At 31.0% G+C, this 111,253-nt stretch overlaps 19 protein-coding genes, 1 long non-coding RNA gene and 2 other non-coding genes across 28 annotated transcripts; 8 read left to right on the forward strand and 14 right to left on the reverse strand.

The window, feature by feature from the left end:
* Positions 1-4,592: 4,592 nt before the first annotated feature.
* Positions 4,593-6,872, reverse strand: BBR/BPC5 (GAGA-binding transcriptional activator). 4 transcript variants are annotated; one of them, XM_010324009.4, is made up of 3 exons: positions 6,526-6,634; positions 6,076-6,120; positions 4,593-5,990 (listed from the first exon to the last, which is right to left on the reverse strand). In XM_010324009.4, exon 3 carries the CDS (start codon positions 5,982-5,984, stop codon positions 5,049-5,051), a length of 936 nt encoding a protein of 311 aa, XP_010322311.1. In that variant the 5' UTR covers positions 5,985-5,990; positions 6,076-6,120; positions 6,526-6,634; the 3' UTR covers positions 4,593-5,048. The 4 variants fall into 4 exon arrangements, with proteins under 4 accessions (XP_010322311.1, XP_010322309.1, NP_001294856.1 ...); NM_001307927.2 differs by lacking the exon at positions 6,076-6,120 and having other exon boundaries at positions 4,659-5,603; positions 5,680-5,990; positions 6,526-6,593; XM_010324007.4 differs by lacking the exon at positions 6,076-6,120 and having other exon boundaries at positions 6,526-6,872.
* Positions 6,873-7,847: 975 nt separating this feature from the next.
* On the reverse strand, positions 7,848-18,313 carry dhbK (putative 3,4-dihydroxy-2-butanone kinase). The gene is made up of 21 exons (NM_001247397.2): positions 18,204-18,313; positions 18,063-18,114; positions 16,457-16,530; positions 16,283-16,346; positions 15,414-15,526; positions 15,269-15,316; positions 14,946-15,017; positions 14,713-14,802; positions 13,493-13,666; positions 13,057-13,140; positions 12,211-12,266; positions 11,742-11,872; positions 11,581-11,673; positions 11,224-11,288; positions 10,849-10,992; positions 10,721-10,764; positions 9,780-9,863; positions 9,606-9,679; positions 9,404-9,516; positions 9,219-9,314; positions 7,848-8,260 (listed from the first exon to the last, which is right to left on the reverse strand). The coding sequence occupies exons 2-21, from the start codon at positions 18,100-18,102 to the stop codon at positions 8,135-8,137; spliced, it is 1,785 nt and encodes a 594-aa protein (NP_001234326.2). The 5' UTR covers positions 18,103-18,114; positions 18,204-18,313; the 3' UTR covers positions 7,848-8,134.
* A 5,833-nt stretch (positions 18,314-24,146) lies between these two features.
* LOC101244493 (type IV inositol polyphosphate 5-phosphatase 9-like) lies at positions 24,147-27,850 on the reverse strand. 3 transcript variants are annotated; one of them, XM_069299426.1, is made up of 8 exons: positions 27,531-27,767; positions 27,288-27,395; positions 27,086-27,205; positions 26,359-26,707; positions 25,920-26,104; positions 25,365-25,473; positions 25,093-25,244; positions 24,147-25,011 (listed from the first exon to the last, which is right to left on the reverse strand). In XM_069299426.1, the coding sequence occupies exons 3-8, from the start codon at positions 27,181-27,183 to the stop codon at positions 24,876-24,878; spliced, it is 1,029 nt and encodes a 342-aa protein (XP_069155527.1). In that variant the 5' UTR covers positions 27,184-27,205; positions 27,288-27,395; positions 27,531-27,767; the 3' UTR covers positions 24,147-24,875. The 3 variants fall into 3 exon arrangements, with proteins under 3 accessions (XP_069155527.1, XP_004241466.1, XP_019069743.1); XM_004241418.5 differs by lacking the exon at positions 27,086-27,205 and having other exon boundaries at positions 27,531-27,850; XM_019214198.3 differs by lacking the exon at positions 27,086-27,205 and having other exon boundaries at positions 25,365-25,470.
* Positions 27,851-36,588: 8,738 nt separating this feature from the next.
* LOC104648031 (uncharacterized) lies at positions 36,589-38,909 on the reverse strand. The gene is made up of 2 exons (XR_742040.4): positions 37,042-38,909; positions 36,589-36,949 (listed from the first exon to the last, which is right to left on the reverse strand). It is a non-coding gene; the product is annotated as an uncharacterized lncRNA (long non-coding RNA).
* Positions 38,910-39,667: 758 nt separating this feature from the next.
* Positions 39,668-40,222, reverse strand: LOC138349412 (uncharacterized). The gene has a single exon (XM_069299752.1). The coding sequence runs from the start codon at positions 40,220-40,222 to the stop codon at positions 39,668-39,670; it is 555 nt and encodes a 184-aa protein (XP_069155853.1).
* A 530-nt stretch (positions 40,223-40,752) lies between these two features.
* On the reverse strand, positions 40,753-42,567 carry LOC101244004 (purple acid phosphatase 17-like). The gene is made up of 7 exons (XM_004241417.5): positions 42,249-42,567; positions 42,008-42,164; positions 41,794-41,901; positions 41,593-41,720; positions 41,375-41,503; positions 41,230-41,297; positions 40,753-41,148 (listed from the first exon to the last, which is right to left on the reverse strand). The coding sequence occupies exons 1-7, from the start codon at positions 42,441-42,443 to the stop codon at positions 40,932-40,934; spliced, it is 1,002 nt and encodes a 333-aa protein (XP_004241465.1). The 5' UTR covers positions 42,444-42,567; the 3' UTR covers positions 40,753-40,931.
* Positions 42,568-44,229: 1,662 nt separating this feature from the next.
* LOC104648101 (uncharacterized) lies at positions 44,230-45,351 on the forward strand. Its single transcript, XM_010324666.1, has one exon. The coding sequence runs from the start codon at positions 44,230-44,232 to the stop codon at positions 45,349-45,351; it is 1,122 nt and encodes a 373-aa protein (XP_010322968.1).
* Positions 45,352-45,474: 123 nt separating this feature from the next.
* On the reverse strand, positions 45,475-47,910 carry LOC101243717 (uncharacterized). The gene is made up of 4 exons (NM_001310475.1): positions 47,698-47,910; positions 47,528-47,610; positions 45,864-45,919; positions 45,475-45,758 (listed from the first exon to the last, which is right to left on the reverse strand). The coding sequence occupies exons 1-4, from the start codon at positions 47,867-47,869 to the stop codon at positions 45,680-45,682; spliced, it is 390 nt and encodes a 129-aa protein (NP_001297404.1). The 5' UTR covers positions 47,870-47,910; the 3' UTR covers positions 45,475-45,679.
* A 1,156-nt stretch (positions 47,911-49,066) lies between these two features.
* LOC138349413 (protein AGENET DOMAIN (AGD)-CONTAINING P1-like) lies at positions 49,067-49,595 on the reverse strand. The gene is made up of 2 exons (XM_069299753.1): positions 49,464-49,595; positions 49,067-49,357 (listed from the first exon to the last, which is right to left on the reverse strand). Exons 1-2 carry the CDS (start codon positions 49,593-49,595, stop codon positions 49,067-49,069), a joined length of 423 nt encoding a protein of 140 aa, XP_069155854.1.
* A 417-nt stretch (positions 49,596-50,012) lies between these two features.
* On the forward strand, positions 50,013-50,228 carry LOC112941740 (small nucleolar RNA U3). The gene has a single exon (XR_003247313.1). It is a non-coding gene; the product is annotated as a small nucleolar RNA U3 (small nucleolar RNA).
* Positions 50,229-51,109: 881 nt separating this feature from the next.
* LOC101249095 (protein AGENET DOMAIN (AGD)-CONTAINING P1-like) lies at positions 51,110-51,634 on the reverse strand. The gene has a single exon (XM_004242096.5). The coding sequence runs from the start codon at positions 51,632-51,634 to the stop codon at positions 51,110-51,112; it is 525 nt and encodes a 174-aa protein (XP_004242144.1).
* Positions 51,635-53,655: 2,021 nt separating this feature from the next.
* LOC101248787 (protein AGENET DOMAIN (AGD)-CONTAINING P1-like) lies at positions 53,656-54,174 on the reverse strand. The gene has a single exon (XM_004242095.1). It carries the CDS (start codon positions 54,172-54,174, stop codon positions 53,656-53,658), a length of 519 nt encoding a protein of 172 aa, XP_004242143.1.
* Positions 54,175-54,763: 589 nt separating this feature from the next.
* On the forward strand, positions 54,764-54,983 carry LOC112941743 (small nucleolar RNA U3). The gene has a single exon (XR_003247316.1). It is a non-coding gene; the product is annotated as a small nucleolar RNA U3 (small nucleolar RNA).
* Positions 54,984-55,841: 858 nt separating this feature from the next.
* Positions 55,842-57,781, forward strand: LOC101268692 (uncharacterized). Its single transcript, XM_004241415.5, has one exon. The coding sequence runs from the start codon at positions 56,366-56,368 to the stop codon at positions 57,530-57,532; it is 1,167 nt and encodes a 388-aa protein (XP_004241463.2). The 5' UTR covers positions 55,842-56,365; the 3' UTR covers positions 57,533-57,781.
* A 170-nt stretch (positions 57,782-57,951) lies between these two features.
* LOC101268403 (large ribosomal subunit protein uL29c) lies at positions 57,952-59,585 on the reverse strand. Its single transcript, XM_004241414.5, has 2 exons — positions 59,130-59,585; positions 57,952-58,286 (listed from the first exon to the last, which is right to left on the reverse strand). Exons 1-2 carry the CDS (start codon positions 59,445-59,447, stop codon positions 58,110-58,112), a joined length of 495 nt encoding a protein of 164 aa, XP_004241462.1. The 5' UTR covers positions 59,448-59,585; the 3' UTR covers positions 57,952-58,109.
* Positions 59,586-63,199: 3,614 nt separating this feature from the next.
* Positions 63,200-65,107, reverse strand: PTS (PETROSELINUM). The gene is made up of 4 exons (NM_001247449.3): positions 64,919-65,107; positions 64,604-64,768; positions 64,139-64,283; positions 63,200-63,515 (listed from the first exon to the last, which is right to left on the reverse strand). The coding sequence occupies exons 1-4, from the start codon at positions 65,093-65,095 to the stop codon at positions 63,487-63,489; spliced, it is 516 nt and encodes a 171-aa protein (NP_001234378.1). The 5' UTR covers positions 65,096-65,107; the 3' UTR covers positions 63,200-63,486.
* A 5,563-nt stretch (positions 65,108-70,670) lies between these two features.
* LOC101268112 (small ribosomal subunit protein eS1) lies at positions 70,671-73,579 on the forward strand. The gene is made up of 6 exons (XM_004241413.4): positions 70,671-70,821; positions 70,904-71,057; positions 72,445-72,582; positions 72,701-72,886; positions 72,994-73,194; positions 73,310-73,579. The coding sequence occupies exons 1-6, from the start codon at positions 70,811-70,813 to the stop codon at positions 73,403-73,405; spliced, it is 786 nt and encodes a 261-aa protein (XP_004241461.2). The 5' UTR covers positions 70,671-70,810; the 3' UTR covers positions 73,406-73,579.
* Positions 73,580-74,216: 637 nt separating this feature from the next.
* Positions 74,217-77,743, forward strand: LOC101267815 (uncharacterized). Of its 2 annotated transcripts, none has more exons than XM_019214602.3 (8): positions 74,217-74,359; positions 74,471-74,573; positions 75,060-75,139; positions 75,243-75,566; positions 75,800-75,876; positions 76,642-76,672; positions 76,752-76,820; positions 77,476-77,743. In XM_019214602.3, exons 1-8 carry the CDS (start codon positions 74,285-74,287, stop codon positions 77,551-77,553), a joined length of 837 nt encoding a protein of 278 aa, XP_019070147.1. In that variant the 5' UTR covers positions 74,217-74,284; the 3' UTR covers positions 77,554-77,743. The 2 variants fall into 2 exon arrangements, with proteins under 2 accessions (XP_019070147.1, XP_010322509.1); XM_010324207.4 differs by having other exon boundaries at positions 74,226-74,359; positions 77,472-77,743.
* A 673-nt stretch (positions 77,744-78,416) lies between these two features.
* On the forward strand, positions 78,417-80,689 carry LOC101248493 (mitochondrial phosphate carrier protein 3, mitochondrial-like). Its single transcript, XM_004242094.5, has 6 exons — positions 78,417-78,834; positions 79,341-79,702; positions 79,803-79,846; positions 79,936-80,150; positions 80,236-80,360; positions 80,476-80,689. Exons 1-6 carry the CDS (start codon positions 78,535-78,537, stop codon positions 80,516-80,518), a joined length of 1,089 nt encoding a protein of 362 aa, XP_004242142.1. The 5' UTR covers positions 78,417-78,534; the 3' UTR covers positions 80,519-80,689.
* A 9,558-nt stretch (positions 80,690-90,247) lies between these two features.
* LOC101248211 (basic helix-loop-helix protein 80-like) lies at positions 90,248-93,467 on the forward strand. The gene is made up of 8 exons (XM_010324206.4): positions 90,248-90,625; positions 90,916-91,089; positions 91,724-91,789; positions 92,037-92,105; positions 92,241-92,327; positions 92,500-92,616; positions 92,986-93,120; positions 93,213-93,467. Exons 1-7 carry the CDS (start codon positions 90,377-90,379, stop codon positions 93,091-93,093), a joined length of 870 nt encoding a protein of 289 aa, XP_010322508.1. The 5' UTR covers positions 90,248-90,376; the 3' UTR covers positions 93,094-93,120; positions 93,213-93,467.
* Positions 93,468-103,123: 9,656 nt separating this feature from the next.
* On the reverse strand, positions 103,124-104,312 carry LOC101267532 (CASP-like protein 1F1). The gene is made up of 3 exons (XM_004241411.5): positions 103,941-104,312; positions 103,734-103,857; positions 103,124-103,457 (listed from the first exon to the last, which is right to left on the reverse strand). Exons 1-3 carry the CDS (start codon positions 104,153-104,155, stop codon positions 103,236-103,238), a joined length of 561 nt encoding a protein of 186 aa, XP_004241459.1. The 5' UTR covers positions 104,156-104,312; the 3' UTR covers positions 103,124-103,235.
* A 2,863-nt stretch (positions 104,313-107,175) lies between these two features.
* LOC101267030 (CASP-like protein 1F1) lies at positions 107,176-109,689 on the reverse strand. Its single transcript, XM_004241410.5, has 3 exons — positions 109,374-109,689; positions 109,164-109,287; positions 107,176-107,666 (listed from the first exon to the last, which is right to left on the reverse strand). The coding sequence occupies exons 1-3, from the start codon at positions 109,562-109,564 to the stop codon at positions 107,445-107,447; spliced, it is 537 nt and encodes a 178-aa protein (XP_004241458.1). The 5' UTR covers positions 109,565-109,689; the 3' UTR covers positions 107,176-107,444.
* Positions 109,690-111,253: the final 1,564 nt, after the last annotated feature.

Here is a 111,253-nt window from a genome sequence, read left to right on the forward strand (position 1 = left end):
ATAATAATAATAATAATAATAATAATAATAATAATAATAATAATAATTAAATCTTTTTATTTTTGTCAGTCATCTTTTTTATACCCTACAGTATATAAATTGGAACTACTCCCTTCTGAAATTACAAATCAACCCTTCTTATTCATGTCTGCTATTGATGGAGTACCTGCCCATTGTACAATCATTTGAGTTTGAAACTTTGAATAAATAATTTCAATTTAGTGATATAATTTAATTGAATATTAAAATTAATAAATATAAAAAGACTTTCAAACTGACCTTCATTGGGATTTCGATACGTATAAAATGCTGATAATATTAGTAAAATAAAAAAACGTATCATATAAATGAAGTCTCCGTAAATTGGAAGTTTAGTTTTTTTTTAAAAATAAATTATGGAAAGACTCTTTTTGGTCAAAACTGAGTTGAGGGGATGGTTACTTTTAGATGATGAAAATAAAAATAAAAATAAAAATAAAATGATGAGCATCAATAGAACAGTAGAATTGTCTTTTGCACATAACTTTTGGCTATGCAACTGTTTGGTTTGGTCCACCACACTCTGCAAATATCATATCATGTTTTGAGTTTAACTCACCTAATTATATTTTGTGTCATCATAAATTATAGTATATATACTCCATTAAAATTAATTGTGAAATTTATATTAAAATTATTTCTATATTAAAAAGTATAATATGTTTTTGGAATAGACCAAAAGAAAAAAATATATCACATAAATAGAAACGAATTCGATCTCCTCTCGTTTTCCTTTTTTCAATTCTTTTACACATAAAATGTCAATTCTTGGAACCAAATTGAGATCTAAATAGCTTGGCTTCTTCTTGCCTTTTTTACTCTTTTTTTTTTTTGCAAAGAATGGAATTATTTTTCTTTTATAATGAAAAAAAAAGCAATTATATAAGATTCATTCCATCTTTATTTTAATTAAATTAAATAAATGTAGTTGGATTTTAGCCATTGAAGTATAAAAATCTTTAGAGGTGTGGGGTTTTGTTGATGCTGAAAGGTAAGACATATGTGGTGATTGCCAACACCATTCTATCTTCATATAGGAATATTACAGCTACTTACTTATATATATATATGATATATCACACTTCACCCTACCCCCCCCCCCAACCCAACCCAAATCTTATCTAATAATGAATTTTATATAGGGTTTTTTTTCCCATTTGATCTTCCAATTATTTCTTTTTTCCTTTTTCCCATACCCTTTTAACTAGAGATTTTTTATTCGAACCCGAAAAAAGAATTTTTTTTGAAAAGTGTTAAAAGGATTTTATAACAAACAGATCAATAGACTTTAAATATCTACATTCATCGTTGGTCAATATAGTTTGATGATTGAGATTTCTATACTCTAATTTAATCAGAATTTTTTATTTTAACGCTTTTAGGAATAATTCGAAATTAAAATTCAGATTAACCGAAATTCGAAAAGTTCAAAAAGGGAATAGTATTGCATAGATTAATACTAGGTCCTAGCAGCGTGCACCAATATGGTTACCATCATTATGTGCAATAAAAATAGAAGTGTTAAAAAGTAGACAACTCCTTTTTAATTACATTCTACGTATTTTAATATGTTTAATTAAAATTGTACCTTAACTTTGTTACTAGATATAGTATTTGAAGAGTAAATACTAGTTTATAAGATTTACAAATTTCTTTTTCTTTTTTTTGGTGGAAATGAATCTGCATTATGGATCTTTTTCTCCTTCCTATGTGGAAAAATAAAAGTCCAATTTGGACCAATCCATTTTTGCCCATAGGCCTATTCTTATTAGGCAAATATAAGAATATTTAGGTCTTATTTTCAAATACACAGAGAGTTTTTTCAGCAGCCAAAAAGAGAGAAAAAGAGCAGTTTTTCGCAGTCAAAAATTCAGCCCTAACAGCCAACTTCAAATTGCGATTCTCGCTTCGTTTCTTGTCCGATTGAGCTGATTTTTGGACAGCATATTATCTTCATCTCAATCTTTGATTAGGAACTGACAGAGTTGGTATTTGGTGGCCTGCAGCTTCAGTTTTGCTGTCGTGAATAGTAGCTGCGAAATTAGTGATTTTGCTCCTTTAATCCTCTAGATTTGGTGCAATCTTATTTTGTTGTTGCTCGTTGTTTGGCACTTGTTTTGTGGCCAATTTTGGAGAACAATATTGTAACTCTTGGTGATTATAGTGGAGCTTTTGGTCCCGTGGTTTTTTACTCTTCACATCGAAGGGTTTTCCACGTAAATCTTGGTGTCTTGTGTGATTGGTTTATTATTGTCTTGTTATATTTGTTTGGTTGAATTACTTGTTGCCTTACTATCATATTGCTTGTGGTTGTTTGTCTTCTCTTGGTTTAAATCGAGAAGGGAAAGTATAGATTTGGGTATTCTTCCACTGTTATCCATCTTGTTAGGACCGGAAATAAGTAGGTGTAAACGCGGAAGGTAGCAAAGCAAACCTCGAAAGACCACGAGTAAGAAGACAATGAGAAATATACCAAAAGACACAGAGATTTAACGTGGTTCGGTCAATCGACCTACGTCCACAAAGGAGATGAGCAATCCACTATAAATATGAGAGTACAAAATACAGAGAGAAACAACCTCAACCAATTCACTCGGAATACATGAGAGGTTCACACAAGTGATAACGTATCAAGCTTGTGATCCACAAATTCTCCCTCTAACCAAAACTCTCAAAGCCCTTAAGACTACATTGTGAATGCTGATTAAGTTAGAAGGAACAACATGCCTCTATTTATAGAGTCCTAAACCTTTTTCTACAAGAAAAGGATTAGTCAATCCAAAACCTTTTCCTACAAGGAAAACCTATTTATGGTAAGAAATTTAGGGCAAATAAAACCCAACAATCACAACTCATGAATTCCCATTATCTATATCCTCTAGGAGATGCAAAGTATATTTTATGTAAACTCTAACCATCATACTAATTTGGAAAAATTCTTGCTCTAATTATTTTTAAGTAAAGAAAATTCGACTAATTAAAAGACTTAAAAGAACACGAGCTTAAAGGTATTTGATGTTTCAACATATATATACATCTAAGGGACATTGAGTAAGATATTCATTATTAATTTGATGATTAACTTAAAAAAAGGTGATTAGTTTAATAAAAAATAATTATAGAGGAAGGATGATTAGCAAAGAAATTCTATATTAAGATGTTGCATGTGTGGGAGAATGCAAATTCATATCATTGTCTCTATTCTTTCAACACACAATAAAATACATTTCTTTGTTTATTCAATAACTTAAAAGACTTTTTTTTTTTTAATCTTCCTTTGTATTGTCATTATCCATCAAACACCGAACAAAAAAGAAAGATGGAGATTTAGGTGGATTCAGAATTTAAATTCGATAGAGTACTCCTTAAATCCATTATACTTAAGAAATTAGAGTATTCAAAATTAACAACTTTCTTTTTGCGATTTTTGATTGTTTAAATATACTCTATGTTAGAAAATATTGAGGTCATTTGGAAGTATTAACTATATATGCTACAACCTCTATTTGGTTTAATTATGATATGACAATTGGATTAGTTTGAAAAGACATATCGAACCAAAATAAAACAATACGTTGCATTTGAACAGTCTCTAATTTGTGGAGGTGCACCCAATAATCATTACAGGGTTTACTGGACTATTTTAAGCTTGTGTTTCACTTCTCACCACATATCTTATTGATTGATTAGATTTCTTATGGCGATGTTTTATGACAAATTATCATTTCAGCTTCTTATCCAGAATTCCAAGTATAGGCCCATTGAAATAGAGGATTCATTAAAAAATAATGGCATTTACCAATTATAGACCTATAGGCTCTCGAGAGAATATTTTCTCCTCACTAACCAAACACCAGAAAAACACGACAACAGACTGTAAATTCCATCTCTTGACATGCCCTTATGGTCGATTCTAAGCTACAAGTCTTACGAGATATATGAGGAATTCTCTAAAATGCCAAGGTTGAATGGATTATTCAGTAACAACTCAAACTGAATATCTCTATTGTTCAAGGAACGAAAGAACGAGTCAATTTCTGGGAAGAAACGTTTACTTAGATGTGACTAGAACTACACCTCCACCCCGCGCAAGTTGGAGGAATCTCTAAATAGATCCTAAATGTCCATGATGCTGCCATTGAACCTGTCTTACTCCAATATTATAAGAACTCACTAGAAGTCCTCTACATTTCTGAGTGCTCACAAATCTCTAATAAGACAAAAGGACTCCTAATGAACATTTGGCATAAAATAACACACTAACATAACATGACTAGAACTTAATCCCCCAACTAGTTATTGGTATAAACTTAAAAGCTAATAACTTGGGCCATTTCTGAGACTGTGAAATCCTTACACAAGGTATTACGGCTTATGCTAATCTTCATTCCATCGCTCAAGAGAAACCAAGTAATACCAAAATCTCAAAACAAGAACAGGAATTAGCACATCACAATCTACACCTCAGTCAGTGGATTGACAATACAAGTCAATCTACTTGATGAATTTGCCACATGCATTTGAAGATACATCATATTGAATGGAATTTCAAATTTGAAAAGAACATCAACCAATTAAGATAACAATCCTTAAAATGACAGGTCAGAGCCCAGGTTTGATACATTCAACCAGAGTAGTGCAGGACTTAGCCATTTGGTTGATCAAATATAAGGTATTCCCTCATAGGAAGACAGAATCTGGATAATAACAAATAAAAGAATGCAAAATTTTCCATTCATAGATCATCAATACTAATTGCATAACAAATGTACCTCCTCTGCAACTTTCATAATCTGCCACTACCGTAAGTTTACGTGCTATCTGCGAGAACTACAAAGGTAAACTGAAAGAAAATCCCACAGGACAAAATCTGAAGGAGTGCTGCAATGCTTGAATTTCACTGGTTAGAAACTAACTGACAAGCCTCAGTCCAAGCAATAGTCAACTATGTACACCAGAAATGCATCATACCTATTTTAAGGACAACTGCTAGCATATCCACCATACATCTATCTGATAATGACAAACTTGTTTGTACCATGCCTTGCCCAATGTGGCTTCAGATCAATTGGATTAGAAAAGTTATATCCTTCTGAAGCCAGTTTCTCTAGTACCTTCTTAAACGCTCCCAGGCTCATCTTCCGACCTGCTATCCTTGAACCACGCCGTTTTACATTCATAGGCAAGGGATAGGAAGACAAGTTAGTGGTACAGCAAGCTGACTGCCACCCACCACAGCCCCACCTATAACACTGCTGAGCAGCCCCAGTGCATGAGCAGATTGGTATTGGAATTACTGAAATATCCATATTAATACCATTAATGACGACTTCTGCACTTTTCCTGGGAGCTCTTGCCCGTGGAGGAGATGAGGTAGACTCGTCTTTAGGAGCCCTAGTAGCTTTCTTTGCCTTCTTAGGTTTAGGGGACTTCAGCTCTTGCGATTGACCAGCTCCCCTCTTCTTAGCAAGCCCACCTATATTATCCCCTTCTTGGCAAACCTCTTCCACCAGAGGAGCAGTTTCAACTTTCACCAAGTTTGGCTGCTGGTGCATCTGCATAGACTGAGCAGAAGATGTCTCAGGCAAAAACCCAAAACCTGGAAGATAAGGGTGGTTTGCAGATAGCACATTGAGATACTTCTCTCTATAGTCTTTTTGATTAACCCATGAATCCCTCATGTACTCCATGGGCATGGGAGACTCCGAGAGCCCACAAACCCGATGATGATGAAATGCACCACCATTAGTCGACGCCATAACTGAAGGATGGTCAGGTTGGTGGGATTGTTGTTGTTGTTGGTGATTATCATGAATGTTGCGAAAATGAGGGGGCTTTTCATTCATCGAGGACACGAATTGCAGGCCCAAATGGCCCTTCGGAACCGTTGGTGTTGGCTCAAAATAACTCCAATTTCGTATATGCATTCCGCCATTTCCATCCATGGCTGCCTGAAATCAATAGCGAAAGGCTTTAAATTAAAGACCGTATTTTGCAACCCTGGGATGTTAAATTTTGCTTAAAACAGTAGAACACCAATGCCACAGCATGCAAGCATCATTGTTTTCAACCCTGCAAAAACTACAATGGATAATGTTGACCAAATCAAACCGTAGAAAAACCACAAGTAACAACATTACAAAACATCTAATCCATTGCCACAAAACACATAAACGCTCATAATGTCAACACCAAATTAAGCAATGAAAAAGATAACAACACTCACCAAATCAAAAATGCCAGGGTAGAGAAAGAAACACAAGCAATAATACACTAAAAGAAAAACAGTACCATCAGAAAATGAGCGAAAAAATTCAATCGATCGCCAATGAAATGCAAAGAAGTTGATAAAAATTTGAACTTTCATATAAAATCAGCAATGACTAAGTTTTCTAATATAGATCTTAACAAAAATTGAGAATATAATAGTTCAAAACGGAAACTGCGAGAATTTATAAATGTCACTAGAAAAACAAAAGTACTCACCGGAGGTAAAAGTCGGCTGATTAGGGTTTGGGACTGTAATCCCCTCTATGGGAATTTGGAAGGGACGCCATTATTTACCTACTAGAATTTTGTTTTTCTATAAATTATAAATTGCAAAAAAATAAAAATAAAAAGGTTAAAAAAAATAAAATACCATGAGTAAAAAAAGTAATTATAAAGAGAAAATATATACGAATTAAAGTTGCCCACTTCTAACTTTGCGAGATGTTATACCACATGGTGTAATAACAATAATATAATAAAACATTCGCATAATTTTATATAAGCAGAGTCTAGATTATATGATATGTATACAAAGGCATATCAAAATCAAGTGTCAAACTATAGTAGAAGAGTAAATAATATCAACATGAATAAGATACTAGACTACTTACTAACCTTTTCTATCATAATTTTCGAGTTTCATATCTTCCTTCCAGGATCGTGTGATCCTCTTCTAAAATTGCATGTGAATCACGTCATGTCTAATCACATTTCTACAATACTTCTTTAGTCTCTCTTGTTTTGTCCATATGGAGTTTACTCCCACCTTATCCCTATATTATTCTTAAACATATTTCTCCTAGTATTTCCATACGTCCATTTGAATATCTTCATGTCCACTACTTTTAGCTTCTAAACATGCGAATTCTTGATCAGCTAATACCGTTTTTGTTTTTTTTTTGTCAATCAAATCTATATTTGGTGGTATTAGAAGGGTTGTTTGATTTTTTGGTGGAAACTATTTTAATACATCTCCCATTTTATGGATACTTATTTTTTAGTGATCGTGCGTTTGTGGTGTCAGTTAAAGCTCGACATTTAATTTAGACCTTATAGCAGACAAAAGTTAACTTGTGTCTTTTAATTTTTGACATAGAACTAAAGTAAAATCATAGAGTATCTATGTATAGTATCCTGTCTATTTCAAAAAATTAATTGGTCTATTTTAATAGTAAAGTTGACCATCTTTAGTAGTACCAAACTACTACTTATAATGAACACACAAGCACTACCAATACTAATAATTTTTCAGATCCGTATTTACTAGTACAATATAATAACATCAAATTGATAGCCAAACATTATACTTTAACCTCCGTCCTCCACATTGAACTTAGCACAACTAATGAATTTTTAAGTTATAGGAGCACCACCCCCGAATGGACCTGAAGTACAAATTTAGACTAGAACTTTTGAGTTTTGATTCCACCAGATTATAGAGCTGCACGAAGAAGAGATTTGACAAAAGCAAGGGAAAAGGGGCAGGATAGCAAATAAACAAAGAGAATCAGAACGCGTTGTAAAGGTGCGCGAAGAGATGCTAAAAGTAGCAGAATAAGAAAATCCATTGTTACAATAAAGTTTACAACCACCTTCACAGATTACCATTCTACATGGCAGTGTTTGTTTTTTCCCTCACTTAGAACACTGTATAAAAGGACTGTAACATACATTTTCTACACTCTCTCGGCTTTATGCAGGACTGCATAAGCGGAAAGCTAACTCCTCATAAGGTTTACGAGCAAAAAATTGTTGGGTTAATTTCTTCCTCGAGAAAGAGAAAACATTCCTGCAGGAAGTAATAGGAATGGCCGATTAAATATGCTTATGCTGTATTATACTTCTCCTTCACAGCTAACGCAGCTGCTCTGTACCACGCAGCTGCAGCCATGGCACCTGGGTCAGGAACTGATGCAAGAATATCTCCGGGTACATAGGTTGAACGGCCAGCCTAGAAAACAGACTGATTATAACTCTTACTGAAATAAGAAACTGGCAGCCAGATAACACTGATTTAAAGATGGATCAAGACAGATCTACAATTTTTCTGTTATAAGCTTCGCAATTGCACTCAAAATAAAATGAGCATCGCCTCCATTCAAAGGAAGACATGTACAGAAAATTGCTTATCAAAATTCTTGGCAAAAGCTTCCAATAAAAACATCAATAGAGAATTCCTGAAGCAGCCTAGTCCAAATCTCCATGAAAAATTGAAATCTATTATTTATGTCAGAAGACCGGTAATTACCAAGCTATCTTTCAAGAAAGCGCAGATTCATATGAATTTTTACCCATTAGAACAAAGACTTCAATCATAAGTTTTAAATATCAATCACATCTTGAACTTACTTTAAACCTTCTAGAGGTGTCATTTAACAACCCTTCCGTCAAGACATATTCTAAGAGTTCAGACTTGTCATTTCATTTGAAGTAAAACCAGGTACTGATCTAAATCTGGAAAAATGGGTGTGACCAAAATTTTCTATTGATTTGGTAATAAATCCTAATAAACTACAGATATCTTCCCTTATGTGAGACCTATAAAGCCAGATAAATTTGTTGAATCACTACGTTAATCATATCTCAACTTTGATTCCTTGTTGATTTGAGCCAAAGAGGAAAAGGATACAAACACATTTTCATCCTGGATTATCACTTCAGTCTAATAGGGTGAAGATGCTTAAAGGTGTAACAGTCCCTGAAGAAGAAAGACAAGCATAAGGGTACTTTACAGTTGCTCCATATTTTAAAGATGCTTAAGCTACAATATTTTTCTGGTGTTGTCAAATATTTATGAACCTTTTAAGAGCTAACCACATAACTATGTAACATTTGTGGAAATAAACCATTGCAACACCGTGTGCGCTATTTTCCTTTCAACGCATTAGAAGTAAATATAGCGACAATACCTGCGCCTGCATGTGCTTGGTTGACTCGGCTCCAGCAGATGCTGCCTCAGCAGAAATAATGAAAGCATCCGCAGGGTCGTCCCCAGCATTCAACCTCTGATCCCAATGCGTAAAATTTCTTGATGAATAAGGTATATGTAGGAAAAAATTGCAAATGATGTATCATGAAAAAGCATTATATTGACCTCTTTAAGAGCTGACAATGCTGGTATAAGAGCATCTAAAAGGGTACGATAACCAGCACTAGCTCCTCCATATTTACTAACAGCAGCGATAGCAGCTTCAAGTGCATCAGCCCCTGAATCAAAAGAGTAGATTGGTACACAAAGAAATAGTTGGAAGCAACAAACATCAAGTCTAAACTTTACTGCCAAGGAGTTAACTTACAGTGAATAGCTGTGACAACCGACTCAGCATTTTCTTTCAACTTCGCATATGCTGCCTTACAGAATATACTGTATCTGTTATAAAGATAGATGTTTAGTGGCATTGATAATTTAAGGAAAATCCTGGTTGAAAGAAAGAACTGGTAAAGTTAATGAGACATGGAAAGTGCATTACAAGATACCGCTAGTTCCCCCCATTACTCTTCCAATGGAGGCTCCAATTTCATTGACTGTTTCTGCAGGGTCATTCAACGGATAGCTGCAAGAAAGAAGAATCAGAAAGCAGGAGTAAATTTTCTCGAAGATGGAAATATATAATCTCAATTCACGCAGTTGTTACGCAACTATCTAAAATTCATACAGCAAACTCGCAAAAAACCTATAGGTTGGTTTACATAACCTTGAAAAGTGAAGAAAGAGGGGAAATGAACAAAAAATGACACAGATGATAAAAGGAAATAAATAAAGAAACATAAAAATAACTAAATGAAAACATGCAATAGCAGCTGATTTTTCATATCATATCATTAAGTTGACTACAAAGGAGATTAAACACAACTTCTGCCGTCTCAAGCTGTCTTTCACAAAACCTCGTGTTTTAACTCATGAAGAGACTTCTACCTCCCCTGTTTAAAAAATGAAACCTATCTATACCCAACAATTAATTACAGGGATTTCCCAAGAGCAAACAATGCTGCAAGCAGATGTGTACAAGCAGAACACTCTGAAATAACCACACCACAGACGGTGCAAGCAGGAAAGAGGGAAAACAAACAAAGACACATATTGTCTGTTAGTGAATAATTATTTTTTTTGACAACTGAGAAATCCGTCTGTGACCCGCTCTTTGGACCAATCACAGCCTTCTAAACTCGGTGGATAATGGGCCCTCTCTACCCTTCTCCACTTAAATACTGGGCTTCGCTTTGCATGGTGTGGGGCTTGAACCTGCGACGTAAGCCATAAGTCCTCCACCCTTTGCCACTCGAGCTAGGCCTTGGGGGCGCTCTTACCAGAGATAAAAAGGAGAGGCAGAATCTTGGGAAGACTAATCAGCCTCCCTTTAACTTTCTTGGAGACATTATATGAGGAAAGAATCTAGGAAAGAAGACTCACTACTTCTTCATGTCTTCAAGTATAGCCACAGCACCTCTGAACATCTGCAGTTTCACAAAGGAGCTTATTAAATGCAGATAACATGGGGAACAAATGAAGGGAAACAAATGGGCTATCCAAAGACCTACAGTTGAACCACAATCGCCATCACCAACTTTATTGTCCCACTCATTCAAATTATCCCTGAGATTTACAACTTCAGTAGCTGCTGCTTCAATAGCTGTCTCAAGGATATGACCCTGAGGGCTCAGTTTTTCAGGCCGACTCAATGTCTAATAAAAGAAGAAATACAGTAAAATAGTAAATATTATTGATCTGCAACAGAATTATAATATGATATGCTGTCTCTCTCAACCTAAAAAATCAAAAAAAGAAAATTGAAAGCAGTAGCTACAATTGATGTCTGGGACAGCGACTGTTCAATCGAATATTTATCAAGTATCAGCGACATCACCCTTATTTGCAATGTGTTTATCAGTGCTTTCAAATTAAATTTGGCATACCTTTTCAATCTTGATAGAATGTGATGGCGGAAGTGGAACAGGAATCTTTGCAGGAGGCCGGTTGCCTGAAATTTTTAATTTCCAGTAAGCAAAGTAGATCTATTATCTAATACAGGGTTAATTGCTACAAAATCACACAGATTATGCGCTAGTTATATGACCCACAGATAAGAGAATACTACTGAATTACCTAATATGAACTTTTCTTTCTGCTCTAGTTCTTTTACTAAGGGAAATATAAATGAGGGGGAGCTTTTCCTAATAAAAATAGTAAAAGGAACCAGAAGTCAAAACTAGCATGAGCCACCAATATGGCCATACATAGTCCAACGTAATAATAGACAAATAGAAACTGACCTTCAGCACCAACAGGCCAATTTGGAGCTTTAGTTGGAGCATCTAAACGATCTAAAATTGCTTGATCAGCCTTCATTACCGAAATTGAAAAGCCTGCATATAACTATAGTAAGAAAATGACTGTTGTTGGGCGAAGAAAAAGGACTTATAACCTGATATACCTGCCATATCAAGTGACGTCATAAATGACCCTGTATAGACTCTATCAACAGCTAGACCATGTTCAAGCTGCAATTCTGGGACAGCCTTGCCAGCTATAATCATCAATTCCATCAATGGTGTTGCTCCTAATCTGCAGTAGGGGAGTAAAAAGAAAAAGTACACAGAAAAATGTGAAAAATGATTTCATTTGAAATTTGAGGAGTCTAATTGAAGTATTCCACAAAAACCAAATGGAACATTCAAGGAAAACTATATAGGGGCCAAGGTCAGATACGGGGTAAGCATGCTACCAGGAGATCTTTCTATATACTATAAAACCGAATCTGCTCCGTCAACCAAAAATGCGAGAAATGGAAAGGATCAGAAAGGCAAAAGAGAATGAGAACAGAACGGGATAACTAAACCGCCACAATACTTGGAGGGATGTGATGACAGAGGCATATATAGACGAGTAGAGCTGAAACTTACCCATTAATCAGGAGCACGACTCTACTCCCACGCGTGATTGGAACGTAGTTGGTCTCCTACAAAGACATTCAGTGACAGTGAAATTTCCTTCTGCAGAATAAGTGTTCTTAACTAAGATGAATGAGACCAAGGTTGTTGTTGTGCATTCGTAGTCCCTCTTCCTGAAAGACTTCCTCTTTTAAAACTAGACCCCTCTGGCCCATGAAAATTCGATGGAGTAAGCTAGGAGGAATTCCAACTTCTCTTTTTTCTTTTCTTTTTTTTTGAGGGGGGGGTTAATGCACAAGAAAAATTGTCATGTGAATATCCTCCACAACCTCACTGAAAGAAGGTGAGAAGAATAGACTGATTGCATAAAAACTCCCAAACTAAAGCTAGTGCCTTTTTTCTTTATTTCTTTTTTTTCCCTCTACTAAATTAACATAACTAATGAATGACTATTTTTTATGTGTTTCAGTTAATAGTTCAACTCCAAAAATTGTTTCTACTTTGCTCTTCATTCTTACAAGATGTTGGGACCCCAAACAGAATATTTTGCCCAGCCTATCTTCTTTCACAAAAATGTAATAAAAACATATTAAAATCCTCATCATTAGTCCTTGTAGCTTTATAGTGTACACGAATGGCAAAGATTAAATCCTTAGATCTACATGGTTATAGTTTTTTGGAGTCACTTTCCTCATTTGTTTTAGTACCAAAAGAAAGATCAAAAGTTTATCTCATCAAAAAGTAAATTCCACTTCATCCAATTCATAGTGATCATTCAAACAATTATCAGAAAACTTTTAGTGCATCAAGTACTAGTTCATATCAAGTCAAACTTTCAGACTCCAAGTATTCACATACCGGTGACAAAATCTCCTTCAGAACATGAGAAACCACCACATCTACTGGTTGAAGGTCAGCTACAGCAGCTCCTGGTTCCCCATGCTGAAAAAAAGGAGAAACCAGTGCAAACAATTTGATAATACATAACTGAAGATTACAGAATTCTAAGAAGTCTGCCAGCACTTAGACCTTGGAAGTTCCAACTGTAGCACAGACACATTTGAAGAGACCCAACCAATTCTACTATTGAAAAGCAACATCGAGTGTAGAAATGCTATAACCAGAAATGATATGAACGGCATTCACAGCACCCCCAAGGTAAATTACAGGATTATCATGTCTCCAAAACATGAATGTAATATGACATGTTTCATCTAGTAAAGCTTGACTTATCAACTTCTTCCCCATTGCTAATATCAATCATTAGTACCCTTGTGCCTAAGAAGGAACTTACTATTCCAAGACCAAGCTCCATCTTCCCTGGGCCTAAACGGTCTGAAGTCACCTGTCCTGGCAACGTGCAAACAGATAACGCAACGCCCATTGTCCCAACCATTTCTGATGCACGTTTGGCTTCAGCTGCAACGTCAGCAAGGGGAAGACCACAAGCTGCTGCAGCTCCGGCAACCTGAAGTAAGTGAAATTCAGAAAAGACACATTGGAAAGCAACTGAAACCAATAATATCTGTGAACTTCAACCAAACATGCAGCGAGACAAATAGGTAAAGTGATTGCTACACAGACTAGCCAGTGTCTCATAAATTTGAATTCAACAATGAAGCAGAAAAGATTTTGTAAATATGGATAGTTCTGCATAAGAAGCAAAACAATATTCCAGGTACCCTCTATAACAGAGCATTGAAAAAACAACTTGTCAAAAGACCATGAAAATTTGGTGCCCTTCAGATAATTGGGGTATTTGACCCCAACCACCCACCATCCCGAAAAAACAAACAGACACAGATACACCATAAGTAGAAATAAAGAAACATGTGAACACATAGGATGATGGACATGTAACACCTAGAATCGCCTTGATAAAAAATATATTTGTTGCTGTAGGTACAAAGTAAGAATTTCCAACAAATATCTGTATATATTAATTTACTTTAGTACGATTTGCCAGCTTTTAGGAGCTGGGTTTTTTAGTAAAGTACTATTTGTCTCAAAACGTTGAAATTACCAGCTTTCTCAGTATGCATTTTAAATAGCTGAAAATGTTGTCACTCAAATGATCAGAGATAGTTCTCTTACATTTTTTTTTTAAACTGGTAACTAATAGTTCTCTTATGTATCATTGAAAAGTAAAGAACACCAAAGAGATAATTAATATTATTGTTTCTTGTGACCTTGGAACAACATTATGTAATGTGGCACAGTAAAATGAATTATATTGTTCTATCAAACATTGTGCCACACTAATATGAAACTCAATGGATTTAATAGGAGGCCCCATAAAAATATGTGAATGCACTTTGAACTAAAGGAAAGAGAAGCAGATATATTACACAAAACACATAGAACTCCAATATATTGTGTAGGTGGTATCAAAAGGAAAAATTTTGTTTTGAATTGAGAGGAAAATTGTAAAAGCTTCAATCAGTGATGACTGAAGTCAAATATATCCATTCAAATGAAATCTAAAAGACATGCACGCAGATAGAGATTGTGAACCTTGTGAACAAGAAGCGTCCCTGCCAACCCTCTTCGGCCAGCAATGCCTCTTGGAGGTGGTAAAGCACAGTCATCACCGACGATTACCATCTGGGATAAAGAAAAATATATGCATGTATATCAGTGAGTACTTTCTGCCAGTTTTTGATGATTACTTGGCTACTGCAATCATTGTCATCATATTAAAAATAATAAATAGCAACAAATTAATTATACTGATATCACAATGATACCTCGACTTTATAACCTTCAGATTTTGCTTGTTCAGCAGCCAAACCAAAATTCAGTCGATCACCAGTATAGTTCTGTAAAGAACCAAAGCGCATTGTAATCATGAAATGTAAGCAAATCATGAAATGACTTCATTATGAGTTATAAATTATTAACCATAAATGAAGAATGTAACAGCAATCCGCCGCATCTTTCTTTCAACAGTAAATATCCAAAAGTAGGATGATAATTGGTGATCCTTTATGTGCACTGTCAACCCCATTAAACCTAACTGGTAAAACTAGACAAGGGTAGGAATAAAATTAACAGCTAGGATAAGTGGTACCTTGACAATAAGAAGGCACCCCATGGGACCTGTGACAGCTCGTATGCCCTAAATTGAATCAGGTCAGTAGACAGACATAAATAGGGAAGAATTTATATATGTCTACATGCTAACAGAGGGGGTAATACTTAATAGCATATCATACCGCAAGAATTGAATCAACATTTGGAGAGGCAAAAACGTCCCCACAGATAGCTGCAGTCAGCATCCCTTCTCCAACAAATCCAGCATGAGCAGGCTCATGGCCACTTCCACCACCTAAGTTATAGAAGTACCAAGATACCAGGTTAAACTGCACTTCACTTCACTGAAGTTCCAAAGATACATCCCAAGTTAAAGATTCTCAAGAACACTTTTAAGTCGTAAATTCGTATATAATTAGTGGTCAATGGCAGCTAGAGTTCAAGGTTGTTCTGTCCAGCTAAGGAAAAGAAGATGCAGAGGATGGGATGCCGCTCCTTTGGCTAATATGTGGGTACTTATGGGAAATATACAAGACAGCCTTGAAGGAGTGGAAAACAATTTTGTGCATTCGGAGCATGCCTTTTATTTCTAGAAAAGTTTTGGTGCACCCGTGAGGTTTATGTTAGTGTTAGATGTTTAGGAGTCATTTGTAGGGAACCAATTTCTTTTACGTTCTATACCACTTCTTTATGGGAAGATCTGAACCACATTGATAAAATTATCACCCCATGAAACAGAAAATGATTAGTCATTGCATATAAAGGAACTACTGAAAACTGTATTTAGTTTTAAACACAAAACTGCAGCAGAATCTCATACGCAACTGATATTATCTTTCAGAGGAGGTGAGCAAGGAATGCATACAAGACCTATAGTATTAACTGATTATAAGAACCAGTTTCACTATTATACAGATTGATTAGTTTGTCAAGCTTGATCTTTTTCTAACTTGTGTATGACACTCTGAATGCCAAATTATTATTGCTACCACTGAAACGCAAACTCCAGTGTTGAAATATAGACATGAAACACAGTTCAAATTGAAGAAACCTGATATGATGGCAACTTTGTCATATTTTGCACCAGAAACATCAGCACGCAAGACGACCTTAACCTGGCGTTCAGCACAGAAGATAACATGTTACAACCAACTTGCAACACATATTATCTTAGTAGAGAGACATGTAAACAAAAAAGTCAACAAAGTATTTGAAGGCAGATCACCTCTGGGAAACCATCCAGATACTGCAACCCTGGATAATTCTCAATAAGTCCCTCAATGAACTCTGTCACAACATCTGCAAATCATTGCACTTCAGTCTCTACAGCAGATAATTATTAGGATTTACATACATAACATAAGACCTACAGTACCTATTATAAGCTTCACAAAGCTCTATAACATTTAATTCTGCCACATACATATGACACACAAAAGTGTACATACATTTCTTTTATTAATTTTGATAAGGAAAATATTAATGTACATACATTTCTATTGAAACAGAATATGATGTCATTCAACTAGATCTCAATTCCAAATTAGTTCTGATCAGCTACGTGAACCTTATACATCCAGTCTTTCATATTCAGGCCCATTTCATTACCACACTAATTCATTTTTTAATGTAAATTAAGTGCCAGAACATTTGGAATTCCCAAACTTAAGAAGCTGGGGGCATCCGCCAGCCCCTGACCTGCCTCCGATCATTGTAAGTGATCGCACCCCTTGGCCTAGGGTATACATTCGGATCTGGAGGCACACCTAATTAACGATAATAGCAGAGATCTCCTCTCTCCTTCGGACCCTCTACCTCTACTTCCCTTCCGCTCATAAACAGCCTTCCAGCAAGGAGAAAGAGATAAAAGAGAAAGTTCTCAAATTCCCACAAATGGTTTGCATTTGACTCCACGTGTCCGCTGAACAGTTCTGAAGTAGCGAGACGAGTGAAGAAGGTGCTGTAAGCAGGAGTGAATACTTTTTTCCATGGCTCCGGCAGAAACATTCCCTTTGTCACTATAGACTGAACTAGTTGTGAACCTTTTCAATTATTAGAAGCGACTCGTGAAGTAGCCCTCTTTCTTTAGAAAAAAAAAAGGATACATGCCCCTTTCAACTCCTTTCCTTCTCCTCGCTACTGTCAAAATGTTGAATTTCTTTTTTTTACATTGGTCCATAAATGTTCTAGATTTCTAGAAGCGAAAAGGCGCGTCCAAAGATGTGACCTAGTGGTTGACGAAGTGAATTGAGAAGCATGAATTCTCATGTTCAAATCCCTAGGCAAAAAGCACTAGGCGATTTCTTCCCCTCTATCCATACCGCGGTGGACAGAGTTAATCGATATATGTGTTATTACGCATTAGCTAGTACCCCGTGTAATTAGTCTAACTGAGGGTAAGTTGTCCTAGACAATGGAAACCGGAAACCGGACAACACAGTTATCAAAACAAAACACTTTTCTCCTTTCTACACATATGCTCTTACTTTAGGTTTGGTATGATAAGCATAGCAAATAAGTAGTTCTACCTAATACCTAAAACTAAATCTTTTTTATTCCTATATTTGACTTCCCTTCATTTCCAACAAGACAAAACACTAATGTCAATTCTTTTTCTTTTCTACTTCCACAAAGGATCGTATATACTCAAACAACTCGATTGATTAAAAAAATCCCTTTCTCAAATTATACAAAATCTCATCTTTCAATTCAACGAACATGACAAGCAATGCACATAAACAATCTGTCACATCAACATCCAATAAACAATCCAATTGAGAAAGAAGAACAAAGTAAAAACGATAAGAGCAATTTTTAGGGGTTTCAGTTACCATTGGGGTCGTTGATGAGTTTTTTGCTCTGAAAATCCATCGGATAATTGTGCTGCATTTACAGAGGCGATACAAATTAGAAAAAATTCAAAGAGAAAGAGAAAAAAAAGTGAAGTGTCTTCTTTGAGAAGAAAGAAAAACCTGAGGGCTTTGTAGGTGTGGGGAGAGTAGACTTCAATTGTTGAATGCTTTGTCCGAAGTCTGAACAAACACAAAAAGAGAGAGAAGGGGAAAAAAAAGATTTATAGAGGAATTATGGCTGGCTTATTCTTCTTTTTATGAAATGAAAAATTTTAAGTACTATTTAATATTATCCAATCTATGAAATTTATTATATTAATTATATCCAACAAAATACTGAAAGAAAAAAGTTATTGATCATCTGTTTGACATTAAGGGTATTTATGCCTTTTTTCTAAAAGGTAATCCTATCCATTTCGGAGAGCACTTGAATGTGGATTACTTCGATTCAGAATTTTTATGTGAATTTAGAAGAAGAAAATGGTAGGTTTTAAGAACTCTTAAATTACTGAATCAATCGTGTGTTACTGGATCAACCTTTAATCGTGTGTTTAAGGAATTTAAAATCTATACATGAACATCAAAATTAAAAATTTAGCTTATATATACATTATAATTTTTTGTCAAAGGGGTCGATGAACACCCTCCCGACCCACTAGATTTACCATGTGTTTACAAGGGCGTAGCCACCTTAGGCGAAGTGTGTTTCATTGCATCCGTCAGAAAATTATATGGTATACATAGGTTAAATATTAATTAATATGGTTGTATATTTAAATTGTACACTCTTAACACAACCGAGAGGAAAATTTGCTCACACTTCGTCAAATCTCTAACTCTGTCATTGCCACTGTGTATTCATCTTTATCACAATGGAATAGAAAAAAAATATCTTATTGATTAACTATTTCATGGATAGCTAGTTTTATTTATTTTAGTATAAAATGTATTACGTTATTAATTAATTAGTAATTTTCATTTTCTCAAGATAAAAATATTTTTTGCCCAAATCTTATCTATTTACTAAAACCAAATCCCAACCCCCCCCCCCCCCCAAAAAAAAAAATGTAACTTAATTGTAGAGTAGTCAAAACGGATTTCGTCCATGGGGTCGGTTCAATCCAATTCGTTATTAGGGTAGGATTGAAATAAGGTTTTTGAAGCCTATTTAAAACTAGGGTTTATAAGCTCTGCTCATGTAAGCTCTTAGCCTATGAGACTTGATCGGGTCGGGGGTCCGCCTATGGGCCAAAATTTTTTATTTAAGGGCAACTTGCAATAATCTCATTAATATATAATCTAATTACTTAAATACATTCTATATTGTAATATTATGAATCTTATCATATTTTAGTATATATGTATCTCAAAATTAGGTTAAATTTGTTCTTTTGTCCAAACTAAGCCATTATATAAAGCACTTCACCAAAATAACACATTTTTCTAAAATTTTACAAAACTGGTATAAGTGTATTTCACAGTAATGTTTTAGGGTTTATTTTTTTAAAAAAAGCTGACGTCATTAGATCGATATACGTTACTCACAGTAACGTTTTACTCCTAAAACGTTACTTACAGTAACGTATATCAACCTAGCGATGTTAGTTTTTTTAAAAATGAAATATACCCTAAAACCTTACTATGAAATACATTTATACTAGTTTTGTAAAATTTTAGAAAAATATATTATTTGGGTAAATTGTTTTTTATAGTGATTTAGTTGGTCAAAAATACACTCTATCCTAGTAGATTCGCACGTATCTAGGATAGATAAATCTCACGCCCTCGCCTCCCTTCCTTCTTGCTTGTCACTCTTATCTCGCTCGCGTATCTGGTATGCGAGATACATGCTAATTACACTAGATTTTTTTGATAGTGTTCTTGAAACAACACCATTATTTGTCATATTTAATTCAAAAATCTTCTCTTTTTCTTGATGTTATAAAATTATAAGTTTGAAAAAAAAATAATAAAAAAGAAGAGCCCTCGGCTCTTCTAAGGTTAGGTTGAGTTGAGCATTTTCAAGCCTTCCAAATGAAAGCTCACCCTAGCCCTTCAAATTCTTTGACCTGTGAGGCTTGATAGGATGTAGCTAGGCCAACCTTTTTTTACAACTCTAGTTAATTGTATTTTGTATATATTTCATTTTTGTAATTTGATACTCAAGATATATTTTTCTTAAAAAAATCAAATATAAATAATTTTCCTAATATGACAAAAATATTTTTCAAGTGATTTGAACAAATACAATAAATCTTTCCTCTTGAAAATACATTTGAAATTTCATTTTAGGAAATATATTTTTTCTTAAACGGCAAGAAATATCACTTTTCTCGTAATTAACTATAATAAGAAAATGATAAGTATTATTTATCAGGAATTAAAAAGAAATTCGATATTGAAAGATAAAAAAAAAAAAAAACGACAAATTTGGATGTTGCAAGTGGGCCACTCGTGTTCAATTAAGTTCTCGCACGAATAGCCCTTAAAACTGTTTTGGTATTTAATTTTTGTCTCTGCAATTTGTTTAATAAAAAATTATTAACAAAATACTTCTTAATTCATCTTAGTCTAATTAACCTGACATATGCTTTTTTGTTCTTTAAAATAAGTGTGATAGAAATTAAGTTATAGTGCAATACAAGTTGTGTAGCATTTTTAAAATTTGTTTTAGTATGCAAAAATTGGAATTTGCTTTTTAGGGAAAATGTTTTTTTTTTTTTGTTTTTAGGGTGGGGGAACCTGATAGTTATTATGAATGGTAGAATATATGTGTGAATTTGTATATTTTGTTTTAATTTAGAAAATATATATACATGAAACGTTTTATGTTATAATTTAAAAAATACAATAATAATTTTCTTTTTGATGTTAAAGATACAATGAAATATTATAATTAATACAAAAATAAAACTTTATGCATCCAAAAATAATAATCGATATCAAAGTTTTTAATTAAAAGAATTATCAAATTTGAGGATAAAATTCAAATACCATTCATTTCTGCAAATGACCTTATTCAATTGTAAGTCCAAATGAAAACAGTTCGTTTTCATTTTTAGCCTATTTCTTGAGTACTTTTGCTAGAGTTTTGATGAATAATTAAGCAAATAAAGTCTTCATATAATGAGCTAAGCTGTGACATTATTTTAGATCATTAGTCAGATCTTATTGATTGATTATAATCCAATGATTGCAATCTAGTATTAAAATATGACTTAAAGATGAATATCCTTGATAGCTATGAAATCTTTTGCTAATTATAATAATGGATTACTTCTTATATATTTAGTACAAATAATATCTCTTTGTGGTTATGCTAATATAGAATTTTTTTTTTAGAAAGTAAAGAGCAAGAAATATAATTATGATTATTTATTTAAAAGCTCTGTTTGGGAATTTTGAAAGGAATCTCAATAATGATTAATAAAAAAATTATCTAAATATACAACTTGTTTTATTCATATTTTCTAAAAATTCGTACCTTCTAAAAAAATTACAAAAATCTCAATTCTCTCGTATTTTTTAATACATCACTTTACGCAATATATTGAATCTATGCGTGAATGGAGATGTTGAGTGATGTACTCAAAATGAAAACGTAATATATTGAGACATTTTGGGATGTATTCGAATTCGACCATTTTTTTTTATAATTTAAAAATGAGTAGAAATAAAATATAACCAACTTTACCAGTACGAATTTTCTGTAAACATGCATTAAATTATTCCTATAATATTATTAAGCGCTAATAATCACAATATTTTCATATTGTTTTGTTAATTCCAATACAACTTTAGATATACATGGCCTTTTTATGCTTTATTGACATTAGTACGTGTTTGGTGGTCCAAAAGAAAGTAAGTTTATTCATTCTGTCTTTCTTTATGAATTTTGAGAATCTATGGATAAAAGAGCATTTCTTTCTGTTGTTGCATAAAACGTAAAACCTATCAAGTACAATATATCTAATATAATCGTACAAAGTCAAATCTACTTAAAAATTAACATATACATATTTTATTAATAATTTTATATTAAAAATGTAGGACTTCGATCTTTAGGCTTTGCCATATAAATATATATGATGGGCTTGTACCTTTTGTTTGAATATTTTTTGTGATTCTTTTTAGAGTAATTTACAAAATTTTCACTAATTTAGTACTTATTTACCTTTCTTCCCTTCATTTTTCATTACTACGAATTAACTAAAATTTTGGACTTAAGATATATATATTTAATGTGTTTAGATACATGTATTTCGAATATATAAAGTTAAAATTAGGTGTAATTTATTCTAGATGTTATATCCAAGTTGATTCACATATATTTTACTCTCTCGCTTGCCACCCTTCTATTGCTCACTACTCTCCTCTCTCGCTCGTCTCTCTTCTATCTCATTTGCCACACTTTTTGTATCTGGTATCTCATATACATATATCTAGTGTGATTCACGTGTATTTGAGATACATAGACTATCTCACTCGCCTTTCTCCTATCTTCTCTATATTCTAGTGTATCCGATAGTAAAAATACATGTATCTAAGTTTATCTGTCTTGAAATCAACTACCAAATTATTAATTAATAAATAATATATAATTATTTCAACTACAGAAAGAATTAGTAATTATGATAAAGGAATATTTATCTAATTAAATAGTTTTTCATGAATTGACAAGACTTGCTAAAAAGCCTCATTTTAAAACATGCTCAAAAACTTGTGGCCCAAACCCCAGTCCTATCAATTCACAGGTTGGGCTCAATTGAAACAAAGAGCCTACTCTATATTCATGATTCTACTCCCTAGAAGGAAAATAAACCAAATTTTGTATTTATTTGATATATATAAATATTAAAAACTTCAGCCATATAACCAATCATATTAATTTGTAAAATAAATATCTGAAATTAAGCTTCTTAAAATTTATTTTCGCAGTACCCAACTTAAGAGACGAATGTTTTAAGTTTGTATTTGTAGTACTTTAGTTCCTCGAAATTATCTTTGGAAAACGAACGTGTAATTTTCGTTCTACAACGCATTGACAGATTAATCAGTAGAATTTGATCTTAGATTTCATAATTTACTCCCCTTGCTATTCAATTTCGTACTTTAGCTAATCGTTTTTCGTCAGTTTTTAACGAGATACTGTGACCTTCCACCATCATCAGGTATTTTTTGTTCTGCTTTAACCTGAGCTCATTTTTCACATTAACTCATTTCATTTGATCAATCTCATCAATCACATTAACTCATTTCATTTGATCAATCGGCTACACCCTTGGGTGCAAAAAATCGACAGGGGACATTATTTAAGCATATAATTAATTGTTCATGTTGTAAAATTGTGGATTGTCTTATAAAAATGCTGAATGTACTGCACGTATCATGGATCTTATCGGTCTGATTTTTATGCATGTTGTTTCTTTATGTGGAAAGAGGGATAATGATAGGAGATGTGGGATTTGAGATGACTGGATAGCCTGAGCCCTGAAGCTGGACAATGTGGGATGTATATCATTGTGGAGTTGTAGCTTTAAATTGCATTGATGATTACATTAGCTAGTTTTCGCTTTATTTTTTAAGTGTTCTATCATGCAAAGTATAAAGGAAAGATACTGTGAAGGTTATACCTCAAGCACATGATTCTGCTTGGACACACTATTAACAATGGTAATCTAAAATAAAGAGCAAATGGTGATGTGAGCATTAGAGAATTAGATGGAAGTTTAATAGAAAATTAGAGCTACCGATCTTTTCAGAAAAAAGGATGACAGTAAAGCAAGTTTGTTTAGTTGGACATATGCTACTTGGGTGTTGTTCAGTTCGCATTTGTATTCATGCTAAATATTTTGCTTATTACAATGACCTGAACTTTGAGTAATCTGAATGTTGGTTGTCTTTCTATATGAATTGCCTCTCAGCATAGTAATTGGGGTATTTGCCTTTTGCGTGCATCTTATGAACTTCTCTGTTGTTTACAACAATTGAACAACTACCAGTAGTTTGTTCTTTCCCTTTCTGCTATTGTGTAAATGGAAATGCAAATATGCAAACTCTCTGTCATGGCGAAAACATTTGTACTTTTTGTTTTCGTTAATGTACAATAATCTACATGCACTTAATCACTTCTTTTTTTTGGCTGTGCATTTTATAGTTTCTTTTGCCGCATGTATTTTGAATGTAACCTTATATTCCCTTTCTGGATCAATATGGAAATTCATGTTTCCTAAAAGGTTATTCAACAAATTATGCTTGCCTCACCTTCCCACAACCCTTCTCTCTTTTTTTTTCTTCTTATTTGCAAATAAATAAAAAGGTTGGAATGAATCAGCCAGTAATTCATCATCCCCTTGCTGCCCTTACTGTAGCGACAAAAGAGAAACCTATAACACGAAACTTTAGTAAGTATACAAGTTTTCCTCATCATTTCGGACCCAAATTCTAGGCTCTTAATTTCTTTTTTTCACTGTTCCTTTATCCAGTAAACTGCGTTCTGCTAGCTGGTGGTTTTGTTTGAATATTTCTGATGTTCTAGTGTATTTACCATACACAATAATCACTATTCCCGAACTGCTTTGATATGCTTCTTCTTGAGCCAAGGGTCTATGAGAAACAATCTCTCTATCTTCTAAGGTAGGGGTAAGGTTTGTACACGCTCTACCCTCTCCAGACCCCACTTGTAGAATTGCACTGGGTATGTTGTTATTGAACAATCACTATTGCCATTACTAGAAGTTTAGAACTGCTTCACGAATGGTAAAAACTGTTCAACAAGGCTTTCTAAGTCATCTAATGTAAAGGTGATGGAACCTTGACCTCTGCCTTGAAAATTGCCCGTACTGGTCTGTGGTCTGACAATCTAAACTCACCTCTATTATACTGGCTTTGCTTCAGTCCCTTGCCAAACCATATGATCCGATCACACCTGCATAATGTTTTTCCTTTATTAGATATGTCTGTTTCATAATTTTTAGGTAAAACGTTTGATTGTTCTTTCAGAACTTACCAAGCTGGGGCTCGACTCTTTCCTCTTTTCCCATTCTGACAGCAGCCATAATAATCATCAGAATCTGGATGATATTTATATGTTGGTGCAAACTCAATATCTTCCTCTTGCCAGCCGTTGAAAATACAACCTTCTCTTAGCTCGGCCTTCAGCTTCATTTTTCCAAGTTTTCAATGTGAACTTCAAAATAGTGGTGATACTAGGAGTACAAAACTCACTACATGTTTGGATACTTTTTGGAACTTCAAAATTATTCTTTTTGCTTTTAGTACCTGATCATTTTGTAGTAAGATGCTCCACTGCCCGTCATTGACTAATGATCTTGTTGTGGCTTCAGGTAAGTAAATCCTATAATTCAGGTCGCCTAGCCAAATCACCCTACTGTATGAGATTAATCAGCTTATGGTTGTTAGAAGATATATTAAGTTATTCACCAGTTGGAATATAATAATCAATATGTATGAAGTCAAGTCTTCTTTCTTGTGCTAAAGAAGTGCAAGTGGAAAATTATTTGGCTAAATGCTGACATGAGGCTTCATAAGCATTATTAAGCACAATCCCTCGTCCACTTATTTTTTATGCTTCTTTTTCTAGTTAATTAATCAGCTGCTATGGTCTTGGAACAGAATAATAGTGCTGGCTTCTTGACTTTAGGAAGCATAATCAAACTGTTTACTCTGTTATCATCAGACTGGCAGCTAGTTCTGTAGCAAGAGTCAACAACTGTAACTTTCACGAAATTTCTAGGATGAGGAAATTCCAACCTCTGGATATTTTTTTTTTGGTGACTGATTGTTAATAAAATTATCGTAAGAAGGTATACATACTCGTGCTGTAGAATTTTTCTTGGCAAATACTGAAATGAGTCGCAAGAAAATCTTGTGCGTGATAGTATTTGAGTGGCATCTGCATTTCTCTGTTTCTCATCTCCTTCTTTTCCTCCGGAAGCCAAATGACTACATACAAAGCAGAAGCTTGTTTCATGCAACCAAAATCTAACCGAGACTGAACCCTGTATATTAAATACTGGAAATTAGTGAACTGAACACTAGATACATATGATTGTGTCTATATCCAATTTGTGTGCCCACAAGCTCCTCTTCTTCTTGGAGTGAACGCCTTGGGGATGGGGATGGGGGTGGGTGGGGGAAGCGCAGCATGTGTAAATAACTCCTGTTGTTTGTTCCTTGAATTTGCCAGTAACTATTCTTGATTAGGGATGTGTTATTATGAACAAGAAATAGAAATTTAATATCAACTTTGTACCTTGTTTCCAAGGTAGCCAAAAATACCACAGCCTACACAGGAGACACTTGTATGACTGATATAGGGAAGGAGTGGAGACCGTGCCCATACTGTAATAAATATTCCCACCATTTGCTTGCTAATTATGCATTCAAATTGTGTTGAGTTTTCTACATTGAACTTCAAGGAACTCCCTTTCTTTAGTGGGTAAACTTTTACACTTTCTTCTTCCTCTGCCTCCTGAAGGGTTATGTTGTTGACATCTAACTTGTTAAGAGCTGTGCTAATAAGAGAATTCCATTGCATGCATATAGTTGTATTCTCTGGCACTATAACACTTCCAGCATTCAGCGGTACAATTTCTTGAAACCTGATAAAAAGTAGTTTGCTCAAGAGTTGTACATTCTCAAAGTAGAATTTAGACCATTAAATACTGCAAATATTACCATACACTCTACTTCGTTGATTAGGCCACATGATACCAGTTGCCCTGGGATTACAAAGGGGGTGGGACGGGTGAAGCCTACCCCACAAAAGCTGCAACTTGTATCAGCCTTTCCGTGCTTAGCATTTTTTCCCCTTCTATTTTAACTCACCTAGCCCTCCCTGTCCCGCGTAGAAAATGGCTTATGTCCAGCTTTTCAAGAGATAGGTTCAAAAAAAGTTGATCTAATACAGTAGAACTTATTAATTTTAACTACCCTACCCTTTCTCCGCTCACGTTTGAAGTTCAAAAAATTTGTTTTACCTGCCCTGCGTAAGAGCTTCCCGTCCCTGCCATGTTAAGTATTTGCCCCACCCCGCTCTGTCCCATTGAAATAGGCACAGATGATGATGCATTTGCATGGCACTGCTACCCTAAGGGTGGCTGCATATGCGAAATGCAGCCCATCAGGTGCTTTAGTTGACCTACCTATAGTACAACGAATTATATTGAAGTAAAAGGTTACCCGAGAACATAAATATCAGCCAAGTTGTTTCGAGTATCAAGCAATTCCTCCATGTTCAAGTCGTTTGGTGGTGCAATGCCTCCAACATTCCATGAACTAACAAATAACCTTATTGAGAAGAAAAAAAACAATAAGTATGAGATAAACAGAAGTATATAGAAGATTTGTGAATGTTACTATTGTTAAATTGGCATTGAAGTATATAGAATATTTGTAGATGTTGCTATTGTTGAATTGCCGTACGTAAAATTTTGTATCTCAGCTAAGGGTGCTGATGTTGAGTCAGAATCAGCTAACATATTCTCATCATCCAGTCTGCTCTACAGAGTGGTGTTTGCGGCTACGTTAGCTACATAGCCTTGAACTGAGGACAGAAAAGAAGACTAAAGAAAACCAGAATTTACATCATCATGTAGGCAGAGTACATGTGATTGGAGGTAGTGAGAGAGAGAGAGCAGTGGTAATGGAAGCTAATAAGTTAAAAGCAAAGTGTTGGTATACCTTTATATAAAGGGAAAGGAGGGTGAAAATTTGATGTGTAAAAAGGGAGATCTAGAGATGTTAGGTTTCCTACGGATGTTGAGAGTGTAAATGATACTATGGTGGGCTCTACAAAACACCGAATGAATTGTTTAACAAGATATTAAAATTGAAGAAGACAGTTAATGAAAAATAGTTAGTCGATAATGGGGAGGCCAAAATCACAAGGGAGGTGATGTGAGCGATGATGCAAGTTGGATTAAGATCTTCTATTTAACTTTAAACGAATACCTTCTTACTTTGGAAAACCAAAGAGATACTTTCATTCTTTTGATCACATGGTGACTTTGTAACAACACTCAAGGTTGGTTGTGAAAGGTTATAAGCACGTGCTTTTGTACCAACACTTAACATCTTGGTATACTTTGTTCTTTTGAATCTCATCCATCTCTGGATGTTGATGTGCATGACTAGGGCTGTGTATTGATTTGTTCGGTTTGGTTTTGAAGTTTATCAGGCTGGCTTATTGGTTATCGGTTTGTAGTGATGTTAAACCGTTATAGAACCATTAAGATATTGGCTTATCGGTTATCGATTTGGTTATCGGTTTAACCGTTAAAATTTGACCCAAAAGAAAAACTATTGAAAATCACTTAGAAACAAGGTGACAAACCAAATAAACCATGCACTTGAGTTCACAAGTTACATCTTGCTCAAAAGCAAACACTTTTACATCGTAGAATAATCAAGTGTTTGAGACAACAAAAAATAAAAGTAGGAAATTAAACTCTAAGTCGAGGACTTTATATACAAAATGGTATAAATATAAATATTTAATTTACTATCGGGTTATCGGTTAATCCGTTAAGAAAAAACTTTAAACCGTTAAGAACAGATAACCCGATAACTAAAAAAATCAAAACCGTTATCAAAATCACTAAATCAATAACCCAATACTATAAATTAATAATTTTTTTATTGGTTCGACTTATTGATTTTGGTTCGGTTTTGAACAGCATGACAAAAGTTATTGTAATCTAACTATTGAATTATTTCATGAAATCAGAATGACCCTAATCTAACCACAAGTTTAGGCTGTACAAACAGCCCCAGTAACTATGGCGTGAATATCCATTAATCATTTGTAATGAAGATATTTGAAACAGAAACATGACATAAACACTTAACTCTAACTAATGTGTTCCTTTTCTGTAGATACAGTAAATGGGAGAGCAAGGATGACTCATCTAGAAACCTCTTGTACTCTTCCAGGCTTCACTTGTGGGACTTGTTATTTTTTTTAGGGTCATTTAACTAATTGGTCAATGTCATTATTGTACTAAGAGAATTAACTAATGCATACTTCAGTGTATCATTTGGTATTATTATATTAACATAAATACAAATTAATCAGGTTGTTTAATCACCAATCATGGTGATTAAAAGTGTTTAAAATAATAATTTTTTTTTCTAAGCAAAGAAGGACAATGGATATTGCTTATCCTTAACCAATCACAATTAGTAACTATATTATTGGAGGATGATAATTGTAATCTTGATTCTTTTCTTATATTAAATTAAAGAAGACGAAGTCTCTGATATCTGCGACAAACATGAATAGAGGAAATAGTTTGATAATACAAATGCAGTATTAATAGGACAACATAGCTTGTTTTCTTGTTATTTGTTCTCATAAAAACAGTATTAAAAAGACAACATAGATTAATTTGTTTAATTTCATGAAAATGACAACATGTATTACTTTGAATATACATTGGGCGTACAAAATTCCAGCTGTTCAGTGACGGACCCACCCTTATAGGTGGGATCCATTAACTTTTTAAAAAGATTATGGGTATAACTATCTTGTAAAATCGGTAGAAATTAAAACATAATTAATCGTAGACGCATAACGAGCATATGGGTGCTATTTTGCTGCTGGGTCAAGCTAGAAAAATCACAACGAGACCTGAATTTGAATCTAATATAATACATACGAAGTCTTTAAATCCTGATTCACCTCTCCGATGCTACTAACGAGATACCTTTTGGATTAGTTAGCAGAAGACAATTAAGAGATTTTATTTTCTTGTTATAATTATTACTTATAATTAACTAGAGGTTGAATGCAGGCCTACATTAAGACTTGATTATGAAAGTTCTTATTTTTTATAAATACCCAGTTCCTTTCAACTTTTTTTTTTCTATTTATTTAACGATTATGGGTTTAATCGTTTCAACAAATCCACATCGTCTTGGGCTGGCATAATTTATGCTACCTCATGTCTAGTGGGTGTTTAAATAATTATTATTTGCTAGACAATAATGCTACTAATATTTTACTACTAATATTCACTAGTATATCATATCTAATCCTATTTAGTGACGATTACCTAAAGAATCAGTTAAATAATTAACGAAAATATCAACAAAGATGTTAGCAGGATGGGCGTTTGATTATAAATTTTGGCGTGTGTTGTGAACTTGTTTATATTACCTGCAAGGAACCCCATCCACTTGATTCCTGAACCATACAGTATAAAATTTAAAATTAAATTTGTTGGAAAAAAACGATTAACTAAAATCAAAATATAACAAAATCTTGAAATTATTTATTTCATAATAGAAGGTGAATTAACCCTTAGTAGTTAGTACTTCTATGTTGATAAACTATGAGAATTCCCTTCAATTAAAATGACGAAAATGATGGGATGTTAGGGGTTGAAATATGAATGGCTATGTGTTCGCGAATAAACTTTGATAACCTAATGTTGGTGTGATATTTTAATATTAATAGAAATATAATTATATGTCATATTATATATCATGTAATGTCTATTGATAGACATTACATTTGTGCCTCTTTAGTCTCATCAATTGTGGAAGAAAATGGTCATTAGTTTTTAGTAACTTATGTAACCACCAACTCTTCATTTCATCCATTATTCTATATTTACGTCTTGTAACTTATGTAACATTGAGTCATTCATTTGGCATATTTACTATCTACTATCTCGTATTTTATTGCAAGAAAGAATTCATCACCTAATAATAGGGTAGTCTTCATTTGTGTTGAGATAGGAGAAGAAACAAGAGAAGTACCAGAAAACATAGAGTGAAAAAGATAGTGATTTATATTGAGGTTAGTGTAGTGAAAGAGAGAGTTTGAGACATAGAAAATATTCTAAGTCTTCAACTATATTCACTATACAAAAGAAAGTATTATATGTTGAAGGAAGGTGTTCTTTTGTGGAGCTTTGGACTCTTCAACTAATCCGGAGTTGCTTGAGTTATACCCTGTTGTTGGGCTGTTGTATCGTGGAGGAGACAAGTCAAGAGTATTACTGCTGGGTCGGTGTAGATTATGCCGCAGTGGGCTTGAATCTCCTTTAAGAGAGCGAGATATCCGTGCCTCAGCCTAAAGATTTATTTCTTCATTTTATTTTCAATTGTAATCTTGCAATTTTTTTTCACTAACACATAATAAATGACTAATTAACGTATAATGTCATATTCTATGATAAGTTTTAACATGATTTGATGTAAATAATGGGTGCGAATATATATATATATATATATATATATATATATATATATATCAATAATGAGTACGAACACATAAGTGAGAAAAGTTGAGTCATAAAAACACTATTTATGACATAAAGCAGCATCGAACTTTTGGATATTGGAGTTAGTTTAATTGGTTGACATCCCAATTTGAGAAATGGATACACTTATCCCTAGCAGTTCAGTCATATCATCTCTCTTGTCTACTTGTTTCAAGTGTGTTGTAAAATATGAATGGTTAGTGCCATTATCACTTTAAAAAGAAGAATAAGAAATTCAATTATTGACACAACATGTAGCTGGCTGTGTTTTACTATTAGATTTGCATTGCAACTTGCATGGATACGCTTGCGTGCGTACGACTTGGAATTAATAAATACCCATTCCTAATGACTCAAGTTTTTGGTCCATTTGATTGCTAGATAGTATATATATATATATACTAGTAATACTAAACACTAAAAGTCGTTTTACAGATTGTACCCATATTAAAATAAGTATGATTTCTATAGGTTCCTAACCCTCAAGTGTGTTTGGTCTAAAGATAAGGGTCGCATTTCACATGTTGGATCTATCTGTCAACTTCGTGTCTGGTCTTTGATTTTGAAGTTTCAAATATTGAGTTTTTAAAGTTGTGATATTTGAAATTTGAAAGTTGTGTTTAGACATGCATTTTACTTGAGAAAAAATGTAATTTTTTTTTAAAATGAAAGTGAAATTTCTCTGACTACGGACTATGTACTGTATCTTATCTATTGGGTTAGGTGTGATCTAATTGTCAATGAAGTGGTTGAGAACTTTAAAGTCTTAGATTCAAAAAGAAAAAATAAGTAGGTGATTCTTTTCAATTTTAATTTGATCCAAAATCTATGACCGAACGTTAGCTAAATAAGTTAGAAATCTTTTATGGCCAAACAAATTTTTAAAAATAAAATTAATGCAAGTCCTAGCTCTTTTCTTTGATTTTTTTTTTAATTAATAAAAAACTAACCATAGACACCCCACCTAAGCGGGTTAATAAAAAAGATAGAGGTTTCTGTTTTTTTAATTAATAAAAAACTAACCTAGACACCCCCACCTAGCGGATTAAAAAAAGAGTGAAAATTTTAAATTTAATCCAATATGTATGACCAAAAATTAGCTAAATGTTCTAGAAACTTCTCCATCTCCCGAAGGGTTGCAAAATGTTGATTTTCCATTCCTATATGAGAGTTAACTTGGAGAGGGCTATCAGTGTTAGCCCAACCACTATAGCTAAACCTGTCAAGTGGGGCCTGCTACACCCAAATTCCAGCGCATTTAAACATGGACACCATTAAAGTTAAGCTCGTAAAATAAATTTATCATTTTTTGGAATGATAATAATAACTTTTAGATATACGAATTTAAAGTTTTTCAAAATTGGAGGTCGCAACTAAAAGCCTCAGACGGTATTATATTGCCTGAAATTTTGTTTGCCAAAACTTAAATTAGACAATTTGTAACAAGCAAATTTCGAATATGTTTACCTAAAGTTGAGATATTTCTGTATGAAACTCAAACATATATATAAGGGAGAGTTTCGGTATGTTTGCATAAGGGTTAGACATATATGATGTTGAATTTTAAATATTTTTATCTAAAGTTTAGGTGAATAGATTTCTATGAAAAAATACAAATTTATTCTTCAAATTTTAACGAAGAAGATCGGAATAAATTTTGTTAATAAATAAACAAGTTATTAATCCGCCAAAACATAAATAGATCGAGGGAGCATGGTTTTATAGACTGATTTTTACACCTACCTAGTAGCCAAACCATTAGACCAAATGTTTAATCAAAAAATTTAACCTAAAGTTTCTTTTGTTTTAACGTCTGCCCCACATATTCCTTTCTGATGCAATTTAGCTATAAATTTAACATATATCTTAAGTGAGAATTTGATGGGTGTCTGCCTAGTTATGACAAATTAATACGAATAACACTCGGAAAAAAAATTCATTTCAAAGTAGGTAGAAACTCAATTTTAATGCATTGCTTAACTTGTATGTCTGGTATCATTCATTGAGCGGATTTTCATCTTATATGCCTATTTTAATTGAAGGTTAATTCACGATTTTTGTGGATGCTACTTGGTCACCAAGTCCACGCTGTGCAAATGAAGATAATAATCTATCTTTTTTAGGCAATACAAACATATATATACTCCTGTTTTAGACCATTCGTGTAATGTTTTAATGGTTTTTATTTGTTAATAAGTAATATTTGACTTATGAATTATTTTTAAATTCATACATCAATACTAGCATATTAGTCAAATTATAATATTTTATATTAATAATAAATAGATTAAATAATTCATTTTTTTAGCAATAAAAAACTCTCGTCTAAATAATAAAATTTATAGCTAATATGTTTAAATAAATTTATTAGTATAAATATAAGACATTAAATCAAGAAAATAAACAAAGAGATTAAAAAGATTTGAGAGATATTTTTGTCTTTACCTTAATTTGACTTTATGGTATTAGATCTCAGGTATTACTAATACAATCAAATGGAAGGTATCAGTTATACATCCTATAATACCATGTATGGTGTATAACTAATCTATGGATTAATTATACATATACAAAATTCCAAACAAACATAAACTAAAAATACTATACATAATATTTAGATTATTTTTCGTAATACTCTCTATCAAAGGACTCCGTTATTGTTTTTCCTAAATTTCTTTTGTAATTTGACTTTCATTTTATTTATGTTAAAATGACTATAAATGTTCTTTTAATTCTCCAAATTCCTTTAGTGTAATTTAATGATTTCACTAATATTCTTTTAAGCATTCTTGTTTTCAACTTTTTTTATTCAAAGTAGTTTGTTTATTTTTTTAATCATATTCTTACTTACTTTAATATATATATATATATATATATATATATATATATTAATTATAGTAAAGTAAAGTAAGTAAGGACATAATTAAAAAAATCAAAAAGAAATATTTATATTATGAATATGGGACCATAAAAACCTTTGAAAATTATAGAACTTCGATATAATTTTCAAATGTTGTTTGCTTATTTTCAATACAGGTTCTTGGCTTTCGCTTATCATATAAGAGAGTTTACGCTCAAGCAGGTACATCTTTAGTGTGTTTTAAAAAAATTAAAGAAATTATTCTTTTAAAATTATCTAATTTGTTTTACTTATCCTCTTATTATATAAGAGAGAGTTCACGTTGTAGAAGACGTGTTTGCTTCAGCATGTTTCGAAAAATTGAATCTATTTTAGTTATGACTTTTAGTTTTAAATTTATATTCTTTAGTTATAGTTTTATTATCTTGAATGTCGATAATATTGTTTATATGTTGTAACTATCTTGAGTAAAAATCAACGATCGACAATGAAAAATAATTTAATTGTGGACATTTAAAGGACCATTTCATATTGAATTTGCGCAAATAAAAAGTAATTAGCAATTTAAAATATCTAAATATTATATTAAAATTTGTTTAAGTTTAAAATTCTATCTATATCAGATATATTAAAATTAAATAAATAGCATTGATCTACACGGACACCTGTGTCTAATTTAAGTATAAGGGAGTGTTTTAGATTGATTTTTGAAGTTATTTGTAAACGAAGACAAAAGTTGGAAACACTCGTCACTCAACTTTTGGCTTTTGATTTTTTTTATTTTTTTTTTCAATTAAGCACGTTTTGTATTCTCAAACTTGTTCAAAAACTTAATAAAAAAGGAAAAAATAAGTTAATTCAAGTACTCATTCCATAATATATATTAAATATCGTGACTTTTAAATTTTTAAATTAGTAATGATTCCTTCTCTTAATGATGCTATTATGGAGAGAATGATACGTATAAGAAAATAAACAATTATAGAATTAATGTTTGAAATTGCGTTGTAGTTATAGCCTTACTTACTGAAATGTAATGACAATTTTTTTTATATCTAGGATTCAACAATTTTTTTAATTATAATGCAAGAAAAAACTTTAAAAATTAGATAAATATCTTGCTTGATCTCTTTTTAAATTCAATAATATTAAATGTAAATAATTATTCTATTAAAGATTGATAGATTACCTTAAATTTTTTTTTTGTAAAATTAAGTTAAAGAAACTTATAGGAGAAATTACCAATAACAAAAAAAAAATATATATCAATGCTGGACTAAGAAAAGTGTCACATTATTTTTTAATTACTTAAATTATTATTATTATAGTATTATTTTTATAGTTTAATTATTATTATTTGATAATAATAACATGTAAATATCTTTCTTTTTCTTTTTTTTTTTTTAAAAAAGAAAATCTAATTATGTTAAAAAATGCATAAGTACCTTCTAAATTATGATCAAAATTTCAGAGGCACACAAAAAACTAAGTAGAATTCTATTACCCGTTAAACTAATTTAAAATGAAATAAATACACCACAAACGCTGACATGTGACACTCTTTTGAGGACAAGTGATGAGTGCACAAATTGGACACATGTCATTTTTTTATTGATAATTTTAGAAAAAAATACATAAATATCCCCTCAACCTATGCTCAAAATGCCAAAAACACACTTATACTATACTAAGGTTCTATTACCCCCGAATTTATTTTATAAGTAATTTTCTATTTTTTTCGGCTATGTGACACTAAGCTTGAAAAAAAAAGTCAATCAGCATTGGACCCACAAAATAGTATCACCTAGGCTAAAAAGAATGGAAAATTACTAATAAAATAACTTCAGGGCGTAATAAGACTTTATTATAGTATAAGTGTGTCTCTGACATTTCGAGCATAGGTTGAGGGATACTTATACATTATCCCATAACTTTATAATTGGTTAGTACAAATATTTATTGATAATAAAACTCATATATTTCATTGATTTTATATCTTTCTTTATAAAATATTTATTTTAATTTCTTTTCACTTTAATTTTTAAATTAACTTATTATCTTTTCTCTTTTAATTAAACAAATTATGTATATTTTTAAAAAAACAATTTAAAAGTATCCTTTATTTTATGTATTAATATTTTGTGTTCTATTTGATTTTCTTCACTTATTTTTATATCCTTTCAAAATTAACTTATTTTAAATACAAGACATCCGAAACAAAATTAAAACAGAAGACAAAGAAAATAAACTCAATAGAAAAATAAAGGGAAAAAGGATAAATATATTTCCTAACTGTCGTAAATCGTATGCAGATACGCTCCGTCATAATTTAGGAATATTGATGTTCCTACCGTTCCAAAACTAGAATATATATACCAAAAAATATAACAGTGATATCTATTTTAATAACAAACTAAACATACATAGCAAGAACTCTTCACTTCCATCGAAGTGGAGCTTACCTAATAAGCAAAAGCATCCAAGAAACCAAGAACTGTTCCACAAAAGACAAGATTTTGAACTTAATATAAAAGTAGATAATTCCACTTCATCATAGACAGATAAACCAAGCAAAAGACACCATCTAGAACAACATAGGAAAAGTAGAGCAAAATATTGCAGAACAAACAGGAGAATTATTCATTTATGTTGTCCATGAAAACACTGGTCAACACACTCTTGGACTGCAGAGAAGTCTTCAACAGCTTCAAAGCCTGAACAACAAGCAAATAATATAAGATGTTGTCTCTGATATTTGCAACAAAAAATGTAACAAAATAGTTGTTGGAACACAAAGTTTGTATACCTCATCCATTCCCAAAGTAACAACTTTCTCTTTAAGAACCCCAACATCCTTAATACTGAATTGGTTGAGCAAAGTAATACTTGATGTTTCACTTAAAAAAATACTACTGTTTATGTTTAATGGGAGAAATGAGAAAAAATTGACTAGGTTTCGAAAAATCAATTAATCTTATTGTTTAAGAAAAACCGACCTTCAAAATTGGAGTCGCCACTTGATTTTTGATAAAATCAAGAAAAACTTCAAAAGATTTAAAAAACAGATTAAAAATCAATTGAAAAGGGTTCGAACTTCAATGTACATCTCGAGAAGGTGTTAGGCCCTCGGGATGCCCGCTAACTTGCGGTTGACCGGCGATTTGACTAAATGACTTTTAAAATAAAAATTTTTAACTAAGTAAAAGAGAAAATTCATTTTGATATTTTGTATTTCATTCTTTTTACTTTTTTTTTTCTAAAGGGAAATGTTTAGAGGAATTAATTTAAGGAAAACTAAATGGTGATAAAAGTGAATAAAATAGTAAAATTTAAAATAATGAAAAATGGCTACTCTTTAGGAGATTATTAAAATTCTACCAAAACACTAATTAATTCAAACAAATAATAAATAAAGAGAGAAAAATATTTGAACTTGGGTTTGATTGCCCAAATCCATCCAATTGGGCTTTGGCCCACCTGTCATAATCTATTTACTTAGATTTGGGCCTTTTTTTTAAAAAAAAAACCTGTAAAAACAAATGGTTATTGGGCCTGTTGATAAAAGGGAACTGAAGGGCCTTAGCCCAATTTCCTGAAAAAGGAGATATAAAGTATACAAAAGATGTATACTGTTGTATACGGTGTATATCAGCATCCATTTTGGACCTTTTGAGCCCTGCATTTATTTATATACGCATTTTCAGCTATTTCCCCTATATTTCGCATATCGTCTCTGCATATTTGTACCTGTATCATTTTTTAAACCTGTTTAACAATTATATATCGTCGCCCGATAATGTATACTAATGTATACGGGCTGCACCCTGCGTCCGTATTAATTGCCTAATCCCGAATTTTAGTTAAAACAAGCATCCGTGTACGTTCCCCTGCCAATCATATTTTTTGAGCATATATATAGTATATCATCTCTGTATATCTGTGTATACAGGCTGTATATAAGCCTGTTTTTCAACTTTCGGAAGTTGAAAACTCCTTTCCAGAAACGCAATTTTCCTGTCATCAATTCAGATTTTGAATTTGGGCCTCCTGTGGATTTTTGACCTGTATCACAGTGTATATATTGTGTATAAACCAGATACACAACTTCAAAACAAAAATCGCAGCCAAATGCCTGCAATCCGCTACTTCCAGCAGCTCTCCAATGGTTTTGCTTTCGACCTGTACATCCTTTCAGGGGGTTGGCTGACTCGGGAAAAGTGTTTTGAGCCTTTATGGCTCAACGAGGAATGCAAGAATGGAATCCAAAATGGACTCGAATCGATGTCACACAAGAAAACAAAACAAAAAAAAAATAGTTAGCAAGGTGGAATGACAACATCTAAAAAGAAAAAAAAAAAAAGGATTTCACCTTCTTCGGGGCAGCGAGTTAGAGACGAAACGAGCAAAGGGATGACCTTCCACTACACAACTTCGAATTCAAATGATAATCAAAAACCTCACAATCCTTCTGTTTTTAATTCAACTTCAATAGATATATAGGTGTGCTTAAACTATTGTAAAATCTTCCTATGAATAAACTCTTTCAATAATTCTTTTCTTTTCTATCACAAGATGTAAAAAAAAAATTCTCTCCAAAAACCATCCCTTTCTTTTTTTTCTTCTCTTTTTCTTTCTCCCTCTTTTCTTCTTTCTCTCCACCAACCCCTAACAATAAAGAAGATGAGGATTATTTATAAGCCAAATTATGGCAAAAAGAGGGGGAAATTTGTTAGAATTTGAATTTTGAATTTTGAATTTTGAAAGGTTGGAGGGAAAGGGAAAAAGGGAATTGGGTTGGAAATTAATTAAAACGAAATGGGCCATGTAATTGGGCCCGGGTGTCTGAAAATAAAGTGGGCCTGGAAGGGAATGAGGTGGGTTGGAAATTTATTAGGCTTGGGGTTTGGGAGAAGTGTTGGGTTGCTGAAGTGGGCTGGGAGAAGAAGAAATACAAATGGGCCTGGAAATTAAAGGGAGTGTGTAAATGGCCCAAAACTAAGATCTTTTGGTGGATTTAAAGAATGGGTTAAATTTGATAAATAGCCAAATTGAGTTAAGATAATAAATTCGGCTAAACCTTAAATAAAACGAATTTGTATTAATTAATCAACGAGCTTCTTTAATTTAGTAATATAATAAATTATAAAATAGTGGTTCAAAATATAACCATAATTTAAACTATATTAGCTAAATAGAATACTTACTAAAATTAAAATATTTTTGAGATGGTTTTTTTTTTGAATAATCATAAAATATACTAATTATATACATAATTATGTAATATATATATATTATTCAAAAGTTATAAGAAATGACAAAACTATTCAAAATAACACAAACTTTATTTTTTTTCTTAAAAATTTATAAAACTAATTATTTTAAATTGCTTGGAAAATTTAAGAAGCACATGAATTAATTTCTATCGGAGATGGTCAAAATTGGGTGTCAACACTTGAAATAGTAGACATAGGCTTCACAACCAAGTCATCCAACACCATGTAAGTAACAACCCCCTTTACTAATCCCTTATCGGATGCTGCCACATTTTCTACCGGGGGCGCAACGTAGGTCATATTTGTATTCATAGTATGAGCACATACTGGAAATGGACCACTTGGACTAGGGCAATGTGATCGTGGATCATCGGTTACATGATCATAGTGGTTAGAGCACCTATTAAACTGTTTTTGAACAGGGGAGTTGTTGATCAATAACAGAGGTACTGATGCTGCTGATTTTGGTTTTAAAAGAGTGTCCTTTTTCTGATTTGGTTGAATGTATATATTGTCAAGATTCTGAAGGCTATCATACAAGTTCCCTAAGCATCCAACCATTCCTTCAGTAGTGAGAAGCCTAATGACACTGCCTATTGGCAATGCCAAAATGTGAAATAGGAAATCAATACATTCCTTCCCAGCCTCAGCAAACATTACTTTTTTGCTTTTGCTGTCTATCAATAGCTTCATTGTAACCTTAGACGCTGTCATATTTGTGAAGCAACAGCAGCAAAAAATTAATTTAGAACTGCTTGCAAGAAATAAACAAACAGATGTGAGCTATATATATATCTAGAGAGCAATAGTATCTCAAAGAACATTGGAAATTACAGAAAGCATGCAATATATATTTATTGTGGATTAATTTTCCAACAAGGGAATTGATAACGAATGATACATATTGATTGGCCAGATTAATCTCTCTTCTCGTTTTTTTATACCCTACTTACTTGTCCACTTTTAGATTAGCACACCTATTAAGAAAACAATAATTGATACAACGAGTTTACCCCTAATAATTATGAAGTAGATGAATTAAAAACTAAAGATTTTTAAAAAGTTGTTCCTTTTTCAAAGTTATTAATAGGTGTGCTAATTAGAGATGGAAAAATAGACAAGTAATTAAGGACAGAGGAGAGGTATTGTAAAAATCTTTTACACTGATAGTGTGTACTCATTTGTGTATTAGATTATACCAGATTGCAGATTTGCAATGTAGGTTTCAAAATACTAATCAAACATGAGCAAAACTGTCATATGTTATTCCATCTAAATTCTAATACATTGAACCCAAACGAACCCTAAATGTGTGAGATTTACTTCCTTTCACAATCCAATCTCAACAACAAAAAACAAAGAATCCAATTTCTTTTCTACATCTAACTTAGTATCTACAACCAAAAAAGATTCTTTTTTTTTTTTACATAGCAGAGTGAAGAAGATTCTTGGACCTACTCCACCTATGTCTAATTCTACCAAAAACATCATAATATTTGATCTCAGCCTCTGTCGGTGTCAACTCAACAGACATGAAACCTTGTCCATCATGGAAAAAATGCACATCATCTCTATTTATTCCTTTAATATCTCCTCTCCATGCCTTTGAACCTGCTCCACTTACTAAAAATTGCAACGGGCTACAAACATCAAACACAAAAATCAACATCATGTTTGCTAAAATTAAAGTCATTTTGCAACATTTTGAAGTCTAGTTTCACCTTTCAGTGTCGCTAATATGTTCAAGACAGTGGTCATGTCCGTTCATGTAAAAATCAACATCGTACTTCTGTAAGGCAAATCAATAACGTTATAAGCACATTTCAAGTCAAAAGGAATGTGAATGAAACAGAGAAAAAAGTTTACCCTAAGAATAGGAAGAAAACGATCCACAAGTATCTGAGTGTCACCGTGATGTCCTGCACTTCTAATGGCATGGTGACCTAGTACAATCTTCCATGTTGCTGTCGATTCACTCAAGGCCTTTTCGAGTTCCTATTAAAAAAAATAATAGATCATTTGAAATTAAAATGTACGATAAATGATTTTTAGACAAATATTGATGAAGTCTACATTGAACTTACTTTTACTACGCTAGCCATGTATGCATGTCTAGGGAGCACACCACGCCAATCGTAGATGTGATCCTTAGGAGTTGTGAAATATTTCTCCTCAAATGGAGTTGTATCCACCATGAATATTTCAGCAATTTCTTCAAACAATCAAAATCAGAACGACGAATATATAAAATTGATTAAATTATTTAACAAGAGATCAATTTGTACCTGCGTTAACTACAAAAGACCTTAAACAAATCCATCTGCTATCAATTTTCCTAAGGTAAGGACTGAGTTGTGCTTCTACGTTTCCTCTGTAATCGTGGTTGCCTAATACTGCGCAAAAACAAAAGTTATAATTAGAACTGTCAATATAGGCTAGACCAATCTATAATTACAGCTCTAGTAAAAAATAAAATTGTACTTATTTTGAGAAACGTACCGCTGTACCATTGTTTTTGTAAGCTCTTTGCTGTGTATATGTTAGTAAATGACTCTACGAAATTTGTATCATTTACTCCTGTTAAACCATTATCATAGAAATTGTCACCCGTTGATAATACAAAATCAATGTCTAACTTCTCTCCGACTCTTTCCATCTGTATATAAGTTTTTAAATGAGTTAATCACACGATTCATTAATAAAATTGACGAAAGACGAATAAAAGAGAAATGGTATTTACGTGGCGAGCTACGTGAGATTGATTATAAGTACCCCTTCGTCCCCAGTCACCAATAACCAAGAAATTAAGAGTACCATCACCTTTAGTAGGGTGATTAAATTTCTTAAGCCTAGTAGATGCACTTGCACTAGAGATAACAAAAACAATGGCTACCAAAAAGCACAGAACCATGGAATTTTTGGAAAATTTAGCCATGGTTCTGTATTAGGATTTGACAACAAAGGAAATTGAGAAAGAAGCACAAATTGTTATACTTCAGTCCCAACCTCCTTTTTTTTTTTTGATTTTTTTTCTCTTTTTGGTATTTGAATATACTAAGTAAATGTAATTTGACGAATATAAATTTAATGAATGAAGTATTTATAGGAAGAAAATGGGAATCGAAGTGGGAGTATGAGTGGGAAAGCTCGAGAATAGGTATAAGCAATGGAATAGAATGAAATATTCTTGAAAACCTTATGTTTTGGCCGAATTTAGAGGTACGATAAGAATAGATTGAGATAAATCGAATCAAGAAAAGATGAATATTGATATTTTTATTTGTAATAATGAAAAAACTATTTTAACTCGACTGTAAAAATTCTCTCTTTAAAAAATTGAATATAAATCCTAATAAAACGATATGGTAAGATATATGAATTTGAAGGTAATTAGATATGAATTAAATGAAAACTTTATGTTTGATCGAATTAATTAGAGGTACATTACGTTACAATTAAATTTGAAATAGTAAAATTAATAAATGCATGTTTATATTTATATATAAATTATAATTGTTTTTATTAACATGCGAAGAAGTTAATAACTTAAGAAAATTGAAGCCATAAATATAATCTGCAGTCAACTATGCCAAAAATGTGACTGGACAATAATTTCCGTAATACACATTTAATATTTAAGAAACTAAATTTATTTAATTGATTGGATTGATTGTTTTAATACATTATTTTACCTCTGAGTGATCGTCAATAATCTAAGATTTTTTTTTCGTTAGTCATATTTAAGGGTGTACATTCGATTTTTTGGTTCATTTTATATTATTCGATTTAAACTTTTGATTTTTATTTTTGAAGAAGTGTAACCCAATCCAAATCAAATAAATTCGATTTGCTTTGTTTTTTCTCTTTTTTGTTTGAGTTTTTTCGATTTGGTTAATTGGTTATGTCAATAAGAAATATAACAATTATTTACAATTTAAATTTATATATATATATATATATATATATATATAAATTGACTTTCTTAAATATACTTTTAAATATAAATCACAAGTAAAACGTAAATCACAATACTTAAAAGTATATCAATTATAGATGATCAAATATAAGAAAATAAACTAAATTATAATAAAAATAACTAAAAAGGGACAAAATTGATTAACTTCAATTTAATATGTACAGTATATATATAATTTATATAATATAATTCGATTTTTTAAATTTTTCGATTTTTATTTTTCTAAAAATCGAGACCAAATCAAAAAATCAAACAAAGTAAATTATAAATGCAAAATAAATTCAAGAATTCAAAAATTCAATCCAAATTAAAATTCAATTTAATCAAAATAATGCACACCGCTCTCGTATATAAGGATCCAATATAATATGTTTGAAAAATAGAACTCAACATAAAAAATGCAAAATAAGTGATTGAGTTTCAATATTATTATTTTTTTAATTAAGAGCGTATTTGATACGAAAGGAAAATATTTTTAAAATTTTTCTATATTTAATTAATTGGTTAAAGACATGTTTTAATTGAATTATAGAGAGATAGAACATTCTACATCACTCTAGCGAAAGCTAAGATATTTTTGTGCCCTTCCAAAAATTCCTGAACCTTCTGGAAAATTCAGTTGAGTTTCTTTCTCAACCGCATAAATACCAGAAAGCTTCACAGCTTCTCTCATTGCATATACAACAAAAACTTCAGACTTCATTAGCGATCAATATATATCTCAACAAAGCGATCAAAGTTAACAATGGAGTATCCATTATACGGAAGCTATTGGCCCCAGTCAGCTCGCCCTGGCTATTCCTCAAACATGAGAGGAATTCCAGTGCAATCGATTCACCAGAAACCTGCCGGAATCAAGCAGGCCTCCAAGGTTGTTCAGATTCCGGTCCATTTCGTTAGTTCGGATCCCGAGCGGTCCGTTTTGGCCTCGGCGACAAAGAAACCTGAGCCGGATAGGTCCGGTTCAGCGTTGAAGATCCAGAAGGTATTCAGAGGCTTTTTGGTGAGAAAAAGCGTGAAGAAAATCAAGTTGATACGAAAAGAGGTGGAAGATGTTGAGCGGAAGCTTTTGTGTAGAGAAACGGCGGAGTTGATTTGTAGAGATGAAAGGGAAAGGTTGCGGGTGAATGAGACGCTGATGTCTCTGCTTTTCAAGTTGGACTCCATTCGTGGAGTTGATTCCGGTGTTAGGGAGTGCAGAAAGGCTGTGATTAGAAAGGCCATCTATTTGCAAGAGAAAGTCGACTGCATTGTTGCTGCTGCAAATCAAATTGCAGCTGAAGAGGAGAATCAATCCGATGAACTCTCTGAACCAGTCAATCAGACCGGAGACATCCCCAATTCAACAGGAAAACAGGATGAAGATGGAAAATTGACAAATCAGAATGAACTTTGTCATCTGTCAGAGCAGAGTGTGGATGTAGAAACTCAAGCAGCATCAAATGATGAGAAAACACCCATAGAGGGTGAACACGATGTAGCACCGCTGAATGAGAAGCGTGGAGGATTGCAGGAGGTGAAGCAGGAAACGGACTGTCCAATGCTCGAATGTGTGGAGGAAAGTGTGGAGAGAGGTGAAGTTGGGGATTTGATCGAAGTAGTTGAGGATGTGAATGAGAATGAGAATGAGAATGAAACAAGGTCACACAAGTTTGAAGGGGGAGAAGAGAGTAGAAGAAACCGAGAGTTGTTGGAGAAAATGGTGGAGAAGAATGAGAATATGATGAGAATGATGACTGAACTGTGCCACAAAAATGAACTACAAACACGAATGCTGAATTCGCTGGCACAGAGAGTGGATCAATTAGAGAAAACTTTCTTATGTGATAGGTTGAAGACAAAGAAGAAGAAGAGGCACACTGCTTGATTCTTTCTGTAGCAAAAATGTCATAGTAGATTTTTTTTTTTTGGTGTTTCTGGGCCTGTTTCTTGTGGCTTTTATATTTCACCCTGTGATATTGGAATGTACTGATTGGTAAACAAAGATTTTGGAAAGTGAATTATAAAGAAATTTCCATATATTGTTAAGACTTTCTTCTCTTTCGCAAACTCTTTTCAATATGTAGTAGTAAAAGATTCATAATGATGGCTTGTAAAGCAAACACAAGACTCATAATATGTTAACATTGCATGGTGTAGATGTTACTTCAGCTACAAGTAGCCTTGAATAATATGATTGGTGCATAGATAGACAGCTACTGGTCTTTGTATCTCTTTTCTACTTCTTCAATGCTCTGTATCTCCTTGTAGTACTTGCAAACACGATAGATACACCTTTACACACATAAAAGAGCACATTGTTAATGCATTAAATTATAAAAGAGAGACATTTCGAAAGTAAAATTACATATAAGGGACACAATGATTCTGTTGATGTACCAGTAGAGAAGGCATGCCGCTAAACATAGGATCACATTTCTTTGAGCCTTGTAGATCTGCGTAACATGAGAGGAGACACAAACAGAAGCGAAAAGGAAGTCATAAGCTAGATACATAACATCAATGTGCTTCTATGTCTGTGCAAGAACAAAGGGAAAAAAAACAGAGAACAAGTGGAATCGATGCATCACACAGCACATTTCCCCAATTATCCGGAAAATGCAAGGGTATATAGCTCAGGAATTCAGTATTCAGCATTTACCAACTTTAATATTTTGTACTCTACAACTAGACTGACGTTTGCAGATCAAGGCGATTCTACATATCACAGGATATGAACTTAATCTGGGGACTGTCCCTTCAGGGACATCCGGTAAAAACTTAATATTAGGACCATTTCTTATTTACAGTACGTTTAACATATCACACAAATTTGATCCATGGACACAAAAGAAGAGGGTTGATCCACTTGTCCAATAGCAGCCATTAATTGATCTCAGTCTCACCATAATGCCACCACTGAGGTACTTGAATAAAAACAAGAGGTCCTGCAACTGAAATGCTCTATTTTCCCCACTTTAATAATGTTAAAGAAGTAAACATGTTTGTGCAGTAGTCTTCATCGAACATGCTAGATGATGCGTTAGAACAAAATACAGAAGACTTGCAAAATGGTGCAGTCGCTTTAGAACAGTAGCCAGCCACACCTTTCTGAAAACACAGAACTAGACTAGTAACAGTTGTTCCTTCAGCTGCTTCATTTCTGAAGTGGTACCGAAATTTCAACCAAACAATCAAGAAATTGAGTTGAAGGTTTCCTTCAGCTTGATGCATTGGTATTAGGCTATATAAATTGATGAAAAACTAAGCACTTCCCCTAAATGAAAATAAGTTATGATCACTACCTTCATTCCTTGATTTGTTAGGAACTTATCTTACTTTCTGTTTATTTTACCTATTTGTGGTTCCCTTAAACTACGGAAAACTTCCCTTTCCTAATAGACCTGATATCTTATATATGTCCGACTATCACCAGTTCATCACTAGATAAGTTCATGGCCAGACTACAAAAAAACACTTCTGGTTTTGCCCTTTTTCTAGCACCAGCATCGAACTTGCCTCTAAGTGAAAAATATATACAACTGCATTACCCTTAGTGCATCACCAACTAGAACACAAAAAATAAGACTTATTCTAACGAATGACTATTGCTAAACTCACACAGCCAAGAAGTAGTAATATATACTTAAAGTCGAACTTCTTAAACTGCAAATGATTTACTTGAAAATCCAAAATCTTTTCTAATTCTAACGAATGACAATCAAATATCACGCATATGCAACCTAAGTATCATGCTTTATTAGCCATTTTGCACACAGGTGTATAACAATTTAGTTATATCTCAATCCTAAACTTGCAGTCTTCAGTAAATCAAACACCTAAACAACTCAAACTGAACTCCACATCTAGGTACAAGCAACACAGGGTTATCAAGCAAATCTTGTCTCCATGAAAATTGTAGAAACTAATTGGTTATCAATCACAGAATTCAGTTGAAATGGCACTGTAGGACCAATTTTCCTTTTCAACACAATTTAAACTCACTCAGTAAAAATTACTATAAATAAAATCGTTCCCGAAAAAGGGGGAAAAGAAAAATTTACCGATTTCTCATAGCGGTCCCTCTCGGAAGCTGTGCAAATCTCACCCGTACACATCAATCGATGCTCATTTTTCCAATAAATATCTAAGAGAAGAAGAACAAAAACAAAAATTAAGTCTCAATATCACATAATTATAAGAAATAAGGAAGTAGCAAACAGAAATGAAGTACCGAGGAGCTGAAAAACAGAGAAAGGGACGACGAAAAGAGAGGGTTGAAGGGCAAGTGAAATTAGTGAAACAAAACGAGATTTGAGAGGTTTAGGAGATGGCAATGTTAGCAGAATAGCTATTGCTGCCTCTGCTGCCACCACGTACGTCAATATCATCCATTGCAACGCCATTTTTGCTCTTTTTTGGTGTAATTTTTTCTTTTCTTCTTCGTATTGACAAAGTCGAACAAGGTTCTTTTCTTCTCATCTACTCCGAAATGACCAAATTCTCCTTCTTTTCTTTTTTTCTTTTTGGTCCTTGCATTGACTGCATTTTTTTTTTTGTGTATTGTGTATACTGTATTTTATGATATAAAATTTAAGTCCTATACTGCTCCTCAAAATTTTCCGCATAATTCACTTAGACATTTTAATTGAGATTTGTATCTATTGAACACTTAAATTGTTCAAAATATATACCTATTAGACATAAAATGTCGATATGACAAAAAATGTGTATTGCACATCCATGAAGCGCGTGAAAAGACTTAAAATAGTGTCTATTTTATTTTATTTTATATTTTTTCTTCTTTTATTGACAATTGACATTATAATTAACTTAAAAAATATTTTCTTCTTTATTTACACTTTTTTCAAAAAAAAAAACACTCCAATCCCTATTTATCATCTTCTTCATAATTTAGTTACAAAACTTTCTTCATTTTAGCTCTAACAGTTTTTTGTTCTTTTTTTATATACAAAAAAATTATATCTTCCAAATATGAAGATAAATGAAAATCAACTATAAAGATTCAGATTTGAAAGAAAGTCTTCGTATGATTTATTTCAAATCTTATAAAAACAAGGATCAAGTATGAAGAAGATGAACAAAGATAAATGATTTTTACGTATAAAAATAGTTGACCGATATTTATTGATCATAATTTTCGAACAAAGATTTTTACTCAAATTCATATGTGGTCATTAAATTTATCAAAAATGATATAAAAATTTTGAAAAAAATAATTTTGGAGCTATCAATTTCATTTTGTCGTCGATGTAGAGTTGAATAACCACCAACAAACTTTTCTTTCTTCTTCACTCTTAGTATGAAAAAAAAATTAATGTTGAAGTTATTTGAAAAGAATAAGATTTTGTAAATTTGAGAAAGAATGTGTTTTGGGGAAGAAGGTGAAGATGAAAGGGGGTTAGGCTGGAGTGGGGTAAGATGGGATAGAATAGGTTGACATTTTTATTTTTTAAAAATTAGATATTAAATGTGTGTTTTTTTCATAATTTTTGAGCCCAATGCCAAATGTTATTTTTAATTATTTATTGTGTCACATCACCGCAAGTGTATCACACACTCTTCGCATTTTTTATTGATTATCAAAAAATGTATAATAAACGATTATTATATAAGTAAAAGTGTTCCATTGGAAGAAATATCCATTTGCCATTAGACCATTCTTGATGAAATCTCAGTACATCGCGAGGATATGCAATGTTATCTGCAGTTGTAGGGAAGTAGACATAGTACTCTTCTCCAATTTTCCCACTGATAAATCCAAACCACCATCCATCGTTGGCAAACACATCAACCATATCATACAGACGGAATCCGCTTTCTGATAGGGAACAGGGCGGATCAGTGCTGCACTGACCATCTCTTCCAGGGCGCTGATTCATCAACAGTCAACAGATTCTTATACTTGATTTTGTAATGGTAAGCGCCAACAGGAGAAAGAATAGCTGCATCATAGTAAGAACCTATGAAGCCATATACTTGACTTGCCACTTCAACTTCATCCCTCTTTTGGAATACTTTTGTTATCTCGAATGCTATTGATTTTATATACTCTGAGAGCATTGTGTGGCGTTCCTCTGAATTGATTTCTGTCACTTCGATTGGAGCCATTATTTTCAGACTCTACTGAAGATTGAATTGAATGAGAAACTATACAAGTGAATTTATAGGCAGAGAATTCTCGTTTCCTGGAATTGTTTTCCGATTTTTCTTTTGGTTTTCCTTTAAATAACTCGGAATAGGAAATTTCCAATTCTTTTTAATTTTTTCTTTCCTAATTATTTTGGAGTTCATGGCAACTGCTGCTATGGCGTTTTTCCTACTGGGTATTGGAACGGTTTTTACAAAATTAACTGTCCACACGTTTAAAAAAAATTAATGCATAATTATTATTTTTTCTATAACCATTCAAAAATTGAAATCTGACAAATTTTATTCAATGTGTCAGGGGCCAATAAATTGTTCCCACATCGGCAGTGCAACACATAAAATCCAGCTTTATGAGGCTTCATACAAGTAGCATATGTCACGACCTTACTTGAACAGGATCTGTTCTATAGGCTCGTACCATTGTATCCTTAAATTCTAAGGAGACAGGAATTCTAGTCTGGTTGATGAAGCATGGCCATGTGACCAGAGCGTGATTAATGCCTTCCATAGCTCCTCGAGCCGTGGATGCAGTTGATGATCGTTCTTAGACCTGATTTTCAGACCTAGGATGGTCTCGTGGCTGTCTGACAGACTCGACTTTATTTTTGCCAATGGATATCGTCAATTTGAAGCCCAACAGAGTTGGAGAAATCGTAATGATAGTATCGTGTTGGTCAAGGTCAGTATAGTCAGCAAGTATTTACTATTTAGCTGAGGTGAACCAAAAGGACATAATATGTATCTCAATAGGTCCAAGTATACAATTTTCAGCATCTACAAATGTTTAAGGGGCTAGTTATACTTTCTTATAACTAAATTCTTGAGCCATTAATCCTTTTTCCAAACTGCAGCAATTTTTTAGCTTTGTAACTCTTGTGATCATCTGAGTTCTTCAGACCTATATATACTTATATTATTTTTTCATGGGAAGATAAGAGATTTAGTTCTATATTAGAAGAATTTGTTAAATTATGACATACAGAGTTTTAAAATGGTGTCTTTGACATGTCTCAAACTTTCAAGAATTCTCTACAAGCTCTGTGATGAATAATTTTCCATTAGATTTTCAACTCAATTTCATTCTTCCCTTTTTTTGTTTCTTTTCCAGTTTCTGATTGCAGCTATATATTCAAGATTTCACATTAGACTGTATTCAAGAATATCTCAATCCTGTAGATATAAACCAGGATATGGGCATATCACCAATTTATTTATTATGACAGAAAAGTAATGCATCTTATTATACAGCACAATTCAACTAAAAAACAGAGTAACAAGTTCATATATTCTCGTTTCTCACTATACAGATTACAGCATATTGAAATCATAATCATCAATATAACAATTTGCAACTAAACTTGATGAATTGGGATAAAGAGACTGATCAATAAGCTAAGTCACATTCATATCAAATTACAGTAAATCAAGAATTTCTTGAAATCAAAAGATCAGTGCAAGTCAAAAATCCTTCACTGTCATGGAAGAAATATCCACTTGCCATTAGACCATTCTTGATGAATTCTCAACAGATGAGGAGGATATGCAATGTTATCTGCAGTTGTAGGGAAGTAGACATAGTACTCATCTCCAACTCTCGCACTGATAAATCCAAACCACCATCCATCGTTGTCAAATACATCAACCATATCGTATAGACGGAATCCGTTTTCTGGAATTTTTTCATGTTGATGAGGTGGAACAGGGCGGAGCTCGGTTGCAGAGAAAACATCCTCTAGTGGCTCAGATTCATCATCTGTCAACAGAGTCTTGTACTTGATTCTGTAGTAATCGTCGCCAGTGGAACAAATAATAGTTGCTGCGTAGTAAGAGCCTATGAAGCCCAATTCTTGACTTGCCACTTCAACTTCATCACCCTTTTCGTATTCTTTCGTTATCTGTTGTTTCTTGAATGCAATCGATTTGATTGACTCTGAGAGCATCGCCATTCTTGATTGATGGAGTTGCACTGAGTTCATTTCTGTCACATTGATTGAGGCCATTTTGCAGATTCAACTGATTGATTGTTTGATTCAATTCAATGAAAAAATTGACAAACTATGAGGATTTACTACTGAATTTAAAGGCAGAGAAAACTGTTTCCTGTTTTCTTTTGGTTTTTCCTGGAATGAGTTATTTCCTATTTTTATATTTGTTAAATTATTTTCTAACTTTCCTAATTTATTAGGTACTTGAGCTATTGCAAGGTATAAAAAATTGTGATGGAGCTATTTCATATCACTTAGCGTCGATCTACATTATCATTTTAGAGTGACTAGTAATTTTACGCTTATATTTTTAAAATATCATGAATTTGTGTCCATTTATGTTTGAATTCGAGCTACCTTAGAAAAACAAAAATGTAAAGAGTTTAATAATATAAAATACCACAATGCAAGGCTAGAAATTATATGTTTAGCATATGAAAATTCTTAATCAGCAATATAACAATATGCAACTAACTAAACATGAATTGCATTGGGTAAATTAATCAAGAATTTCATGAAATCAAGATCAGCATAAAATTGAAAATCCATCCTTGCCATTTCAGGTTTCCCAATCGTCATTAGACCATTCTTGATGAAATCGAAGGATATGCAATTTCCTGTCCAGTTGTAGGGAAATGGACATCGTAATTTTCTTCAATTATCCCACTTATAAATCCAAACCACCATCCATCATTGGAAAACACATTATTGAAAGTGAGGCTTTGCAAGTCAATTTATAGGCAGAGAATTATGTTACCTTTGGTGATTAATGGGCATTATTTTCCTATTTTCTTTTGTTTTTCATTTATGATAGTTTACACTTTTTAGTTTTATCAAACTCTCGTTCAACGAGTTTTAGCAAAAAGTCATTCAATGTAAATTAGTTTTATCAATTTAAAAAACGTCCAACTTATGAGTTTTAACAAAATATCGGTAAACTTTCTAGTTTTAAAAAAATCGTTCAACTTACTGGTTTTATATGATTATTTAAAATTTATTTATAGCAATGTCATTTTCTATGAAAAAATATTCATCCATTATAGAAAAATTACTACAATCTGAAAAACTAAAATATAAATATTTTTGCACCAATAAAAGAAAATATAACTTTAAAAAAAAAATAAGTAATGCCCGATGTGTACAACTCTAAAAATTAAAAGCCTTATAAATCTACGCCTTCAATTTGTGTCCCAAAAGCGATTTTGGTACTAGCCGTTTTTTAAAACATTGTTCACAAATATATGACTTTGCATTAATTGATTGCACTTCACTGTGGCAGCCGATTCTATGTACTAAAAGATAAGGCCTTTGTTTTAGGCCTCCAAATTTTGGGGCTTCAAATTTTTATTAAAAATAAATTATATGTTAATATTTTTATAGAAAAAATAATTATTTATGATAAAAAGTATAATTCTTTTAAAAAATAAATTATTTTAGTTACTTAACATTTTTTGTACTTTGTTAAAATGAAAATTAACAGCGAAAAGTGTTACAAAGTGAATTACAAATTTTTTTTTATTTCTTTTTAGATTTTAGTTTCAAGCATTATTTTAAGTATATTAAAATGAGGTATACCAAGTCATCAACTTTTTAAGTCAAATTCTATGGTTCTAACTCTTATCTTTATTTAATATTTATCAACTTATTACTTGTATCATTGTGTTAACAATACAAATAATAATTGTCTCACTTAAAGATGTTTTTCAATGATGAGTTTATAAAATCTTACATAAAACGAAAAAATAATATTAAGTACTAATAATTTTCATCTTAATAATGTAATTTTTTTTAATAAATACGTATATAAAGTATATTTAGGCCGTGAATTAAAATTTCGCTTTACGCCCCAATTACGTTCAACCGCCCTTGCACTGAGGTAATGTCTGAAGTGTCAATTCTGGAGAGAAGAAAAAAGAATAGGATTAGGATTGAGAGAAAAATAATTAAAAAATGTTTATGAGCATATGTAACGATTTGGTGAATCGACATAAAAGAATGATAAATTATAATTTGCTGAATTCATTGAAAATCGTATCTTATGATGACATGAGAGATATCCACCCGCATTTAGACCATTCTTGATGAAATCTCAAGACATGAGAAGGGTATGCAATGCTATCTTCAGTTGAAGGGAAATAGACATAATACTCTTCTCCAATTATGGCACTGATGCATCCAAACCACCATCCGTCATTGGCATACACATCTACAATATCATATAAACGGAATCCGTGTTCTGACATTGTTCCATCTCGATGAGGCGGAACAGGGCGGACCTCGATTGTAGGGATCACCTCCTCCAGCAGTTCAGATTCATCATCAGTTGACAGAGTTTTGTACTTGACGATGTAATGATTAGGGTCAAACATAGAAAGAATAGTTGCTCTGTAGTAAGAACCTTCGAATCCATCTTCGTGACTTCCCACTTCAACTTCATCACCCTTTTCGAATACTTTTGTTATAATTTGTTTCTTTGATTGTATTGACCTTGAGATCTCTGCCATTCTTGATTTATGGTATTGCTGTTTATTCACTTTCACTTTGGTTCGGGCCATCTCTACTGGTGTTTTGATTGATTGTCGAATGAAATACTGAGAAACTATTAGGCTTTGCTACTGAATTTATTGTAGGCAGAGAATTCTGTTTACTTCGGTTTTTATTGAGGTTTAAAAGGTGTGCAATGAAAAAATGAAAGGTTGTCATTTTTTGTGACTTTTCAGAAGGATTTCGATATTTTTGAAAAATTGTGACTTACTCGAAAGATAGTGATATTTCTGAAAGGTTGTGAATTTTCCAAAGAATTTGAGGAGTTTTCCCTTATTATATTGGAATTGAATGATTTTTTTCTTCCTCTGCATATGCATATATTTTCTTCAAAAGGATTTCTAGTTTACTACTTTGAGCACAGTTATTAACCGTTCTTCCAACTGGGAATTGGTTTACGAAATTAATGATCTTTATACCTTATTGTATAATTAGTTTTCTGTAATGAATCAAAAATCATCGAAGCTTTTGTTGCACTTGAGACTTGGAGATTGCGTAGTAGTCAGCGACGCTGCGTCAGGGGCCAACATATTGCTCCCACATCGGCAGTGCAATACATAAGCTCCAGCTTTATAATGCTTCGTACCAGTAGGATATGTCACGACCTTACTTGAACAGGATCTGTTCTATAGGCTCGTACCACCTTATCCTTATATTCTAAGGAGACAGGATTCCAAGTCTGGTTGATGAAGCATGGCCATGTGACCAGAGCGTGATTAACAGTCATCATCCATGGCTCCTAGAGTCGTGGTTGCGGTAGATGATAAATCTTAGACCTGATTTTCAGGCTTAAGATGGTCTCATGGTTGTCTGACAGACTATAATTCCTTTTTGCCCTTCTTTACTGCTTAGCGAGTATTTTTGCAGTCCCAGATTAGTATTCATTTGCAACAACTTTAATTCCTTTTTGCCCTTCTTTACTGCTTAGCGAGTATTTTTGCAGTCCCAGATTAGTATTCATTTGCAACAACTTGTGAAAAACACATTTGCTTGTATTATACAAGTATGGTATGCTTAATACAATATACAATTATACATCATAAATTGAAAATCTGCCCTTGCTCCAATATATAAACAAGGGTTCTATGTTTAATCCCATTATAATGGTGATTCGTGATTAAAGTTGATATTATAAATTAACATCATAAGAAAATATTTAATGAAACTAGTAACTCTTTTCTTCTCTTTCGCGTTTCCAGTACTTATCCCTGAATGAGCACGTATAAAAAGTCAACTCAACTACTGTGTATTGAATATTCCAGCCACTGGCGATCAAGTTGATCCTCAACTCAATCATAAATAAACTTCTCCTATAATCAATGATAATATTAATTTGGGCACACCTCAATTATTTTATCATACATCTTTTATGAAACATGTGCTATATAATCTACTACGACTTCAAAAGATGAAAAAATAACTCTACCAAACTTTTGTTGCTTCTATTGAGATTTTTATTTCTTTTACCTGCCTTTATTCGTTTGCTACACTCGAACCCACGACTATTTGACAAACCTACTACTGCATCACTTTGGTGACTTTTGGGTTCAACTCAGAATACTTTAATGTCATATGGAATTAAAATAGGTCGTCTAATTAATTTGCAGGTGAAAGAGGGAATTTCAGGTTAGGGTGTGTATTAAACATTTAAACTAGGTCTAACACTCGCTCATTTTTATATTTTATTTTTTGAGGAAGGTAACCGTAATACTTGCACCCACAATTTATTTTTATTTCCTTCTAACAACATTATATCTGAAATTGAACATGAATGAATATGCTCTTAATGTATCATATTCTTAATTTAGAAACTAGAGAGTACCGACCCGGTTGTAGTGCAGTTGTGGAACTGACCTTAATTATAGGTTTCGGGTTTGGACCCTTTGTATGGAGCATCACCTCCAAATGGGACATGCAGTGCGCAAAGTGGGTTTGGTTGCGCTCCAACATGGACTCCGGACACCGGATAGAAAAAAAAGGCTAGAGAGCAGCCACCCCACAATGAAAACTTGAAGTACACATCCTAAGAGAATTGGTCAAAGAAGAACCAATCAATGCTGTTTGCATTACTGCACACATCCCAATCAGTGAGACAAACCGTGTTGCACATAGACTTAATCCCATAAATTCCAAAAGTCAACTGGTTGCCTCTCTGTCTTAGCTACAGTTCATCCCCTAATCACCTTCTTTTTATAACAATTTATGCTCCAAATCAGAATAGTAAAGAGGGAAAAAGAAGAGAAAAGAGGCAAGAAGATGGGAAGGGTGAAATTGAACAATGATCAAACATCAAGCCTAAAGCACTTTAGTCATCCACATGAATTGGAGTTATGCACCCAACTCCAAGATCTAAGCCCTTGTTCAGGATGCAGACTTCCACCATCAGGCCAAATGTACATATGCAGGCCTTGCAACTTCACTCTTCATTTAAGCTGTGCTAAATTCCCACAGCTGATTACTCACCCCTCTCATCCGAACCACTCTCTCAACCTCCTCCCAACGTCCAAATACCCCGGTGGCCAATTCAACTGTGATGCCTGTAAACGCCATGGAACCGGCTTCAGCTACCATTGCAGTTATTGTGAGTTTGATCTCCATGTGATTTGTGCATCTAAACCCCTCAAAATCACACACGAACTGCACCAATGCTCGCTTGAACTCACCTTCAAGAATCCTTATGCTAATGCCAAAGGCTTCTCTTGTGATGTATGCCGCAAGATTGGAGTCAAGCAATGGCTTTATAGATGTCCTGCTTGTGAGTTTGATGTTCATTTAGATTGTTTAGCTTCTGCCCCTAGGCAGGAAGCTTCACAGTCAACTGCCCTCCAGCACCACCATTCATTCCCAGGGGCCACTAACCAATTCCAGCAGGCTATTATGGGCACACAAGCAAGGTCACATCATTTTATGCATGCCGCAAGCACAGGTGCAATAACTAACAACCATTCCCTACAGCCTACAGTGTTTCAAGGACAAGCGAGGCCGAACCAGCTGTTTCATAGTGCTAGTACAAGTGCAGTTCCGCAGCAACAGTTCCTGCAACCTCCTAAAATTCAAGGACAAGCGAGGCCAAACCAGTTGTTTCATAGTGCCAGTACAAGTGCAGTTCCGCAGCAACAGTTCCTGCAACCTACTATGATTCAAGGACAAGTGAGGCCAAACCAGTATATGCAGACTCCAGGGTCAAACAGTGGTTTGGGGAATAATTTGATGAATGCTGCTATACAAGGACTTGTAGAAGGTGCAGCTCAGCAGGTTGGTCAGACTTTCATGCAGGGGATCATAGGTGGTGGTGACAACAATGGTGGAAATGAAGGATCATCAATCCTGGGAGGCATTTTTGGTGACTCGTCAGACACGCAATACTAGATTAATATTTTCACTTTACTTGTCTGAGTATAACAGGTCATATTCGGGGTTAAACATAAAAGTCCGCAACGGATCACACTCTTTGATGGGGTTGTTTTGGTTGAAAAGTAGATATATGCTTTTGTGTCTTGGTGTTTGGGTTATATGCTATAATCACCTTGTCAAAACCGGAGCCTTTGGCTTAAACTATGCAATATAGCACAAGTAATAAGTCTTTTTAAGACTGGTTAAATGTTATTGATTTTAGTATATTTAAGATTTCTTATTCATTATTCAGAATGACATCTGCATTGAAGAAAACCAATAGCAGCACTAGTGTTAAGACACGAAACAGAATGAAAGAGAACTTGGCAGAAAGCGAAACAGATTTCACCATTTAGGTACAATTTTGACAAGAAGAAAATTGACACAATCCTCAATGACTGGGAACATAGTTAAGAATGGTCACTTGCAAATTAAGTTGATTCAATACAAAAATTCAGGAGCAGTTATAAACTATACGTATGAGGAAGAAACAAATGAGAGGAGAGGCCAGAAAAGAAATACAACATTTGCCTGCTAGTTTAATTGTCTGTAATCAGGAGGCAGATTCCTTAGCTTCTTCTGCTGCCTCCTCCTCTCGTAGCTTCTTCAAAGAGGGTGGTGGTCTAGGGACAATGCTTTTCTTCCATTTCCGGTCGAGCTTCCTGGATATCCTCTTGTTAATCCCTTCTTCAACCTCTCTCTCCCGTTTAACTGTAAGCATCCTTGCAATCTAGCACATTATGTAAATCACGTCAAAGTGAAGTAAAATAAATCCAAGAAGTAAATACATGAAAAAGGAACATGCAATTTCTAAAATAAGAGAAATGGGAAAATGGACATGATTATACCTCTTCAGAAGAGACTACTCCTTGGCGAGGAAAAGTATACCTTATTAGCGCACTAATGATTGCAATACACACAGACACAAGTACATACAACCATAAGAGACAAATAGTCTATCAACACAAGCACCGGATATGTGAATAATGCTAAAACAAAGAAGAGGAAAGATTCATAATACATATTGATAAAAGCATTTAAGACAAGTTTTGAGCAACATTGAAACCGCTTTAAGCTGGTTAAGCTGCTATTGTAGCTTCTGCTCATACGGAATAAATCAGTATAGTCAATTAAAGAGAATCGGTTATGGGATTGATCAGACACCTCTGGTATAGACATCCCTACCTCTTAACTATGTCCTATTTACTTTTAGGGTGCACTTACTCTTCTTCCTTAATCATACACCCCATCTATTTTCAGTACTTGCTGCGCGACACAAGGAACGCTTACCATGTTACTACTTCCTTCTAAAACGTAAGTGTCACAAATTGGATTTAATTAAGACTCAAATTCACCATTCAAATAAAACTCTTCAACAACGTGTGGTCTAACTAGCTAAGGTCTCTCTGCAGTGTTCCCATATTTAGGAACTGTTACATTCTTCGCACAGATATGCACCTAAATCTAATAATTGGAAATGAGGTGACATTAAAAACAGTACACTGTTGAAAACTTCACAATTACTATGATTTTAACAATCGAATTTGCTAATTCCAAAGGTAAGAGAGAGTACCCTTTTGCGCATTCGCAGAAACTCGCTGGACTTGAACTCATTTCGAGCTGACCTTTGAAGACGAAGCATAAATAGCTCACCTTTAAGGTCCACAATCTCTTCCTGAAGCTCTTCAGTAGTCTTAGTTCTGATTTCCTTCAATTCCTCTTCCCTCTTCGCCATTTTCACCACCAAAGACGAACAAGAGTGAGGCGGCGCGTTTACTGCACGCGCCTGCATGATTTTAGGAATCTGAATGCCATGGAAGGAGGATTTAGAGAGGTTCATCTTGGAAGTGAAGGTAACACCTGAAGGTGAGGCAATGGAGAGACTCATCATCCTTTCTCTTCTTCTGCTGCTACAGATAAGGGCTCTTTTCAGTCTTCATATTGGTAAATATAATATACAAAATGACAAAAATGATCCCTTATGTTTAAGATAGTTTCAAACTGGTATCTCAACTATATTTTTTTTAACAATTCTGTTCTTTTTATGTTTCTAGCACATTTGATTTCTATTATTACCGGGAAACTATATAGTTAATAAAAAATAATAGTTAATTAGTTATTAGAGTCATAGTATTAATTAATTATCACTCGCGATCAACAATAAATGTTATATATGTGGGATGAAGTCTCGAATTTGTATAATTTGAATGTCTGTATAATTAGGAATTGTACAACTTTTGTATAGTACAATTAGTGTAACTGTTAAATGTTCAAAATTATTTCAAGTTTATATAAAAATTGTTCAATTATACAAATGAAACAGCTTAAACTTTAACTACAACCTTTAAATATACAAACTATAGTTGTGAAGCATAATTAAATTTATTATAATATAACTATCTATTAAAAATCCTCTTTAAACGTGACTAGAAACACTAAAGGAGTCATGTTTTAATAAATCAGTATGTATCTTTCCGAAGCCTAGTTATTATTAATATGTTCAAAGAATAATATTTATACAGATCGATTGTATATGTTATGTTTAAATATGTAAATTAAAGTATATACATATTTTGGTGAAAAGAATTACATATATTTTCGATTGATCTCCCTTTCCCGGCCCATAATAAGCATAGTCCATAGATATTTGTCTCTTAGAATTTTAATTAAAAATGTATAACAGTTGCTTCTAAACTCATTTTTATATATTTTGTAAATTTTCTTTTCTCATTTCTATGTAGAAAAAATCACCTAGAATGTAGTATGCACCCCTTTTTTAAGAGGCTTACCCTCTATCAAGAACATCAAACATTGAAGGTGAGTATTTAAAAAAAAGGAGGTTGGTTGTTTAAAATAACTATTTACTGAGCTCAATTTTTTTACAGTTTCTTTTATTTTTGCACTGAAAAATAATTAACCTTTAACGATCTATTATATTAAAATATTTTTTAAAAAAAAATATTTAGGATAAAATAAATTATCAAAAATTGATTTTTATCGGTTTGGACGTTTTGTTAGTAGTGCATAATATAGAATCTAAACTAACCTATTAAGAAAATAGAATTTTGATATGATAGTAAATTATCTAGATTTCAAACTCGAATGAAATAGATAATGTTAAACTTTAAATAAAGAAAGTAAAGATCCTTTGCCATAGTGTTCTTGCACCTTTACCTAATTTTTTGTTTGTCACGTGATTTGAGTATATCAGAAGGCACAGGGATTATTAACGAGCAATTTACAAAAATAATTATATCTATAGGGTTATAGAAGTTTAATAGCTATAAATATGTTATTTACTAAAAATGACTATATTTTTATGTCAATTTCTAGCGGCATGTTTGTATTAATTTTTATTTTATTTTATTGTTATTATTGGTATTTATACAATGCACTAAATAAGGTATGATATGTTATTATAACTTTCAAGTATCAATCATTTATTATGTTCCTAAATAACTAAAATTCTTATTATTAAATTACCAAGTAATAATTACATATTATATGCAAATATGATTGATTCACATAATACAAAATGTTGTATTTATATTCCTAAATACAATGTATTCACTAAATACTAATCATAAAGATATTCATAAAATTTTGAATATAAAAGTTTATTATGTCTTTTCTCGTTGTATTTTTGCATATGTTTTTTTTATTTTTTATTATTTGTACACTAATACAGTTGTAATTACAATAACTAAATAAGAAAAATGTATTACTTGTACAATTAGCATATGAATACTTTGAATTCAAACTGATATTTTTATTAATAAAACTTAAAGTATAAATATATCAAGGATACAAGTAATTATAAAAATTTAATGTATTACTGTATGAAACAAGGTAAAGTAGTACAATTTTAGCATATGAATACAACAATTTGTAAAATGGATGCACTATTGTTTACAAAAAAAAAATTGAATATACCAATATACTATAATATGAATACACTCTTGTTAAATAAGAAAATAGAAACACAATAGAATGTGTATGTATCAAAGTGTGTAAGTATTCGACCATATAAAAAATAAAAAAAAACAACAGAACGTCAATCTAATTTTTGTGAAGTATTCTATAATACTTGAGGCTTGACGTTAACTAGGTATTCATTTATAAAATATAGTATTAATGTATCCAACTATACTTGTATTGCCTAATCAAATTGAATAAATTACTTATGTATTCAAATATATTTGTATTCACAAATCACCATTTTATTAATATTACAATACAATTATCTATGTATATAAGTATTATTAAATATAAACATTTGACATTTGATTGAACCACAAATATAAGTATAAATATAAGTATAATGAATTGAACCACAAAAATCACTCATACAATCATACAAAAGGATCTTGCATTGGAAGGAATTGGGGGGGAAATACAAAAAAAAGTCTGTAATATAAGGATATTGATGAAAGAAAAGATATGAATACATAAATAATTATGAGTTTAATAATAATTTTCCTATTTATTGTGTATTTATATTAAACATAAAAAAATTAATTATTGATATACAATTAAATTTGCTATTGATTATATAGTTATAATCATATAACATAAAAAAAGTTAAACTATAACTATATTATTTAAATATATATTGAAGTTTATCATATTACGAAGTTTTTTCATTATTTATTGGTAAGAAGGCAAAAGAGAAACAATAGATGAAAGGAAGGTCATTAAGGATAGGTGACATAATCCGACAAGACTGAAGAAAAAAAAAGGTTTTGTGCTACCTATATAGACTAACCACACCTAATCAATTATGATCACTTATCTGATTGGACTCATCATCTACATCTTATCTCATTACATGTTCCAGAATGTCAATCTCTATGAAAATAATTGAGTTCATAGTTTAATATTTCATAAATATTCGATAAATATTTTAATATTATTGAGCAAATATTGTTAAATTGTCGTGAACACACAAGCAATCAATTGTTGAATCCGTCCCGAGAAAAGTGTCCTTTCCATCTTTGAACAAAATTATGATAAAAAAAAAATCGACACTCATTTTATTGTTCAACTTATGCAAGTTGATTGTTACAAAGTGTGGATTTTGACTTGTGACCCATTCAACTGTTTAAGTTGACTTAGGTTTCTATATTAGGATATGATATGATCCAATACTCAAAACTATCCTGATCATAGCAAAAAAACAAAAGTGTCTGTGTAGCAAAACCAATGAATTATTCATCTGTTTGTATTCATTTTACTATTGCCATTAGATACTATTAAATGTCTAATATGAACTATTTATCGATCGATCGACTACTCAAGCAGTTCTGTATTCACTTGGTTGCTTTAGAATGATACATCTATAGTCAATTAACAATATCTATAGAGTAGTCTTTTATAAATTTAAGTATCTTTAGTTTTATGCCATTTCTACAATATCTCGAGTAACGAGGCATAAAATGTCAATATTCACATAATATATTAGAGCAAATGCAGCAGTGAGTGTCATGCATGAGACATGACTTAATATATTATGCAATGTAATATTAAATGTCACACTAACATCTTCAATTAATTTCATTCGTGAAATTATAGAGACTCGTTATAACGAACGTAATATATATATATATATATATATATAATTAATTAATAGGTGGAGTTGTATTCATCAACAAGCCTTTCTTTCATAATTTATCTTATAATCATATCAGAATTAACATCTCAAACCCTTAATTATGAGTTCGACCAGCTGTTGGGATTCCTCATTATTATTAACATTATTATGCTACATAGAAAGAAAAAAAAACATACGAGTTGTGGCAATCTAGCCATACATAGATCGCTAAACATATATAGATGAAGTAACTTAATTAGTAATAAATAATTAGATAAATTATATATGAGCTTATAGAATCTTGGCTCTATCAATCATCTAGCTTCCTCATGCCACCAATTCATTTGTTGCCATGGGCCTTCATCCCATCTACAAAAAAACAAAAAAAAAACAAGAACCAATTGCTAGATACTTTAGTTTCTTGTTTCTTAAAAGAACAAATATCAAGTTGTGAACTTTTATAACTATCTTATTAGCCTTCATATGGATATGATATTATTTGAATTTCGAGAGTCAGAATTTCTTATTTTGACTGAGTACTTATGGAAATAATTTTTTTTTTTTGAAAATAATTTACTTAGTTAACATGATGTAATTAAGTTACAAGAATTAACAATTTAATATTACTATTTTTTGACTGAAAAAATAACTAGAGGCTATTTTCATATGAATATTTTGTATTAAATCGGTGAGAAAACATAATAATGGTTTCATATGGAAAAAAAAAAAGGAAGTTTGACTTGTACTATTTAATTCACTGATAATTTGTTTTTTCTAGTGATTTGATTGGATGAAAAAATTATGTTCCATCGCACAAATTGAGAACCTTACCGGTTGATTTTGTCATTTATAACGCGTACATCTAGGTATGCGATTATTACATCAAAATCCGTTCCTCTTCATTTACAACAGCTAGTAATATGAATTACTATCATGAAGTGTGTGCTAAATTTGGTTTTAAAAAAAATGAAAATGGCAGTAATTAATGTTACCAAAATTAGATGGAGTGGAAGTAGAAGTAGGAAGTTCCATGAGTTCACTGAGCTGAGAATACATATGATTGATGAACTTTATGGACTCCAAATGAGGTTCCTCCATTGCCTCTTTGAGCTTGCTTAGAGCCACACAATATGCTTCCTGTCCACACCATTTGAATTAGCTTTTTACACAAAAATTAAAGCTACATATATACCTTAAACCTAGTATATATATACTAATTTTAAACACAATTAGGTCATGGGAAAAACATGTTTATACAACACAAGTTTTTCATTGATTCGTGGAAGGGAAAACAATTGTTTCTAGTTGTGTCTAGACCTCTAAAAATCACACTACGTATACAAAGTCAATTTATTTGTATGTATAGATAGTTGAACTAATGAAAATCCTGTTTCTGCTACTACTGTCCATAAAATGGAATTATAAAGCAAAAAAGAAGAGATAAAACTTATTAGTACCATGAAGTTGTCCAGTTCAGCTGGTTGATCCATTGTGAGTGAGCTGAACTTATTGTTCAATTCTGTTTGATGATCCATTGTGTGTGAGATAACTTTGTTACATTTTGCTGACTTTTCTTCGGTTTTTTGATCAATTTTGTCAATCTCAGTAATCCCCAAACAAACCTGCTAATTAAGTAATTAATCAATATCGAACTTCTTATTCAACTAACAGATATTATCTCGGAAAGACACTACACGACTTTACTTTACTAATTGAGTAACCTAAAAATTAAGGAACCCTAATTTGTTGATGAGTGTAATTGAGGAAAATACCTTCAAACAATCCAAGTGAGTTTGAACCAAAAGACCATACAAAGAGTGACAACATATTTTCCTCTTAATTTCTTCATCTTCAAGAGAGCTTAATAGTCCTGGTGATGTAGAATTAGAGTAGTAGTAGTGATTTTTTTGCTCCTCATCTTTACAATTTTCAGTACTTTTTGTCTCCATGTCTTATTATGTAGAAGAAGTAATAGCTAAATAGTTCTTTATATATAGGGAAAGTGTTAAGTAATTAGGGTTACTTGAAATGACTAGTAATAGGGAATAAGAATGGAAATCAAATGATAAATAAAGTTGGAAATATTTGGAAGGAAGTGATTGACCCATGCATGCATGACCCATTATATCAGTCAGAACCCAAATACACTACACTCATAATAGAGAGAGAGAGAATATGACTTTATTTTTACCTGCTTCATATTTTTATCTCTTTTTTGCATACTTGAAAGTAACATTACATAAGCTTCTTGGATTTTGGACACCCTCTGATAGTACCTTAGTACAAATTACTCTCTGATGAGTCACTTCTTGCTTTTGTTTTCCATTTTAACAGTACACACCAGGCCCCCTCTCTTGACTAAAATAAAATACCACTACAGAATCAACATTTAATACATCATAAAATATTACTCCTACTTACTTTTTTTTTTGGCTATACAAATATAGGTTAGCATGAGTTAAAGTTATTTATAGTTTTGCTTAGATAGTGGTGTTTGGGGGGCTAGATGGTATGAGTTCAGTCGAATTTAATATTTTCTGTTCAGATGATTATATAATTGTATTATGAAGACTTCATTAAATATATTTAAAAAAGTTTAAATTTAGAACTCATTTGTAGGATGTCGTTATATATCCTAGAATTCAGAACTCATAAAGTTTAAATTTTGACTCCTCCTCTAACGATAACAAAGGCTTTGCATTATTAGTACCATGTATAGTAGTCGTGTATGTTAATTTGTTCATTTAATTTTGATTTGACGTGAAGTTTAAAAAAGTAAAATGGACTTTAAAATTTTATGGTCTAAAACTAAAGATATGTATATAGAATATAGGAATTATCTTGTAGTCTTTATATAAACATGTAATGTGAAAAATTATGATTAAAGAGTTGTCAACCAGACTATTCTAATCATGATTTTGTGAAATGAACGCTTAAACTTTATGAAATTAAACTTTTAAACCCTTCACTCAATCTTACACCTATTATTTACCTCTCATCTCCTCGATATTACCGTACACTTTCTCAAAATTGGTTACACTATCAATATGCATACACAAATTTATCTAATTGGAATATGCTAGTACATTTTTATTTCTTGTTCTTACAAATTTCAAAAATACCTAAGTAGTAGTTGTCTTTTTGTTTAGTGAGATGATAACCTGACTAGTTTGAAGGGTATGTGTGAGAGAGATAAATCCAAATTGGTTACTGTATAAAAATGTTCTTTTCCAAAAATGTGTCTTTGTCAAAAATGTCACCATCATTATTTATTCATGGAGTATTATTACTATCATTGTTACAGATTGTGTGTTTCGAATATTGAGATTAATTATGTTGAGATAAGTTATGATGAAATTGATTATATTGAAATTATTTTTTATTTGATTATTTAGTTTGTCGATAATATAATCTCTAAAGTAGAAACTATTTGTTGTCAAAATACTCACTAATAATTATTAAGTTGTTTATTCACGAAGGTTTAAGGAGTACTTTTATTATGTTTTAAATTTTTATTCTTGGATAAATTATTACGGAATTAGTATTTCACCCACAAAAGGTGTAACTTGTCCTAATCATAATTATTAATCATCTGATATGTTATCTCACACGTTGTAACCAAATTAAACAAAGAATTGAAGGGTAGTAAAAAAAAATATCTCAAGGTTATTCAAATAATTCGTGTTTTTCGTGATTTTCCCATGTTACGATTTTCTTACCGATTCGATCGATTCGGAATGGATCGGTTAAACACACTTTATTCTAATTGGTTGTTGGAAATAAGCGAAAGCTTAGTAATTGCTTAGTCGTTCAAAAGTCAGACTGTCGTAAGCACGATCATACTAGTCACCACCAGATGACCCTTACTATTACTATTATGAAAAGAATTATGTTGCCACTGTTCATTGGTTCACGGACTCTTGCAGTCTCATTGGGCTCTCCAAATTCACTTGTGCTCTTCCATATGTGTTTTTCACCTTGCTATAGTCACTCTTTTTCCTTCCTCTTTTAAATTCGAATATTGGCGGAGTATAAATTTTATTTTTCAATATTGACAAACAAACATTAAACTTAATAAGATTTTGATTCTATCTACTTTCTCAACAATCTATATAGACAAACAGTCCTCCTATCAAGAAAACTCTTAAAATTGATACATATTATTAGTTTTTTAAACTATTGACAATCTTAAAAACATCACTTTACTTGGTTACTGAATTTAAATACACTAGCGATCTTTCAATGTAAATGAAATACACCTCTAAATTCACGCTAAATTTAGTGATGCTTTCAATCATTCTCTCTATCTTTTTTATAAGAGTCGCATGTTTTTATAAGCACATGAGTTCACTTGTTATGTCATATGACAAATTTGAGTGTATATAAATTTGCTTTTGAGAAAAAATTTAAGGCATAGTCCAGAAAAAAAAATAATTGATGATAAATTTTAAAAAAATTACTATTTTCTTTTGAAAAGAAGTGTATCAGTGATGGCAGTTCATACGTAAGATTTGTTAGATTCGAATGTCCATTAGACACATCTGATTGAAGCCTCTCGTGACGTTTGCCTCCAGGAATTTTGTCAAAAGCTTAGACAATAGTTAGAAACATTCAATATTTTTATTTTTATTTTTTATGTATTAAAAAACTTTTTCCCTTATCCCAACACTTCTAAAACAAAAAAAAAAGATAGCCTAAAATTCAAAAATCACTAAAAATAAATTACTTTTAAGCAAAATTGAATAAGTAGACGATAAAATTGTAATTTGACAAAATGGTAAGATTCCACTATTGGAGGACAAATTTAGCAGATGCCACAGGTACCTATATAACAATAGCAACTAAATATTGTTTGTTATATATCTTATCATAATTAATATATGATAAATTATGATATTAGTAGTATTTATAAGTAATATATACATAGATAACCATGACTGAGGACAAAACAATTTTGAATATACTAAATTAAAACGAAACGATGGTTTAAAAATATTTTCAGAATTATTAATACACTACACTCAGTCTTATTTTTGTGTACTCTACTAAACGTTTCATAGGATAAAGATCCGGTCAAGTATAATTAGGTCAAGTAATATTCAATAACTTTATAGATTCATGATATGTGTATTACATCATAATTTATAGTTGAGATTGATTTAAATTGTATATTCATTTACATTATATATTCACCTTAAAAATAAAAACAACAAATGCGTCATTTATTTTTATTTTTTAATACTATCAAATAAAACAAATTAAGTGTACCCTAGCTAATATTTTCAAGAAAAAAATAAGACTAACGGAAATATAGGGACATTCCGACTTTTTTATCTGTCAAACCTCGTACTTGTATTGGACTTTTCATATTATACTAATTTCAAAGAATTTAGCATTTGAAAAATTTGAATAAATATATTTTTATAATTATTATTTGAAAACCTCCAATTAAGTTTTTTTTAAAAAATGTATTATGTTCTTTAGTTGAATTATTATTTAGAACTTAATTATGTTTTTAAGTTTGATTTATTCTTGGAGATTACTTCAGAATTTGGAGAAAGCATGTGTGACATTACTCCTGAATAAGTTTGTCGGGTAATAAGTCAAAAAGTTTGAATATTTCCGTCAATCTTAAATTTTTTCCTTGAAAATATTATTTGATAGCTTTAAAAAAATTAAAAAGTTACAACTATGTTGTTTTTATTATTACAATTAATAAGTATATAATTTAAATGGATCTCAACCATAGATAAATTATATGGTACACATTGCACGAAACTCATTGAATATTACTTGACCTAATTATACTTTACCGAATCTTTATCCCGTTTCATAAAGGTAAAAAATAATATTTCCAAATTTTCATTTGTAGTCATATTTTCTTTTTAAATTTGTTTTAAAGGAGAGGTTTTTTTTTTTTTTTTTTACTTTTTTGATAACTTTCAAATTCTAACTTACTATGTAACATGTTTAAAAATTAAAAAATATTTTGGTACATTCCACATATCTTTAGTTTACAGTCACAAGATGTAAAATATTATTTATTTTTTAATTTTCGTGCCTAATATAAACTAACTAACAAATTAAAATATAGAAAGTAATAAAAAAATATTTATTGGACAATTATCATGTTTGCCTTTTATTTGTACACTCACGAATAAGTTATATTTTTCCTTTCTTATATTTCTTCAATATATTTGCTCTTTTACATTCATATGTAAAATCATATTACCCTTTAAATCGTCGTGTCTTTAGTACTTTTGATATTGTAATTCAATTTTGTTGACTCTCGTTTACTTTAAAAAGACGCACTCATTCTTAGTACGTTAAATTCCACAATCATACGTTAAGAAAACACCTATTTGTACAAATATCCTGAGCTAGTTAACCATAAAACTCAATGAACTTAATTGTAATCACCTGTTATTCTTATTTTGATGATTATTTAATAAACAATTCCTTTCTTTATTTCTCGTTAAATACTATGTATTATGTGATAACATTTAAACCATAGTAAAAACTTGTAAGTTATCGTAATCGTTAAACGATAGTCTAACATTTCAGTAATGATTAAAGACATACTCTTAAAATTAGACTAGAATCTCACGTTATCCTATAAAATGATATTCCAATGATTATTTTTTTTAAAAAAAAATGACAAAATCTAAATAATAGCAGGAATATTTTGCATAATAAAATGAAAGGCAGCTTTCACATATAGCAAATAAAAAATTCATATTAGTATGCTATAACAAAGTTTGCATAATTGCGCTCCATAGAAAACATAAAACTGTATAATTCGCTATATATATACAATTGTATAATTCGCTCGCCTAAATTGTATAATTTGCTGGCCTATTTCGCTGCAATTGTATAATTCGCTATCCTATTTCACTGCGATTGTATAATGCACAATTGTATAATTCGCTGCCTATTTCGCTGCAATATTTTTATAAAATTTGCTTTGCATACAGTTGAATCAAATTAAAATGTATGTATATTGCATAATTATAAATGTATAGCAAGAAGATATATGTTTTTCTCTCGCTTTATATAAAAACAGAAACACAATATATACACTTCTGTTGTATAAAGCTAGAGAAAATTGTATTTCATTGCAATTATATAATTCGCAATTGTATAATTTGTTGGCCTTTTTCTCTGCAATATTTGAAGTAAAATGTTTGTAAATTGTATAATTAAGTGTATATATATTTTTGCATGTGTATATACAATTTTCTCTCGCTTTATACAAAACAGAAACAAAGTTTATACACTTCTGTGTATAAAGCGAGAGAGGCGAGCGAAAATGGAGAGTGGCGAGCGAGATTTTTGGGAGAGAGACGCGTGGAAACTTTAGCCAACGTTTACTATGGAGCACAATTAAATCAAATCAAATCCTAGCTACTCCATTTATTTTAGGTTATTAGTTTGCTATATTTTATATAATTTTTCCTAAAATGAACACAAGGACTATGGGCCAAATCAATACTTAGTGGCCCATTTGTTTTGCCATGGGCTTGTAAGTAAGCCCAAAAAGGTCCAGTAAGCAGCTGCTTGTTTGAAAGAAAACTAGGGTTTTGCAGTAATATAGATTCACCTTCCTCTTCTTCCATAACCCCCAACCCCCCGTCTGAAAGCAGCTCCAATCTCTCATTCTCAAGATGGCTGTCGGGTATCTCTCGTCTTCAACTCCGATTTGAAACTTTTACTTTTTCTGTATCTTTTGATTCTAATGTTGTTACTTTGTTGTACAGTAAGAACAAGAGGATTTCAAAGGGAAAGAAGGGAGGAAAGAAGAAGGCGGCCGATCCATATGCTAAGAAGGATTGGTATGACATTAAGGCACCATCAGTTTTTGAAATCAAGAACGTTGGCAAAACCCTCGTCACTAGGACTCAGGGTACTAAGGTCGAAATCTCTCTTCAGTTTCTACTTCTTTTTGCGCTTTTGTAATTATGTTTTTCTCTCTCTCTCTTTTTTTTTTCTTTGAATGTTTTCGATTAGTATATAAATTTTCACATAATTGCTTTTTGATTCCAACAATTGTCAATCCAGATTAATTATCTAATACAATTACCCGGACTATTCTTTAGGGGTATGATATGGTTGTAATTTAAGATATGCAAATCTCAACACATATCTACACATTGAACAGTAAAGTGTTTGGTTGGGGAAGTAGATTATACAGGTTTTGAAATTTGATGACGGAACTCTGTTGCTAACATTTTGGATAAAGTTAAGATTGTTGTACTTCCAAAATATAGGAGTGGTAGGTTGGTTATTAGTGCAAAGTTTTTTTTTTCTATTAGGTGATTATCAGTTTGAAGGTAGTCCAGTTTATGATGAGTCCTCACAATATTGAATGCCTTTGAATCTAGTTAAAATGTTGCTTAAGGCATAGTTTTTCCCTGAAGTTTAGCGCAGGAGATGATAGGTAGATTTACTTAAGTGATGTCTTCTTGCTTATATTACGTTTCATGCCTTTGAGCTAATGGGCTATTTCAGAAAGAGAGGCACACCAAACAAGTTGCAGTTGAGAAACCAGTACATCGATTGTTAAGATAGCATTACGAATGAATGCAAAAAGATAGTGTAACAGTACTAGTCACTAAACACAGATAGAAACTTGAAAATGCATTGTTTCAACTGATTGAACTTTTTAATGCATCAACATGATTGCAAGGTTAGCATTATACTCATTTTTCTATATCTAAAATGCCATTCAAACTTTACTAGCCTCTTCTATACACTAATGGCAAGGATAAGCTAAGGGTAAATTAATGGAAAGAAAAAGAGTACAGTGCTAACCTACTATAGTTGGGTAACATGTTAGGAAAATACTATGCGTGTAGGTATAGAGTGATTAGAGTCAAAGGCAGATACTTGGGATTCACATACCAGACCTACTAGTTTGAAATTGAAGTATGGTAATAATTATTTTTGTGCTATAGAACATATGTGTAGGATGTTAGTTTTCTTCTTTCAACTTTGATTGGTTAGTTCAGCAAACTGTTTTGTCAACTTTTTCATTTTGTTTGTAGTTTAGATCTGTTTGTACGGCTTTTAACTGCTGACCATACTCTTCAAAAATATATTTATCTTTGCCTATTATGGTCTATTCATTTTATTTTGAGGTCGAATATATCTCTAAGACCCATCAGCCCCCCCCCCCCTCCTCCTCCTCTCCTCCCTCCTTTTTATACTAAGGTGGAAGCTTCTACTCTTAAATATTGAGTTATATGACTGCAAATCCAGTTTTACTTAAACAAATGCATTTGTCCCATTGTGGCTCCAGATTGCTTCCGAAGGACTGAAGCACAGAGTTTTTGAAGTCAGTTTAGCTGATCTTCAGAAGGATGAGGATCAGGCTTTCAGGAAGATCCGCTTGAGAGCAGAAGATGTGCAAGGGAGGAATGTCCTCACAAACTTCCATGTATGATGATTCTTTTACGCTATAATTTCTTCACAAGACTGGAGTATAGCTATTTTTATGGATGGAATTTGACTTTGTTTTGAGAAAAATAAATAACTTTATTGTTGGCTATCTTCAGGGGATGGACTTCACAACAGACAAGTTGAGGTCTCTGGTGCGCAAGTGGCAGACTTTGATTGAGGCTCATGTGGATGTCAAGACTACAGATAGCTACACTCTTAGGATGTTCTGCATTGCTTTTACAAAGAAGCGTCCAAACCAACAGAAGCGTACATGTTATGCTCAGAGCAGCCAGATCCGTCAGGTTGGTGGTATTTTATACTTGATTGCACTTATTTACTTATCTGAAAAATATCTACGTGGCAGGTATAGTTTTGATTACTTATCAGCATGTTTGTCTTATTGTGTTAGATCCGTCGCAAGATGGTTCAGATCATGAGAAACCAAGCAAGTTCCTGTGACCTGAAGGAGTTGGTAGCAAAGTTCATCCCTGAATCAATTGGTAGAGAGATTGAGAAAGCTACTTCAAGCATTTTTCCACTCCAAAATGTTTATATTCGCAAAGTGAAGATCCTGAAGGCCCCTAAATTCGATCTTGGCAAGCTGATGGAGGTAAGTTTGGATTGTTTTCTGTTTCTACTCTCTACATTGGGGCACCATTCATGGATGGTTTGAAAGTGCAATAAATTTATTTTGTTGGAACTACTAATGAGTTATCTTTTTGCAGGTGCATGGTGACTATTCAGAAGATGTTGGTGTGAAGTTGGATCGACCCGCTGAAGAAACAGTGGCTGAGGCAGAGACAGAGGTCCCTGGAGCTTAGACTTTGTTTCATTTTGGATTTCCTGTCTGAATATGGATTCTAGTCTTCTAAAATTTTGCATTTGTTTTAGTTGAGTTTGTCAAAGGCGTGACCTACCAAAATTTTGGATCTATTTATTTTGGTTATGCTTGATGTTAAACTATTCACAATTTAAGATATCGTTTTTCAGCTAAATCTTTTAATACTTCTATACAATATATTAGGATAGATGTGTGCATTTATTCACATGCAGTAGCAACGATCCAAGCCACAGCGGCATAGTACTGAAGGGTTGATTACCATCAAAGGTTGAATCCTGTTTATGGAATCACTTCATTTCTGAAGTAAAACTTATCAACGCGATCCTTCTTTTTGGATTAGTATAGTAATACACTTGTATTTTTTGAATTCTCCAAATATACTAAATCATTGCTTAAAAAGAGTCGCAATATTTTGATATATATGTTGCGATAAACTTGTTAATGCCAAGACTACAAGTGAAACCATCAATTTTGTATTCGTATTCGACCTGTACAAAATTGTATAGACTCCTAACATTGGAGTATAGTACTTAATACTAATACTTATTTTAAAAGTAGATATTACTTGTTATTTTTAATGTATATAAAAAAGAAATTATTTTTCCTATTTATGCTCTAAATTAATTACTTAATTCTTATATACTGAATATTCTCATATTTATTCATTATATAAAAGAAGGTGCAAAATCCAAAATTGAGAAAAGGGAGTACATTTCAAAATATTAAGGGTCGATTTAAAATTTTCAAGAATTTTGGGGTAGTGAAGTGCATCTAGTTTCGAAAATGTTGGTAGAAAATAGAAATACATATAACCTTCCAAGAGAAGTGGGAAGTTTGGAGGATGTTCTTGTAGACAGCCATGGAAGCTGAGAAGAGCGCAGAGTCGAACAAGAAATCGAAGAATAACAGAGACAAGAAGATGACAAGGAAAGAGGTAACATAAACTAACGTTTGCCCATTTCCCCAAAATCATCAATTTGTTTGTTAAAATTTAGTAAAACAAAGCAATAATGAACAGTTAAATCTACTTTGTTTATGAAGGCAGATATTAGAAAAGAAGAAGAAGGTGCAAGAGATAATCAAAGCTGCTGTTTCTCAGAAAGACCTTTTTTCTTCCTTCCCAACTTTTCGCCATTACAAGAAAAAGGGTTCGGTTTTTTTATTTATTTTGTATCCATAAATTTATTATTTTGGTGAATCCATAATCTGTTAAATCCTTCATATTCTGTCTTACCTTTGTATTAGTGCAAAAAAAACAAGGCCCTTTTACCCTTTTTACACATATTCACTCATCTTCTTTCATAAAGGGAAGAACTTTAGTCAATAGGGTTGTCTTCAGTATCAAGGAAAATGTTTTCTACGAAAATATGTATTTTCTTATGTTCGGTGGTCAAGAAAAAAATATTATTATTAAAGCATTTTTTATATGATCTACCCGAGTACACTATTGGAGGTGACATAGGAGAGGGGACTTTTGCATACTTCCTTGGGGTTAGAACTTGAGACCTCCGGTTAAGGGTAGAGGAATCCTATCTATCCTACACTACAACCTTTATTGGTTATGTATAATGTTGTTTGCTGTTATACGTTATTCAATTTTTGTATGTGTAATGTATAGTTGATTTGATCATTAGATTTGTCTGTGTACTTGGACTCGGGATGCGGAGATAGCCTTTCTTCTCCAGTAAAGCAGTATATTCAGAATCTCCTCAAGGTAGCAAAATGGCTAACTTATTGTGATTCGAGTTTTAGCTACAACTTCAAATCAATGATCGTAGGGATATTTCCTCTTTTCTGAAGGTATAGGCCTTTTACAGGTGAATATGGAGGCATCCTATGGAACAGAGTGGCCTGTAGAAGAGAAGGTGAAGCGCAGGGAGATGGTTTCTTCTGAAGCTCGTTATATATTTGTGTATGAGATATCAAATGTGGATGACATGCTCAAATTATCAAAGAAAGAAAGGTGTAATGCAGACGGTATGGATGATAAAGGTCATCTTGTGGCTTTTGTACATTACCGCTTCACCATCGAGGAAGAAATTCCTGTTCTTTATGTGTATGAATTACAGCTTGAACATCGTGTTCAGGGGAAGGGGCTGGGAAAATTCTTAATGGTGCTTATTGAGCTGATTGCTCAGAAGGTGATGAACTAATCTTTGCTCATTCTAATAACAAATGTTTCTTTTTTCACTTTGATTCCTAACATGATGATGGTGGAGAGAAACTAAGTAATTAATTTGAGAACACTTAGCCACAGCAGCATTGCTGAAAATTTGTTAGTGCATTTCTTTAACTCGTGAATATACTAGTCTTGCACTAGAGAGAAATGTTTGTCATGTTTGTGTGCTAATGAAAGCTTATCAATACTTTGCAGAGTAAAATGAGTGCCATGGTGCTAACAGTTCAGAAGGCAAACATGATAGCAATGAACTTCTATCGGAATAAACTAAGGTGATCTATTGATATGTTATACTAGCAATTTGTGTGCATTTAGCATATATCATTTACATGTTTATGATGTTGAAATATCAATATAATAAGCTTAGGTGACTACAGCTTGAATATTAGTAGATAATGTTTTACTACTTCTGTAGAGAACTGTTATATTTGTCCTCTTTCTTTATGTATCCTCCATGTAGTAATAATCAAATTTACATACTGTTATCTGGTTGAACGGTAATTGGTTCCATTTGTATGATTACCCAAAAGTAATATCCTACTTAGTCTAACTATGTTTGTCATCTCTTGTCATAAGATGTGGCATATCATGCTAGAGTGCAGAAGCTGGCCAAAAATTATTGAAGCTACAGGAAATTTCTGTATTTTCAACTCTTGGTTGTTGAAATGAAGATTATACTTGTATTGAAGAGTTACCATAGAGCTAGTTATGTTAAACTAATGTATTGGACATGCTTATACGTGCATTGGATGATTCAACAATTCAGCTCAAAATGTTGGAATTTAACTATATCAGGAGGATTTCTTTTGGAACCTGTCAAATATATACCATTAACCTGTTACATAATCAACTTCCAGTTTACTCCTCAGCTTTTTCCTCTCCGTACTGAATAACATATGCTTAGCTCTAACTTAAAAAGTTTCTTGCAGCAAATTCTTTTTTCAGCTGCTACATTACTGTCAAGATATATTTGCTTTTGTTCACTTGTTTATAATGACTAGCTATTTCCAATAGCACTTACCCGTCAACCTCTGCAGGTACCTGATATCCACTATGTCACCCTCACAGGTAGATCGACAGTCTGCAATAGTTCAGTTTTCATCATAATTTGCCTAGGCTCTTTAAATCTTGCTTGTTGCTATTGCAGATGGGGTTACAGACAAATTATGAGCTTCTTTGCAAGTCATTTGATTATGAAGCTAAAGATGGATTACAGGTGTGCAGTCTTTATTTCCTTGTATCAAATAACGGAAGTCCTCTTTTATACAAGGTGTTGATCGAAATAAGATTGACATCTCATGAGCACGCATGCTTTTCATGCATTTGGTTACTTGATCAATTGATAATGCTTCAATTTTGTCATAGGAGTCTTGTGCCAAAATTTTCCACAGAGTACTTTCTTGATTTAAGAAGTTACCGGACATTGTTCTGATGAAAACAACCTCTCTATCTCTGAGAGGTAGGGGTAAGGTCTGCGTACACTCTACCTTCCTGGACCCCACTTGTGGAAATATATGGGTATGTTATATTTGTTGTTGTACTAGATGAGTAGACGTTACAACAACATACTCAATATAGTCCCACAAAGTGGCTTCTGGGTACTAGATATTCTTGTGGATTAAATCTGAATGCATGCAAAACGACTGAATGACTCAGATGAAGCAAACAACAGTTCATCTCTTATTGGCGTGTTATTGTGTCATATAACTGACAACTGGTTCATTTCTATGTAATCCGTAGTATTCTCTTCTATTTTTTTGCATACATATATGAAGTGCATAACATATAGGATTTCAGAATCACATACTAGAGAGTAGAGACACATAAATTATCTCCTCCTTTTCTCTAAAATCTTTATCCAATGAAGGAAGGTGAAGATAAATGACTGCAAGGTGATTCGGAGTCCGTTTGTGAAGCATCTTACAAAGTTTTTGCCTATGTCAGCTTGACGACGTTGATACCTGTGAAGAGGTAGCATAATGTGAATTATTTAATAGAAATTGCAGAGTAGTATCATGTTTTGGTTTTGTTATTGATCTAAGATTATTAGGTCTTGAGCATTTTTGTCAGACAACTAGCCAATGTATTTGCCAGACAAGTTGTGTTATCACAACCTTTATGTGCATTATGTTCTTTTTATATGCTTGTCTTTTGCTTCTTCCATACATTATGATACTTTTCTTAAACGCTTTTCCAGTATAGTCTTAATCGGAGACCAACATAAAGCAGTTGCTGCCGGCATAAAAGCTCTATTGCCTAAAATATAAGCTGTTCCAACCTTATGTTTGTGCACCTTGTGCACACTTCAACTATTCTATCGTTCAAACTAGTATATCAGTAGACTTTGTCGATTGGTAAAATATTTATCGATAGTCCATGTTTTTAATTCAATTGGTTGATTAGATTCTTAAATCAATTTATAATTTCGTTATTTCTTACCGTGAATCTCCTAAAACTACTTTTACATCAAAACTCAAAATACAAAACTTATCTTCTTCAATACAATTTCTGTCAAATTAAAACTACTCTTAAAGATCTAACCTTCTAAAAAGAGTACAATTATTGGGTTATGATTTGTTATTTGACCCATGCATACTTCAGGCGGAATAAGTCTTGACTCGTAAATTAGTCTATCACTATCCAAATTTAATTCAACTCGTCTATTTATTATCCTGCATTAAATTGTCTTTAAAAAAAAAACAGATTTAAAGGAGTTAAATTAAATTAAAGGAAAGCCATAGATATTAGACACCTTTGGTAGGAGCCAAATATGGACAGCCCTTGCTTCAATAATAAAGCAGATTCTTCAATTCTCCACCATTACAGCAATGGTCCTAATTTTCTTCTTACACCTTAAATAACATCATCTTTCACTACATTTTCTTCTTCTTTAATCAACATAGTGTTCAACTTGTCTAACTAACTACACAATGGCCTACACAGATAATTCTAGTTCCCGGACACCATTGATCCCCAATTTTCTTTATAACACCGCGTCTTCATCATCATTCTCTTCATCTACAATTATTACTAATAATACATTATCTCAACCATGTAATGAATCAATTGTCAAAAAGCCTGTTTTGGTTGCGGCACCAAAAGAGCCTTCACGTAAAATAGAAATGTTCTCACCTGCTTATTACGGTGCTTGTACTTTTGGTGGTGTTATGAGTTGTGGTCTCACTCACATGGCTGTTACACCCCTTGATCTTGTCAAGTGTAACATGCAGGTACCTTTAATCTACGCGCGATCTTATTATATGTATACATTTTGTGTAGAATTGTCTAGCAATGCGAAGAAAAAATTTGCCTATTCTGTTTAACAAGTTAATAAGTAGAACAAGAGAATTAAATTACCAAATTAGGATTGAATTGTTGTTTGTTTGTTTAATTATTTGGATCATTAAGGTTACTTGACAAAGCTGGTAAGTTGACAGTGTTAAATATATCTACACAATCGCAAAACTTGTAAGAGATATTGAATTGTATCCTGTAAGTATGAAAAGTATCTTTACACGGTCAGTGTATATCCTTCTTTAAGGTTCTCAGATGTTAAGATGTCGTACATTGATATAGAGAGATGGAAATTTGGTCTCGTTATGTGGACTTGGACAAACCTCCCCTCATTGAGCTTGCTTTTGGGGTTGAGTTAGGCCCAGGTGTTATATCTTTTAACATCAGATCCAGTCAGTCAGTTTGTTACTAATGTGATGAATGATGTGGTTCGAATTGTTAGATCGATCCTGCAAAATACAAGAGCATTTCCTCTGGTTTTGGTGTTCTGCTTAAGGAGCAGGGTGCTAGAGGCTTCTTCAGGGGATGGGTGCCTACGTTGCTCGGTTACAGCGCCCAGGGAGCTTGCAAATATGGATTCTATGAATATTTCAAGAAGTATTACACAGACCTTGCTGGGCCTGAGAATGCTGCCAAGTACAAAACTTTGATTTTCCTTGCTGGTTCTGCTTCTGCTGAAGTTATTGCTGATGTTGCTCTCTGCCCATTTGAGGCTGTCAAAGTTCGCGTTCAGACTCAGCCTGGTTTTGCCAGAGGCTTGTCTGACGGACTTCCCAAATTTGTTAGGGCTGAGGGAGCCTCTGGGTAATACCTTGTTATGTTGATAAATTCATCGCGAATTATTATTATTACATAGTTTGTTAATGTAAGATTCACTGTTTGATTTATTTTTTTATGTATACAGGCTGTATAAGGGGCTTGTTCCTCTCTGGGGACGACAGATTCCGTGTAAGTTTACATTCCATGAAATGCGCTAGTTTTGGCTCTATGTAGTACTTATAATCAGCCTATTATTGTATATTGGGTTATTTATACAGACACCATGATGAAGTTTGCATCATTTGAAACAATTGTGGAACAACTCTACAAAAATGTCATCCCAACACCAAAAGACCAATGCAGTAAATCAACGCAGCTCGGTGTGAGCTTTGCTGGTGGATATTTAGCTGGTATTCTTTGTGCTATTGTGTCACACCCTGCTGATAACCTGGTTTCTTTCCTAAACAACGCAAAGGGTGCAACTGTTGGCGATGTGAGTTAACAAAATTCTGTTCCATGATATACTAATTTGGCTGTACCTTTGAGAATCGTTTTTAACGCAATTGTGTCTATTACAGGCTGTGAACAAGCTAGGTGTGATGGGTCTTTGTACTCGCGGTCTTCCTATTCGTATAGTCATGATTGGTACACTCACTGGAGCACAATGGGGTATCTATGACTCTTTCAAAGTTTTCGTTGGACTGTGAGTTTCTCCTCCCTTTCTTTCTCTCACAATTGTCTAATTTCAACGTGTGTTTGATATGACGAATGTTAAAAAAAAAATATTACATGATGTTTACATCCGTTGCTTCTCGCAGGCCAACGACTGGTGGTGCAGCTCCACCTGCCCCTGTCAAGTGAAGAATAATGTAATGATTCCATCAAAAAAGTTTGAGCATTGGTTGCTAGGAAATTTTTGCATTTATTCAACTTTTTGTAGTAAGATCTGATTTTATTTTTGGGAGGATTTATTATATTATCCTCCAGGTGATGATTTTTAATTTGCAAAAATGTGTTAATTTCTTGTTTTCATATGATAATTTTGGTTAATAATTTTCGAACGTGAGAGGTTGGAGATTGTTGAGACTTGGGACAATACCTGGATGAAGCTGTATACAAAATTTGAGGAATATTAGTGGTGATTTGAACTGATTTGGAGTCGAAACTCAAAGCTGAAATTTATTGTAGCACTATATATCACTTGTATATATAGTGTATATCATAGTTCGGGTTAGAATTCGAAGCTTCCAAGTAGTTTTCAATGGAGCTTTCAAATTTTGTTGTTCGCTTTCTAACTCCTAAATTATAAATTTTATAGCTAAACAATGGTCTTCAATCTTATTCAGATATAGATTAACAATACAAGATAAAAAAGATTATTAACTACAAAAAAAAATAATTAAGAAGGCATTAGCAATGAAGTTAATAACTAATTACAGTTTAATATTTTTTTATAGTGACCAAGTCTATTTCTTAAATTGATGTTCACCATTTTTGAACTTTTGTCTCAATTTTCGACCTTCAAGAACCCATCTTTTTTTCTTAAAACTTATGACATTCAGAATTTACTGATTTAAGTAACCTAAATTTAGGGCTATACTTATCATATCTCTCGAGAGCCTAATATATATATATATAAAATTGTATATTGGTTTAATATATTTTGGTGGTATTATATTATATAATATCCTAGATATGAAAAGGTCCGTTAACGGGTTCAATAATACGATTTTAATTTGTATTTGTATGTTATTTAGTCATATTCTTAAATAATAAATTGATTTTCAATATTTTACGTAAATAAATTAAAGAATATAATGAGCATTAGACTTTGAATTACTTTTTTTATTTCTATAAAATTAAAAAATAACTTATAACTTATATAAGTTATCATGACTGATATTAAAAGAATATGTAATCTGATGTTCATTTTAACATCATGTTAGACATTAACATTAAATTTAAATTATAATATATTTTGGAATAAATATGTCATCTTCTTTAATTTTATGTACTAGACTGAATTAAAAAAAAAAAAGGTAAACCTCAAGCATGTTCTAATTTGGTGGATGTAGATATAATTAATTGAGATGACATGTTTATGTGTTATTATAACTATCTATAAGCATTTATAATCTCACACACAAAGTTTTTTTCTTCAAAATTTGAATAAAAATGTGTAAAGTGTTTAGGTATTCCATCAAAACAAGTCGTAGTTTGTATATCAAAATAAAATTTATTGACAAGTTTAATTGACTATAAATATATAAAGCCAAGTCATAAATTTATTTTATTAAAAATTATTACAAACTTTATATCCAACTTGCACAATTACAGTTCCATTCAATTAATTTTTTTAATGTCAAAATAACAAAAAATCGAATAAAATTACATTTATTTTTCTATTTATAGATAAAAATATTTTTTGTAATTATAATTTTACCTTTTTAGTATGATAAAAATTTGTTTTACTTTTTTTTAATCATGGTAATATGATTCATACTTAAAATATTTGTGTTATTTATGTCTCTAGTGAAAGATATTACATGTAATTTCAAAGCATAAGTTATGTTTGTATGTTTTCTGTCTTGATTCAATTGATAAATCTTTTAATAATCTTCTTCTTTTATGAACTACAGTTACATATAAAATAAATTTGAAATTTAAATTTGTTATATAGCATGTTCATGAAAGATAATAATATTTTGAAAATAAGATAATTTACTTAAAAGGGAAATAAATCCCCCTTTTTATTTGAGACAAGAAGATAGTAATATTTAGAATTAATTGATAATTTATCAAATTGCATTCTAATGTTTAAATTTCTTTTTTATTTTAAATTTTGAGTTCTAAAATTGCCAAAATGATAAATTCTATAGTTAAAAACATTTTTAAAATTGTACTATTGTAAAAACTAACTTCATTTTATATTTTGAAGACTAAATATAAGGCATGTAAATTTTTTTTATTGAAGATTGAAAAATAAATGGGATGCACAATATATGAATGAAGTTAATAATTGTTGAGAATTTAAAATTTACAATAGATAGTAAATTTATAATGATATAAAGAGAATGAACTCACATTATTACACGTGTTTAAAGGCTATTGATGAGAGAATAAGACAAGAGTAAGTACATAGTACAATTGGTTTTTCTCATTGTACAACTCTTCATAGTCATAGTCGTCCTACCATGACTTTTCTATATAAATATCTATCTATCTATCTATCTATAGTATATCACAAAAAGAATACTTCCTTCATTCACTTTTACTTCTACAATATATGTACCACATTTTTATAATTAGAAACAGTTTACTCCCTTTAATCACTTTTACTTTTCCAGTATATTGAAAGTAGATGTAACTTTAGTTCTTAATTTACTCCTACTATTAATTACCATAATCATTTCTCAGAGCATTTTTCAAAACATTGAACTAATTATATTTAAAATGTGATATATAATAAAATTATAATTCTATATATTGCTCCTTAAAGAGTGTATCATCTATCAAGTCAAACACAGTGAGTAAAAATGGACTCACAAAGCGACTTTGAATTTCTCCTTTTAAGTCTATTAATAAAATGATTTATAATTATATAAATATCTAAAATTTATTATAATTTATTAATTTTAAATTATTTTTATTTAAAAAATTATATTAAATCAAACAATATCATATAAATAAAAACGAAAGTCATTTTTACGATGAAATTACGAAATTGCTTTCGTATCAAAACCAGTGAATCCGCCTCAAATATTGAATATAAGTATAAAGCCTTTGATTTTGGTACCACGTGTTTCTTATGTGTCCTTTATTCAATTTAGAATTTAGTATCAATGTTAATGACTTTTTAATCTTTTTATGGAAAATTATTATTACATCCTTTAGCTTTTACTTCTTTCTATTTTAAAATGAACTATTCGTCATTTTTAATATATCAAAAAAAATTATATTTTATTTTTAACAATAATTATTTATTTTTCAAATTGTTTTTTAAAACCTAATATTTAACACTAAATAATAAGGATGATATGATAAAATAGTCTCAACTTACTATAATCATATAATATGATAAAATAGTCATGACAATCATTAATTGTTGTTAAATGAAATCAATATTTATATGTGTTTCATAAATGAAAGTAATAACACGTCTCAAATATTTTTTCTTTCTCAAATATTGTTCTATTTCTTTGCTTTATGCATCCAGTTCATTAATCCTGACTAATTAAGAGACTTAACAAGCTTAGAATTCCAAATTATAAATAAATAAATTCTGAACCAAGTATTAGAAAGGATTAGAGCCGTATCTACAAAAAAAAAGAAAAAAATAGAACAGTCGAAGGGTGTTCTAAGCAAATACATTTTAGTACCATGATTATTATATGTTGTGCAAAGTATTTCAAATTTTATAATAACATGGTATATATTATTATAAAATACTGAGGATATTTTTTTGTGAAAAATCATAAGTTAAACCGTGTGTACAAAGTGAATTAGTCGTACTAAGCAGTTTTTGGGTTTAATTAATCATTGTTAATAGTAATATAGTATAGTCAACAAAATATACTCATATCTAAGTCTTTGGCATAATATTATTTTTGTTTTATTTTGATAACAGGGCACTTGTACACAACACTGACCTAATGAAGGTTACAAAAGAGTCAAAAACTCTCTGTTTACTGTTTGGCTCAATGATGATTAATATATTTGATTTAAAAATATCTTTATCGTGAATATTTTGATCTAAAAATGTCTTTATAGATGCTAAATGGGTTGAAAATGCCCTTTTCTGAATAAATATGTTATTTCTTTCTTTTGAAATTTATTTAACAAATAAAATATAGGAATTTTTTCTTCTTCCTAATCTCATTTTATCAATTAAAATAGAATAATTTCATATACGCTTTCGACGAATAAAATATGTCATATATTTAAAAATATAGTATATTCATCACTAATTTTAAGTCATATAACGATAACAAAAATTACTTTTTTTCTGAATTAAAGTAGGATAAACATTTTCTAATTTAAAAAGATATTATAAAAAAAAATACGTGTCAGAAAGAATATAAATAATATGTTTGTTTTGAAAATGAACATTTTTGTCACTAAATAACAATAAAGACATGTTTGGACCAAAGTATTTACTGCTTGAACATTTATGAATCAGGTATTGACGAGGCTATTTTCAAACTAACCTATAAACAAAAAAAATATTTTTATTCATTTCACAAGTATGAAGACATTTTTAACCCTCTTTCCTTATAAAAAATATATTTTCCTAATAATTATAGGAGGCGTGCTCGATAGATTATTCAAAAGCAAAGTCCTAGCAGTAGCTAATTAAGCAGAAATCACGTTGCACTATTAATTAATTTTTATTCCCTTTACATTATATAGTCAGAGCAAATATTTACACAAAATTAGCTGGAAAAACATGCTTAATACCAAAAAAGGAAGTAACGTTCGTGCATGATTTTCGTTTACTGGTGAAACCCAATATTCGTTTATACATCAATAATTAAAAATATTATCTATTTTTGGCATACATTTATAGAACAGCTAAGATCCAAAATAAACCAACTCATTAAATATTGGGTTCCAAAACTTTTTAGGTACACAAACGGATGGACAGAGATAAAAATTTTAACTAAAAATATATATAAAACGAAAAATTTACATTGTATATATAAAATTAGAATAGTTTTTTCATTGAATTCTTCTTTATTTTTTGAATCTTCACAATGAAAATCTTGATGCTATCTGATGCCTTACGAACAGCAGCGGTGTAAAATAATATTAACACTAGGTTTTTTATATATATATAATGTAAATTTATATTATGCTAAGCACAATAATTAACAACATAAGTTTTTAAAAAAATATAAATCATATGTTAAATTATACAATGTAAAAGGTTTTCCAGGCTTTTATCACACGAGCTACATGACTTGGAAAGGTAAAAAAATGAACTGTATTATTCTTAAGAAACTTTTGGTAAGATTCTCCTAATTCCTTTACTAGATGTGACATAAAGAAAGAAACTTTTATATTAGCCAAAATAAAATAAAATAACACGTGTCAAAGATTACTAAGGAAAAACGATGGATCAAAATTTAATTAAATATCTTTCATCACTGCTTTGGCATTATATCATGCAGTTTTTGCATAAAATGTTTTTTGTTATTAATTTCTCCAATAAATCGTAATTAAAAGAAAATGACAAAAGAATTGCTCTCTCATTTTGTCCCTTTTAAGTAGGTTTAAATTTAAAACAGGGTCTTAAGTATTATCTGAGTAATTTTAAAATTTTTAAATTTATCAAAAGAGGATATATTTGATCTCCGTCAAATATTTTGAATTTTGTTTGTTAGATTTAATTGGTGAGAATAGAAATTCGTAAGGAAACTCATATTCAGTGTCATCGAGGGGGATGAAGTAAGAAAAAATTAAATATTTTTATTTTTAAAAAAATGAAGGGGCCTGGGGTGGGGGTGTTACGATGAGCGGAAGGATGACGATGGAGTAAGAAAAATATTTTATATTTTATTTTATAAAAAAATATATATATTTTTTTTGGGATATAATTTTTTAATTTCTAATTTTAACTAAAATTAATAATTTATTTAATTTTTGTTTTGAAATGTTTTGTCTGTGTGAGTGTAATATGATATTTTTTTTTTGAATAAAGGAAAAAATGTATTACACACTATGATAAAAGTGTTATAACAGAGTCAGCACTAAGAAAAAAAAGAAAAAGACTATTAATTTATTTGTCAAATTAATAAGCGATTAGTTTACATGTGAAACTTACATCTTCAGTAATTTAGATATCAAACTAAGAAAAAAAACAATTTAGATAAATTTTTAAAAACTATCGTTATAATATGTATTTCCACATTTTCTTTTAATTTTCAAATACAATAGCATTAAGAAAGACCATTTATGATAAAAGTTCATATTTATTTTCGAGTTTTTGAGTGGGAACTGGGCATTTTAGCCAACCAGATTACAACGGATTATTGCAACCAAAAGCTGTAAAAGTCCAACTTCTTTTCTGACTAATTAATGAATAATTTCTACTTTCCTTTATCAATTTTTCTTAGATGGAAGAAAATGACATTTGATGTCTTTATCCATTGGGTCTCAAACATGAATTTCAAATGAACAATTCACTAAGGTACATTTTTAACCTATTTACGTAAGTGATATATATAAACATCGAGTCAACAAAGAACCAAACGAAATGATTCATTTTAAAAAGAGATAATTATTTATTTGAATTGTTGTTATTTGTTTTTATGCTGCGCGTTCAACTGAATCCATTATTATCTTGATTTTTGTAATATATATCCTATGGAATATGTTTTTATATCATTTCGTTCTTTATTCTATATTTCCTTTTTTTACTATTTGAAATGAAATTAGAAATAGAGGAATATTCGATGAAAGTAGGTGGGTTTTTGGAAACTATATAAATGATTAAAAGAAGTTCAGAAAAAAAGGGAAAGGCTGGTGTGTTTACTATGGGTCAATTATATGTATCTGGCATCCAGCTTCTAACTTTGACACTAGATATCATTTATTATATGATTTAAATAGGTGTCAAAACGGGTAAATCTAAATGAAATTGAGAATTCAAAATAGATTAAGTTAGTAAATAAGTCACTAATTCTTTTATTCAATTTTTTAAAAATGTCTTTTTTAACTAAATGAGTTGAGTTAATAAAATAATTAATATGTTATTATTCCACTCAAACATAAAACGACTTAAGCAGATTATAATTTTATGAATTAATTTTGCCACCCATAGTTTAATCCCTATTTATATGTTCTTTTCCCCTCTTTATATGCACCAAAGAAGTCATTAAAACAACAATGATTATCATTTCATTTGTCACGAAGAAAAATTATGAGGTACTATTAATATAATTATAGATTCACTTTTATATTATATAGCCAGATATTTTTTTGAGTGATAGACATTTGAAAATATCAATGCTATCAAAATTACATACACGAACGGATGAAGAAACTTAATAGATTATTTGATTGGATACTTTAATTTTCATTTCATTGAGAATTGAATAAGGTAGAGCACTCGTTACGAGTTCGACATAACTCAATAACATATTCCTCAAGGCTAAAGTTAGGTGGGAATCGATATTATCAAAATTCAAAACATATTTCACATTTCAAAGGCTAATGAATATTAGGAGTAGGCTGGGTTGGACCAAGACAGAGATAAAAGCCCATGCACTAATGATCCATAAGGGTCAAAAAGCCACTTGGTATATAATATGAACATATATTCCAAAGATTCTACTAATATATATCCTTGAAGGATAAAGGTACTAACTTCAACAAAATTTAGGTGTACAAAGTTGTATTTTGACATTAATAATGACAAATAGTTCAATGCTGCATGTGTGTTTCATTTAAAAATATTTTGAGAAAAAGTTATTATTATTTTCTCATTGAAAAATATTTCGTGATTATTTATACGAATATTTTGATCGGATTAATAAAAAAAAGAAAAAAATGTAATCTATAATAAAGATTTCCACTATTTTAGTGTTATCTATTTTCTGCAATTTATTTTTCACTAAACTGATTTGATGAAAAATAAGTAAGAAAAATCATGTTGAAGGTGAAAAACTTTTAGTTTTAGTAATGAATGTTTTAGTGAATGCATATCTATAATTTAATTTAAGAAATAACGGTGTTTAAAAACATATTATTATTTTTCAAATACACATCGAGTGAGATATTTTCTAGTGAGGAGTATGTTTTTTCACAATAAACTTGAATTAGTATAACCAATCAGAGTTATGTTGAAGTGATAAGTATTTCTCATTCTTAACTTGAGGTTTCATATCCAAGTCTCTTGGAAACTTAATCAATCGCCTTTGTTGGAGGGCACTTTATTCATTATGAGATTTCTCGATACTTTACACAAGATTTCTCGACGCAATCTAAATTTAACCGGTACCATTTTTAAAAATTCCTTACTCCACATATTTAGGCATGTATTGATCTTTTACTTTGACCAATTTAACTTTTGTGCTTCCATTTTTCATTACCTTTTGGCTTTTAACCTATTTTTAAATCAAAGGAAGTACTGTTTTCTTACTCTTATGACTTGTCACTTAACTAACTGGGTTGAAACATCATAACCCCAATAATGTTTGCATGTCTAATTAATTGACACTCAAAGAAGACCACAAAAGCATCTGACACATAGTAGTTATAATAATATAGTACTATTGTTCGTGACAATAAATAGTCATGGTAATTACTTACTATCAAATTATATTGTCATGTTAGAGATAAATGAAATAAAAATAAGGCATAATACATAAATATATCCTTTAACTTGACTTTAAATTATATTTATGCTCTTTAAATTTGGATGTGCACAAATAAACATTAAAATTTTATATAAAGTTGAACAATAGACACACATGTCTTACATGGTCTTACGTGGTGTCCTACGTGTATTTTGCCATGTAGGACTCATGTATTTATTTATTTAAAAGTTGGATAGTTAAAGTGTTTGTTTGTGCATTATAAAAGTTGGAGATCAATGTTAAAATTTAAAACCAAATTTAGAGTCCAATATATGTATAATGTCTAAAAACAAATGTAAACTATAGTAAAATTATTAGTTATACATTTAAATAAGATAATAAGCGAGGAGGTAATAATGTGAAAAATAAAAGTTCAAAGGATCATAAGATTCCCGTATAATTTATACATGTATATGCTAATACAATAATAATTTATACATGTATATGCTAATACAATAATAAATAGAATATATAAACTAATTTTGAACCTTTTAAACTTTAAAATTTGTCTTCAAATCTTCAGCTTGACGTTAACTTTATTTTAACTCTCATCAATTTATACTATACCATGAACAAAATAACATAGTATGCAGATAACATATTTAACAAAAACTACTTATTCTAAATAAATGCTTCTACTGTTTTAACAACATTATTATATGACTTGTAATAGTTATAAGTTGAAGCAAGAATTTAAAAGAATAGTTCCAAAAGGACAAGAGACTTTGTTTGTATATAGTATTGTGTAATTCAAACTTATTTGTCTTTTAGTTTTCTTTCTAGTCTCTTTATCAAAGAACATCCTTTTCTATATTTATTGAATTTTTACTTTAAATTCAAAATTTTGCTTCCTAACGTTTAAGTTCAAAATTGAAATCAGATCAAATTAAGACATATAAAATAAAACTCACAGAAAATATATTTTTATTAATTTTTTACTTGATATTTTTATTAGAATTCGATTAAATCTAGATATTATATTTAAAATTTCATATTAAAAGTAAAACTTGTCATAAAAAAAGAAGACTTTATACACGGAGAAATTTCAACACAGATATTTAATCAATTAAAAATAAAGAAATATTTATCGCTTCAACGTTTTTTATACAGAGACCACATGTTATCATCAAGCTTCTCCCAAGTCAATACAGATAAGACCAGTCAAATGCAGAGAAACTGCATTGGAATGTGCTATACAGGATATCCCTTTCATCATTATATAAACCTGACTCCCTTTTTATGACATTTTATAATCCTCATAATCCATTTAATATTTTATTTTTCCCTTTTATTTCTCCTTTTGCCTTGCCTGGTATCTAAATATATTTGTGTTTGATCATTATAAAATTCCACAAAAACAATGGAAGCTAATAGTAACTCTTTTCATGTAGATTCTGTTTTTCATGTGCCCATTAAGATGTCTGGTTTTTTTGAGGAACCAAACAATAATATAACAAGTAGTAGTACACTACCAAATTGTGTTTCTCAATTTTATTTGCAAGAGCTTTCTGTCAATATGAGTAATAATGTTCATGAAATTAGCCATAATGAACCTTCTCATGTGACAAACAAAACCAATTCTTCCTCCCTCTGCTCTACTCAATCTAAGGTAATTCTTTTTAAATATTATTTTGTTTTGTAAAGGTCACAAATCTTAAATTTTAACTTTTCACGTGATATGTGTAATAATGTAAGACCAAAGATATATTTTTGTGCATTTTTAATTCGACACCATAACATTTAAAAGTATTATTTACTGTTCTTTTAACTTTGTTTCAACTTTCAAGTAAAAAATAAGACAAATAAATACAAACAGAGGGAGCATATGAAGTTCAAAGTTTTATAGATTGAATTTTTTGTTTTTTGATGAAGTGGTAATTATTATTTATGATTTGTTAGAATGTAAGAGACGGTGATGATGGGAAAGGGCAAAAGAAAAGAAATGGTAATGTAAAAAGAGAGAAAAAAACAAAGGAAAATAAGAAGAAAGCCCCTGAAGAGGCCCCTACAGGATATGTTCATGTTAGAGCAAGGAGGGGCCAGGCAACTGACAGTCACAGTCTTGCTGAAAGGGTAACTAATTTTCTACTATACAATTAATCTTCTTATTTTTTTATCTTTGTATGAGTGTCCGATATCAGCATTGAAGTTATAACATTTTTAAAATAAAATTTGTATCCCAAGTTCAAACCTGACACCTCTAGCAAAGAGAGAAGCAGTTTAATTCATTGCGCCACATTTTTTTTAGAGTCTCCACTATGTTATACACATTGTCTGTGTAACCTATTCATAAATTATATTCCATCCGTTTCACAAAGAATGAACTGGTTTAATTTGGTACGGAATTTAAGAGTTTAAGAGAAATTTTTGAATTTCGTGGTCCTAAAATAAAGTTAGGTCCAATGTACAAAATTGTTCTTTGATCTTGTAGCCTTAAACATGTCATGTGGAAAGCTGAAATTAAGATTTTACTGAAAAAAGAAAACAATAATTTTTTTTAAACAGACTAAAAAGAAAAAGAAATTATTCTTTTAAAACGGAGGAAGTATTATAGTAGTAGATTAATGTCATATTACAATATAGTTTTTACCCAAATAGTGTATATAACTAAGTTTATTGCAAATCATGTCTACCTCTAGTTATCTTTCCATATTAGTATTCTGGATTTTAAAATTATTAGTTGAAAATTTTTATGACATAATTTCAGGTGAGGAGAGAGAAAATAAGTGAAAGGATGAAGATATTGCAAGCACTTGTTCCAGGTTGTGACAAGGTAGATCAAGTTTCAGCACTTTTGTCTTTCCTTTTTTTGTAGAATATATATACTCTTCTAAACTTGACGTGTTTTATTCAGATTACTTTGCCCATCGATTATCTAGTTTTAGTATAATAGCCAAGTTTATAGGGGTAATTAAGACTATTAATAATTCAAGAGAAATTTGAATAAAACGCGTCAAAATTATAGTGGAACTTCTATTTTATTATTAGACCAACGTTTAACGTGGCATCGTTGAAATCAGGTAACTGGGAAGGCCCTTATGTTGGATGAGATAATCAACTATGTCCAGTCTTTGCAAAACCAAGTTGAGGTAAGAAAAAGAAATAAATTAACCATCTATAAATTATTTATTATTTGACTTTTAGTTTTAAAAAAATAGAGAAAAGGGAAATGAGTAATTAATCTATTTGATTAAAACATCTTTATCGTGTTCAAAATTTTTCAGTTTTTATCCATGAAGCTTGCTTCTTTGAACCCCATGTACTATGACTTTGGCATGGACTTAGATGCTCTCATGGTCAAACCTGATCAGGTACGTATGCAGAAATTTTTGTAAGCTGTGTCGATATTTAAATAACTAAACCATATTTAAACCTAAATTTCTATATACATATCAAGTAAAACAAAACGAAACAGTATCTCGTGACACAAAGATATGTCTATTAACCTAAATCTTTTTTTTTTTCTATTTGAATTATAATCAGAGTTGGAGTGGCTTGGAAGGACCATTATTAGAGAACACAACTAGTAACTACCCTCACTTGGATAGTTCAACATCACTTATGTTTCAACAATTGCATCTACCAAATTCCGTTTCTCAGGTATTCAATAGTAAAATAATTAATATATCCATATATACGTTATAATATTCTTTCTGTTTCAAATTATTTGTCCTATTTTAACTTGACACAGACTTTTGAATGTTTGATATTATAAAGGAAAAGATATTTTAAATGAACTGATAAAAGTATGATAACCAAATTGAAACGGAAGAAGTATTGTTTAATAGGACAAAAACCTAAAAGACACTGATAAAGATTGATCTATTGTCACCACCCGTTTGACATAGTATTGTACTATTGTTTTCACATTTTTTTTAAGAAGTGTATGATATATATATAATATGATGGAGATTTGTTTAGAAATAATATATATATATATATATCTAACATGGGCAAATATGTTTTTAGGGTAGTGGACATGTATTATGGAGTGTAGATGACCAAAGACAAAAGATGATTATTAATCATTCAGAATTGATCAGTAATAACAACAACTTGAGTGTCCCTTTCCATTAATATGAAACCTGCCCTACACAACACCTGGTGAGCTATCCATCACTCTCCTTTTAATTATTACTCCTTTCAATCGTTTATTTTATTTGTTCGGTATTGACTTGACACATTTCTGTGCACAGTAATTTGTTTTTTTTGGCCAAAATCATTGATGTGAGAGATCTATGGATGGGATGGATATGATAATTCAAGAAAAGTGAAATATAGGAGATTTTTCATGTGGACATACTTTTGTTTTTGTCCAATTATCTGGCTTCCCAGATTTGCAACTTCTGGTGCATTGTCTCTATGTAATAAATTAGGAACTTGAGTAATTGTAGACAGAATTTAAGTGTATTGTTTCATAATGCCAGTAAATAAATAGTAGTATTTTCTTATTTGTTGTTTCGTATTAGACGTGTCAAATGAACAGATTGGGCTAATTAATTTGAAAGGATTAACATGTTTTGAGAATATTGATATGGGTGGACTAACCATACAAAACTTTAACATAATTTAATTCGTTATATAAGTTTGTGAAGATTCACAATTATAGGGGAATTAAAACTGCATATATTAATAAAATATCAAAAATAAAATTAATGATTATTTGAAGGATAAAAAATGCAAATTTCCCTAATCATATTAAACAGAAATAATACAGAATACCAAAGCTTCTAAGAAAATACCTTCAATAAGAAAATTTTGTTAGTTACTGGTTTCTTTGTTAATTTTTATGTCAAATTAAATTATATTACATAAATTTAGACGGAGAAAAATTACTTATTATTAATTATATTAACGTTGAGTAGTACATCTCTGGAGGACAAAAAATCTGTCATTTGACCACCCATTAGAAACCTTTTCTTTGGAAGTACGTTACAAATTGAACTCCACGTAAACAGTGACATACAAATTGAAGAGTTTTTAGGACGATATATAATTTGATCTAGATAATCGATGTTTGATGTTCGATATATAAAATATTATGGTGTTAGTATATCAAGCGTTGGAAATGATAATACCTAAGCGGTATAAAATATATAATATACCTATGATGTAAATATTAGTGAACTAGTGATTATTTTGACAACTCGATTTATAATAATTTGACCAAAGATATTAAATTCACAAAGATGAGATTTGTGGAAAACAAACAATATGTTGCTCATTTGATGACACTTGAGTGATAAGATCAAATAATTTAAAGTGCCAACTGCACTTGCCTCCAATGTAGTTAACAAGTATATATGTGGTTTATAGAGACATTCCATGATATTTTTTTGTTAATGGGAGACATACAAGACTGTTTTAGGCCATGTTGAAATAGTCACTTAATCAACAAACCTAGCTAATCATGGTTAAGTTGTTTTATTAACAACAAAGCAAATGAAAGATTTTTCAATCTTTAATACTATATCAACTAATCATCAGACAACAATTAGTACCACCAAACTAAATTATAGAAATGTCCAGTTATTAGGATTTGACACCTAGCTTTGGCTTCTTAAAATAAAATAAATAAAGTGTTATTTAATTGGTTATTGATAAATATTTCTTTATTCTTAATCATAGGTATTAACTTTAAGTCTTCTTGGGTAAGGAATTATCCTTATTAAAGAGCATTTTATCTATCTCAACATAAATTCAAAATTAATTAAATTTTAATATAAATATCGAATGCTTGTCGAAAAACTAAAAAAATATTATTTAATATTAAGTCTTACCCAAAAAAAAAACTCATAAAGTAATTGAAATAAAGTACTATTCAATGAGTGGTGACACCCCACCCGCCCACGAACTCCAACCCCATCAAGCCCTCTATTAAGGAAATTCATTAGATGCAATTTCAAAAAATAAAAAATAAAAAAATTAGATGCAATTTCTTAAAATTGTTTAAATGATATGTGAATACGATAAAAGTAGACGTAAATGTGGAAGCTAGCAAAGCAAACTTTGAAAGATTACGAGTAAGAAGATAAACGAGAAATATATCAAAAGTCACAATTTAACGTGGTTCGGTCAATCGACCTACATCCACAAAGGAGATGAGTTATCCACTATAAATATGAGAGTACAAAATACAGAGAGAAATTACTTCAACCAATGCACTCGGAATACATAGGAGGTTCACACAAGTGGTAACGTATTAAGCTTGTGACCCACGAATTCTACCCGTAACCAAAACTCTCAAAGTCATTAAGATTACATCGTAAAATGTAAATGTTGATTAAGTTCGAAGAAACATGTCTATATTTATAGAGTTCTAAACTTTTTCCTACCAAAAAAAGAGTTAGTCAATTGAAAGTCTTTTTCCAAAAAAAAATTAATGACTTTTATTGATATAAAATAAAATTTAATGACTCTGCTATAATTTTTCTTGTAAAATACTTTTTTATACGTAAGGACCAGGCGAACACTCCATTAATGAGACGTGGCCCTCCTTCCCCTACAACGAATACATTCAATACTGGAGACATCATCATCATCATGAAGAAGAAGAAGACAAATTAAAACATATTGGGTCAAATTTAATGTTTCTTGTCCATTTGAAACCATTCAATTTGTGTTGCGTGACATTTATTGATCATAGAGAAACTAAAATTCAGATATATAAACTATAATATTAATTTATATAAAAGAACGATAGTTTTATTGGTTAAGTTTCTGAAATATGAAAGGGATAAGGAGTTGCATGTGATGAAAGAAGACACATGGTGTATATGGGCAATTATCAAACTCTCATTTTCAAACCCCATACTAGGTCGGTCTGTGGGTGGTCCTCTCTTAAGTGTTGCACCTCATGCCTAAGGGCCAAACCGACTTGGTCCCACCACAACTTTTTAATGTGACGATATAAAACCAGTTAACTATAGATATTTTGTACGTATCTCGTGAATTAATTAATTTAAAGAGAAGTTTAAAAAATTAAAATTTAAATATGAGATATCTGATTAGGTTAGGAGATTTTTTTTGTTAGAGTAGGAGGTTAGATATCTTGGACTTTGAGATAGGAGGTTTTGTTTTTTTAGGGTAGAGGGTTAGATGTCTTGTATTTCAATAAAGAAAGGGTAAAGATGACACTGATATTTAATAAGGTGGTATCCCCTTGTGATTAAATTAAGGTATACTTGTCCAAATTCTAGAGAAGGTCTATTAGTCCCAATAATACTAATTATATGTGTGCTTTTTTAGCATTGATTTTCTTTTTTTTTAAACCATAAAGTCTAATAGTGACAGTATACAATTGAACCTTTCATGATACATGTTTATAGTTCAAAGCCAAATTATAGGCAGTGTTGATCTATATATATATATATTATTACAACAAAAATAAAAATAAACTTTGTCTAAACTACCTTGGGTTGCATGAAGGATGAAGAGCTCATCCTTATATTGATCAATAGGAAAAAAGTATTTTAATAGTGGTGGAAGCATATCGATAATATGTGATTTACCTTATATTTGTGCAAAACATTATTATAAGACTTGAATTGTGACCTCCCGATGATGATTTTTGGCTGTTTTTTTCAAGTGCAACCAAAATAAGAAAGGAGAGAAGGCAAGAGGAAACAAATGTGTCTACATAACAACATTAAAGTTTGGAATGGAGTGAGTGTGTGTTATGTTCCTAAAATACAAACATTTACTGCTGCAAAAATTGTTCTCTAATGTTCTGGTCCTCCCAAAAATGTCTTTTCCAATAGAGCTAACGAAAACTAAACTTTACCAATGGTATTCCACATCGATGGAACACACCCTACCCCCTCACTTTCAAGCTTTCATAACATATGTCTAATATAAATATAAAAAATCCACTTATAATTTATCATATAAAAATATATTTCCTTCTTACCAAACACTTCCAAATGATTTTTTTAATTAAAAAATTGAATTTAAATAAACCCCTTACGTTCAATTAATCGAACGATACACGACAAGCATCAATTAAATATGAAAGGACCAAATTGATTGCAAGTGACACATAAAAGTCAATCGTCAAGCTAAATCAAGATTTATACTTTGGTGAATTCCAAAAGCACCCATCCTCCCTTCATCCTCTGCATGTTCACGAGGTTGGTCTACCACGCTCTCTTTGTTTCATATTATTTATCCATTTTTTCCCTTATTACGTTTCTTAAATAATAATAAATATAAAAAGAATAAACTTGCACATTCGTTGAACATATATCAATTACTCATGTAACGAAAATAATGACATTTGATCTAGTACGTACCTATCAATCTTGATCATTTTTCGTATTTTTTCTTAGATCGAATCTCTTCAAACTTGATGAACATGGAATGTATACATGTGCATGAAAGATAAAGGTCTTGCATGACGAAAAATAGCCTTTTTTGATAACTTCGGATGACCGTCAAAAAAATCATACAGGAAAGAAATATTTTTTTTTTTAAACGGAGTATATTTGCTCCTGAATGGGAATTTAGGCCAGTCATCCTTGGCTATCAAAATAGGCTCTTTATCTTCTTAAAAGACCTCTCTTTCGATCCTAATCAATCAATCTTTACTTATTTCTGCATGAGCCTCTCTGATTAATTAGCCTAAGGATGAAACTAAACCTAATTAAAATCATTTTTGAAGGATTAATTGATGAGATCATAATCAAATTAATCCTACATAAACATATTTTCATCAGGTAATAGTCATCCTTGGCTATCATATTCTTATTTCATACAAAATCTTTAATTTCTACTTGGGCTCTCTTATTAATGACTCATCCAAAGCATGATATATATAGGCAGGTTGGTAATATGGTTGGACAAGATTTTTACGTAGAATATTCATCATCTATTATATATATACACGTTCGCAAAAAATTAACTCCATGTGATTTTCTAATAAAGGAGTGCTACTAACCCTCTGGCTACTAGGTGAAAATTATTCTTTTTGTAACTTAATTATATGCACGACACTATAAGAAATTCTTACACTATTATCGTATTTAAATCATTTATTGCTTATCATCTATTTTATTTAGCAAGTTATTAATTATATTTATTATTATACACGAATACTTATTAGATTTATTTTTGGGATACTTATGTAAATATATTATAATAAAAAAATGTTTAGCATTCATAGCAATAACATTTTTTTTTTCACTTGACCACTTTTAATTCATTTACGATACAAGTTTAATAGATATAACAACGATAAATTTATTATTCAAATATAATACAAGTTTTAATGATTGATAATACATCTATCACACATTTTAATACAATTATAATACAATGTGACAATTTTTTACCAAATAAACATAATATATTTCAAAAACAATTATAATTCAAATATATTGCATACATAATTCACTTTTAATACATATTATAGATTTATCACAATATGTCGCTAAAATCGATAATTATTTTTAAAAATGTATTACTTCATATAATTTTTTCTTTATTTTTTAAGTGATCTGATAAATATAAAATGACACGCACCTTAATACCTCTTGACAAGATTTACCACGTGTAGTTCTTCTTTATTTGAAATTTTATATTTATATATATTATATATGATGAATGAATCAATTAATTATCCCTAATAGAAACGAACATATTCTTATTTGTGCTAGGGACCAGCCATACGAAATAGAGATGTTGACTTTGAGAGAAAACGAGGTAGACATTAACTAATGAATGGGAGTAATAAAATACGTAAGGCATATTTTGATTATCAAATCAACTTGTAAACTCAAGAATATCATGTTATGAACCGTCTACACTGGTAACGCATAATTAGTTATTGGACCGAGAAGAAGCAATAAAATCGTAAGGCCTTCTCAAAGGTTGATGTAGGATCGGACTCAATTAACAACTAGTTAAAAAGAAGATGAATGAGAAAATACGAATTATAAATTTTTGTTATGAAGAGTATATATTCCCTCATTCCCTTTCCAATTGTCTTGCTTCTCATCTCTTTCTAGTAGTTCTTAGAATCCTTTAATTTTCACAAATATTCAATTGTTCTATATCAAGAATCATATCTCTTCATGCAAACTAGTATAACAAATTATTCTTCAAAAAGGCTTGATTTAAATTATATAATAATTGTATTTATGGTACGTTAAATGTACTTAAGATGAGTAATTCTTAAAATAGTAATGATCTTTCTAGTTGAACTATATATATATATTCTATTAGGGGTGTACATAATCGGATTGTTCGGGTTTTTTAAATATCAAATCAAATCATTTGTGTCAGATTTTTAAATTTATAAACCAAACCAAACTAATAAAATTCGGGGTTCTCAACTTTTTTTGGATTTTCCGATTTTTTGATAAAATATTCATAAAACATTTCTTTAGTCCTATCAAAATGCAACTATCTAAGTTATTTCTCAAGAAAATAACAAATGATATAATTAATGACACTAAAACATCCTAAAAAATAATAATAATAATAATAAAACCGCGTAAAACAAATATTACAAATTAATAAGTCATAATGAAATTGATCGTAATTTATAGTACTAAATCATGCGAAAATAAGTTTAGTAAGTATTTAGTTACATGACTAAATATTAAAAGAAAGTAAAATTAGATCAGGTATTATAAATTTAATTTTTATTTAAACTTTATTATAATTATTAACATGTATAGACTATAATCTTATTAGATCATTAAGAATTCTTACTAAAGTATAAGAGATATTTAAAATTATATCAACGTAAGAATTTTTTCGTATAAAATAAAATTTTAAAATTATACATATGATGTCGGATTGATTTGATCTCAAGTTGATTTTTTTTAGTTGAAATCAAATCAATCCTAGTCGAGTTTTTTTCTTCTAACACCAAACCAAATCAAATTAAATTAATATTTTTTTTTATTTAACTCAATTTACAATTTAATTTGATTTTTAATTCAATTTTTTACAGCCCTATATTCTATATTGACTAATTACATTCATAATGAGTTGTTGATATTCTTGATGTTTAAAACTCCCAAAAATTGACACATATGTAGCAAGCTGTCTGTTTGACATTCCCCTCATCACTTGAAATAATTTTTGAAGAATAAAAACAAGAGAATAAATAATTTGATCATCATCTCATGTCTATTAAAGTCGTAATAATATGGATCTATTTTATTCTCTCATGACTTTACGTTTGCCTTATCTCTTAAATTATTCTAATACTCTCTCGATATGGATCAACTTATTCTCTTTGATATCGTTAATATTAGATTACAGTCTAATATTTTATCACTCTTGAAAATTATATTTACACAAATTTTATACTTTTTTTTTTCTTAAATAGACTTGTAATAAGTAATTTTTTTGATACAATATAATAATGGTGACTTAAATAGAGTTGTATATTACATCATTCTTGCACAAAAGTCACATCATCACATAAACAAATCAAATCGAAAGGATGAAATATAAATTAGTACTGTATTTGTTTAATTATCCAGATTACTTTTAAAACTAATTCAACATAATATAATTTTAAGACTAAAAAGTAAAAACTATAATTTTTAATATGCTTAGTATTTAGTACTTCCTTCTTTTCTATAATTTACATAAATCTCATAGTGGTAAAAGCTAATTACATTATTTTTCTATTTTTTTTTAAATTATAAAAATCCCTTAAAATTTACGAATTTCAGATACATCACTGGACTTCTTGATACGTCACTCCCATCCAGATACATAAATGAGTGATGTATTAGAAAGGAGATAAGATATTCAGATACATCATTAGACTTCTGAATACATCAGCAGACATCCAGATACGTAGGTGAGGGATGTATATGGAAGGAGTATAAAGATGTATCAACGAGAGGACAGTAATATATCCGAAAGAGATTTTTTATAAAATTTAATTTAATAGAGAATTGTAGAGATTATGAAAAAATAAGATATGTATTTATGTAATTTTTCCTTCTTTTATTCATAACTTTTTGTCTAATTTACTTCTGATTTTCTTTTTCAAAAAAATAATTAATCTGTTCTTCCTTTTTTTGGGCCTTACAGACAGAGAGGTTTGATTATTGAGCCTCATTTCTAAATGGGCTGAAAATTTTTTGAGTCCAATTTTTCTTAACGCGTCAAATTCTTCTTTTTTCCAATGATTTCTTATCTAGATCTAAAACCAAAATAATTACCATGATATTCTTAAATGAGTAAAAATTGCCATTTTATTCGAATTAAGAATTTATTATAGTGGAAAAAATCTGAGAGAGATTTTTATTTTCAAGTATTTGGTTTAAATCCTATACATGCGAATGCGATTGAAAACAAAAATATAAATATAAAGTTTAGGTTTAGTATATGTAGCGTGTTAGATGAAGTGCACTACAAAATACAATCATCTTGGAACAAGTAGAATATGTTGTATTTGTAGTATGGCGTGTTAGATGAAGTGCACACATTTATAAGGTGAATAAGATATGACATGATATGCCTTAACAACTCTCAACTTAATAAACATAGTGTCGTAATTATATATCATGATTGTTTTTCTTATACATCACACCAAACAAACTTTTTTATGCTAAATCTTTTAATGGTGATGTTCAAGTTTGCAAAACTACGATTTCTCTCATCATTTAATGAACTTTTAGTAGAATAAAAATGACATTTTTAATTGATTTTTACGTAACATGTAAAAATAATAGTAACTTTTTTTTAATAAATAAACATAATCTAGATTTGTGTGTGTATATTATATTAGTATACATGATTCAAAGATGGTGATCATGCATTTGAACGAAATAAAAAAATTCGTCCTTTTGTATATGATTGGTGATTCCTTTTTTTTATTTTATGATAAACATTTCTCAATAATCCAAAAGTTGTGGCCTAAAATCATTTAAAGAATTGGACTTAAAATTTAATAAAAAGATGCATCGAACTTGGCAAGAATAATTAATAGGACAGATGGAAGTATTATAATGCTCATAGACATAAAATAAATCCATAAATGATAAATGTTGGCATTGCCACTTCATAAGTCGTTGATTGACAGACTTATATGCTTGAAAATGTAATTAATTACATAACAAACTAGATACGTAACGAGAATAGATTAATTACGCTATGAAATATCAAAAAGAAAGAAGTTTTTAAGACGTGACACACTTCTTAACAAAGTTAGTCAATGCCATTAATTTGATTATTCTCAAACTTTTTTTAAAAAATTAAAAATAGTTGAAAATCCCATTAGAAAAAGGGTAATTTTGAAGAAAAAAGATTAACTAACACATCTATTAACTTTAAAAAAATTATTCTTTTTGAAACGTAATATCAATAAAATATAACATATAAATATCTTAGTTTTAAATTTATATAATTCTTTAGTTATTCTCTAATTAATTAATGCATTGTTTAATTTTTTCTCAACAAGACGATTCCCTCCCCAGACCAGTGCACAAAACCGTCTTTAATATTTAATTAATTTGGTGCCATAAGTAGAGTATTAAAAGAACTCATAATGTAGAATAAATAACTTGTTTATAAAATTTTGGCATTATAGATTAGGTATGAGACACATTTACCGTGTTTCAAGAGGCTTTGTTTTCAATTTATAACTCTCTGTCTCATATTAGATAATGTCAGCATATCATTAAAAATATTTATATATTTACGAAAAACAAAATTAACTAAAATTTATCATCTTCTTAACCTTTGTTTTTGAAAATAAACTATAATTACAATACATAAATATTGTAAATTTTGAATAATTTAGAAAGTTAATAACCTTTGCATGACTGATCTGAATACTTCTCTATATTAATCTATCAAAAAGTTAGACGCCACTCTCAATTTCAAGTAACACTAAGTGAAAAATATTAGCAACATATAGCACTCTTTATGAATGTCATTAAAGTTTGTAGCGACACTGATTCCAATGACGATTAACTAATGTCGATAAAAATTTTATCATTTTTATCAATATATATATTTATTATCGCTTAAAAATTTTATCATTTTTATCAATATATATATTTATTATCGCTAAAAATTATTTTTATCGCCGTATAACAATAGCTAAATCCAAATAATGCACGTAGAACAAGATAGCTACAAAAAGGATAATATAATTTCATATATTATATACTAAAAGTAGCTAGCAACTAGAAGCAAGTAATGATTACACCAAAAACTAAAACAACATTGATAATTGTTTCTACTTGTTAAACTATGATTTTTCTGGATTGATTTGCTGAGATTATAGTGAGGCAAAGGTAGAGTATCATTGCAATGTAAGAAAGCATGATACTATGTGAAACTTTTCGACAAAATTTGTCAACATGATCACAAATTGGCAGCCATCCTGAATGTGTCTGTCCATATTTTCCCACATATCCAACTGCTGTTGCTGCTGCACATCCAGCCAGTAGCAATGCCATCGTAATCTGCACTCAGCGGAGTCAGAATTTTCACTAAAATATTCAAAACGTAAAAAGTAAAGTAAACAACTGTATTTTTTCGAAGACAAACTCTTTATTCATTAATTAAATCCTATCTATCTGTCTCTGTCTCCGGAAAAATCAAAATGCATTTGTAAGTGACGTCTACGTATAGGCATTTAAAATGCATATTGAGTGACGTTACTTATGAACTTCAATGAATGCAACATTGTACTTGTATTGGTAAATATTTTCCCCAGATCTACTGATAATTGGACGTACCAAATCATGAATGAACATGTAAAAATAGTTCTTTGGGTCAGAACTTTTATGAGCAAGAACAGAGGCTACAATCAGGGACAAAACAGAGAAAGCACATCCAACCATATTTGTAATAGCAAAGAACCTGCAAAACAATACCCAAATTTAAAATTTCAAAAAAAAAAAACAAAAAACAGAGCAAACCCAAAAAATTGAATTTTGGTTTACTTGAAAGCTGAAGAATAACTATAGCGTGCATCCATTTCAATGCCAAATACAGTAACCGCTTGTTTGCTTGTGAGAATGATGGAAGTTGCTGCCAATGTGAATGCAATTGCCAAAATTCTCAACAGAATTTGTGTTGATAACAAACATTTGTCAGATTTCATTGCTGGGTTTTGCAAATTTTGATTTTGCCTATTTTTGGCACCAAAATTCTCCATTTTTTAGGATCTGAAGAAAAGAGAAGAGAGAAACAAAAACTGAAATGAAGTGGTGGGCGAGTGGAGGTTGCTGCTACTATTTATAGAGAGGAAGTTAATGGATCATTTTTAAAACCGACAAAAAAGCTACTTACAAGTTTTAAAACTGCCCACGAACAAAAAAATAAACATTAATTCTCGGGGAAAATAAGTAAAAACAAAAATAATTAATTACGAATCAAACTGTAAACACTCTGATATATTTTTTCATCATATTGTATGAAAAAATTATAATACTTTTTGAGTAGTTTCTGAATATCTATATCTTTTGTTATTGATGAAATCTGATTAACATAGTCAAATTGACTTAATAAAAACATAACATAACAAATAAAAATAGATGAAAAGAGTATTTTTTTATCTATCCAATCGATTGGACTCTTCCATCGAGTTAATTACGTCATTCGTTCATTTTTATTTGTCATATTATATTTTTATTAATTTTAAAAATTGAATTAGATTAAATTAATTTTAACATGTAAAAATGAAAAAAAAAATTGTGTTATAATTTTCAAATCAAGACAAATTAACCAACCGACAATCAATTTATGACAAATTGGGAGTTAGAGATCCCAAAAAAGGCAGACTTCAAAACAAAATTGTCTAGTGAAATTACTAGTATAAAGTTAGAATAACTTCGATGACTATGAATTAGGTACCACTATCACATTCTCGTACCATCTTCGTTATTACAATTAATATTATCATCAGTTATATAATACTATCATTGTTAAATATATATAGTCTTCGAATACTATTTTAATACAATTGATTAATTAATTAACATCATAATAATCGCTATAATATTAACTATCTTCACGTATTGTTCTGAATTTGGAATCAAATAATGTTGGTGTTGTATTAATGGGCGACGGTTTGTTGATACAAGAAGGAAGTTGTGTAAAAGCAACGGGAAGAATTGCTCAGATACCCGTGAGTGAGGCTTATTTGGGTCGTGTTGTAAATGTCCTGGCTAAACCTATTGATGGTAGAGGTGAAATTTCAGCTTCTGAATTTCGATTAATTGAATCTGCCGCCCCCGGTATTATTTCGCGTTGTTCCGTATATGAGCCTCTTCAAATCAGACTTATTGCTATTGATTCGATGATCCCTATAGGACGTGGTCAACGAAAATTAATTATTGGGGACAGAGAGACCGATATGACTATCAGTACCATCATTTCTAGTTAGTAAAACCAACCATCAACATCACAATAAATCATTTTTACTATTATTTACACATAAATATTTCATTTTTGAAATTAAAAAATAATTTTATTTATCAAAAAATTTATATTGTTCTAATTATATTACTCTCTTTATTTAAATTGTTATTTATTATTCTAAAATCTAAATAAATTACGCACTTATGTTGAAAAAGATTACATTCTAATGATTCACACATCATTCGTTTTTAAATATCTTAATTTTATTAATAATATAAATAAATGGGATATATTAAACTAACTAATCAACTCCAATGTTTAAACTGGCTCCTGCCACTACCCTAACTAAACGCCACAAAATCCTCTCCACCATCTTATAATCGGTTTAGGTAAATTAGAATAAAAAGTTTGGGTCCGATAAAATTCAATAATCTTTATTCATAAATATGAAATCACCTTGATATATACTTCGCATTTTACATTAAGTTCATTTTTGTGGTGTCTATTAAGACATAAATTAACTTATACATATAAAAATAAATTATAAATTAAGTTGCTTTGAGACATTTGATGTTTATATTTCTTAGCAATTTGATGCATATTACCTCTACCATTCTTAGAATCTATTGATGAAGACTTTGTTAAATGCAGTCAAAGCATGGAGAGATGGAACAAAGCATGTTCATTAATGAATGTGCTTTATCCCATTTCGACAAAGGGAAAAAAAATAGGAGAAGAAGATTAATTAAAGATATTTATTTGCAATGAATAGAATTGACTAGCAAAAATTCTAATTGTACTAATTGATTGATTTAATTTTCTTTTTAGTCCTTAGAATAACATAGTTTATATTAAATAATAATTTATATATAAAGTATTAATTTTAATTTTTAATAAAATAATTAAAATCTCACATCAAATTAAACTACTTCACATGAAATAAGAAATTTTGACAACACAAAAATAACAGTGAAAAAGTCTAGCTAGTTTTCTTGTAGTCAGTTACCTAAATTTCGAAAATCTAATAAAACTACTGACAGTACTATGTAGAAGTACTAAGGCTGCTAACGAAAAAAAGCATTTTTGCCCTGATTTGTGTGCAGCAAAACTTAATAAAGCTATGGGTGGATTTCCTACGGAAGAAACCATTTTTCGAATTATATTTTAATATTTTTCATGCTTAATAAATTAAAATATTTCGAAATTACTTAGAAATACGAGTTTTTCCATGTTCAGTAGAAAAATATATTTCATTTCAAGTTCTTTTATCTCCTCCCCGTCTAGAACACTGGTTACTCCCCACCCTATCTATCACCTATTACTTCACCCTTGTTTGAAAAAAAGACCTACATTATTTAATAAAACATTTTTCTTATATTTTAACTATTTTCGGATCGTATGTTAGTCTAGACAAAAATCCAATAGTAAGTGTGATAATTGGAATTCTAGATTAGGCATAAATACTTTTTAGATAATATATTTTCATTAAAAAATGAATTAAAAGGCACTTATTATTTTTCAGGACAAAAAAATCTATTAAAAACCTTTGTCTTCCTACCAATACATATTAAAATACACACATAATATTATATTACCCCCTGCCATCCTTTTTATATGTTAGTTGTTACATAAGTAGTAAAGATTAATAGGGCCATGCCAAAATGCGCTAATAATGATCATTTCCTAATTTCCGTTTTAATTAATTTGTCTTTGATTTATAATTCCTTGTTGGTTAGGGATTGATCATTTCCAATTACAGCAAGATTTTGAAGTATTGTTTTGAGTATAAAAAGAAGTGACGAGAAAGGACGTGACTAAGTACACAAACTAAAATATTGATATATTATCATCTTGTACAGCAAAGCAAAAAACTAACATACAACGCACATTTTTGATAATCATTTCCAATTACAACAAGATTTTGAAGTATTGTTTTGAGTATAAAAAGAAGTGACGAGAAAGGACGTGACTAAGTACACAAACTAAAAGATTGATATATTATCATCTTGTACAGTAAGCCAAAAACGAACATACAACGCGCATTTTTTGATATGTAACGTTAAGAAAATGATATTTGTGGAATGTTAAACTTGGATGTGTCTGGATTGATTTGCAGAGATAATGGTGAGACAAAGGTAGAAAAACACAGCAAAGTATGAGAGGATGACACTATTTGTTACTTTGTGACAGAATTTGTCAACATGTTCACAAATGGGCATCCATCCTGAATGCATCTCACCATATTTTCCAATATATCCAACTGCTGTTGCTGCTGCACATCCAGCTAGCAGCACTGCCATCACAATCTGTGGTCACAACAAACTTCCAACATTCACATTACTGCTTCAAAATTTATATACTAATAGAAATAGTGTATAATGCATTATCTCGGGTTTATACAATACTTCGAGTTCAATGTAACTATTACTCCTTCCGATGCCACATAAACTGGGACGGACGAGTATATAGTATATATATGCAATAGGTGTAAGCAGAACTTTACATTCTCTGTCTATGTTAACTAAAGATAAGTATAGATAACCGTTCATAAATTATGTGATTAGGCCGAACTCATAAACAGATTTCTAAACTTGTTGAGTTTTTCTTCTAAGGTACCTCAACTACGTCATTTTCCTATTGAATCATTGAACCACCCATAAAATGTTCCTTTTAAACACTGTTGGTTGATTTTGATCGGCTTTTCCATGGTAAATGTCTTCAATTGTGTTCGTATTATAACGATTTTGATTGAAGGATTGAAAAAAAAACTCTGTGAATCTCATTTTGTTTTCTAATGTGTTCAAATGACTTGAAGTAAAACACAATTATTCTCGAACATTTCCACTGTCAATTGGCCTAATGAGTTTTGAAACAACATATGTATCCTCTATTAGTACCCCTCACAAAATCTGATTCCGCATCAGTCAATCGAGTTTGTTAAAAAAAAACAAATTATGAGTGGTTCAATGATTCAATAGGAAAATAGCATAATTGAGGTACTTGAGGGAAAAAACTCAACAAATTTAGAGATTTGTTTATATATTTGGTCATGTGATTAATAATTATATTTGGTCATGTGATTAATAACCTAAAAATAAGAAAGGTTATATTTGATAGTGTGAAAATTCTTTATTATGTCTAGGCTGCAATCCAAAGACTTGGTGTTTGAGTGGTCCTAAAGAGAGGTCATATATTCATACTAGCTAGCACCATTTATTCTAACGTCTACCGCTTTTAATTTTCATTTTTTAACGATGATAATATAACTTATACCAGAAGAAGTGTGTGAAAGCTAGCTGATTTGTACTCTACGGTCATATTCATCAGTATCGAGACACATCAAGGTTCATCAGTATCCCAATATAATAATTATATATATAACTTAGAATAAATGCGTTGTAAGTGAGTCTAGGATTAAGCCTCATAAGAATAGAACCAAATCAAAAGACAGCAAGATAACCAATGCCTCTTACATGACATAACAAACTTACAAACTGGGCAAATAAATATTGTATGAAATTTTAGGATGGAAAAAAAAAAGGGTATTATTTCCAGACGTTCAATATGTGTTATTTGACTCGAGGATCTATCAAAGCAATCTCTCCACATTCACAAGGTAGGGATAAGGTATACATACACATCAAATCCTCAGACCCTACTAGTAGGACTACACTGAGTATGTTATTATTGTTGTAGTACGATTTCAACTCTTTTAAAAATGAAGGTGCGTCAACATTTATCGAGAGTACGACCACATTCATAACAAATCAATTAAAAAAAAAAGAAGTTAAAGTTGGACGTACCAAATCATGAAGGAACATGTAAAATGAATTCTTTGGAACAAGACCTTTATGTCCTAAAACAGAGGCAAGAAACAGAGACAAAACAGAGAAGGCACATCCAATCATATTTGCAAAAGCAAAAAACCTGCACACAAAAATAACACTAAAAATTCAGAACTTTCAATAATAATTAAAAAAAAATACAAATATTTGCTATAGATTTTCATTTACTTGAAAGCTGAAGAATAACTATAGCGTGCATCCATCTCAAGGCCAAATATAGTAACAGTCTGTTTGCTTGTTAAAATAATCAAAGTAGACGCCAATGTGAATATTGTAGCCAAAAATCTCAACAAAATTTGTGTTCCTAACAAATATTTGTAAGGTTTCAGTGGTGAACTTTGCATATTTTTGGGCTCCATTTTCTTGGTATCTCAAGAAAACATAAAAGAAAAAAACAACAAGTGAATGAATGAGTACATAGAAGTTGGTGGTTCTATTTATAGATGGAAAACAAAAAATGTATTTTGAGTACTGTGGGCTAAAGAAAATGACATTTACAAATTACAATTCTCATAAAATATCTCAATGTTTGTTCTCTATACTCAAAAAAAAATAAAAAATAGCCTTCACTTATGGTAGGTATCTACTAATGAATCAAATCATTTTTTGTGTCAATATTATGAAAATTAGCCTTAGATTAAGTGGAAACGAGTTTCACATGACTTCCTCTTTACTGAAATACTCTACCTAACTAAATTATTACAATTCAAATCACAGTGTCACGAGTTTGAATTTAATGATGATTGATCGACTTCTTTAGTATCCCTCTCTAGCTTCGCCCTGAGTCCTTACTCTTTCACCTTGGAATACATCAAATTACCAAACAAAAGTTATGATAAAATGTATTATTACTCCTTCTGTTTCATTTTATATGTCATACATTTCTATAAATAGTTGATCCATAATACTTGTCATTATATAAAATCAATACATAAATTATCATTTTGTTCTTTCCTTTTTTCCCGTGAGTTATTAGTCATGAAAATATACATTTGACCAATTTAAAAAAGCTAAGTAAATGATTCATGTTTGTTGGTTAAATTAATTAATAAAAATAAATTAATTCATATTCATTGATTGAGAAGATGAGTTCTAAAAAAAATAAAATAAGGGTAGAAGAGTAAAATTCCATTATTTCTTAATGCAAATGCAAAGTAAAAAATGTGACATATAAAATGGGACGGAAGGAAAGTATATTTTGTCACATTTTTTCTTCCTATATTACCCCTTCTAACCACCTCACTGACATTCATATGTCAAAATAAAGACTACTTATAATATAATTCATGTCTATGTCTATCCTTACTCAGATCGACAAAGACTTATGTGAAATGCAGTCAAATTGCAAGTTTTTTTTTTTTTTTTTGACTTAAAAATAATGGAAAAACAAATAAGTATGGAGAATTAACGTGTGTTCATTAATGAAAAGAAAAAGGCAAAAGAGTCAAAATTGACGACCAAAAATTTGTGATCGATGATGTACGGGATTGATAACATATATTTTGGTTACCTAATTAGCTGCTCAATTTTGACACAGAAAAATCACAACTATTATTAACACTGGAATGTGCTAGCAGAAAGCATTTTCACTTACGGTACTCATAACCTGAAGTTGAATTAATTGGACAAATAAATTTTAAAAATCAGATAATCATAAATAATTAGTAGGTAAAATGAACTGAACACGAGGTAAATATTCATTCACGTAAGTTGGTGAGGGAAGACCAAGGTTTGAATTTAAGGAAAAAATAATAAAAGTAGTTCAACAATCTCTATATGGGAGATGAAATGTCTCATTAGAATCTTTGTATCAACTAACATTTCAATATCACATAGTTGTATTATACTGTACTTAAGATCATGCATTGTATATAATTTTAGTGTAACATTTTAATACATTATTTATATCTTTAATTGAATAAAGTTATGCCAATAATAATTAGCATCAGCACCTACTAATTGTATATTTTTTTACCACGAATAACTGACTATCTACGTTTTAAGAGAAGCTCTGATCAAAGCTTATAGAAGCATCAACCTCATCCTAA

The sequence above is a fragment of the Solanum lycopersicum genome, chromosome 6 (assembly GCF_036512215.1).
Source record: "Solanum lycopersicum chromosome 6, SLM_r2.1".
Classification (NCBI taxonomy): Eukaryota; Viridiplantae; Streptophyta; class Magnoliopsida; order Solanales; family Solanaceae; genus Solanum; species Solanum lycopersicum.

Excerpts from the sequence above, each read along its gene's own strand:
- BBR/BPC5 (XM_010324007.4), bottom strand. The coding sequence starts at position 5,984 with ATGGATGGAAATGGCGGAATGCATATACGAAATTGGAGTTATTTTGAG.
- dhbK (NM_001247397.2), bottom strand. The coding sequence starts at position 18,102 with ATGGATTTTCAGAGCAAAAAACTCATCAACGACCCCAATG. Across the intron at positions 16,531-18,062 it reads ACTCATCAACGACCCCAATG|ATGTTGTGACAGAGTTCATT; the intron begins GTAACTGAAACC and ends AATGATTTGCAG. Across the intron at positions 15,317-15,413 it reads ATGTTGATTCAATTCTTGCG|GGCATACGAGCTGTCACAGG; the intron begins GTATGATATGCT and ends GATTCAATTTAG.
- LOC101244493 (XM_004241418.5), bottom strand. The coding sequence starts at position 27,586 with ATGTTAGCTGATTCTGACTCAACATCAGCACCCTTAGCTGAGATACAA. Across the intron at positions 26,708-27,287 it reads GCTGATATTTATGTTCTCGG|GTTTCAAGAAATTGTACCGC; the intron begins GTAACCTTTTAC and ends ACTTTTTATCAG. Across the intron at positions 25,012-25,092 it reads AAGAGTCGAGCCCCAGCTTG|GTGTGATCGGATCATATGGT; the intron begins GTAAGTTCTGAA and ends AACATTATGCAG.
- LOC138349412 (XM_069299752.1), bottom strand. The coding sequence starts at position 40,222 with ATGACAGCGTCTAAGGTTACAATGAAGCTATTGATAGACAGCAAAAGC.
- LOC101244004 (XM_004241417.5), bottom strand. The coding sequence starts at position 42,443 with ATGGCTAAATTTTCCAAAAATTCCATGGTTCTGTGCTTTTTGGTAGCC. Across the intron at positions 41,721-41,793 it reads GTCTTTTGTAGTTAACGCAG|AAATTGCTGAAATATTCATG; the intron begins GTACAAATTGAT and ends GATTGTTTGAAG. Across the intron at positions 41,504-41,592 it reads ACATGGCTAGCGTAGTAAAA|GAACTCGAAAAGGCCTTGAG; the intron begins GTAAGTTCAATG and ends TTTTTTTAATAG.
- LOC104648101 (XM_010324666.1), top strand. The coding sequence starts at position 44,230 with ATGGAGTATCCATTATACGGAAGCTATTGGCCCCAGTCAGCTCGCCCT.
- LOC101243717 (NM_001310475.1), bottom strand. The coding sequence starts at position 47,869 with ATGGCGTTGCAATGGATGATATTGACGTACGTGGTGGCAGCAGAGGCA. Across the intron at positions 45,920-47,527 it reads GGGACCGCTATGAGAAATCG|ATCTACAAGGCTCAAAGAAA; the intron begins GTAAATTTTTCT and ends CATGTTACGCAG. Across the intron at positions 45,759-45,863 it reads GCGGCATGCCTTCTCTACTG|GTGTATCTATCGTGTTTGCA; the intron begins GTACATCAACAG and ends ATGTGTGTAAAG.
- LOC138349413 (XM_069299753.1), bottom strand. The coding sequence starts at position 49,595 with ATGGCTCCAATCGAAGTGACAGAAATCAATTCAGAGGAACGCCACACA. Across the intron at positions 49,358-49,463 it reads AAGTTGAAGTGGCAAGTCAA|CGCCCTGGAAGAGATGGTCA; the intron begins GTATATGGCTTC and ends TTGATGAATCAG.
- LOC101249095 (XM_004242096.5), bottom strand. The coding sequence starts at position 51,634 with ATGGCCTCAATCAATGTGACAGAAATGAACTCAGTGCAACTCCATCAA.
- LOC101248787 (XM_004242095.1), bottom strand. The coding sequence starts at position 54,174 with ATGGCCCGAACCAAAGTGAAAGTGAATAAACAGCAATACCATAAATCA.
- LOC101268692 (XM_004241415.5), top strand. The coding sequence starts at position 56,366 with ATGCTCCAAATCAGAATAGTAAAGAGGGAAAAAGAAGAGAAAAGAGGC.
- LOC101268403 (XM_004241414.5), bottom strand. The coding sequence starts at position 59,447 with ATGATGAGTCTCTCCATTGCCTCACCTTCAGGTGTTACCTTCACTTCC. Across the intron at positions 58,287-59,129 it reads TTCTGCGAATGCGCAAAAGG|ATTGCAAGGATGCTTACAGT; the intron begins GTACTCTCTCTT and ends ATAATGTGCTAG.
- PTS (NM_001247449.3), bottom strand. The coding sequence starts at position 65,095 with ATGGAGACAAAAAGTACTGAAAATTGTAAAGATGAGGAGCAAAAAAAT. Across the intron at positions 64,284-64,603 it reads CTGAACTGGACAACTTCATG|GAAGCATATTGTGTGGCTCT; the intron begins GTACTAATAAGT and ends TGGTGTGGACAG. Across the intron at positions 63,516-64,138 it reads TTCCACTCCATCTAATTTTG|ATGGGATGAAGGCCCATGGC; the intron begins GTAACATTAATT and ends GTTTTTTTGTAG.
- LOC101268112 (XM_004241413.4), top strand. Across the intron at positions 71,058-72,444 it reads CTAGGACTCAGGGTACTAAG|ATTGCTTCCGAAGGACTGAA; the intron begins GTCGAAATCTCT and ends TTGTGGCTCCAG. Across the intron at positions 72,887-72,993 it reads AGAGCAGCCAGATCCGTCAG|ATCCGTCGCAAGATGGTTCA; the intron begins GTTGGTGGTATT and ends TTATTGTGTTAG.
- LOC101267815 (XM_019214602.3), top strand. The coding sequence starts at position 74,285 with ATGGAAGCTGAGAAGAGCGCAGAGTCGAACAAGAAATCGAAGAATAAC. Across the intron at positions 75,140-75,242 it reads ATATTCAGAATCTCCTCAAG|GTGAATATGGAGGCATCCTA; the intron begins GTAGCAAAATGG and ends GGCCTTTTACAG. Across the intron at positions 76,821-77,475 it reads AAGCTAAAGATGGATTACAG|GTGAAGATAAATGACTGCAA; the intron begins GTGTGCAGTCTT and ends CAATGAAGGAAG.
- LOC101248493 (XM_004242094.5), top strand. The coding sequence starts at position 78,535 with ATGGCCTACACAGATAATTCTAGTTCCCGGACACCATTGATCCCCAAT. Across the intron at positions 79,703-79,802 it reads AGGGCTGAGGGAGCCTCTGG|GCTGTATAAGGGGCTTGTTC; the intron begins GTAATACCTTGT and ends TTATGTATACAG. Across the intron at positions 80,151-80,235 it reads AGGGTGCAACTGTTGGCGAT|GCTGTGAACAAGCTAGGTGT; the intron begins GTGAGTTAACAA and ends TGTCTATTACAG.
- LOC101248211 (XM_010324206.4), top strand. The coding sequence starts at position 90,377 with ATGGAAGCTAATAGTAACTCTTTTCATGTAGATTCTGTTTTTCATGTG. Across the intron at positions 90,626-90,915 it reads TCTGCTCTACTCAATCTAAG|AATGTAAGAGACGGTGATGA; the intron begins GTAATTCTTTTT and ends ATGATTTGTTAG. Across the intron at positions 91,090-91,723 it reads GTCACAGTCTTGCTGAAAGG|GTGAGGAGAGAGAAAATAAG; the intron begins GTAACTAATTTT and ends ACATAATTTCAG.
- LOC101267532 (XM_004241411.5), bottom strand. The coding sequence starts at position 104,155 with ATGGAGAATTTTGGTGCCAAAAATAGGCAAAATCAAAATTTGCAAAAC. Across the intron at positions 103,858-103,940 it reads AGTTATTCTTCAGCTTTCAA|GTTCTTTGCTATTACAAATA; the intron begins GTAAACCAAAAT and ends ATTGTTTTGCAG. Across the intron at positions 103,458-103,733 it reads ACATGTTCATTCATGATTTG|ATTACGATGGCATTGCTACT; the intron begins GTACGTCCAATT and ends CGCTGAGTGCAG.
- LOC101267030 (XM_004241410.5), bottom strand. The coding sequence starts at position 109,564 with ATGGAGCCCAAAAATATGCAAAGTTCACCACTGAAACCTTACAAATAT. Across the intron at positions 109,288-109,373 it reads AGTTATTCTTCAGCTTTCAA|GTTTTTTGCTTTTGCAAATA; the intron begins GTAAATGAAAAT and ends TTTTGTGTGCAG. Across the intron at positions 107,667-109,163 it reads ACATGTTCCTTCATGATTTG|ATTGTGATGGCAGTGCTGCT; the intron begins GTACGTCCAACT and ends TTGTGACCACAG.